We start from the raw sequence: 144,179 nt of genomic DNA, 5'->3' as shown, positions 1-144,179 counted from the left end.
AATAATTATTACATTTAATTTATTTATTAAAATAAAAATCCTAATAAAGAGAGCTTGCTTTAAAAAAATAATTATTATAACATTTTGTTTAAGAATGCTGCTATCACAGTTGAGGAATTTGAAACAAAATTTTGGAGTAAAAAATTTAACATAAAAATTTAATAATAAAATTTATATTAAAATAAAATTTATAAATATAATTATTCTTTAAATTTGTTACTAATAAGATAATAAATAAATAATTCAACAAATAAAAAATATAAAATAGTTTATAACGGTACTCTTCAAGTTTTTAGTGATTTGAAATCTTGAATAATTAAATAAAGAGCTACGAAATGCAAATAGAGAAGCTACTAGAATAAGAGATGAAGATTAAACTTGAGTGATTTAAGTCGAGTTAATACTCAGAGTGGTCCCTGAACTTTCACTCGACACTCAAAGTGGTCCTTAACCTTGCACTGGCCTCAATATTATCCCCGAATTTAACACAAGTGTTTCACGGTCGTCCCTGAAGCATTTTCCGGGGAATATTCCTTAACGGCGTGCTGACGTGTATGGAGAGGGCCACGTTGGATATGTAACGGTTATTTGATGTGGCAGTTATCTTTATTTAACTCAATTTAGTCCATGAAATCATTTATAACCCTAATCCCCAATTTATCACGAGAAACCAGACTGTTTCTTCTTCTCTGCTCTCTTTCGTCTTCCCCGGCACCGTTGAGCTTGAGTTTAGTGGAGTGGATCATGATGGGTGGAGGCAGCAACCATGTTAGTAGCTCCAGTAACCGACGTTCAGAGAGAAGCTGTGGGAAGAGAACCACCAGAAGTAGTCAGGAAAGAGTTCCAGATAGGTGTGGGTGTGGTAGCCGACCCGTCCTGAAGTGGTCAGGAACAGAGGCGAATCCAGGGAGACCATTTTATGATTGTCCTAACTACAATGTAAGTGATTTTTGTTAATGAATATACCTAGCGTCGTTGCTTATTAAATTTGTAACATTTCTTCTCCATGGGCATGAAATGTGGTTGCAGAGTATTGGTAAGAGGTGGTGTGGTCTCTTTATGTGGGCTGACAAATTGGCTGATGAAGAAGAAGAAAATGACAGAGGTAATTATGGCTTTGAAATGGAGGAGTGGAGAATGAAATTTGCTTGGAAACTTGGAAAGTTGGAGTGTGAAGTTAAGGCTCTAAAACTAGCATTTTGTTTGTTGTTGGTTGTTGTTACAGTAATTGTAATTGTTGTTTGTGTAGTATGGAAGCAGTGATTTTCAGTTGAATATTATATAAAACAAAAGTTGTAATTGTTGTACCTTATGATGAAGAAATGAATAGATTTGTGTAATTCTATTTTAAGTAGCTAAGGAAGTGTAATAGAATTTGAAACATTCAACAATAACATTCCCACATGGTTAATTATTTTCCAAAGTTGTCTGTGTCAAACTAGACACGATCAAAAGACAACATAGAGTATGTAACTACCATAATCCAAAACACATACACGATCAAAAGACAACATAGAGTATTTAACTACCATGGAAATCAGAAACCATAAAGTTCAATGTTTAAAAACAAAATATCTTAACAGAAAAATAGCAAAGTGTTCATTTGTTGAATTTTCTTGGTGGTTTGAACCCCGGAGTTGGAACAAAACGCATGGCGTTACGCAACCTTAAAGTTGTAGCTGCTGATGCACCAACCATTGGATCGATAGAAGCACTTGTCAGAGGTGGAGTATTTGAAATTGGAACAGTGGCTGGTGGAGGAGCATTTGAAATAGTTGGAGGAGGAGCACGGGTTGCTGCTGGAGGAATCGAAGCTGTTGTAGGTCGTGGAGGTTGTCTTCTTTTTTGAGGGAGCTTTGGTGGCCTTGCCTGGGGCTGATTTACCTGATGGGATGCTTCATTTTCATTTTCTGACACCATTGGTTGACTCATGCCAACCTCAATCTCAGTAGCATTGCCCTCATCTAGGACTTCAGGTGCAGCAGGGAGAGGTTGTTGCTAATTTCCTGTATTAGCTTCACTAGCAGCAGCAGCTGCAGCAGCTGCCACAGCTACAGCCTCGTCGTCAGCCTTCTTAGCACAATTTCTCTTGTCGTGACCTTTGCCACCACAATGACGGCATGAACCCTCTTTATATACCATCTTCATCTTAGTGATCTTCTGCTTCTTGTCTCCAACCGGGCCTTCATCAACTCCCTTTCTTCTTTTCTTCTTGGGTGCCCCTGGCATCTTCTTAAATTTGGGTACTTGTGGTCTATTGTGAAGAGACTTCTCCCATAGTTTTTGGCCAGGAATAGGATTGATGTGGAATGCATAGGTGTCATTGTATGCATCCATTGTCAACCATCTATGACAGAAGTCTTCGGGCTGCCTGCCTGCCCTAGCCATTGCAGCACAAGCATGGACACAGGGCATCCTTGTTTCAAATCAATTATATGCATCCAAGTTACTAAGTAATCAACTCCAATTCCAGTATGCAATCCACAATAAATTAAGAAAAACAATTACAATATCAGAATAATTATTGGAAGGGTAATGACAATTAAAGTAATACCACTTAGTTGCCAAAGTCCACAGGTGCATATTGCCTTTCCCAAGTCCACTACCATGTTTGTCGGCCACCCATGTACCTCGAATTTTTCATAGTCCGCATCTCCGGACCACATTGGCAGCCAATTCTTTGAAGCATTCCTAATCTTTTCCAAGCAGCTACGTTGAACAGGGGGTAGTAACCTAACATGGTTCTTGAATTTCATTTTGTTTCGGGCTATTGTCCTCATGATATACATTCTAACTTCCTTGAGTAGTGTGATAATTGGTTTAGCCCTTGCTTCCTTGATTCTTGCATTGAATACTTCGCAAGCATTGTTACATATGTTGTCACATTTTGGTTGGGTAGGGAAAAAGGCCCGACTATATGCATCTCTTCGCCATTTGGCAAGGTACTCCCAGGCTTCCTTCTTAGCTCTCTGAATTTTTATCATCCCCTCAACGAATCCCTCTTGAGTGGTAGATCTTGCACACTCCCACAGTAATCCTCTGAGTTCGCTGTCTTTCCACTGCTTATTGAAGTTTCTCCACAAGTGCCAAACACAAAATCTGTGGTGGACACCAGGGAAGACCTCCTGGACAGCTGTGATTAGTCCCTGCAAGAAACCACAAAAATTATTAACTTATAATATCGGGACCCAACTTGGTCCCTTAACTTACATAAGTGACATAAACTTAGTCCCTACATATACATAACTGAAATAAAATTAGTCCCTACACATACATATGTGACAGTAAACTAGTCCCGACTAGATAGTCAGTTCTACTCCTATCCCATTATATTAATACATGCATATTGAAACAGAATCATGAAAGCAAAACATGATAGCAACAATGTCTGAAATAAACCAGTGGTATTGGAATCAGAATCATGAAAGCAATAACTAGTAAATAACAAATTCGTCGTTACCTTTTGCATGTCCGAAATGAAACAGCATCCATTTTGGGTGTAGCTCCCTAGATCATCATCAGCAGCTCAAGGAACCACCTCCAATTATCTGTGTTCTCCACTGGTACAATGGCATATACAATTACGTAAATATGATTATTGGCGTCTTGTCCAATGGCTGCCAATATTTGTCCACCAAATCTGGTTTTCAGGAATGCTCCATCAAGCCCAATTAGAGGTCTGCATCCTGCCTTAAACCCCTTCATACATCTATCGAGACAAATGTACATCTTGTCAAAAGTGGGCTCTTCTGAGTGGTTTGGATGAGGAATTGTAGCGATGCGCACAGTAGAACCAGGGTTGCACTTCAGGAGAGTCTCACCATAATCTCTCACCATCCCATATTGTGCAGCAGCATCACCATACACAATGTGCCTTGCATCTCCGAGTGCTCTTGTCAGGGAAGATTTGTTCAACTCCAAGTCATATTTACTTTTAAAGTATGTTAAAGCTTCAGAGTGCTTCAGATTCGGAAATTTCCTAAGCTTCTTGACCAACTTGTTAGCTAACCACCCTCTGTTAGCTAATCTATTTTTTGTCTCCCTTGGGCAGGTATGATCATCATTGAAGGTTTTAACTTGCCAGCAAACACTCTCACTATCCATAGAGGCATAGATAACCCATGGACAGTCCTCAACCTTACATAAAGCCATGCATCGTACTTTATCATTTTTCTTGAATCTAACTCTCCTACCTTCCTGGATGCAATACTCCCTCACAACCTCCTTAAAATCCATCTTCGTGTTGAATTTCATCCCAACCTCTAATCGGATTTCCCCGAACCTTGTTTCTTCTCTGAAAATAGGAAATGCGTCGTCATCCTGAACTTCAGCAAATTCATCCTTTGAGTTGGGGGGTGTCCTCATTTCTTCGAAATACCAAGAATCTGCCCCATCTGACTTATCATGATATTCATCATGAGCATCATAACCCCCAATATCAGGACTATGGTCTCCCGGTTGTCCAGAAAAGAACTCATCATCTTCACCGGAATCATCCTCAGGTACTAATCCATCATCAGGTTCTAGTATCTCCTTCCACAAATTACTCTCCTTAACTTTTTTAGGGTGCTTCCTGTTTACCTTTTTCCTTTTACCTTGCAGTATTGTATTGGTGACCTCTTCATCACTCGAACTTTCCTCAGCTCCGGGCTTGTAAGCACTATCCTCCGTACTTTCATAAATGTCCGAACAGTTTGATTCTGATAACACAACCGTATCAGCTAGCTTTTCCTTACCCTTAGTTGTTTGCCTCGCCACATGACCTTTGGCTAGACCCCTGGTTATATATCTCCTATTCAATGTTGTTCTTTCTTCGCCTTTCTTTCCAGTTTTTTTCAAAGCAGCTTGTTTCTTCTCTGTCCCATTCTTTGAGGACACTTTCGGTTGGAAAATCTTACCCTGTTTTGGCTTAGGCACCAGTGTTGGAGTACTTTTGGGAATTGGTGTTGACTTTGTGGTTGCAGCTGGTTCTTGAGTATGACCCATGTTTTGGTTGGGTGGGGGCAAGGGGTAGCAGCCATAGAAATTGGAGTTGGAATTGTGGATTTGAGGGTTGGGGTTGATTTGGTGGTTGCAGCTGGTACTTCAGTATGGTCCATGGGTGGGGCAGGGGTAGTTTTCGTAGAGGTTGCCTCCTTGGTGGGTTTGGTAGTACTCGGACGGTTGATACATGGGGTTGGAACTATGTCTGGAGGAATGGTCTTGGAGCTTGGTTCTGTTCTCAGCAAAACTGGTTGGGTAGGGACTTCAACCACCACCTCCTCCTTGTCCTTTCTGAATGGTGGTTCTTCCAAGTACGTTGGAATAGATACCCCATGTTCATAGTACACATGCACCTCTCCATGGTTGCTTTCAGCAAGGAAGCACATCTCCAGCAGCTCAGCATCAGAATTAAGTTTCCTTAGGCCAGTCTCTAAGGGTCTCTTTGGAATCAGCCACCAACAGTGTTCTGCCTTATCATACCCAAGTTCTTTGTAGTAATTCCTGATGAAAAAGACATCTAGCCTATCAGGGTCAACCTTCGGAATCTCTGAAATATGGTCCCTGGTGTATGACACAACACCCTCTTCACTCCTCACAAAGGATTCCCCATGGTGACACACAATAGTTATGAGACCCATCTGAAAAAAAAAATAACAAATGATCATCAAGATTGCCATCAACCAGGAAAGCACAATAACACCAGTCCCTAACCCTCCATGAACACACATAAATAGCATACATAAACAACCTACATTCTTCTATTTTCAGCATTACAACCATAGCTACCATTATTACAGCAAAAAACAATAACAAAAAAAAAAAACGCAACATCAACATACGCAGAAAATCCTAACAAAAATTTTCAGAAAAATCATATAACAAAACGATGAGCGAATGAATATATAACGACTTAACAATGTACAAAAAGTCATGATCAACAAAAACAGAGGAGTAGATGATAGCTAATGTGTTTATCCTTTCTATTTTGCTTACCTCTAACAATCAAAGTGCTTCCCGTCAGACCACTACGTGTGCGATAGAGACGAGATAATCACAATATGCTTGATTTCGTTGAGAGAGAAGGCCAGCGAAAATCCCTCTCAAACTGGCGCCATTGAAGAAAATAAGGAGAAGAGGAAGAGACTGTGTTGGCTTGAGAGAGAAGTTGTCACTGCATGTTAAATCCCTTCTCCAAACACTAACCGACGACGTTTCAATGCAATTTGGGCGCCAAATTAAAAAACAACGTCGTTTTAGGAGTCCAGCCTGGCTTCCAGCGTGGCATCCGTAAGTCCAAGTCATCTTTCCGTCACCGGAAAATATTTCAGGGACGACCGTGAAACACTTGTGTTAAATTCGGGGATAATATTGAGGCCAGTGCAAGGTTAAGGACCACTTTGAGTGTCGAGTGCAAGTTCAGGGACCACTCTGAGTATTAACTCGATTTAAGTCAGAATAAATGTGTAAGTCAACTGAACTTTTTTTATTTTTTAAAGAAGTACTACTAATTTTTTTATAAAAAATTTAAAAAAGGGTCATGGCCCCATTATCTCAACTAAACTCTGCCCCTGGCTGCCAAATATTCATATATATATATATATATAATATCGATATGCAAATTATCGTTTTATTTAAGGTGATTATTTCTATAAAAATATTTTTATATAAAATTGATATTATAAATTATTAAATAATTCAATCAAATATATTTAATCAAATGTTAAATATAATAAATTATTTAACTATTTATAATATAATTTTTATAAAAAATGTCTTTACAAAAATAATCGTTTTTATTAATTGTTTAAACCTTGTTCGATTAATTCCCTCCTACACTCCTTTTCCAAAAACAAGTCTATCAGGTTCTCAGTTCTTTAAATGGAAAAGACACATGATATGGAGAAAATTTGAATACTCTAATACGGCACCCCAAAGGTTTTATCCCACTCATCAATGGCCCCATAGAAAGCAGGATCAACCTGACTCAAAAATCGAATTTTTTATTTTAATAAATAAATTAATTATAATAATTATTGAAATAAATAATTTAAAAAATATTTATTAAAATAAATACTTTTTTTTATTTTATTTACAGTCTCGTTTACACTGTAAACAAAAAAATTCGTATAAACGAGATAAGACAGGTGGATGCGACACGTGTATATCTCGTTTATATGGTAAACAAGATAAATAACTTGTTTACACGGTAGATAAGATAAATAACTCGTTTACACGGTAAACAAGATACATGTATTTTTTTTTTAAATTGAAACTAATAAAAAATATTAATAATATCAATAATCTAAATTTTTAACATGCAATTAGTACATAAAAAAGTTGGTAGAAGAGATTAAAATAAATATATTTGATCAATTAGTACTAAAAAAAATATATAAAAAATTTTAGATTAAATTATAATTCAATTTGATTAATTTAAATTTGAAAATAAAGATAACCGTTTGTCAAACATATTAATAATTGTCAAAGATATTAATAATTGACAAACCTTTCCCACTACCTCCATCAACTTCTAATAATTGACAAACGGTTATCTTTATTTTTCAAATTTAAATCAATCTAATTGAATTATAATTTAATCTAAAATTTTTTATATACTCTTTTTGAGTACTAATTAATCAAACATATTTATTTTAATCTCTTCTACCAACTTTTTTATGTACTAATTACATGCTAAAAATTTGGATGATATTATTAATATTTTTTATTATTTAATTCTTTTTTTTTTTTAAAATACATGTATCTCGTTTACGAGATATATTTATATGATGTAAACGAGATAAAAAAAATATTTATTTTGATAAATATTTTTTAAATTATTTGTTTTAATAATTATTATAATTAATTTATTTATTAAAATAAAACCTCAAAAATCCCTTCCAACATGCCCTGAAATGGTCACCACTCACCACTCACACTCACGGTTTAATTTTCAGTGTTATTTCTTTGGTTTAATTATTGTGTGAGTGTTTATAGATTTATTGAATTTTCAATTTGATTTCTATATTTTTTCTGATTGAGTTCTGTACCATATCATATTTTGTAACTAAATCTTTACTGTGATAAAAATGTTAGAATTAACGGAATATTTCGTTAAATAAAACAAATATGCCTAACACTTAACTAAATATTCTGTATAATTTAACAGAATATTTTGTTAATTTCAACGTTTTTGTCATTGTAGAAACTTAGTTACAAAATCTAATATGGTATAAGGACCTAATTGAAAAGAAAAAAAAAAGTATAAAAACCTAATTAAAAATTTGATAAAACTATAAAAACCAATAGAGTAATTAAATATATTTTTTTATATTTAATATTAAGAGCGAGTATATATATTTTGTATGATTTGTCGGGAGGTAAATTTCCAAAAAAAAAAATTATTGATAATTTACAAAAATATAAGAATAAATAGAATCTAGAGTGAATTGTAATTTTTTTTATTTAATTTTCAAAAAGCAAATTCACTAAGACAAATTACAATTTTTATAATTTAAAAAAATGAATTTATATTATCGGAGACAAATTGTAGTTTTTTCTTAAATACAATTATCTTTTTTATTCTTTAATTTTTTATTTTTAAGAATGGAACATATAAGAAATATATATTATATAGACATTTTGTGCCTTCAATATCGTAGCACAACCTGTGGTTATTAGTTATTACAATAAACAATGACATTAGTTGATAAAATTAGTGTGCATTCAAAAGTGTAAGATTATTTTATATTTTCAAATAATTAAATTTAATATTTTAAATATATTTTTTACTATTAATTCATTTAACATTTAGTCCATAACACTATATTTAGCAATAACGCACACTAAAAATGTATTTAAATAACCTTAATATTTAATATTAAAATTATATAACATAATTAAAGACAAGTAATTTTGTTTATTTTTAGAATATAGTAATAAAAACATGAAAAACGAGGCTCATTTTTTTTTATTATGGATTTGTCATTGGTGTTATCCAATGAAATAGATGCATAACCAATATTTTCACTACTATGGAACTTACTCAAAACGTAGGTAACATTTAGCTTTGTTTTTATTTATTTATTTATTTTTTTTTTTTTTTTTGAGAAAAAGACAAACGCAGCATGCCTTTTGTTTTTTCAAAGCTTTTTAAAAAAAATTTTAAATTCCCTTTAAAGCCAATCGTCGTAGGCTACGTTTTGATGTGGTTTATGTCAGCTTTTTTCATAAACGCAGGTTGCGTTTTATGGGCTGTCAGCCTTTTTTGTTGAGAAACTAAAAACGTATGTTGCATTTTGTTTAAAAAAAATATTTTAAACAAGAGTCCGGTCTATAAATACGAAGCAACACTCTCATTCAGCTTGCTTTACTCCATTTCTACTCATTGTATTCTTCTTTCTTACACATATATCGTAGTTCTGAGTTTTTTTGGCAGTCAGGTGTGTCAAAAAAATCTGATTAGGTGAGGTTGCAGTTATGGAAAATATTGCAAATTTGCGAGTATATTATAACGGTGAGGTTATATCAAACACACATGAGGGAGTAACTTTTGTTTGTGAATGTCCGTTGTCATTTGCTATTCCATGTACCATGAGTTTTGTAGAGTTGCAAAATGGACATTGTAATAACATTCAAAGCCACATTTCGAAAAGGGTGAGCAACATTTTATACCGGAATCCTGTACAAGTATTTGGTGGGCTGATACAATTTCAAATGATGCCCATCACTGATGATGCCAGTATGCAGCAGTGTTATGTATTTATCAACAAACCCGATTTCATGTGCCGATAATAAAGCCGTACGTTGAGTTCAAATAGCAGTCAGAGTTGGGCGCGGTCGGGGAGGAGGTCAATGTTGATGAGCTCGGGGATATAGATTGGGAAGAAGATAATAATGACAGTGAAGAGGAATTCGAAGCTAACTATGAAGTCGATGACGAAAACGATGACGGAGACTTGGCAGGCAATCCGGCGGTGCAAAATGAAGCAAATGCGATTGTAAGCCAGCACCCGTTTGGTGTTTCGTCTTTTATGCGGACTCTAGATCTCGAAGCCATGCATGCCCCGGAATTTTCTGAGTATGCGAATACGTGTATGTTATGATTATTAACTCAAGTTTTCTATAGTGCTTATTTTATTTGCCTTGTCTGACTGATGGTGGTGCGTATGTCGTAGGTGAAGGCAACGCTGCGGCGGAAGATGGCGAGTTTAGGGTCGGAATAGAATTTGGTTCGAGAAAGTCGGTGATATCTGCAATCAAAAACTACTCCATCTCTAGAGGAGTTGATTACACTGTGTATGAGTCTGAGCCGCAGATATTCTATGCGAAATGCAAGGGGGTATGGTGCAGGGTGCGACTGGCTTATCCGAGCTAACTTGATTCGAAAAAAAGCTTGTTGGGAGATCAGGAGATACAATGGCAAGCACACGTACACCGTGGACACAATTTCACAAGATCATGCCAAGTTGGACTCGGACACAATTGCAGATGCCATTAGGCCATTGGTCAAAGTAGACCCTTCGATAAAGGTGAAGTCTGTTATTGCAGAAGTCCAATGCAGGTTCAACTACACTGTGAGTTACCGGAAGGCTTGGTTGGCAAAGCAGAATGCTGTCGCAAAAGTTTTTGGTGATTGGAAAGTTTCTTACCAGACTCTGCCAGTATGGTTGAAAGCAATGACAGTGAAGATGCCAAGGTCTCGTGTTCAAATTAAAACACTCCCCGTTTACTGTGAGAGTGAGGAGATTCAGGGTGTAAAAGTTCTGCACCGCATTTTTTGGAGCTTCTATCCGTGTATTGTAGTATTCAGACACTACAAGCCACTGGTGCAGGTTGATGGCACGCACCTGTACAGAAAATATAAAGGTGCACTTCTGGTAGCGGTTGCACAAGATGGGAATCAAAACATTGTGCCTATTGCATTTGCGATTGTCGAGGGCAAGACAGCAGACGCATGGGAGATTTTCCTAACCAATTTGCGGAGATATGTTACCATTGATGGTGTGGGTATTATTTCTGACCGCCATACCTCCATCGACACTACAATAGCTCGCAGTAACGGTGCATGGTCACCACCAAGGGCGTGGCACATGTACTACATCAGGCACATCGGGTCCAACTTCTTAAGGAGGTTCAAGGCTCCATATTTGCATAAACTCGTGGTGAATACAGGTATTTTCAACTCGCTGTTATGGTTTTATTCATAGTAAATTTGTGGCATCTGCTTATGATTAAATGGTTTGTTCTACAAGTTATTCTAGGACGGAGCAGGAGTACAACATAAACTACCAAAGGCTTAAAGAGTGGAGTGAGGCATATACTCAATGGTGCGATGAGATCGGTGTTGAGAGATGGGTGTTGGCATTCGATGGTGGTCATCGTTGGGACATATGACAATAAACTTGGTAGAGTGCATAAATTCTGTCCTGAAGGGTGCACGCAACCTTTATGTGACTGCCCTTGTCCGGTCAACTTTCTATCGGCTGAATGAGTTGTTTACTCGGAAGAGTACCGAGGCTCATGAGCGTCTCCGCAACGGATTCACGTATTCAGAATTTGCAACAAAGATAGTTAAAGAAAGCTTCCGACGTGCAGGAAACATTGTGGTCAACGGGTTCGACAGGCGCAACGAGATGTTTGAGGTTCGCGAGATGCAAGATGGTACCATTTACATTGTTAACCTTGCACAACGACACTGCAACTGTGGCCATTTCCAGGTCGAGCGACTCCCATGTCGCCACGTGCTTGCATGTTGCGCTAACCAGCGTCTTGATTGGCAGGTGTACGTGCACGACGTGTACAAGATGTCTGAAATTTGCAAGGTGTACAGAGGCGAGTTTGTTCCTATAGGTGACCCATCTACATGGGATAGATATGAAGGAGCGAAGGTGATTGCCAACTGGACATTGAGGCGTGCGACGAAAGGAAGACCGAAGACAACCCGCTACTCGCAAGTGCACTATATGTGGACGCGAGGGACATAGCCACAACTGATGTCTTCAGCGCGCAGGTCCAAGCTTTGCTGGAGGTCATTAGTTATTAAGCTTTTCAATGTAACTTTGTTATGACGTACTTCACAATTATATGTTACTTTTTATGTAACCTCGTCATTTATTTTAACCTAGTTAACAATTTATAATAAATGAAGTATTTAACTTCGTTATGTAACCTTTAATAAATAAACATTTCGTTCCAAAAGTGCAACATGATAATCTCAAACAGAGTTATACGAGAACAAGGCTAAATATGTCATAATAATAATACTGAACAGAATCATCTAAATACTCGGTACGACACAGAATACAAATCTGAATACAACATAGAATACAAGATCAACTGCAACAGACTACTTCCTCGGTGCCTTCTTCGAATACAAGGATGGGGTGTATTTCTCTGGAGGCGCAGTCTGTGTCCGTAAGTTATATGGATGACCCTGAGACACACCGGCATCTAGCCCACTGCTCGCACCGAAATCTGTCATGCTCGCACCACCGGTGTCATACAAACCGGAACCACTCATCCTCGGACCACTCGCTCCACCAAGGTCATACCAGTGCTGCAAGTCGTATCCCAAATTTCCCTCTTCCTGCTGCGGATACTCATTCAAATCAAACAACTGAGAGTGTGGTGGTACGGAAGGACCGGACAGATCTACATGACCCGTCGACTGATCAAAGTCGAAGTTACTGGCATGACCTGAAGTGGCGCGACGACCCGCAGACTGCTAAGATGTAGCAGGCCCTTCTTGTGGTGCCGTCAGAAATAGATAATCTGAATCTCTCAGGACCTGAGAGAAGCTGATAGTGTCAGATCCACCCAACGGACTAAAGTGACCCTCGGCTGGAATTACTAGAGGTGGTATGTAGGGCTCAGGTGCCTGATTTGGCTGTGGTTCCGGTATATATGGTGTCTGAGTTGGTTGTGGTTCTGGTATATATGGTGCCTGCTGCTGATATGCAGGCCACTGCTGAGCATATGCCTAGGGGTGGCAATGGGTAGGGTAGGGTAGGGTTTAGAGCCAACCCTAACCCTACCCGCGGGTTACAAAAAAAGATGCAACATTATTATATAACTTGATGATAATTTAAAATAGAAGTGACTTTTATGTAAAAAAAGTTTATCAAGTTATCAATTAATGATCTTTTTTTCATGACTAAGGATCTTTTGCATTTAGTGAGAGGTCTTTGGTTCAACATCCACTTGAAACAAATTTTTATATAAGTATATAACATATACATATATAGGGTGCGTGTTGGTCGGTTAGAGTTGAGGCTCAACCCGCACCCTACCCGACCCGCACAAAACCCTACCTGACCGGGTGGGGTCGGATTGGGTACCCGCGGATAGGGTACATATTACCACTCCTACATATGCCGGATCCGGAAACTGCTGGGCATATGCTGGATCCTAAAACTGCTGGGCATATGCCGGCATCTGATACTGCTGCTCATATACCAGGACCTGATAGTGATGCTGATAAGGCGGAACCTGATTAACAATTAATTACAATTAATAGTAATTACTGATAAATAATTAAATTTATAATCTTAAACATTAATAATAATACAACTGGTAATTAATAAATATACCTGAAACTGCTGCTCAGGAGGCGGGACTTAATAAACATACCAACATCGCCGAGCTGATCGCGGGGTATAGGTGCCAGGAGCGGCATACGCTCCCACGCCCAAACAAAAAGCAGTGTCAGTGGGCCATCCATCTCTTTACATTTATATCGTGATGCATGACACAACGATCTGTACAGGTGTGCCAGACTAGTTGCCCCCAACTGTATGATGATATCCGGTGGAAATCCCGAAGTAGCGGTAGAAAATTCGAGTTCAATGAAGTGGTCGACTTATCCATAAACACAATTGTTCCGAGCACGCACAAAATGTGCGCCCGGACATACCGCTCAATCGACTCCTGAGTATCACACGGCTCGCTGTCTCTGCACCGTCGGACCCATACAATATTAACTTTTCCCAACACGTGATCTTGCGGACCGAGCTCCCGACCAAAACACGCAATGCAGTTCTCCACCAAAAACTGGTGACTGCAGTTTGATCTACCCGTAACGGCCTCCCCATTAATCGGGAGACCAAGAATATAGGCCACATCTTCCAGCGTCACCGTGACTTCACCGACCGGAAGATGAAATGTGTGAGTCTCCGGCCGCCAGCGTTCCACCAAGGCACTCAGTAGTGCAGAATGACCTCTCATTTCGCCTACTCGCGAAACGTGTTGAAACCCAGTAAACTCCAGTACCGCTGCAGCTACCTTGTTAAAGGTATCGGACGGATCGAATTTTCTAGGCAACAAATTCTTGTTAGCCTGCAAAAAAAATGATAATGATTAAATTCTAAATAATATCGGTTAATAATAATAATAATAATAATAATAATAATAATAATAATAATAATAATAATAATAATAATAATAATAATAATAATAATAATATCAAAACGGCAACTAAACAATATTTATTTACCATTTATTATCACAACATAATAATAAATATTATACAGTTCTATAATAATAATAATAATAATAATAATAATAATAATAATAAAACGGTAACTAAACGATATAATTACTATTATTATCTTAAAAAATAATAATAAATTATAAAAAAATAATAAATATTTATTATTCATTATTCCAAAATAATAATAAATATTATACAATATTCTATAATGACTAACAATAATAATAATAATTATAATAATAAAACGATAACTAAACAATATTATTACTATTATTATCTTAAAAAATAATTATAAAATATTATAAAAATATTTATTTTTTTTTATTATTAAAAATTAATTATAAATATTATACAGTATTTAATAATAATAATAATAATAATAATAATAATGATAATAATAACGGTAACTAAAAATAATTAAATATTATTTATTTTTCATTACAAAATCATAATGATAAACATTATTCTTATTAAACAGTATTATTTTTTTATTAACAAAAATATTAATAATTTTTTATTATTATTATCCTACACAGTCTTTTATTATTATACTTCCCATACTAACAAGTTTTTTCATCAAATTTAAATATCATAATACTGGCTTATAATAATAATAGTATTATTAATATTAATAACGAAAAATAATAATTATATTGTTTGTTAAAAGATAGAGAAAATGACAAATTAGTCCCTGACCTCTTAACCCGAGGACATTTTCGTCCCTGAGTATTGGAAAATACATTTAAATCTCTGACGTTCCTAAAAATGAGACCGATCAGTCCCTTCGTCCATGAGCCACCGTCAGACCGGACGGAAAATGCTGAGCTGGCTCCCCCTATGCTTACCTGGCTTAACGGCATTCCCACGTGGCACGTTAGTGGGATGGAGGTTTTGAAAACGGGACACATAAGTCCCTCTCACTCAAAACGACGTCGTTCTGAGTGCTGCCCTAATACTAAAATTCGTTTGGGTCGTTCCTTCATGGTGGTGGCTGGCGGTGAGGAGAAGACTTGTTCAGAGTTCAGTAATGGCTACGAAGGGGGCATCATCAACCTCAAGAAGAAGCGTTAGTGGAGTAAGAGAAGAAAATTCTGTTTCAAGCTCAATTCTAGGTGGTGTTCATGCTGACCATCCAAACGACGCCGTCGCCCCTAGGTGTTATTGTGGAGTTTATGCAATAATGTACATGTCGATGTCGAGGACCAGAAGCAACCCTAACAGAATCTTCTTGGGTTGTCCATTCTATAAGGTAAGTTTAAAAATTCTGGCTTTGGTTTGATCTGAGATGGATGCGGGCAGTAGATGATGTTGGTGATTTTGACAGGGAAAGGAACCTCATTACAAATTTTTTGTTTGGGTCGATGAGCATCTTGCCAGAATAGGAAGCAAATGTTGCATCTGTGACAGCAGACATTTGGTTGAGAAACATGTTAAAGTTGTAGAAGAGAAAGAGGAAAAGGAAGATGAATTGGATCATAGAATGGCTGTGTTGGAGGAGAAAATTATTGCTTTGGAGAAGAAGAAAAACCCATTAGCCTTGTGTTTTTCTGTAATTATATTTGCTGTTGTTGTTGCCTTTTATGTAGCTATTGCTTGAGAGATGAACTATAGCAATCATGATAGAGAATGGTATGTTGTAGGTTTATGTTGTGTATTGAAACATGCCATTTTGACAAGTCATGGGTCCTGTAATCTAAATGGAACTGGAGTTATAATAGCAGTATGTTAAACTTATGTTTTGAATATCTAAATAAAGTTGGAAACATTGTGGAATTAGAGGCATTAGTTGCATACATAATTTAGAAAGAGGATGTTATATTGCTAAACAAGTTTTTCATAGCCACTGTTTACTAAATCTTCCCAAAATGAAAAAGTCTCCTAAACTGAACAGTTTGATGAAGCTTAACATGTCAAAAGTAAGCCTCAAACACAAAATACAAGGCATAAGCCAAACTGTGCAGAAATAGGTATAAGCCAAACTGCAAAATCAACATAACTAAAAGCTACACAGATCTTCACTTCTTAGGCACAATTGTAGGTGGATTAGGGATGAATTTGAACAATCTAGTTGTGGCCGGGCTTGCTGCCGCTAATGTCTCCTGGGTAGCTGATGCACTTGTTCCTGGTAGGACTTGAGGTGGTTGTGGGCCAGTGGAGTTTGGCTGAGTTTGAGGGGGTTGTGGAGTGGGGCATAGTGGAGCTGGTGGCCTAAATATCTTCTGCTTGGGCCTCATCTTCGCTGGAGTTGCTTGAGTTTTTTGGGCCGCTGTAGATGGAACTTGGAGTGGAGGCTGAAACGGTGTCCTTCTACACATCCCCCAGATCCTCCTGAAGTAGGGTAAGAAACCATTTCCAAGACTCTTTGGTTTCAGACCTTGCAACTCCATAAGCAACAACATAAAATTGATTATTCGCATCTTGTGCCACTGCAGTTAGGAGTTGTCCACCGTAGTATGTTTTCAGGAAGCAACCATCAAGGTGGATTAGAGGCCTACATCCACTCTTGAACCCCTACTTGCATGCCTCTAACCCTATATACAGCTTATCAAACACAGGAGGGGATTGAGAAATTGGAGTTACACACACCTCTGCCCTGGAGCCAGGGTTGCTTCTCAGAATTTCAAACAAGTAATCCCTCACATTATTGTACTGCTCCCTCTCATTGTCCATTATCTTCTCCCTTGCCTCTTTAACTGCTCTATAGACCATTTTTGGATGTGCAGTGAGTGAGAACTCCTCTCTTAGAAAGTCAACAGCTTCATTTGTTCTCATGTGAGGCTGTGAACTCATTCTCTTCTCCACCTTCTTACTAATCCAATGTTGATCAACAGCGTTACTTCCTAGGTCCCTTGCACATGTGTGATCGTTTTTGTAAGTCTTCACCTGGTAGCATTGCAGTGATTTATTGTATGACAAATGAACTAACCACGGGCAGTCATCATCCATGCATCCCACCCTAACTCTCTCCCTATCATTTTTAATCCACCTAAGCTCTCTACCCTCAGCAATGAAAGAGTCTTTCACAACTTCTTTAAATCTCTCTATGGTTGCAAACATTGTCCCTAACTCAAACCTGCCCTCTCCAAAAGCATAATCATCATCAAATTCAGGAAATGTGTGCTTGCTGGACTCATCATCAGTGGAGTTAGGAGTATGTAAATCCTCAGAATGGTAATCATATATGGGGTCATCATCATCATCACCTTAGAATGCACTGACATAGAACCTCACAGTTGGATCTCTGTTGGGCTGTTGATCATTGGGCCCAGAATTGGCCTGCTGCTGTATATTGGGCTCACTCCTGGCCTGCTGCCTTCTATTCACCTCAGATGTCCCCATTCCACTACTTTGTCCCTTCTTTAACCAACTTCTCCTATTCCTATTCACACTTGTCTTCTTTGCAGCTGGCTTCTTGGCACATGGCTTCTTTGCAGATGACTTTCTTGGAGACACAATTTTTTTCTTTTCCTTACTAACTCTCTTCCTCTTGCGTGCTCTGTCCTCAGCACTATTATCACCATCATCACTGTCACTTTCATATCCGGGTGGTAGAGGTTTATATGGCTCATCCTCCGTACTCTCATACCCAAAGATGAACTCTAATTCTCTTCTAACACAGGACTCTTGCCTTTGTTTCCACCATCCTCCACAATCTCAGGCTCATCAACAGGGTGGTCAAAGTACAGGTAAAACTCATTCGTCTTTGTATTCTTCATTTTGTTCTCTCGCCTGACATTGATCCCTGCATCCCATGTCAAACTGTGCAGTCCCGACTTAACATCATCACTCATTGGATCATACCAATAAATTGTCCTGTACGACTGGTACCCCAAGCCTTTAAAAAGTGTGATCAAGTCCCCAAAATTCACAAAATCTAGGTCCATTTCGGGAAAATTCTCTACCTTTTCATTCTGATAAACAAGGGAATCATTACTGTTTCTAACAAAACTACCTCCATGGTGGAAAACTGGAACCACAAACACATCTACCATCTGGAGAAAAAAATAAAAACAGAAATCAACGATCAACTAACTCTACACTCATACATCAATCTCCTACAAAAAATACAAATAGAAATCAACCAAGAACTTTTCTTTGCCCTAACATTGAATGAAATTCACTGTTACAATACACATATAATTTTTACCATTGCTATCACCATGCACGTACAACAGTTCATACTTTCATTACTATTAAACTACACAATCGACTCAATAAGCAATGCAACTGATTCTTACCTTCAGTGACGAAGACGGCAAATCAGACTGGATTCACACCGAATGCACACCGGAACCTTCTCAGTCTGGATGCTGGTTTTTTTGGAGGGAGAAACAGAGTATTCCTGCGTTTGATCTTTGGTCTTCCTTAGGGTTTTATGTAATTTTGTAAAAGCTCTGTGGGTGTAATAGGGATTGTACAGAAGGAAAGGGACGAGACTGTATATAAGGGGCAGCACTCAGAACAACGTCGTTTTGAGTGAGAGGGACTTATGTGTCCCGTTTTCAAAACCTCCATCCCACTAATGTGCCACGTGGGAACGCCGTTGAGCCAGGTAAGCATAGGGGGAGCCAACTCAGCATTTTCCGTCCGGTCTGACGGTGGCTCATGGACGAAGGGACTGATCGGTCTCATTTTTAGGAACGTCAGGGATTTAAATGTATTTTCCAATGCTCAGGGACGAAAATGTCCTCGGGTTAAAAGGTCAGGGACTAATTTGTCCTTTTCTCTAAAAGATAAATAAACAAAATCCAAATAAATATATTTATTTATCATAAATTTTTTTAAAAAAATAACTTACCCATTGAGCTCACACAACAACACTCTTCACTCTTCACTCTTCAGTAATTTTCTCACATAACACTTACTCGCGTTTTGCTTAGTCCTATGCTGGTCAACACTGCCCCTCTCAGCATACAGGCCACGTTTCGCACCATGGTTTCGTTGCCATTCCAATCGCAGCCTGCGTTTTGCAGGTCCGCAGATTTTTATTTTTTATCACCACTACAAAACGTTACCTGCGTTTTGCAGATCTCTGAATAACCCAGATCCACCTTGATGAAAAATTCACTATGCATCCATATTCAAAGTTATCACCATCATTCTCTTCATAACCAAATTAATTTCCGGAAAAACAAATGAAGTTTTGATTTAAGATGAATTAGCCATCGTTCTATCAGACTGATGAATACTATGGCAAACTAAAAAAAAACCTACATGCTAGATCTGTCGGTGGGACACGTGGTTATGATCCATGAGCAAAAGGACATAGATACAGAGAATTTATATGGAGTTATGGACCACTTTCACTTTTCATGAGACTAAGATGAATAATGATGATGGCATAGGGAGCAAAAAAGAGAGTGGACAAATGAATATGCCTGCCACACTTATGTTACTATGAAGGGTTGCTTTCTCAGCCCACTCACTAGTCCAACAAGGGGAACACATGCAAAGTGCCTATTGAGGGTGTGATGGATTTGATTCTCAATCTCAATGCCAATGGCATGCACAAGTCAATTGGGTTGGTTATAAAGAAAATAAATAAAAACCAGTGAGAGAGAAAATCCTTGGGAAAACGTTGTTGACAGTTCATATGACATTGTAGATTCATCATGATTTGAAGCACAATGGCCAATGTTAGTGGATAGCTTCAGCACCCTAAATTATAAAAAAATTCAGTTATCAAATCAAATATTTATATAAAATATATAAATAAATTAAATGATATATATTTATATATAAATATGTTATAATTAATTTAATGATTAAATTTTAGTGTGTGATAACATTTTTAGTAAACATTATTATTTGAATGACTTTTTTAATACCTAGAGCAAGGAGAGGCTCTTTGAGGAGTAGAAAATTCAAAAGGGGAGAGGGCCTTTGATTGAAGCAGCACTTCAATTCAAAGTTGTTAACATTATAACTGAAGTCTTAGCTGAAATGGTAAATCACATATTTTTTGATATGTTGTACTCGAATTTGAAATTTGACGAATGATAAATATTAAATAAGAATTTTTTAGTATTGTGTGGGTGAGTATATAATATAAATATGTTATAGAATTATAATGCCTAAAATTAAATATTGTCAATCCATTCCAAAAAAAAAATTGTCAACATTGTACAGTGAACGAACATATATGCTTATCATCAAACATATGCATGCAGGGACAGTAAGCCAGTGGAGTGATGTTTGTGTTTGTATTAATTGTTGCTTCACTCAATTTTGCTGTTCCAGTCTCTTCCCTACACAATAATGCCTGCAGGAGCTAGTGCTTTATTTTTTGCCCCCTTCTTTTTTGTCCATTGCCTTTCTTTTATTATTATTGTTATTATTTTATAATTCTCTTCCCTACTATAGCTATCACTGTTTTTTCCCTACAGTGAAAACGTAATGGAAACGCCTGTGTTCCCCTTTCTCTCACTCTAAAAATCTCCTATAGGACAGGATACTCTTTATTCGTTCATATTCAAACTTTCTTCACCTTTTGCTTTTAAAAGAAAAAAAAATACTATACATAAATATTTGATATATAAACTTTATATATATGCGATATAAGATCTTTAATTAGATGATAAATTCAGTCAACAAAACAAAATTAGATGATAAATTCTCCATACTTGTATATTTTCTCTATCTCAATGAGTATTTTAAATAGAAATGATAAACTACAAAATTATACCTGAAAGTTTATATTATCAATAAAAATTATTTTGAAAAATATGAATGAAAAATAAGTAATCAAATGATTTTAAAATATGATAAAAATAATAAAAAAATTCATTTAAAAATGTAATAAAAATAATAAAAAATTTATATTTTTTCATAAGTGGTTAATGACTTTTTAATTTAACAAATAATTTATGTATTTGATTCAAAGTTTGGTAGAAACATTTAGATAATAATTATTTATAAGATATATAAAAAAGTGGAAACAAAATTTGATTTCTAATTTTCATTCATTTTTTAAAAGAATTTAGGTCATTCACAAATAAAAATAATTTGAATAAAAAATTATTTTTGATAATTAATCATTTTACTATAAAAGAATGAATATAAAATAATTCGAAGAAATATATATAAAAATACATCACTAATTTCATGCCAAATTTCTTAAACTCGTATAATATGTTAAATTTCAACCATTTATAAAGTGCCATAAATTTGAACTAGAATATAACAAAAAAAAAGAGTTTTGTTAGAAAACTAATTAAAAGTGCAGCCAACTTAAATCAATTAGTTAATAGCTACAAATATCAAAAATTACTGCCCTAGCACTCCTCGTATTAATATATTATTGTAGTTGGTCCCTAGACTTTTAAAACAATAGAGAAATGATTAAGATTTGATGTAGAAGAGAGATCAAACCATGAATTTATGTAGCATGCTTTTCTTTTTTCTTTTTTTAAAAAAAATCACTCATAGGCCTCAAAGAGAGGCTGCTTCTTGAAGCGAAGTATTTTTGTATTCTTTCTTCCTTCTTTCACTTTTGTTTCTCATCATACAACTCAGTCACTCCTGTCCACTTTTTTCTGAAGAAAGCTCCATCTAGCAGAGAAATAATCTTGCGGCGAAGCCATGAAGGAGAGAAACAAAGGAGTTGAAAGATACAACACCAACATGGATTGCTTCTCACATGAATTGACATGTAAGAAGCACCCTTCTTCTTCGTCAGTTGGTATCTGCGCGTTTTGTCTTAAGGACCGTTTGCTGAAGCTCGTCTGCTCCGATTGCGGCGAGCAGAGGCTCTCCTCCTGCTCTTGCTCCGACGATATCTCGACTTCCCGCCGCAATTCGTGTACTGTCGACGTGGGAAGCGTCGGCAGGGTCTCGTTCTTGATCGACAACGACAAGAACCAGACCCCGCCAATTCTTCACAACTCAACAAACTCTTCTTCCTCTTCCAACAACAACAACAACAAATTGTATGAAAGAGTGGTAGATGAGGTTACAGTTTTGCCAAGGAGCAGCAGCAAGAAAAGTAATATCAGTGGTGGGGGTAAATTTTGGAAGATTGGGAAGCTGTTTAGGAAGAATAATAAGAAGAGGAAAGAGTATTATTGTGGGAGAAGTGTTGGTGGTTTTGATGATAACAATAATCACAATGCCGGTGGTGGTGGCGGTGGCGTCGGCGCGTGCGTATCGAGATCAAGGTCGCTATGCAGTTTCCGCGGTGGTGCTCTGTTTGGATCTGAGGACGGTACAGATTCAGTTGTTCCATCAGGTGCGAGAAGCTCGATCTCAGCAGCGAGAAGTTCGGGTGTGAATGGTGGTTTGTTCTTGGAGTCTGGTAGAAGAAGTGGGTACAGTGAAGCTACTGAGCCAAGGAAGAGTGGGTTTGATGGTCTTTTTCTAGATTCTTCTTCTGAGATTATTGATGGTGTAATGAGAAAGGGTAATAATGGAATAATGGATAACGTTGTTGATGGTGGTGGTGGTGGTGGTGTGTTCTATGGGGTTAATAGGCGTGTGTTTTCGCTAAGAGAGAGCGATTTCAAGGGCATGGATGAATCTAGTTTTATTGATTTGAAGCTCGATTATTCATCAGAATCAAGAGCAGAGTTGTTCCCTCCTTCAAAGATGATGATGAGTGATAATTTTAATATTAATACACTCTCCGCTTTTGGAAGCACAAGACATGGTGGTGGTGGTGGCGGCGGCGAAGGAGATTTTATTGTTGGCGGTGGAGTATCTTTAACAAGTGGTGGCGGTTCATGTAGGATCGGTGGTGGAGGAGGAAGGAAGAGCATGAAAGGTTGGAGATGGATTTTCAGATATAGCAATTCAACAAACAGGGGAGGTGCAAAGAACAGGGATCAACAACAAGATTCAATGCTTGAGACAAAAGGAACAACATATTTGTCTAGCTCCTTTACTCTTCAGTAGGATAGTCTTAATTAATTAGTCTATGGTTTAGAAGTTTGAAATTTGTCTCCAGTTGCTCATACTAATGTTTGTTGAGTAAAAGTTCTTGATAGAGGGAATTTCATTCATATACTTCTTGGAAACTTCCTAGCCAAAAATAAATGTATGTATCTAAGTATCTTAATAGAAAGAAAGAAAAAAGATGTTAGGTATAATATTCACATTTAATTGGTCTCATATCATTTATTCATATAAATAATAATATTATATTATATTTATTCATATAAATAAGGATTTGCAACACTTACGTAAACTCCAAAAATGGCCTTCTTCTTCTTCATCTGATGTGATTGTCTTTTCGCCTAGTCTCTTCTTCTCTCAATGGTATCGCGCTGCTACAGACACCAGTCACCATTGCCCATAGCTCACGTTAACGTGCGCACCATAAACGCCCAGCAGCACCGTCGCGCAGTTTGCATCGTTCTCGCAGTCCTGCATCGCGCCAGTCGTGCAACTCCTTCCTCGCGCTGGCGGTTTCTCCCTCTCAACGTCGTCATTTGCGACATATAGGGGACACACAAGTGTATTGTTTTCATACGTCCATCACACCTCACAAGATTGTAAATGGAGACACTCCCTTCGCACACGTTGTATCCGTCGCGCAGCCCGAGACCGCCATGGCCGCCGCCTTCAATGAAGTTGCCTCCCCCTATATTAGGTCTGCGATCAACGTAGGATAGCACAACAATAATTGTGCAAGCAATTAGTTTAGTCCATGATACTCCCGTTTTTGTACATGCAAATGTAGCCCATTTCAAAAATGCCCTGTTTTGGGCAGCCAACTTGGCTTTCTTGACTTTCGCTTCCCTTACGTCTTCAAGGTATATACATCAACAGACGGATTTAGATGCTGGATATTTAATTCACTAGATATGTAGATGGTTATTTTAATTTTTAATTGGATGGTTATTTTGTTTGATTCAGTTTATGTATATACAATTGACAAATGCTAGATGGTTGTTTGATGGCCGGTGAGGAAGCTTCTAACGCCGAAAAGGTGGGATGATTGATGAGGATGGGGTAGCAGACATTGGGGATAAGGTGTTTGGATAAATTCTATTGGTAAATTAAGGTTAGGACGGTTAATTTTTTGAAATAACTGATTGGTTTCTTTTTTTTCCTTGTATTAGGCCAAATTTAAAATCCATTGTACACATTGTCAAGATTCTTCATTGTTTCCCTAGCAGAGTTCTTTTAAAATTCACGATTTTTATTATTTTAGTTCTTCAAATTTAAAATTCATTATATTGATATCTGAGATCTAACTCTAAGCACCATATTGATTCCTAAAATCTTTTCAGTATTGAGCCAATGAATAAAATGAAATACTGAGTTAGCTTTGACTTCTGACACTAGACACAGAACTAAATAACGTTATTTTGGAAAATAAGAAGAGATAAAATAGTTTGTACATTATATAAACTTTACTTTATTTTTTTGTTTTTGTCTTATTTAAGTAGCAAAACAAAGGGTTTTTTACTTAAATAAATTTTATGGAAAGCAAAATTACTGGATTCCCTTGAAATGAATTCTGCAACGTGATTACCCTTTTACTATTATTATGTAAATCATCCTAGGCTGTGCAGGGTTATATAACTTGTGAATCATCTCAGCCCAGGACGATTAATGCATGAATTGGTAAGGGAAAGAAAGCATAAATCGTGCTAGCCTCTCTTGGGTTAAAAGCATATAGTAAATCATCCCAGCCTGCTAGGTTTTACGTGTTTTTGGGCTAAACCTCGAAGGGCCGCCACGATTTACGCATAAAAGGGGACCCTCCCCAGCCTGGCACGATTCACGTGTTATTTGGTAACACAAACTGGGCTGACACGATTTATGACTGTAACACTAACCCTAAGGAGGCTGGAACGAGTTATTGAGGGAGTGGAGCCTCAAATGCGGCGGGTAAAGTGGATGAAGAGGATGTTTGGGAGCCGCCATTTTTTACCAAAGGGGAAGCTTTGGGAGAGAAGGTTTTGGCGGAGGCCAGCTCACGGCGGAGGTGGAGGTGGTAGTGGGCAGAGCCGTGTGGGTGTCACAGGCTGCAGTGGGAATAGCCGCTGTTGGCCGGTGGGTGAAGGGAAAGAAAGGCGTGTTGCACGGTGGCGAGGGGATAATCCGTCCGGCGGTGATAATGGCCGCCAACCTGGGAGATATGTACCGCCTGAACGGTATTGCGCATGTTGCCAGATTTATTGATGAAGAGGTTAGTTATCGGATTTTGTATTGTTGTTGAGTTGTTGCCATGACAATGTTAACTACCTTAATATGTTGGATCATATAGTATAGGTTGAATATGCATGTTAGAAGAATTTTTAATTAGGATGCTGTGCGATGCCATATTTAGTGATTTAGTTAGTTTTTGGCTATAGTATAGGATGTTAGAAATCGGGCTTTTTAATAGCTGAGGGAATTCGCTCACGATAGACTGATGGTTGTGATGGTAGACTTGCAAAAAATTTGTTCTTCTGATGTTAGTTTTGTAATATTATTGTGAACACGTATAACATATCCATTTTGATGGCATTTGCGAATTGGATATATGTCTTACACTAAGGGATTTTGTGTGTGTGCGCGCGTGTATAATGACCTGAAATATTGATGTCTTTATGTTGATGTATTTTCAGCCAACCCGATGCGTTAGGAGCATGCATAGGCAACAGAAGATGATACTGCATGATCGTATACTCCCGTATTTAGATCGTGCCAACCTACTGCATGTTGCTCGGTTGCATGATTACTAGTTCAAGCTTGATGAGCCGCTGATCAGTACTTTTGTGGAGCGATGGCGTCCTGAGAACATACGTTCCATATGCCATTTGGGGAGTGTATCATAACACTACAAGATGTGGCATACTAGTTTGGCCTTCCTATTAACACTACAAGATGTGGCATACCAATTTGGCATACCATAACACTACATGATGACATGAATAGTGGAGGGCTTGAAAGTATCCACAATTGCATGTGCATGCGGATAGAGAAACCCGACACACACTCATTGCAATTCTCCCCCCAGTCGGTGCAAGCTCCTCAACAACAAACTCAGAGTTTTCCCTGTCATATAAATCCACCCGCATATTCCTGGAGGCATGTAGATTCTTCTCGATCGCTATAGTGCCCGGCATATACACCTGATCCCCGGTGATCCACCGTGGTATGTGGTTATAAGACTCCTCCCAATCTCCATATATCTGAGCAATGGCCTTCTGCTTGCCCATCCAAACCTCCCTGTAGTTGGGCTTGAAACCAAACTTTGAGGACACCGCGTTCTGTAATACCTTAACGGAGACCGATGCATCAGCCATGACCAACGATAGAATCGAAGCACAGATGACATGGTAATCGAGCTACCTGTGATCCGTCGATATCTCAGTTGCTAGACATGTGTGTGGTCCGTTGTACTTTCTGACTTCCCAGTAGCCTTTTCTCTGCTTCATAGTCACACGTATCAACCAATTACAACCATTCCCGAACTGGACACACTTCCCATGATATTTCAATTGGTCGAACTCAAACACTTTATATTCTACACCACGACGAATATTATAACTCTTAATTGTCAGCACAGCTTCGTCTTTTGTTTCAAACCGTTTCTCGACCTCAAACTCGTCCGTGCCAATCATGCTGGGCCTGTCTCCGTGAATAGTAGGGTGCTGCTGATCTACAAATGCAACCTGGTTCATTGCATCAAGGTCCAATGTGAAAAAGTGTCGAGGGTACTGCTGTATCTGACTGCTTGCATGGGTTTCAGCTCCCTCGGCATGTGCGGTGTCTTCCTCGCCATCACTCTCATCACCAATAATTGGTGGCTCCGAATCCGACCCCTCATCGCCTATAGCCTCTGCAAATGGATCTCTCTCTCTCTTATCTCCATGAATGTCGGGGCACCATCCACTACAGGTGCAGTCCCCATGGTAGCTGCAAGCTATCGGAAGCTACGCCCATCACCCAAGTCATCTGCCGAAACGGGCAAATCAGCAGCAAATGATGGGGACGAAACAAAGGGAGTCACCGGTTGTCCTGTTGGAATGGCGGTGGAGCTCCCTTCTATGACGTCAGTGGGTAGATTCGGAGCGGATCCACCGCTGCTACCCTCTACATCAACCAATCTGGCAAACAACTTCAGAGCGCCTAGGTCGGAAAATCTTGCTTGGGGTTACTAAGTTAAGCATAAATCGTTTCAAACTAGTGAGTGTTGCTGAAACAAGCATGAATCGCGCCAGGCTGAGGAGGGTCCCTTTTTATGCAAAAATCGTGGCAGCCCTTCGAGGTTTAGCCCGAAAACACGTGAAACCTAGCTGGCTGGGACGATTTACTATATGCTTTTAACCCAAGAGAGGCTGGCACGATTTATGCTTTCTTTCCCTTACCAATTCATGCATTAATCGTCCTGCTGAGATGATTCACAAGTTATAAAACCCTACACAGCCTAGGACGATTTACATAATAATAGTAAGAGGGTAATCACGTTGCAGAATTCATTTAAGGGGAATCCAGTAATTTTGCTTTTCATAAAATTTATTTAAGTAAAAAATTCCAAAATAAAATAATACTATTTAACCTTGTATTCAGCGTGGCAAATCAGAATCAGTTCAACACTTTGTTTGCTGACTCAATGTTAAAAATTTTTCAAAAATTAATATGATACCCATAATTAAATCTCAAATACTAGTACAATAAATTTTAAATTTAAAAAATTAAAATAATAAAATATGAAAAATCACTTTAAAATTTAATCTATAGATATTAGATTGCATTTTATTTTTTAGATCATTAAAAGTAATTACTCTGCCAATGACTTAAAAATTGATGATGCTATAAATCGTGAAGGCAATAAGAAATAATTTCTTCTGCCAAATCTCAATCGTGTCAGCTAATATAAGGGAGTGACATAGTATAAGATTAACACTTCTTTTTCCCTCCCATAATCTAAGATTAAGACAACGAAGTATCATTATTGTGACAAATGTGATTATTATTTATCCATGTTTTTATTATTTATTTAACGATAATTATTAAAATAAATCCCAAAAAAGTATATTATTGATAAAATAATTTAAAAAAAAATTACAAACGATAAACAAATTCTTAAGAAATAATAAAATTTGATAAATAAATCATCAAATGAGCCTATTTCCATTATCAGACAATCCGTCCATAAATTCGTTGGTATAGTTGGCGCCTTTTTGTGTGAAATAAAAATAAGTAACAAAAAACGGTGCGTTTTGGGCGCTGCCATATCGGTATCAAGTATCAACCCCTGTTATCAGGGACACAACTCTTCTCACTCTCATCCTCAATCTCTCCTCCATACATTCCTATCCTCCTTCCACCACATCGCCGCCGCGGCTCTGCAACTCCTTGGCCTCACTCTGCTACGTCGCACCGCCGCCTCGCTGGGCTCCTCTGCTTCTTTGCCCGCCGCTGCTTTGTCGTGCTCCTCTGCTGCTCGTGCCGCCTCTAATCCCTAATCTGCAGGTAGGCTTTTACTTTTTTTTCTGAGTTAGGCAATTAGGGTTCCTAATCCCTATTCCCTTGTTAGGGTGGTGGGCTTATCAGGTAGGCTGCTAGTGCGTGATGGTGGTGCTTCGTAACACATTCTTTCTACTGTCCAAACACCGAACCGAATCTCCGTCTTATTTGTAAGTTCCTCTCCTTTCATTTGAATTCTTTTATTTATTTAATAATATTATCAATCTTCCTGCGTACCTTAACTCAGTTGATAAACTTGTGAAGATTGGGTGATGTATAGTTCTGGTAATGTACTTCTCCTCAATTGTTTTCTAAATGCTGTTGGAATATTTTTAATGCTCCATTGTGAACAACTTGGTTGACAGATTATAACTTATTGTTGGTATTTCATCCCCTGCTACCAACAGAGATTTTCGTTTTCTCTTCTCATCGGGGATAAGCTCTAATTTGTAATAAGTCTTCCCGTGCCTCTTCTTTTTTTTTTTTTTTTTCCTATTTATGTTTTAATTTTTATTGGTGATCAATGTTTTTGGTGTTGCTAAGTGTTAATTTTGCTATAAATGTGTTGTTGCTGTTACTGATTGTTGATCAAATTGCTGCTGCTGCTTCCTGCTATCAATGTGCTGTTGTTGCTATTGGTGAAAATTGGTTTAGGCATAAATAATATGCTTGAATAGGAAATATTCAACTAGATTTTGTAGATTTTGATGATCGATGATAAACTTTGACATTTGATTTTAGATTTGATACTTTGGTCGATTCTTTGGGATTTTATTATTTATGAATATGAAAGTGAGTTTGCTAGAGCAGTGAGGTGACATTCATTATCATAATTAAGCTGGTACATCTTTGTGAATTGTGATGTGTGTTTTTTGCATTTGAGTAATGCATGTTTTAATTGATCACGATTAGTTGTGATGTATCAAATATTGTGTTGGATTTAAATAGGTTATGTTGAAATCACTGAGGTGGTCGTCTGATTCACATTTGTAATTTTTGGTGATGTTCAACAAAGGTGTGTCTGAGTGTCCCCTTGAGGTAATCATAACACCAGAAAATGAAAGCATTAATACATACATTAAGTTCTCACTATTTTAATTTCATGCAAGATTGGTCCTTCCAGCAATGCTCACTATTTTAATTCTTTCTTCATCAGGGGCATCCAATCAAGAATCATAGAATCTGTACACCTTCAATATCATCCACAGAATCTGTACAGCTTAAAGGTCCACTATTAAGTTTCCCACCTAATACGAAGTCGATCTTTCTTTTTACCTTCTTCTAAACCCACTTTCAGTTCTTGACCAAACACAACCTTAAGACCCCATGGTTCCCCTGAAGCCTTACCACCATTTCTCTAGCCTCTCCATTTCCATAGCTCCCACTTTCTGTCTCCAGCCTCACTTTTCCTCTCCTCCAGTTTCCTTCAACTACCGATTTCATGCACCAAAATCACACTTCAAACTCAAGAATTCATTCTCTTTCCCCACTTCTAACTTTCTCAAGGTATCAAGAATTAGAGTATCAGTTTGTACTACTGAATATGAAGAAGGAGAAGAAAATAAACCTTCAACAGAGCTTATGGACTTGTCGCCAAATGGCCCAGTGTACCAGAAAACACTTCAATTGGTTGAGTGCTCCATGTTTGCTGCACTTACTGGTTTAGTTTACTTCTTGAGCAACTCTCTTGCTATTGAGGTTAGTTAATTAGTGACAATAAAAAAAATAGGTCTGTTTGTTTGGAAATTGATTGGTTCTAATAAAAAAATGGTTCATGGTTTTCGTGTGAGTTAGGAAATTGTAATAATAGATCTTCTCTATTGGTTGATAGTTAGTTAGTTCTAACAAAATTTGGTTCTTTGTTTTTGTATGAGTTTAGTTAAGAAATTGCAATCATGGATCTTTTCTTGTGGCTGATAATTGGTTATCTATTCTTTTACTTTTCGATATATTAATAGTATTTTAGGCTCAGTGTTCAAGTTTTTGTTTCTGATTACAGAATTACTTTAGTTGTTTCTTCTCGTTGCCTATAGTGATTTCCTCAATGAGATGGGGTATTGATGCTGGAAGGAAAACACTGGTAACAGTTGCTATTTTCTTGCAAGAATACAGTAGATAAATTCATGAAGAATATTTGCATAACCAGGTTTTAATTATTGGTAGTTACGCTTTTGTTTTTTTAGGTGGCAACAACTGTACTTTTGTTTGTCTTGTCTGGTCCAGTCAAAGCTCTAACTTATCTGGTAAGATTTCTTTTAACTTGGTAATTTTCTTAGCTAAGCAATAGGGCTTCCAGTTTTGTGTTTGATTGTTTTCCTAATATGCTTAAAATTAAACTATATATATTTTTTATTTTGTGGAAAGCTTAAGTGCAAAGATGTTTTACATAGACATCCAATTATGTCTTGCCACATTAACAAACATAACTACTTTCCATGGCCACTTTTTGAATGGTCATCCAAAAGAATTTGGTTGTATGACTATGTAAAAGTTTTTACACTTTCAGTGTCTCAAAATTATGCTCTATGAATCGATTTTGTTCATGAAAAAATAGTTGTTTTGTTCTAAGTGTTAGAATGGCATTTCATTGTACCCAAGTGTTTTATGTTTCACAATGAGATGCTTGCTACTTGCTAGTTAGTTATAAAATATGTAGCGTATTGGATATGCCTTCCTGTCAAATCGGTGTTGCTATTTCTGTGCTTTGCAATCCTAATAATGGTGAAGGTTGTTCAACAATGAGTTTTTTGCTGAAGTGAATACATGTCAATTTTTGCATATGAACTCGAAAATGAACTACATATGCTGTTTTACAAATGCAGTTGTGTTTGTTAAGAAATTTAATTGTGCTGGGAAACATGAATTTTAACATTTCTCGCTTTTCCTTTTTGTGAAAATAGAATAGTATACATACACTGGTTTGTTTTCCGATTAGATACTTTAGTCATACTGTCTGTAAAGTAACTTGAATTCGAAATATTTCTTTCATGCAGCTTAAGCATGGCATTGTTGGTTACACAATGGGTATTTTGTGGAGGTATGTCATATGCAATATTTTTATGCTTTTAAAACTCAATTTTCTAGCGAAGTCTTTGATGAAGTGCATTTTATTTAGAATCATGTGATCTGGTTGTACAATGCAGTGGGTGAGTAATCATGTTAACCCCCTCCTGCTCTTCCAATTTACCATGAATTCACTTTCTTCACCTCTTTTTTATGAATCGTCTTAAATTTAAAAATAGATATAACAAGTATCAATCTTTTGAAATTGGCATAACAAACAAATTATATTACTTTATGACGGGAAAGCAATTTATATTTGCTGTCATCTCTGTTTTCTTGTTATATTATTTGATGAGGAACATAAGAATCTTTCGTGTTTGGGTCAGTTACATGAGGGAGAAAGATCAAAACTTTTATTATCCAATAATGTGAGAGTTTGAAGTTATGGAGCCCCTAAAAAAGATGAAGAATGGTAGATCGGTGGTTCCAAAAAATTTATAAATTGAAGTTTGGAAAGTTTTAGTTGGCGAACTAAACTTTTTAATGAGATTATAAAGTTTAAGAAGATGCCAAATGAAGTATCTACAATAATAAAGGGGATATATTGGTAGAATATCCAGTGGGAAAGGTGGATCAAATATAAAATAAATCTATGGTTAGAGGCAGAAGAAGACCCAAAAAGACTCTTCACTAGACGATCAAGCGAATCTCTGTGTGAATGATCTCATGGTAGACATGAACACATGATACATTATAGGATGTAATAATATTGTTTGATCCATGTAGAGGATCCACTTAGTGGGATAAGACTTTGTGGTGTTTTGTTGTTGTTGTAACAGACTTGGTTGTTACTACCGTTTTCTTAAATATGGTTTCTCTCTTATGTTACTGTTACGCAGTATGCTGCAAGATGATAGAACTGAACTAGAACATAGAACTAAAACCAAGAAAAATCCAGTTTCCTGCTGCTATTGATTTAAGTAACGGTTTGAAACGTGTAGACCAAGATTTCACTCTTAGGGCTCAAGCTAATCAAAAGTGGGTGCCCACCCCCTTTCAAAATCTTACTGTCCCTTCTATTCTTCCCATATTCTCCTCTCTCTTCTCCATAGCCCCATTATGATTTGACCAGATTCGTTTCTTTCAATCTGCAGCCTATGTGCTAGGCAGATAGTTGTATGATGTCACATGTGTTCCATGCGGCTCATGTTGGCTTCTGATAAATCTCTTCCTAATATGCACCTCAGTTGTGGAGGTGTATCACAAGATTGTTAAATTCTGTTTTCTTTTGTTGTTTATATTAGCTAACTGGTTTTTGCAACTCCTTTACAGTTTTTTTTTTTGCATCTTGTCAGGTCTGGAGCAAGTTGGAACCTTTCAATTTTCTTGTGCACAATTGTAATGTTTGTTACCTATTGCCAAAAAATTCTATACGTTTGAAGTAATTGTTTTTTGCTGGATAATGAAATCTTAAAGTTGCAGGTACGATCACTAGGAGCTGTTGGCTTTGTCTTAATTTCATCTTTCTTAATAAGGGAAAATATACTAGCTTTGGTAATCAATTCCGCAATTCTCTCCTAATTTTTTAATTCTATATATCATCTTGTACCATGAAAACTACTGAAATATTGTTCTTATCTTTCTCTTGTTTTTGCTGCAAATGGGCCTTGTAGATCACCATTAACATTCATGCTTCTCTTACATTTCTGCTTACCGCCTCTGGTGTTAATTCCATTCCCTCGTTGAACATGATATATACCCTGTTTGGCATTTTGGTAAGGGAAAAAACTTACTCTCTACTCGGAAGGGTCTTCTCTGTTTATTATATTTCTTTTTCTTCAGACTATTCTGATGTGCTCTTTGAAACTTTTTCAAGGTTTTGATCAATAGTGGGTGCTTCATGTTCTTGCTTCACCTGCTGTATTCCGTTTTCCTCGCCAGAATGGGGATGAAATCTCAACTAAGGTTACCAAGATGGCTGGAGAGGAACCTCTGATGCTGCATGTAATCAAGAGTTAGCAAAATTAATGTTGGAATTGTATTCATTCTCCCTTTTGCTGCTTCAGAAAAGGGACAGTGCTAAGGCTGTATATCATTTACGGTGTATAATAATTTGACGCGCTACACAGATGAAAGGTGAATATTAACAGAAAAATTAAAAAGTAGTGTTTCTTAATTGTTGTGGTCTCATTCTCTTCTGCTCATGATTTAAGCAAATATCCAGATCAATATGTTAAAAATTTTCTTATTGTTGAATCTATGAAATATATGGTTTGGGTAGATACATAATTACATGCTCTGATTTTAAAATTTGTGACAAGAAAATAAGCTTTGAAAAATTTCTCACTGAACCTGTTAATGACAAGAATGATATCTGTTATTCATACTGTTTTTTATATTCAGTACAACACATGTTTATACATCGGATATGGTGTGATGTTTATTTGATGAATTCTAATATTCTATAATTAGTATGATTATGAGGAATAGAAAACTTTGATTAGGGGTGGCAATGGGTAGGGTAGGGTAGGGTTTGGAGCCAACTCTAACCCTATCCGTAGGTTGAGATTTTTATATGAACTCAACCCTACCTTACTCGCGGGTTGAGAATATCTCAACCATAACCCTACCCGCTCTTAACCCGCGGGTACCCGATCCTATCCGCGGGTTACAAAAAAAGATGCAACACTATTATATAACTTGATGATAATTTAAAATAGAAATGACTTTTATGTAAAAAAAAGTTTATTAAGTTATCAATTAATGATCTTCTTTTAATGACTAAAGATCTTTTGCATTTAGTGAGAGGTCTTTGGTTCAACATCCACTTAAAACATATATATATATATATATATATATATATAGGGTGCGGGTTGGTCGGGTAGGGTTGATGCTCAACCCACACCTTACCCGACCCGCACGAAAACCCTATCTGCACCCTATATATATATATATATATATATATATAGGGTGCGGGTTGGTCGGGTAGGGTTGATGCTCAACCCACACCTTACCCGATCCGCACGAAAACCCTATCTGCACCCTACCCTACCCACTGCGGATCGAGTTTGCAACCCTATCCGATCGGGTGGGGTCGGGTTGGGTACCCGCAGATAGGATACATATTGCCACCCCTAGATGATACTTAAAAATATAGTTAAAATTAAGGTTATATTTTTTAACTATTTGATATTGTTTTTAAATTTGATCAACCTTTTTTTTATCAAAATCTATTATTGTTGGGCTAACACTATGATTTGCATATTATAAAATAATTACATAAAATAGTTTTCTTCCTCAATCATAATTATAATTTTATATAAAAAATACTTATATATTTACTATTTTCAAATAACTAACTGCATCTAACATAAATAAAAATTATTTTTATAAATATATTTAAATATAAAATGATTTTTATTTTTATTTTTTTTTGAACTAGATAGATTATACAATTTTCAATCTTAAACATTACATCATAAACACACATGCCTCCTTGTACACATAAGTATATGAGTTTTTATATTTCACTATCTGAAATGTGTTAAACTCATGTTTCGAATCCAAATGCCGCTGTAAGAAGATCAACAAATCTATTATTTATGTCAAATCTCATCTGCCTGTTTTTTCTTCTAAAGAAGTATTTTTTTTTAATCCGTACGTACAAATAAATGAGCCCAATATATTCAGTGCTCAAACAAGGGGGATAATGTTGTAAACTTGTAATGTTTCGATGCACTTTCTATGATTTTCAGTGGCATAAAAATGGTGTGTTCGTCCCAACAATCTAGCGTGTGATTTTTCTCTACCTCTTCAAGAGATCTTTATTTCGCTCGAGAATTAAGATAAGACCCTGCTTCGTAGCTAAAGCGTCAAACAGAAGAGATATCTAAATGGAGAGTTTTTACTTTTTTATTATTATTTTTATTTTTTTATTCTTTTGGGTTTCAAGTTTCAACAGTGATGTTGAGAATTCAATGCAACTAGTTTTGCCAGCATACCATAGCCGAAACGTATTGCATGCAATTATTGCACATGCTCACATGCACACTTTTCAACCAAGTGGCTTTATATGATGAATTTTGTTTTTGTAAAATTATTATTGAATTGTTCTTTAAGTTTTTTAAATTAGGGTGCGTATATTTTTTTTTCTGTTTTTATTTTAAGTTAAAAAGAATAAAATCTTGTTTTCTGTTTTTACCTCTTTTTTTTTTCACAAAATCTAAAAAATAGAAAATATTAAAAATAAAAATTAAAAATAAAAATATAAATCAAATACACTCTTAGTTGTCAAAAATATATTTGATATAAATAAAAAATTTATCGAATAAAATTAAAATAAAATAAAATTTAAGAATATTTTTTAAAAGTTTTAGCAAATTTAGTGGCAAAATATATTTTGTCCTTTTTCTATTTTCTTTTGAGAAAAGCTCACAAAGGTAAGTAGAAATTATCTTTTAGCTCGTACTTTTAGTCATTAGTTCAATTTCTTTTGGCACTTTTATTTCAGTTGAAACGAAAACATAAATAACTTAATTTTATGTAATGTACATGTCCTCTCTTCCACATCTTTTTTTTCTTCTTACTTTCTTTTCTTTTTTATTCCGGTTTTTTTTTCTTTCTTTAAAAAAAAAAGCACAAAAGAAAAAACAAAAAAAAAATACATAACAAAATAGAAGTAAGAACAACAAAAAAAGACAGAAGAAAAATAAGAAAAAAATGTCAAATAAATTCTTGTTAAAAAATATTGTATTGCGATTAAAAAATTTTGGTGTTATTTTTTTATTTATTTATTTTTTAAATAATTCCTCCTCCTTCTCCTTTTTGTTTTCATAGTTCTTGTTTTACACTTATAATGCTTCTTGTTTCACCTTCGATAAAAAAGAAAAAAATAGAAAAAAAAATCAAATAAAAAAATTATATAACTTTTTATTTTTTTATTTATCCTTTTTGATAATAAATACAAAAAAAATTAAAAAAAATACGTAACCTTTATAATAAAAATACAGAAATTTTGTACCAAAAAAAAAGAAGAGGAGCTAAGAAAAAAAAATTGCAGCATCAAATTTAAAATTTTAAAAAATTTTGGTATTAAAATTAAGAAATTTTTGTGTCATGTTTTGATACTTGAAGAAAAAAAAGTGGGATTCACACGCACATATACGAATAATTTTAGTTGAATTTAGACCAAATTTAATTAAATCTAATTGATAAAAATATTTAAATATATAAAATGACTTTTTCTATTATAATTGATTAACTCCCAACCCCGCCCAATTTGGTAAGTATAATTCGAAATCATTAAATAAAAATAAGTATATAACCATCAACTAGCTCAACATATCCTAAAATCTTCCGACATTCTTATTACATTGCCATCAAGGAATAAGAACATTATAATGAGACATACATCAAAATGCAACACCAAAACAATAATCTTCAAATAAAAGATTATTCCTAATATTTGGGATAAGTACCAAAGTTATTCTTAATGTTTAAATCGTCCTATTTAAGTCCCTAACGTTTTAAAACTGATTCAATGTTGTCCTATCGTTAGGGATCTGTTAACAGAATTGACGGGACAAAATTGAGACGATTTTGAAACGTTAGGGACTTAAATAGGACGAAAATGTTGGGGACAAAAATGATACATAGAAATAAATTTTAATTTTATCCTTTAATAATATCATTTTTTACTATACATAGTATTCAATTATTTTTTAATCACATCTAAGTAAATTACACTTGATCATATTACTTTCATTTTAAATAAATTAATTTGTTTTATAATTTTACTCTTAAAGATTTTTAGTTATCATGAAATGTTTGTAGAATGACTAGTATATAAAATTGCAGAAAAAAATAATATATATACAATAAAATATAAATTATACCTTTTGTCTCTAATGTATCAAAATTCTTTAAAATTATAAAAAAAATAAATTTATTTAAAATAAAAGTAATGTGATTAAGTATAATTTATTTAGATGTAATTAAAAAATAATTAAATACTATGTACAGTAAAAAATTAATATTATTGAAAGGTAAAATTAAATTAATTTTTTTTTTGTGTATCGTTTTTGTCACTAACGTTTTCGTCCTATTTAAGTCTTTAACGTTTCAAAATCGTCTCAATTTTGTCCCGCCGTCAATTCTGTTAACAGATCCCTAACGGCAGGACAACATTGAGTCAATTTTGAAACGTTATGGACTTAAATAGAACAATTGAAACATTAGGGACAACTTTAAAACTTACCCCAAACGTTGGGGACAAAAACCATACTTTACTCTCAAATAAAATCCTAACATGGTGTTATTTGAAATCCTTCCGATTTGTTGAATCCGAAGATTTATAGCAGGCAGTGTTAAATAGAGCAGGTTTACCTATAGAGTTGAATTAAGAGGATTTTTTTTTGAAATAAATTAAAAAAATATTATTTTTAAAAAGAAATTATTTTAACTTTATATATTAAGATACGTTTTTTTTATATAATTTTAAGTAAGTTCGCCGCATCTATAAAATTAAAAGAGTTCATCACAACTCCGGGCAAACTTTATATAAACTATAAAGTTCGTTGCATTTTTTGTGAACTTCATTTCGAATATTTGTTGCTGTACTTTTGTGTACTCCTATGTACTTTTGGAGACGATAATAATGGTTTAAGAATTTGAATTTCGTTCTCAGTAAAAAAAAGTTCGCCAAACATGCAGCGAACTCATCCTAAACAAAAAAATGCATTCCGAAATTTAAAGTCCGTTCAATTTTATTTGAAAAATAATAATTTTTTTTTTAATTTATCATAAAAAAACCTGAATTCAGATATGTCATCAACTTTATCTGACCAATTTACACTTTATATATAATGTGCATATTCAAATATATATAATTTTGTATATATTTAATTTTGCAATTTTATATTATTAATATGTATAAAATGTAGAAGGATTAAATATTGTGTTTGACGGATAATAAATTTGTTTTTTTATAAGTAAATCGAGTAAAAAATTTAGAGTGCGAATACAATTTCAATTTAAAAAATTTTAAACCTGTCGATAAAATAGAGTAAAAGTTAAAAAAAAAAAAAATTATACTGCCAAATAAAATTAGAGCTCTATCCTAATATTTTTTTCCATTAACATCCTCTCTATGTGAGGTAACAAGTTTTGAAACTTTTTCCTTGTGAATCAATAGTTCAATAAAACTCATTCCATTAGATGGAGTAGTTGCCTATAAGGTCATTAAAAGATCAAGATCAAAGTGCTGATAATATTTAAATTTTTTTAACAGATTTTTGTTCTCTCTAGGAGTTATTCAAAATACTAATTGTGGAAATTAAAAAACTAAATATTTTTGCACCAAAAACATTTCAAAGGGATATGTGTCCATTAGAATCATTAACTAAGTAACTAAATAATCTAAGTGTTAACTGTGTTTGGCCTCTTGATATTTTTCAATCCCAATCTAGTTTAAAATATCAATATATACCAACAAATTGTTCCTAATAAATTGTTAGCCTGTTAAAACTTAATCTCTAAAATGTATTATATTAGGACTAACTTATTAACAATAATAAAACTCATCATTAAAAATTAATAAAAATATCTTTTAAAAATTAATTTGTCACTGTTTTTAACCCTTTTTTGGAGTTTAAATTGGTTATTCTCCCAACAAAATATCTTATATCTTATCCTTCCTACAATGATACGTAGCTAGAAAGCATAACATCCACATCCATACCAGAAGGAAACAATAGACATGCGTGGATTAGATAAACAGGATAACAAGCCAAAAAGGAAAGCAAATCAATGACCAAAGGGAACATATGTGTTAATATAAGGTAATAACACTTAGGAGCAAATCTAGATAAAAATTAGGTTTATTTAGTAAGTGTTTTTTAATTAAATTTTTATAATTTAAAAGTTTGTGATTTGAGTCTCTATATTAGATAAAAAAAATTTAATTAAATTCTTTCTAATTATTTTGTTAAAATATAATTTTTTTTAAATATTTATTTTTATGTTTGATGTAGGATGAATTATAGAATATTCTAAAAGTAAATATTTTAAAATTTGTATTTTTTTTGGGAAAATAACAACTAATAAAAATTTAATTATAAACTTTTTTTTTAAATTAAAGATCTAATGAAAAATTTTTAAAATTAAAAAATTAGTAATTTATAGAAATTCACATAGTACCTAAAGCTAAAAATTATTCAAATATCATTACTCGGTTCAAATTCATGAGATTTTGAACTGTTGATAGCAGTTCCATGGCATGAGATTTTGCTTCTTCTGACCATTTCAATAAGCCCTAAAACACGTGATTCTCTTTACTAAGTTAAACTCATCCAACGTGTAGATTGGTGTCACTGATTGACTAATAATAATATAGTATGAACAATTTTGTACACCACCACATTTGTAATATTTTTGACTTCAAATTACACTTATAGCCAATCACTCTTCCTTACTTGTTTCTCAGATTCTTTCATATTCGGAAACGTAATTAATTGGCCAGAGGAAAATGTTCTATGTACACTATCCCTGTTCCCTGTCCTTCCAAAATGGTTGTCAAATGGAACTAGTGCTTTTAAAAAAAAAAATTATGACTTGGGTCAATTATTTGTTCATGCTGTTGTTTATCACAAGGTCATCAAATCAAATCCATTTATTAAATTCAATTAACCACTGATGAAAGGAAAAGCCAAAATTACCCTATGAAAGTGCTTAAAGCACAACTATTGATCAATTAAAATGTTGCAATTAGAGTGACTCTGACATAGGTGGTCACGCAGTTGATTCATGTACTAAACCTGTCTTGGATAAGCATTACAGCAAAAAAAAAAAAAAGAGAGAGAAAAAACATTGCAAAGATAAATAGTAGTTCAGTACTTCATTTAATTTTATATTGCTTATTTTCCACTTGAATTTTGTGAGTTTTAAAAATTATCAAACCTCAATAGAAATTTAATTTCATCTAACCACTATATATGATGCATCCATAGGGTTCCACTAGTTGGTAAACAGATAAAGATTCCTATTAACACTCAGAACTCAAATCAACCTAAATTTCTTTTTGAAAATAAATAAAATAATTGTCCTCTCATTCTCCATTTCAATATTGATTTTATTGGCTTTTGGTATAACATAAAAAATGTCAAGCAAGTGGACTTCATTATTGTGTAGTAATGAGTGATGTAGCTTCTTTAGAATTTTGTTGTCTCCTCTTAAAAACAGTAACCACCCAACAGAAACAAAAATAATAACACAACTCAACTTTTACCACTTGCTGAACCAAAGAATTAACAAAGTAAAATCCCAAATCCCTTGTCCCATGCTGAGAGAAGAATTAAGCTAATATTTAAATCATTCTTAATAATTTTTTTATTAATTAAATAAATTTTAATTCTTAATTTATTATATTTTATATTAATAATTTAAATTTAAAGTTTAGAATTTAGAACAATTTACTTTTTTCTGAAACACATTAACAATTGCCAAGAGTGAAAGCAACATCTCAATTCTCAATATATCTCTTTCATGGGCAATATTGCCTGTATCAGAAATCCAAACATCATTGCAACTATTGCAGAATATTATTCACTTTTCTACTATTTGACCAACCTAGTATTTGCAAAATTACTACACTCACTTGCATCTTCAACAATGATTAAGCATGAAAAATGAAAAATTTAAGAGCACAAAAATGCAAGCAAGTCAAGGGAAGGGAAGCCAGAGTCATTCATATTCATATTCATATTCATATATACTACATAAAAGGGTGTTCCTAATTGCACCTTACAACAACAGAAAACCAGTACTAGTACTACATCATCATCATACATATAAAATAAAACTGCTACACACAAGTTGCAGCATAGCAGCTATTCTTTTTCTGCACAATCTTCAACAATAATATATATGTTGTTATTTGTTAACAGGAGAACTTAGATTCTCTCTTGTATAACAAAATACCCAAAAGGCAGGAATAGGAAACCCCCCAAACCAAATCAAAAGGACCCTAAAATCTAAAACTAGGATGGTTATTATTATTATTATTATTATGATCTTCATCATAATCATAATCATAATCTAAATAACATAATCAGACCACTCAGAAATATATGAAGTATGGTCCATAGTGAAGCTAGGAATCTTATCAAGCCTAATGGGATTATCTTTTCCTCCAATCAATCTAGCAGGGTTCCCAACTGCAGTTGTTCTTGGAGGAACATCCTTCAACACCACTGAACCAGCACCAATCTTAGCACCATCACCAATCTTAATATTCCTTAAGATACAAGTCCCTGCACCTATCAAAACCCCGTCACCGATCTTCGGATGCCGGTCGCCGGAAGCTTTTCCGGTCCCACCTAACGTGACGTTGTGCAAAATGGACACATTGTTCCCAATAACGGCGGTCTCGCCTACCACGAGGCCAGTCGCGTGATCCAGAAGGATTCCGCGGCCGATGTTCGCGCCAGGGTGAATATCGACCGCGAAAACCTCGGATACGCGGTTCTGAATCAAGAGGGCTAGAATTTTTCTTCCTTGGAGCCATAGCTTGTGAGCGATCCTATGAGCCTGGCAAGCCAAGAAGCCTTTGAAATTTAATAAGCAATGCACGTAGCTTATGCAAGCAGGGTCTCTTTGTTTAACCGCTCTTAGATCTTCCTTCGTGGAAGCCATGATTTCTTCGTCGGATTCCAAGATCCCCATGAAGAGATTAACGAGAGTGGTGCTGTTGAGATTCAAGCTGGATAATTTGTTGGAAAGATGATTGGATAACGCGCTTTCTAAAGACTTGTGGCACAATATTGAACTGAAATAGTAGTTGGATAAAATAGGTTCTTGTTCCACATCGGATTTCGCTTCTTCCTTCATCTTCCGCCATAGATCATCATCATCATCATCAGCATCTTCATCTTCATCATGAACATGAACATGAACACGATCGTCAACATCAACCTTAGGGTCAGACTCTTCAATAACCGTGCGTGTATGCAGGGGTTTGTTCTTGGGAATGGAAACACGATCGGAGAAAGTGGGTCGGCAGAATTTGAGGTAGTTATAGGAACGATCATCGGTTTGGGACCCGTTTGGCTTCCGAGAAAAAGGGGAGGAGGTTGAGGAATCTACGCAAGTAGCCATGGAAGAAGAAGAAGAAGAAGAAGAAGAAGAAGAAGAAGATGATGATGGATGATGATGATGTAGAAGATGAAAATGAAAGAAGATGGGTGTGAATTGCTTGCAGAGAGATTTTGGGTGTGGATTGAATTGGTGTTGGAGTGAAATTCCAAGTCTTATATAAGGGGCAAGTGATGGAGCGCCCCACGACCAGAACTTTCATGGAAAGAAAATTGGGGATGATTTTCAGGGAAAAAAATTATTATAATACATAAATTAATAATGCTTCAGTACAAGGAGTAGTCTAATGAAAAATAAAAATAAAAATAATACACAATCGTGTGAAACTGATTATTCTAAAAAAAACATATATAATAATTAATTCAATGATCATTTTTATATTTATTAAATAATTTTAAAAATTAAATTTTGATACATAGTTATACGGTATTTAATTATGTAGTAACATATATGCAAAAATAATTATTTTTTATATTAACGATATAAATTATTATCTAAAAAATTAATGTTATTAGATAATTATATAAAATATTTTATATAGTAATACATTAAAATTAAATTCTAATTTTAATAGTGTATTATTGATTAAAAATGTCTATGAACTCATATATATATATATATATATATATACAAAAAATTAGTTATTGAATTAATTATTAATATAAAATATATATTAAAAATAAATTAAACAATATGTGTATATAAATATATAATAACTAATTTAATAGCTGATTTTTAATATTTATATAATATTTTGAATATATAAATATTAAGTGATTAGTTTTGTCTAAGTATAAATAACTCTAACAACTACTAATTAATGGTTAAAAGTAAGTATATATAGTTTTTTTGGGTGTCTAGTAAGTATATATATTTATAAATATAGAGTGCAGTTTTGCTTTTAGTTTTTTATGATCTTTGGTTTTGTTGTGTAGTTTGTATTTGCGGATGAGCAATGAATGAATGAGATTCGTGTTCCGAAGGGAAAGGCCAAAAGATCCTGGTCTAAAGGAGGCCACATCAGAACAGAGCACTTCATCGTGGATTTCATTTTCATAGTAAATTATGCAAAATTACAAATATATAATGCCTCTGTCTGTGTGAAATCCTGTGCCAGCAAAAGAGGTTGCGTGTTCGAAATGCTGCTTCTCATCCTCGGCTAGGAAGACCTAAAAGGATATTTTATTAGCTTAATATTTAAATTTAGGTTTAATTACTGTTTCGGTAATTATTAATTAAGTTTTTATATTTTTTTAATTAAATTCTTATATCATTTTTTTATTTTAATTTAGTCTCTAATTATAGCAGATATTAAAAAAACGTTTATATGAATTGAATTTACTAAAATACCCATATTTCTAACCTTACATAATTGTATAGTTCAAAAAATTAGACCAGACCAATTATGGATCCAATCAGAAGTCGGTTGGTCTACTCTAAATGACGTCGTTTTGGTGTTTCATTTAAAAAAGAAAAAAAAAGAAAATTTTTTTTTGAATTGAGTAGAAACCACTCAAAGTAGTCTCTCTCTCCCCTTTCACTCACGTAGAATAGCAGAAGCATAAACCAGTCTCTTCCATCTCAGCTTTTCCTTGAAAACCCTAATCTGCATAGCGTTGCTGTTCATTTCATCGTTGTCGCCTGGTTTGTCTCACCATCACCGCCTGATTCGTCATGGTCATTAACCAATCCTCTTGGTTCGTCGTCCTCGAAGGTCCTCCCATCGTTCGCTCAACGCAAGCATTTTCAGGTCATGTTCCACAGCTCTTTTTCATCGTCCGTCCGTCATATTCATCGCCAGCTCCTCGTCATCCGTCGCCAGCTCCACGTCATCCGTCGCCAGCTCACCAGTATTCGTCGCTTTCTTCTAGTCATCTGTCTCTCTCTCTCAAATCTCTGCTTACTGTCTTTATCGAAGGTAATGCCTTGGATGCTCAGTCAGTGTTCAGTGTTTGTTCTTATTTGTTCTTGGACTCTTTGAATTGATACTGGAGTTCTTTCAATGGCAGAGGTCACGATAGAGAAGAATGAATTTGGATCACACAATGATGGGTTGAGATGCGTTAATAGCACCACATAATACCAAACGGAGTAGAGAAGAAGAAAAAGGGTTTTCTGCCTGAGTGAAAGAGGAGGAAAAGAGATAAGGGTTATTTTGTCAATATGAAAAATAAACTAGAGCCAATGAATAATAATCCAAACATTTTAACTATGGTAGAGTTAAACTCCGAAATGGTTCCTGAGATTGGTGTCGTGCACTAAAATCGTCCCTGAGATTCCAATTGTAAGAACCGGGGTTTTTTACGTAAAACCATTTTAATGAAATAATTTTTAGTGCTCGAAATAGATTCAAAATTTAAAAGTTTTAATTTGAAAATAAAAATGTGATATTTGATTTCAGTGAATTATTCTGAGTTGGAAAATGTTTCTCTTTCAAAAAGTTTTTGTAAAAATGCATACTGGCGCTTAAGCTGGCAGTACTGGCTTTAGTCTGTCCAGTACCGCATATTTTGGAATATAATATTTTGAAAATTTATTGTTTTGAAAGGACAAAAATAATTTAGAATTGAAAATCGGACACTAATCTTAAAAGTTTTGGCCCACTTTGGGCCAAACGGGCTAAAAACGCAAACGGGTTAGACCGGGTCCAAACCGGGCCCAAAGACCAACATATATAAACTTATTTAATGAGCTTTTCAGCTTATTTCTTTCCCCAAATGAGAGAGAGCCGCGGTTTTGAGAGGAGAGGAGAAGAGGGGAGTGGTTACTATTCACCTCCACCTTCCGGGAGCCATAACTTGAGCTACGGAGCTCCAATTGACGAGTCGTTTATGGCCACGCAAAACTCTCGTAGAGCTCTACGTTTCTATCTAAGCAAACCTGGTAAGAACTTGAAGCTCAAGTCCCAGTTTCATGCCCTAGATTTTTTCATTTTTGAGGTTATGGGTTTTGAGTAGATTTTGTGGTTTTGCTTGTTTAGGTGATCTCTAGTAGTGGGTAATTGTTGAATTTTACCCCTACTCTCGTTGGATAAGATAAGAAACCTCTTTATCTTTGTGGTTTGGTATAGTATAAGCTTTAGTTGTTGATGTGTGGTTATGTTGTATGTATGAAGCTTGTTTTTGGAGTTGGTGGTGGCTTTTGGTTTGGCTTTGATGGTTTGGAGCTTGGTGGAAACTTGATTGGAATCAAGTTTGGTGTCGGAGCATAGTGGAAATCGGCTAATAGGTATGGTTTCGGTTTTCTTTATGTAATATGTAATGTTTATGGACACTTAGGCTAGTGACCCATATGATATGATTGAATTAAATTGGTTATTAGAGTTGTTGTATGATGATGTATGATGATTTGATGATTTGGGTTGTTGATGAATTGAAATGTTGATGTTGATAGTAGGTGTTCATACTCTGGCCCAATAATAAAGGTCCAGGATCCAAGCGAAAAGGCCCAACCCAAAGGGTTGGCCCTCACCCAGTACCAGCCTTCATCCCCAGAAGTCGGTACTGAACACGACCTGCTCCAAAGAAGTCGGATACGAGGGTTAGCTGGCAGATAACACTCATTCGAATGAGTAACTGCCCCTAGAAACTCTCTAACCACTTCATAGAGCCATATCTTAACCTCCCTAAGATATGGGAACGGTTATCCACCTAAAAAGGTGGCACTACTTCAGCGGTGGTTATTGGTTCACCACTATAAATACACTGACACCATTCAGGTATCGCTAAGTTCCAATACTCTCTAACCTGCTCACACTCTTGCTAACTTAGGCATCGGAGTGTCTTTGCAGGTACCACCCCCCATTCTTTCACACGTACAAGTCGGACGGAGGAACACCGAGTAACAGATCCACTCGAAAGCCACCTCCTTCATACGTTTGGGCCAACCAACGCCATCCAGCCCATTAATCTCCGGTTACCCACCGTAACATTGGCGCCGTTGCCGGGGACCCGAGAGATCAACCAGTGATGGCGGATAGATCCCTTGAAGAGGGTCATGTGGAGACAGATTCTGAACAAGAGAATCTGAACACTGGAAACAATGAGGCAGACCAGACCCTTCACCAGGAAGCCAATGATCAACACAGGGAAGGCACCTCCAGAATCAAAAACCCGAAGGTAAATTCCTCGGAGGGGCGCGAATCAGAAAAAGAAGGACCATCCCACGCAATTGAGCTCATGGGATTAGTCCACAGTCGCCTCGAGCAGCTAGAACAGGAACGGGAACGACAAAAGGAAACCGAAAAGAACCTAAAAGAGGAGATGGAGCGACGAAAAGAGTTAGAAAGAAAACTCTTAAAATTAGAATCCTCCCTCAAAGGTCAGAACTCCCACGACGGCAGAGAAGATTCTCCCTTAGGGGAGAAAGATCCTTTTAGCGAGGACATAATGAGGGCAAAAGTTCCGAGAAACTTTAGAAGCCCTGATATGGACCTCTACGATGGAACCACTGATCCAAAGCATCATCTGAGCAACTTTAAAAGTCGGATGTATCTGGCTGACGCTTCTGACGCTACGCGATGCAAAGCTTTTCCGACAACCTTGTCAAAAGCAGCGATGAAGTGGTTCGACAGCCTCCCTCCGAGGTCAATTACCAGTTTTGAAGACCTCTCAAGAAAGTTCTTGATGAGGTTCTCCATCCAGAAAGACAAAGTAAAACATGCACCAAGTCTCCTGGGAATAAAACAGGAGGTCGGGGAGTTCTTACGGGCCTATATGGAAAGGTTCAACAAAGCATGTTTGGAGATTCAAGACCTGCCCACCGAAGCAGTCATCATGGGGCTAGTCAATGGTCTTAGAGAAGGTCCCTTCTCACAGTCCATATCAAAAAGACACCCCGTCTCTTTAAGTGATGTACAGGAAAGAGCTGAAAAGTACATCAATATGGAAGAAAATGCTAGGCTAAGAGACCCGAGTTGGCAACCTGGTCACCCTCCCTCAACGAAAGAGAGGGAGAGGGAAGCTAAGAAGAAGGAAGAACTCGGCCTCGATAGGCCAAGAAAATATCACTCTTATACTCCACTGAAAGTTCCTGTAGTGGATGTATACAGAGAAATTTGCAATACCGAAAGGCTGCCTCCTCCCAGGCCCATTAAAAATAAAAGAGGGGGGAGCCGCGGTGATTACTGTGAGTACCATAAGATATATGGGCACTCCACAAACGACTGTTACGACCTTAAAAATGTGATAGAAAAACTGGCCAGAGAAGGTCGGCTTGACAGATATCTCATAGAAAGGTCGGACAGTCATGGAAAAAGAAAGCGAGATGATATGGATAGAAGAGACCCACCACCACAAACTCCGGAGAGACATATCCATATGATCTCAGGAGGGTTTGCGGGAGGGGGACTCACAAAATCTTCTCGTAAAAGACATCTCAAGAGAGTTTACCAGGTCGGAGAGGGGTCCTCCGACCCTCCAACCATTTCATTCACAAAGGAAGATGGGCGAGGAATAATCCCTGGGCACGATGACCCAGTGGTAATTACCATGATCCTGGCAAATGTCCATCTACACAGAACACTAGTAGACCAAGGAAGCTCAGCGGACATCCTCTTTAAGCCCGCTTTCGACAAACTAGGGTTAGATGAGAAAGAGTTAAGAGCCTACCCCGACACCTTGTACGGATTAGGCGACACGCCAATAAAGCCACTAGGATTTTTGCCCCTCCACACCACCTTTGGAAAGGGGGAGAAATCAAAGACTCTGAGTATAGACTTCATAGTCATCGACGTGGGGTCGGCCTATAATGCTTTAATCGGCAGAGCTACCCTTAATCGACTCGGAGCGGTGGTATCGACACCCCACCTCTGCATGAAATTCCCGACCTTAGCGGGGATAGCAACGGTGAGGGGAGATCAGAAGCTGGCAAGGAAATGCTACAATGAAAGCCTAAACCTGAGAGGAAAAGGCAAAGAAGTTCACACAATAGAGCTCGGTGGAGCAAGGTTAAAGAAGAGCTGCGACCACGACCCGGAGGAAAAACCGAGGAGATTCAGGTCGGAGAAGAGGAAGGAAAAAACACTCACATAGGAACCAACCTGGGGGAAACCCTAAGACAAGAGTTGACTAAGCTCCTAAGAGATAATTCCGATCTCTTCGTCTGGAAGGCCTCCGACATGCCTGGGATAGATCCAGAACTCATGTCCCACAAGCTCTCGGCCTACACGGGATCTCGACCTGTATAACAACGAAGACGCAAGCTCGGCCCAGAGCGAGCTCTAATAGTAGAGGAGCAAGTACAAGCGCTCCTAGAAGCCGGTTTCATCAGAGAAGTCAAGTATCCAACATGGCTAGCCAATGTAGTGCTAGTCAAAAAACAAAATGGTAAATGGAGAATGTGCGTCGACTATACCGACTTAAATAAGGCATGTCCCAAGGACCCTTATCCACTACCAAGCATTGACGCCCTAGTAGACTCTAGCTCGGGGTATCAATACTTGTCGTTCATGGACGCCTACTCAGGGTATAACCAAATCCCGATGTATGAACCAGACCAAGAAAAAACATCATTCATCACGCCCAGAGCTAACTTTTGCTACGTGGTCATGCCATTTGGATTGAAAAATGCAGGGGCCACATATCAGAGGCTGATGAATAAGGTGTTTGCCCCTCACTTAGGGAGCTTAATGGAAGTGTACGTCGACGATATGCTGGTAAAGACCAAGAAAGAAGTCGACCTCTTGTCTGACCTTTCACAAGTCTTTGACACCATAAGGTTGCACGGGATGAGACTAAATCCTGCAAAGTGCGCCTTCGCGGTGGAGGCAGGAAAATTTCTAGGATTCATGCTAACACAAAGAGGGATCGAAGCCAATCCCGACAAGTGTAGAGCTATCCTAGAAATGAAAAGCCCGACTTGTTTGAGAGAGGTCCAACAGCTGAATGGCCGACTAGCAGCTCTCTCCAGATTTTTGGCAGAATCAGCACTAAGATCCCTTCCACTGTTCTCCCTATTGAGAAAGGGACACCAGTTTGAATGGACTCCCGAATGCGAGGAGGCGTTCCAGGAGTTCAAAAAGTTTTTGAGCCAACCTCCTATTTTGACCCGACCTGTAGCCGGAAAAGACCTCGTCCTATACCTATCCGTGGCAGACAAGGCTGTCTCAGCAGCCTTGATAAGAGAAGACAAGGACGGTCAACACCCAATCTATTTCATCAGTAAAGTTCTACAAGGCCCTGAGCTAAGGTATCACAAATTAGAGAAATTTGCCTACTCCTTAGTGGTAGCCTCTCGAAGGCTACGGCCTTACTTTCAAGCTCACACAATAAGAGTCCGCACGAACCAACCCATGAAGCAAATCCTCCAAAAGACGGATGTTGCAGGAAGAATGGTTCAATGGGCAATAGAGCTCTCCGAGTTCGACTTGAAGTACGAAACTCGGACGGCGATTAAAGCCCAGTGCCTCGCCGACTTCATTGCAGAATATGCAGGGGATCAAGAGGATAAACCAACTACATGGGAACTCTATGTAGATGGATCCTCCAATAAAACAGGAAGCGGCGCAGGCATAATATTGGTAGATGAAAGGGGAACCCAGATAGAGGTCTCCCTCAAGCTTGAATTCCCAGCTTCAAATAATCAGGCAGAATATGAAGCCTTGATTGCAGGATTGAAGCTGGCAGAAGAAGTCGGTGCTACGAAGGTAATGATATACAGTGACTCTCAAGTGGTGACCTCCCAAATAAGTGGAGAATACCAGGCAAAAGACCCAAATATGAAGAGATACTTGGAAAAAACTCTGGAACACCTTGGGCGTTTTGCAGAAACCGAGGTCACGCACATAACTCGGGACCTAAATAGCAGAGCAGACGCCCTATCCAAGTTAGCAAGTACCAAGCCAGGAGGAAATAACAGAAGCCTGATCCAAGAAACTCTCCAGGAACCTTCAGTGGTAAAAATGGAAGACAAACAAGAAGTTTTTGAAGTGGTCGGATTAAACCTCGGATGGATGAACCCCTTGGTCGAATACCTGAAATTCGACATCCTCCCCAAGGAGGAAAAGGAGGCCAAGAAAATCCGAAGGGAAGCACAACACTATACCTTGGTGAAAAATATTCTCTATAGAAGGGGGATATCAACACCATTGTTAAAGTGTGTACCGACCTCAAGAGCCACCGAGGTATTAGAGGAGGTACATAGTGGAATCTGCGGGAACCATCTCGGAACAAGGTCATTAGCCAGAAAGGTGATCCGAGCTGGATTTTACTGGCCAACCTTGCAGAAAGATGCCACAGACTTTGTGAAAAAGTGCCAACCGTATCAAATGCATGCAAATTTCCACGTGGCCCCCCAGAGGAGCTCATCAGTATCACCTCCCCATGGCCCTTTGCAAAATGGGGAATGGATTTGTTAGGTCCTTTTCCCCAGGCGCCAGGACAAGTCAAATACCTAATAGTGGGAATAGATTATTTCACAAAGTGGATAGAAGCAGAACCACTGGCCACCATCACTGCACAAAGAAGTCGGAGGTTCCTCTACAAAAATATAATCACAAGGTATGAGATACCTTATTCCATTACCACAGATAACGGAACCCAGTTCACCGACTCCACCTTAGAAGCCTAGTAGCCAGTATGAACATCAAACACCAGTTCACCTCAGTGGAACACCCACAAGCCAATGGGCAAGCCGAAGCAGCCAACAAAGTCATACTGGCAGGGCTGAAGAAAAGATTACAAGATGCGAAAGGAGCTTGGGCTGAAGAGCTCCAACAAGTACTATGGGCTTACAGAACAACCCCCCAATCCGCCACTGGAGAAACACCCTTCCGACTAGTTTATGGCGTAGAAGCCATGATCCCAATAGAGGTCAATGAGCAAAGCCCAAGAGTGATTTTCCACGACGAGATCGGGAATATACGGGGGCACAAAGAGGAGCTCGACTTGCTCCCCGAAATCCGAGAAGAAGCCCAAATAAGAGAAGCAGCGTTGAAGCAAAGGATGACCGCGAGATACAACAAAAAAGTCATTCGAAGGAGTTTCACCCCAGATGACTTGGTCCTAATCAGAAACGATCTTGGAGTCAACAAATCGGGGGAAGGAAAGCTCGCTGCTAATTGGAAAGGACCATACAAGATCAACGAGGTCTTAGGAAAAGGCTATTATAGGGTAACCGACTTCGACGGCAACGAGTTACCAAGATCATGGCATGCTTGTAATATGAAAAGGTACTACAACTAAAAGCGAACCCTACTCCCTGATGTACTCTTTTCCCAATTTCATGATTTTTTCCCAAAATCAAAGGGTTTTTTCTGAAAAGGGTTTTTAACGAGGCATCATAGTAGGGGCTAAGGAAAAATAAATTATCAAAAGCCCTTAGTAGCAATAAGGTACCTCCTCAATTAATAAAGATCTCTTTCATTTTAAATATCTCTTTTAAATTCCCTTTTTATTCTCTTTCTACGAAACGCGCCGATTTAAGCTCGACAAAACGTGAAAATCCCATGAACCGACCTAGATGGTCGTCAGGATAAAACGACGAGGTACAAATCGGCGTAAAGAGGCTATAGAAGTCGATCATGATAAACTCGGGAGCAGTCCGACTCATAAGTCGGAAAGCGAAGCCGAGTAAAATTAAAATGAATCGCAAAAGTAGCCTAAGTCACGAAAAACTCAATGAAACAAAATTGAGTACTAGGAATAATAAAAAGAGATAGGAAAAACTAAGAAAAAGTTATAAGGCTGCCTTGAAGATCAAAAAAGATTCAGAAAAGCAGGCAAGCCCCAAAGAAAAGATTTTTTCCAGAAAAGATCAAAGAGTCAAAAGAACCACGAATAGAAAAAGCATGCGCGCATAAGGTAACTCAAAACCCTTATCCAAAAAAGGGCATTTATTTAAACGCTAAATTAAACCCTTATTAAAAAGGGTATCGAAAATTTGTTTTGTTTACGGCCCTAAAAGGCCAAAAAATTGTTGCAAACATCAACAAATAAATATAAAAGAGTTTAAAAAGAGGGGCCCACAGGCCGGGCCCCAATAGCCAAAATCACTTCTTAGCAAGAGGAGTAGAAGGAGCACCACCAGCAGAGTCGGAAGGAACGCCAGGAGCAAGGGCTGGAGAGGAAGTCGGAGGAGCAGTAGAAGAACCCGGAGCGTCCTTAGAGCGAGGAGGGGACTCTATGATCCTCTGCCCCCGAGTCTTCAAATCGGACTCGGACTCCACCACGGGGACAGGAGGATCCACGATGTCACCATCAATAACAATCTTATCAGGGTCCAAGGGAGAAAGGTCCAAGTCAGGAGCAATGACTCCGACCTGTTCCTTAAAAACCCGCCAAGCTTCATCAGCACCATCCGCAATAGAGTCCTCTAACTCGGTATAGGCCTTCCGGGCATTCAGCAAGTCATTCTTTACAGACACAAGATCATCAAATAAACTGTTGTAGCTGGCTTGCGCTGCCTTCCTCAAATCCACCTCCATGTTGCATTGGGCTTGCAACTTCCTCCCACTCTCCCGGAGATTATCTCTCTCCTCCCTCAGCTTGGCGACTTCCTCCTTCAACTTCCCCTCATGCTCCTGATATATGAGAAGCCTTCCTTCCAGCTCTTCGACCCTCGAGGTCATCCCTAAAGAGCTGAGAGGGGCCTTCTCGAAAATATCCAAGAGTTTGCCACAAACCCCCGCTGCCTTCAGGCTCTCCTCAACCAGAGTGGTAAGGTGGCGCCGAACAGAAACATCATCCATGTTTATGCGAACGTTGGGATAGATGTTCTTTCGGACGAATGCAAGAGCATCCGCCTTCGCCTCACCAGAAGAGCCAGACTCTAAGGTCTTGCGCTTCTTATTATCTGGTTCAGAAGAAGGTCGAGCAGGGGGGTGGCTGAGAGAAAGTTGAAGAAGAAATTACAATGGGCTGAGAGGGAGTCCCAACATTCCGAGGAGGAAGAGGAGGAGAGATAACTGTCCTGGTGCCACCAGTCCTGGCGCGAGACCTTGCTTTAGCCTCCTGGACCCTTTGGTAAGATTCTTGAGCGTTTGCCTTTACCATCTCTGAAAAAAAAGCAACAAATGATAGATTAGACAAGTCGGATAAGACAAGTCGGAAATCCAGCAAACAAATAAAAGCTACCTAGCTGTGCCTGGACAAAGGTCGGAGACCCCTGGAGAAACTTTTTTGTGTCCAAGTATGGGGCCCTCCCCCACACTTCTCGGAGGAACCCCACAATGGCTGCTTCTACCTCATTTAGGTTATCCAAACCATATTTCTCGCAGGGGGAGGCCTCCAGCCAATATAAAGGAAATCGGGGAGAGGAATTATCATCCAGGAAAAAGGGGTGGTGACCCTCTACAGCTTGCACTTTGAAAAGGTAGTTCTTGAAGTCGTGAAAGGATTCGTCAAAAAGGGTGAAGATTCTCCGACCTTGTATGGCTCGGAACGACACCCACTGTTGTTTATTGTTTAGCCCACTGAAGGGTTTTGTCATATGAAAAAGATGGAAAAAATCTTTAAAGAAGTCGGAAACTCTAAAGCCTGGCTGATGAATTGATAAATTTTCAAAAAACCCCAAGAGTTGGGGTGAAGCTGGGTGGGAGCGACTCGACAGTGACGCAAAACAGATATCTCAAAATTTGAAAAAGGAAGAAAAACACCCAAACGGGTGATCATGCACTCATACATAAAGAAAAAATGAGGGGCCGCCTCATTGACTCTTCCAAAACAAACCCGGTCTTCAGGACCCGGGACTACCAATTCATATTTTGGTTCGTCATCCTCAGAAGTACAAATTCTGTGATGAGTGCGAAGGTTGGTAATGAACTCAGAATCGACTGAGGGCTCCTCCCCTAAGACCGTGACATCAACCCAGTGAGAGAGAGCATCTACAGAAGCCATTTCTCTTTATAAAAAAGGGGGGGTAACAAAACCTACAAGGGGAAAAGAAAAATCACCAACACGGTCTCTAAAGGGAGGAGGATGCGAAACTAAAGTCTGCAAATCAAATTTATCTACAAGAGCATATTAAAGAACTAACCTTTATCCGGAAATAAGGGTTGGAAGCAAAAGCCTTCAAAAACGCAAGAATGCAGCACGAACGAATGCAAGGGAAATTTGAAAGATCGCAGAAACGAAACAACAAAAGAGAGGGAAAGTATTTATAAGAACGTTAGGGGCATAATGGTAAAATTGGGGCAATCATTAATGAAGATGCACCGTTACCAAGGCCATTAAATCCCTACGCACACCCCTAACGGACACGACGCTTGATTAGACGTAACTGTCAGAACCAAAAGGTCACGAAAAATCACGTCGGTTCTTAAACCATCACGTCGGTCCTCTTGCAAATCGGCTACGACCCCGAGTTGAATACTCGAACCCAAATCCTAAAAAGAAATTGGGCTCGAGTAGGGGCACTATTCATACTCTGGCCCAATAATAAAGGTCCAGGATCCAAGCGAAAAGGCCCAACCCAAAGGGTTGGCCCTCACCCAGTACCAGCCTTCATCCCCAGAAGTCGGTACTGAACACGACCTGCTCCAAAGAAGTCGGATACGAGGGTTAGCTGGCAGATAACACTCATTCGAATGAGTAACTGCCCCTAGAAACTCTCTAACCACTTCATAGAGCCATATCTTAACCTCCCTAAGATATGGGAACGGTTATCCACCTAAAAAGGTGGTACTACTTCAGCGGTGGTTATTGGTTCACCACTATAAATACACTGACACCATTCAGGTATCGCTAAGTTCCAATACTCTCTAACCTGCTCACACTCTTGCTAACTTAGGCATCGGAGTGTCTTTGCAGGTACCACTCCCCATTCTTTCACACGTACAAGTCGGACGGAGGAACACCGAGTAACAGATCCACTCGAAAGCCACCTCCTTCATACGTTTGGGCCAACCAACGCCATCCAGCCCATTAATCTCCGGTTACCCACCGTAACAGTAGGTATTGAGGATTGAGATTGAAATTGATTATGATGATTGTTGGAAATTGTGGAATGGAATTTGATTAATGTGTTGATTTGAAAAATGAATGTATTGTTATGTATTTGATAATGGAAATTGATGAATGTGGTTGGTGGAGGAATGATTATAGTGTTATATATTTGATATTTGAGGTTGAGGATATTGAAGGGTGAATGAAAAATTTGTTATGAATGGTAGGTTGTGACACAAAGAGTGAGTTATGAGGTAAATTGGAGTTGGTATGGTTTTGGTCGGATTTTTTGTTGAAATATTTTGAAAGTTGAGATTTGGCAAAATTCTGCTTAATCTATTTTTCTAGTAGCAGCTCCGGACACTTTTTGGGAACGATCTAACCATCACAATTGAGTGGGATTAATTTTTCTCGAATCCTTGTGATGTGTAGAAAAATCATGGAAAAATTAATTAAAGTTTAAAAGTTGGATTAGAAGATATAAATTTTTGAAGTTTGTTACTTTAAAACTAATTTTCTGCTGCTACATAATCAAATCAGCAACTTTTCCAGCCTATATCTCCCAATCCTGATCATAATTTTGAGTGGGACCAAAAGGACATTGAGGCTTGGACTATTTTCTTGTTTGTGTCAAAATTTCAGACTATTATAAATTTTGTGGAAGGAGTTGTGCTCGTTTTAAAATTAGAGCTCTTAGCTATTTTGACAGCAAAACTAGTTTTTAAAACTAAACTTGTAATCAGTATAACTCTCTCCAGAAAAATGATTTTCTATGAGACTTTGACTAATTTAAAACTCTATGAGTCTAGTTTATTTTTGGAAAATTTCAGATACATCAAATAAAAATATGATTTTTGGGGGATTTTCTAAGAACAGGGTAGCTTGTTGTCTTGGTGCAGAGATTTCAAACTTAAAATAAGTTTTTGCAAGAGAAATGGTTTTCTTTTTTTTTTTTATTGTATTCAACTAAACTATTTTAATTGGGTTTGAATCTATAGGATACTTCCGTTTTGAGTCTAGAGACGGAGAATTAGGCTTGTAAGCTTCTGTGACACCATTTTAAGACCTTTGGGCTTAATTTCGGGTCTTAGACACAGGAAAAGTCCTAGGTAATTTACTTGGTATTATTTTGAAAAGTTAGAGAACGGAGGCTTAGGTTTCTGGTGTACTGAGGATGGGTATGGTAGATGAGAAAGGAGGATGGTATTGGAATTGGAGAAAACTGATGAACTATTAAGTTGGAATGAAAAATATGAATTGAGGATGGCTGAGATGAGTCGAGAACTCGAAGAGAAATGATGATCTTGATGAATATTGAGAATTGATAACTGAAAGTGATTTGAGATGAGGAATAGTAATGTCTGGTGATGATTTGATGATGAGGAAATGATTGGATTATATGAGAGTGTACGGAGCCTATATCTCCGGCGTAGCAGATTGTTCTGCTGCATGTCTAGTTGTTGTTGAGAGTGTACGGAGCCTATATCTCCGGCGTGGCAGATGTTTCTGTCACATGACTTGTTGAATGTTGAGAGTGTGCAGGGCCTATATCCCCGGCGTGACAGATTATTCTGCTGCATGATTTGTTGTGGTTGGTTCCTTCTCTGCTGCAGGAAGTGTGCGGGGCCTATATCCCTGGCGTAGTAGATTCCTTACTACATGAGTGTGCAGGGCACTATATCTATGGCGTAGCAAAAGAGCTGCTGCATGAGTGTGCAGGGCACTATATCCCTGGCATGGCAGAAAAGGCTACATCCGGGAGGATGTGTCGGGTTGGCATTTACGGACCGACAAGTGATATCATGAACCAATAGGATAGACATTCATCATATGCATCTTCTATATGCTTGTTTACTTTGATTACTTGAGTTTGCCTAACAGTATAACATGCATACTTACTTCTTGAATTACTTGTTGTAAATGAATACTATCTGTGTTTTACTTGCTTGCATTTATCTTGTGTTTGTCTGGTGCTAAGGAGGTTAGGTAGGTGGTGGCAATGGGATCGCACGGAGGTTAGGTTGGCGAAGACTGTGGGATACAGCGGTGTGATTAGTATTAGTTAGAATTCCCATAAGTTTAGATAACCCGGTTTATGGTTTAAGTTTCTTATGTATTTATTTTATTTCGTTAAGCTTGAATATCCGTATGTGATGTGAAGTTCTAGGATTGCCTTCGGCATCCCGGAGCCTTACATCTTACATTATTAGGCACTATTACCACACTGAGAACCTCCGGTTCTCATTCCATACTTTGTTGTTGTTTTTCAGATGCAGGTCGTAATCTACTTCGATGAGATTGCAGATATGGTGACAGAGTGGAGTATGGTTCGTTCCTTGTTTATTTCTGTTTTACTTTTGTCATAGTATTCTCTCACCTTTTGTATATTTATCTTTATAGCCTTAGAGGCTTATTTGAGAGATATGTTGTATAAGTTGTTTTAATTTTAAAGCTCTGTACCTTTCTATTTGTAACTAGTCGGCTTAAACTCCGTAAGCTGCGGCTAGTTCTCTATGATTATTATATTCTTATATTTATATATATTTTATTCTCTTATACTTATACCTTGTATCTTATGCGTTATCTTCGTGTGAACATTTCGCGCTTTTGTAAATCTGTCTTTGAGCTTAATCCTTCATCGGGCTCCTAGAATATATTATTTCTTTCTATACATAAATATGTATAAGCCTTAGGACTGTAGTAACCTCTGATTAACCTTTGCTTTACGGCTAGAGGTAAGTCTTAGGGTAATTGGGGTGTTACATTTAGTGGTATCAGAGTAGTTCGTCCTCGTGAGTCTGAGGGATGGACCGATTATGCTTCGTTGCATACTCTGGGTCATTTTTTCTTTCATGCTATTTAGGTTATCTACTTGATATCTCATAGAATGCTTGTTTGTGAGTGCCTTCTTGGATAATTGAAGCACTAGACTTTTGATATTGAGATTGATCACCTTGATATCGATTGTTTGGTGTGGAAAGGAAGCCTGAATAGGCAACTCGCAGACGAGGTCGATCACATTAACAGAGAGGTAGTGAGGAAGACTAACCTAACCTATGCGTTATGAGCTCAACATGTCCCGGAAAACCAGTTCGCGGAGTTGCGGCGTATCAGTTGATGGGTGAGCCTCAACACTGGTGGCAAGAGAAGTGCCGACTATTTATTTTGCATTTTTACTTAAGGTTTTCAATTTCTAAACGATATGGTTTAGAATTCTTATTGAAAAAGTTTTAAAGCTTAAAATAATTTTGAAAATTTGGTTTGAAACTATTGGTTTAAATGATTTGTTTTTGAAAGAAAGTCGAAATTCTTGGTTTGAATGATATCGTTTAAAAATAAAAGTGAGTTCTATGATTTTATCAACTTGTGATTTTGGCTTGTAATTTAACTTATCAGAAGGGATTCAATTTGAAAGGTTCTGATTTCAGGATTTTAATGAATTTAGAAGAATCATGCTTTAAAGTGATTGATTTACAAATAAATGATTTTTTACTCTTTTGAGAGAAAGTTTTAACAATGAACTCGTTCATATTGAACTTGTTTTAAAGGTTTTGAAAAGTATTACAAAAATCGATTTTTGGCTTAAAGGATAAATTCCGGATTCTTAATGACGATAATCAGAGTGACGCAGTGGAAGGCAAGAGGGGACATCGACACAATAGGGCGCTTCGAGGAGGATATATCGCGTGATTCGATTTTCGAGGGCGAAAATCTTTTTAAGGAGGGGAGGATGTAAGAACCAGAGTTTTTCACGTAAAACCGTTTTAATAAAATAATTTTTAGTGCCCATAATAGATTCAAAATTTAGAAGTTTTAATTTAAAAATAAAAATGTGAAATTTGATTTCAGTGAATTATTCTGAGTTGGAAAATGTTTCTCTTTCGAAAAGTTTTTGTAAAAATGCATACTGGCGCTTAAGCTGGCAGTACCGACTTTAGTCTGTCCAGTACCGCATATTTTGGAAAATAATATTTTGAAGATTGATTTATTGTTTTGAAAGAACAAAAATAATTTAGAATTGAAAACCGGGCACTAATCTTAAAGGTTTTGGCCCAAAGTGGGACAAACGGACTAAAAATGCTAACGGGTTGGACCGGACCCAAACCGGATCCAAGGCCCAACATATATAAGCTCATTTAATGAGCTTTTCAGCTCATTTCTTCCTCCAAATGAGAGAGAGCCGCGGTTTTGAGATGAGAGGAGAAGAGGGGAGCGGTTACTATTCACCTCCACCTTCCGGGAGCCATAATTTAAGCTACGGAGCTCCGATTGAGGAGCTGTTCGCGGCCACGCGAAGCTCTTGTCAAGCTCTACATTTTTATCTAAGCAAACCTGATAAGAACTCGAAGCTCAAGTCCCAGTTTTGTGCCCTAGATTTCTACATTTTCGAGGTTATGGGTTTTGAGTAGATTTGTGGTTTTGCTTGTTTAGGTGATCTCTAGTAGCGGGTAATTGTTGGATTTTACCCCTACTCTCGTTGGATAAGGTAAGGAACCTCTTTATTCTTATGGTTTGGTATAGTATAAGCTTTAGTTGTTGATCTATGGTTATGTTGTATGTATGAAGCTTGTTTTTGGAGTTGGTGGTGGCTTTTGGTTTAGCTTTGATAGTTTGGAGCTTGGTGGAAGCTTGATTGGAATCATGTTTGGTGTCGGAGCATAGTGAGAATCGGCTAAGGTATGGTTCCGGTTTCCTTTATGTAATATGTAATGTTTATGGATACTTTAGCTAATGACCATAGGATAGGATTGAATTAAATTGGTTGTTAGAGTTGTTGTATGATGTATGATAATTTGATGATTTGGGTTGTTGATGAATTGAAATATTGATGTTGATAGTATGGTATTGAGGATTGAGATTGAAATTGATTATGATGATTGTTGGAAATGGTGGAATGGAATTTGATTAATGTGTTGATTTGAAAACTGAATGTATTGTTATGTATTTGATAATGGAAATTGATGAATGTGGTTGGTGGAGGAATGATTATAGTGTTATATATTTGATATTTGAGGTTGAGGATATTGAAGGGTGAATAAAAAATTTAGTATGAATGGTAGGTTGTGACACAAAGAGCGAGTTATGAGATAAATTGGAGTTGCTATGGTTTTGGTCTGATTTTTGGTTGAAATATTTTGAAAGTTGAGATTTGGCAAAAATCTGCATAATCTATTTTTCTGGCAGCAGCTTCAGACGCTTTTTGGGAACGATCTAACCATCACAATTGAATGTGATTAATTTTTCTCGAATCTTTGTGATGTGTAGAAAAATCCTGGAAAATTTTATTAAAGTTTACCAGTTGGATTAGGAGATATAAATTTTTGAAGTTTGTTACTTTAAAACTGATTTTCTGCTGCTACATAATCAAACCAGCAACTTTCCCATCGTATATCTCCCAATCCTGACTATAATTTTGAGTGGGACCAAAAGGACATTATGACTTGGACTATTTTTTTATTTGTGTCAAAATTTCAGACAATTATAAATTTTGTGGAAGGAGTTGTGCTCGTTTTAAAAATAGAGCTCTTAGCTATTTTGACAGCAAAACTAGTGTTTGAAAGTAAACTTGTAATCAGTATAACTCTTTCTAGAAAAATAATTTTTCTATGAGATTTTGACTGATTTAAAACTCTCTGAGTCTAGTTTATTTTTGGAAAATTTCAGATACATCAAATGAAAATATGATTTTTGGTGAATTTTCTAAGAACAGGGTAGCTTGCTGTCTTGGTGCAGAGATTTCAAACTTAAAATCAGTTTTTGCAAGAGAAATGGTTTTTCTTTTTTTTTAATTGTATTCAACTAAACTATTTCAACTAGGTTTGAATCTATAGGATACTTTCATTTTGAGTCTAGAGACGGAAAATTAGGCTTGTAAGTTTCTATGACACCATTTTAAGACTTTTGGGCTTAATTCCGGGTCTTAGAACATGGGAAAGGACCTAGGTAATTTACTTGGTATTATTTTGAAAAGTTAGAGAACATAGGCTTAGGTTTCTGGTGTACTGAGGATGGGTATGGTAGATGAGAAAGGAGGATGGTATTGGAATTGGGAAAACCTGATGAACTATTGAGTTGGAATGGAAAATATGAATTGAGGATGGTTGAGATGAGTCGAGGACTTGAAGAGAAATGATGATCTTGATGAATATTGAGAATTGATAACTGAAAGTGATTTAAGATGAGGAATGGTAATGTATGGTGATGATTTGATGATGAGGAAATGATTAGATTATATGAGAGTGTGCAGAGCCTATATCTCCGGCATAGCAGATTGTTCTGCTGCATGTCTAGTTGTTGTTGAGAGTGTACAGAGCCTATATATCCGGCGTGGTAGATGTTTCTGTCACATGACTTGTTGAATGTTGAGAGTGTGCGGGGCCTATATCCCCGGCGTGACAGATTATTCTGCTGCATGATTTGTTGTGGTTGGTTCTTTCTCTGCTGCAGGAAGTGTGCGGGGCCTATATCCCTGGCGTAGTAGACTCCCTACTACATGAGTGTGCAAGGCACTATATCTCTGGCGTAGCAGAAGAGCTGCTGCATGAGTGTGCAGGGTACTATATCCCTGGACAGAAAAGGCTACATCCGGGAGGATGTGTCGGGTTAGCATTTACGGACCGACAAGTGATATCATGAGCCATTAGGATAGACATTCATCATATGCATCTTCTATATGCTTGTTTGCTTTGATTACTTGAGTTTGCCTAACTGTATAACATGCCTACTTGCTTCTTGAATTACTTGCTGTAAATGAATACTATCAGTGTTTTACTTGCTTGCATTTATCTTGTGTTTGTCTAGTGCTGAGGAGGTTAGGTAGGTGGTGGCGATGGGATCGCACGGAGCTTAAGTTGGCGAAGGCTGTGGGATACAGCGGTGTAATTAGTATTAGTTAGAATTCCCATAAGTTTAGATAACCCGGTTTATGGTTTAAGTTTCTTATGTATTTATTTTATTTCGTTAAGCTTGAATATCTGTATGTGATGTGAAGTTCTAGGATTGCCTTCGGCGTCCCGGAGCCTTACATCATTACATCATTGGGCACTGTTACCATACTGAGAACCTCCGGTTCTCATTTCATACTTTGTTATTTTTCAGATGCAGGTCGTAATCTACTCCAGTGAGATTGCGAATATGATGATATAGCGGAGTATGGTTTGTTCCTTATTTATTTCTGTTTTACTTTCGTCATAGTATTCTCTTACCTTTTGTATATTTATCTTTATAGCCTTAGAGGCTTATTTGAGAGATAGGTTGTATAAGCTGTTTTAATTCTAAAGCTCTGTACCTTTCTATTTGTAACTAGTCGGCTTAAACTCCGCAAGCTGCGGCTAGTTCTGTATGAATATTATATTCTTATATTTATATATATTTTATTATCTTATACTTATACCTTGTATCTTATGCGTTAGCTTCGTGTGAACGTTTCGCGCTTTTGTAAATCTGTCTTTGAGCTTAATCCTTCATCGGGCTCCTAGAATATATTATTTCTTTCTATATATAAATATGTATAAGTCTTAGGACTGTAGTAACCTCTGATTAACCTTTGCTTTACGGCTAGAGGTAAGGCTTAGAGTAATTGGGGTGTTACACCAATTGCACCAATTACGTCCCTGAGATTGAGAAAAGTGCACCATATTAGTCGCTGACTCATTTTCTATTAATGACATGATGACATGGCTTGATGACGTGGAATGTAAGTGACACGTGTTACTCCATGATTTGGCCACGTGTAATGATATGATGATGTGGTGACCAGTGACACGTGACATGTTGATGTGGATAGTTGTGCCATGTGTCACAATGTTATTTGGCCACGTGTTCGTTTGTGCCACGTGTCAGAACAGTATTCGTCCACGTGTCGTCCATTATGTCATCATTGTAGATGCACCAAATTAGTCCCTCACTTTGCATTAAGTGACTCATTTTAGTCCGTGAAATTGAATGTCGTGCACCAAACTAGTCCATTCTCACCAATTTTTTCTCTTTTTTTTTTAAATTTAAAATTTTCAATATCTTGGATGCACTAATTTCATTTCTATTTTTTTATATATCGTTTAAATATAAGTGCTTTCATAAAAAGTTTTAAGATTTTAGTTTTAATTATATAATTTTTTTTTAATAATTTAACATTGATAAATTTTGTAATATATAAGTATGTTATTAAAAAAATAATTACATGATTGATTAGACACATTTTTTCATAAAAAAACATGTGTTTTAACAAGAAATCAATAATTAAAATAAACATCTTTTTTGTTCTTATGAAATACACGTTATCGTTATGTGTAAATGAGCTAGATTGAAGGCACTTCAAGCACCTTCACTACCATCTCCGACCTCTGCAGTCTAGACGAAAGAGGTCGAAGATGGCAATGAGGGAAGCTTGAAATGCCTTCATGTCAACTCCAAAACGGCGGTTAGGGGTATCCACAAGAGAAAAAATATTTTATAAAAGCACTAAAAGAGGTCGAAAATAGTAGTGAAGGTGCTGGAAATGCCTTCACAGCTTCACGTCAACTCCAAGTTAGTGGTTTGAGTATTCGTAAGAGAAAAAATATTTTATAAAAGCACTTTTATTTAATTAATATATGAAAAAATAGAATTGAAATTAATGCATTCAAAGATATTGAGAATTTTGAATTTATAGAAAAAATGAAAAAAAAACTGGTGAAATGACTAGTTTGGTGCATGACATTCAATTTCAGGGACTAAAATGAGTCACTTAATGCAAAGTGAAGGACTAATTTAGAACATCTACAATGATGACATAATGGACGACACGTGGTCAAATACTGTTGCGACATGTGGCACAAACAGACACGTGGCCAAATAACATTGTGACACGTGGCACAACCATCCACATCAGTATGTCACGTGTCACTGGTCACCACATCATCGTATCATTACACGTGGCCAAATCATGGAGTGACATGTGTCACTTACATTCTACATCATCAAGCCATGTCATCACGTCGTTAATGAAAAATGAGTCGGGGACTAATATGGTGCATTTTTGTTAATCTCAGGGACGTAATTAGTGCAATTAGAATCTCATGGACGATTTTAGTGCACGACGCTAATCTCAAGGACCATTTTGGAGTTTAACTCAACTATGGTATATCCAATTTGAAAATGGAATATTTCATTAAAACAAACGTTTTTTTATTATAAAGACTAAATTAAAATAAAAAAAATAGTATAAGGATCTAATTGAAAAAAAAAGTATATAGACCTAATTATAAATTTAGTCAAATTATAAAGGCAAACAGAATAATTAAACCTTAAATCTATTCTATCTTTTATATATTACTGATTTTAAAATTAAAATATACCACATAAAATTTTTTCGATACAATTGAAATTAAATCATTTTCTCTAAAATTAAAGAGGTTTTTTCCTTTCTCTATCTTTTTCATTTTTTCATCCACTTTATCTCTCATATATATCATTAAATTTAAAATTCAAAAGTGAAATATGATATTTTTTAATTATAATTAAAATTAAAATATAACTATATTATATTACTAATTTAATAATCAAAATATGTCACATGATACTCTTTTGTTAAAATTGATATAAAATATTTTTCTCAGAAATTGATGAACTCCTCTCTATCCTCTTATCTACTTCTCTTTCCTTCTCTATTTCTATCTATCCTTCTCATTTTATATATAACTTATAATTTATGTTTTATATTACTAATTTGATAAACCAAAATGTATCACGAGATATTCTTTCATTATACTAAAATAAAATTTTTTCTTTCAAAATTAACAAACTCTACCTCTTCTTCTTTTTATCTTTCTCTCTCTTTTCTCTCTCATTCTCTATCTCTCTACCTTTTTATTCTAAAAAAAAATAAAATTAATAAAATAATATAATTCAAATAAATTCATAAAATTATAAAGAATATATTATATTAAATTTATAAATAAATATAATTTAAAAATAATCCTATAATATTATTCACATAAACATATATTATTATTATATGCATACTTTTTTAGTTTTTTTATTTAGTTTTAAATTTTTACCGCTTATCTTTTTAATTTATATTTTTACTTTTCTTTTTTCAAATATTTATCACATATAATTCGAAGAGAATATTGATGTTATAATTAATAATTAGAATCAAGATTCAATTGTTTAAAAAAATATTTTGAATTAATTTTATAACTATCAATATAATTTTTTATACTAATATCTAATTATATTTTTATATATATGGATAGAAAAATATTTTTTTAAATAACAAGTATGAAAATTAATTATTTTTATTTGTACAACAGATTTAACATCTAATCAAATGTAAAAGTATACACATTAAATTCTTTCAAATTTTAGATAATGAATGTTAAATTTAATTATTAAAAAAATTAAACTATTTCAAACGTAATTTATTGAAAATTGATTTTTTGTTTAAAATATTTTTTTATAAAATTTATAGTATGTAAAAATAGTGATTTTATTTTTTCGAGTAAAGTATCGTTTTTGTCCCCAACGTTTGGGGTAAGTCTCAAAGTTGTCCCTAATGTTTGAATCGTCTTATTTAAGTCCCTAACATTTCAAAATTGACTCAATGTTGTCCTGCCGTTAGGAATCTATTAACGGAATTGACGGCAGGATAAAATTGAGACGATTTTAAAACGTTAGAGACTTGAATATGACGAACACGTAGACAAAAACGATACATAGAAAAAAATTTTAATTTTATCCTTCAATAATATCATTTTTTACGGTACATAGTTATTCAATTATTTTTTAATCACATATAAATAAATTACACTTAATCACATTAATTTTATTCTAAAAAAATTTATTTTTTTATAATTTTACTCTTGAAAATTTTTACTCATCATAAAATGTTTGTAGAATGGCTAGTACATAAACTTGTGGAAAAAAATGATACATATACAATAAAGTAATGTAATTCTAGTCATTTTATAAACATTTTATGATGGGTAAAAATCTTTAAGAGTAAAATTAAAAAATAAATTTATTTAGAATCAAAGTAATGTGACTAAGTATAATATACTTAAATGTGATTAAAAAATAATTGATAACTATATACAGTAAAAGATTGATATTAGTGAATGATAAAATTAAATTTTATTTCTTTGTATCGTTTTTGTCCCCAACGTTTTCGTCCTATTTAAGTTCCTAACGTTTCAAAATCGTCTCAATTTTGTCCCGCCGCTAATTCTGTTAACAGATTCCTAACGGCAGGACAACATTGAGCCAATTTTGAAACGTTAAGGACTTAAATATAAGACGATTCAAACGTTAGGGACAACTTTGAGACTTACCCCAAACGTTGAAGACAAAAACAATACTTTACTCTATTTTTATTATTTAAAAAATTATTCATAATTTTTTAAGTATATAATTAACTTAGTTAATAACCTTTATTATTGTTTTTCTACCAAAAAAAATAGCAATTTATACTATTTATATATATATATTGATACTATTATACTTATTTTTCTATATAATGACTTAAATTGCTTATTTGGTATGCATAATAATATTAATGACATCTTAACAAACCCATATGAAAAGGAAAAGAGTATTCAATAGATTATAATATTTTATAGTTTATAAAAAAATTAAATAATAGAAATAATGTATCATAGGAAAAAAAATATATTACCAAATAAAAAAGCAATTGGTAAAAAATAAAATTCTCTTTTAGCATATATAATTTTTTATAATGAATAAGTTATGGAATATAAAAATAGGTAAAATAAAAAAAAGAAATAAAATTATATTTTTTTCTAATAATTTAAAGAAATATTCAAGACTATATAATTAATGGTGGACATATAACTATTAGATAATAAATTATAAAAAAATATTAATAAAAATATTAAAATAAAAATATAAACAATGAATAAAAATATAAAATTTAAAATCAAAATATTTAAGATCAAGAAAAGAAATGAAGAAGAATTTTAGGTAAATAATAATTCAAACATTAATGTAACTATAAATTGAATCAGATAACATATACTTAAATTAATTCAATTAAATCATTAATATAATAAATTAATTATAAGTTTTTGGCTCAATAAATAAATAAAAATATCTTATAAATATATTATATAAAAATTATAATACTTTTAAAAATTATTAATTAAAATACATAAGACTAAAAAATTAACAAAAATTAAAAAAATTAATTCATATATTCCAATTAAATCAAATAATTAATATAACTGATTAATTATAGTTAATGTAGTAAAAAATATTAAATAATTTAATATTTATTTCAATCAAATCAAATAAATAATTAATTATGACGCTCTTAAAAATATTAATCAAAATGTATATGACAAAAAAATTAATTCAAATTAAAATAATAATTAATTAAATAAAATAAATCACAAACACCTTCACAAATATGTCACGTCAGCTATGGTATTAAAGGATATTTTATTAGCTTAATATTTAAGTGAGTATTATGAATTAATTTTATTTTTAATAAATTTAATATTTTAATTATATTTTTAAAAATATTAATGTAAATCAAGTTAATAATTTTTTTAATTTTCTGTTGTATTATCTTTAAATACCATATGGTATGTTAACAATTAGGATAACAAATAAGACGTTACCGAATAATTAGTTAAAGAACTAACTAAATATACATTGTTGTTATTTGTCTGAAAAATAAATTGAGGCATTAAAGGTTTAAATTTTTTTATATAATATCTAATTATACATTATTTTATACAATTTATATGTATTTCCGTTGTTAGTATTAGAAATAAATTAAAAGAGTAATCTAAAAAAAGTGATAGTGTATTATTGATCAGTGTCTTAAGAAATAATACAATATACAAATATATATACATACGTACTAGAAGAATCAAACCAATAAAACATAATTTGTTATAATAAATATACAGATATATTAAATAAATATAATTGATACTAACTGATCTTAATTAATTTTAGTTATATTTTAATATTTTCTCTCAAACTCAAGTGAGAGCTAAGGATACTATCTTGAATTTGGATACTAGAGTCCGAAGACGAGTAAGATGATGAACCTTCATAAAGATATCAACCGTCTGATCCAGAGTCCCAATAACTATGAGATGAACATCATCAATAAGGAGACGTTGTTAGACAAAGTGACAATTAATTTCAATGTGTTTGGTGTGTTCATAAAAAATATCATTATGGACAATCTGAATAGCACTGCAGTTGTCACAAGAAACATCAGTTGGAGATGACTGAGGAGCACCCAAGTATTCGAGAAGCCAATGAATTGGGATAACCTCAGCAGTAGCGTCAGCGAGAACACGGTATTTGGATTCGGTGCTTGATCGAGCAATGAACGTTTGCTTTTTGGCTCACTAGAAAATGAGGGAGTTACCAAGAAACAAACAATAACAAGTAGTAGAACGACGATCAATAGAATCACCAACCCAATCAACATCTGAGTATATTTGAAGGGTTAAAGATGAATGAGCAGAAAAATGAGGTCATAAAACAGAGTGCCTTTGATATAGCGTAGAATACGAAGAACTGCTGCATAGTGAGTAGTACGAGGAGCTAACAAAAACTGGCTAAAAACATGACCTGGATAGGCGATGTTTGGTTGTGTGACAATCAAATAGACGAGACCTTCAATTAACTGTCGATAAAGAGTATGATTCTCCAAAACAGTGTCATCCATAGGAGTAAATCGAACATTAGGCTCAAGAGGAATAGACTCAATGCAACTATCTATAATTCTAGCTGGAGTAAGAAGATTAAAAGCATACTTAGCTTGAGAGAGATAGATACCGTCATTTGAGGATATGACTTCAAGGCCAAAAAAATAATTAAAAAAACTAAGATCTTTCATCTCAAAAATGTGGTGAAAAATACTTTAAAATAAAAAATACCATTAATATAATTTCTAGTAATAATCATGTCATCAACATATAAAAGTAAAATAATAACTTCATATTTATTTTTATGAATTAAGAGAGTATTCTTATCAAAACTGTAAATAAAACCAAAATTATATATAATAGTATTAAATCTTTTAAATTATTCATGAGAAATTTGCTTAAGGCCATAATGTGATAATATTATAGTTTTATATAATATATTTTAAAAATATATATACCAAATTTTTAACATTTATTATGTTACATAATATATATATATATTATTATATGTGGTAAACTTTCTAATAAATATTTGTTACATATTACATAACAAAAAATCTTGACCAGCTAGCAAGATTCAATACAAAAACAAAGATGACATTTGCCATGACATGATGTTTAAAATAATAAAAGAAAAGGTGAAATGAAAAAGTAAGTGATAGAGAAAAAAACAAGAAAGAAAAGAATAATAAATAAAATAACGGCCCTGAAGAAAATAAATAGCCGCCATGGCAAATTCAGTGATTCTTTGACTTAGTTATGTAATGCATTACGTCACACTCACAAAAATATTCCAGCTGCTCGTGACTCTCCCATTCAGTACAAGTCACTTGCCGACCACGGAACGTTGCCCTTTTCCGTTCTGATTGAAAACAAGGCGTGCCGAGCGAGAGCGCCAAATTTAAACCATTAATAGGAGTCTTCAAATTCGATTTGGCTCGATACGTGATCCAAATTTAAGGTATATTTATTATTTTGTCCAACTTAGATGTATCATTTTTGTTTTGTGCTATTTTTTGAATCGGGTTGGAATTATATTTTGAATTATTCGGTCTGGTCTAAAATTATTTTTTATAATAAAAATATATATTTTAAAATAAAATTAATAATATTATATTATATTTTTATATTTTAATTAATTTTTTTATATTATACAGTATTATTTTTATTTTAAAATAATTTATTTTTATATTGATATAACATTTGTTAAAAGAGGGAGAGCATTTTCGTATTAATTTTTTTATATTATACAAATAGAACAGAAATTTCAAAAAAAAAAATCTAGCGATAAACATTTTTATTAAAATCTGGTCAGTACTTAATAAAAAAAAAAAGAGTAATTTTACATTAATAATAACTAATGAATGATTACAAATTACAAAATTTACTAACTCCTAGCACACCTATTCTCAAAATTATTCATAGTCAAAATTGAGAATACCTAGCATCCAGTTAAAACAAATTGAAAGAGCACCCATGAAAAAAGAGAGAATCACATCCATTTTTCAAATAGGTTCTCAACGAACTAATTCAGAAGAGGTTTAGGCATCCCATTGACATAGAAGCAAATGACAAAACCTCATACTCTCAGCACCACCTGAATGCTTTCGAAAACCGCATAGTCCTAGAAGATGCCTTTTACGCTCTATAGAGAGAAGATTCTCATGAGACACTAAAAAAATTTATCATAGTCTGATTTAACTCTCTCTCCCTTTCTTAAAGTGCATCTTCACTTTTTAAGGTTTCTTTAAGTGATATTTAAACAATTTCACTACTAAAATAAGTTTGTCAAAAACTTTTTACTTATATCGAATTGTACTAGAACGAATTATAAGAGACTGAGAGACTATTTAGATCGTTTCAATGTAAAGTGTACCCAGATCGACACTCCCAATACCAGACAGTTGTCATGGCCTTTGTTAACGGGCTAAAAGACTACATTGCTTTTTTGAAGAGCCTCACTATGCGTTTTTTGTGTTCCATGTTCGAGTTCCAGAAAGGCACCAACAACTACCTACAACAGGAGGAAAGGCAAAAAGCAGCGAAAAGCAGACTGAAATCGCCGAGGAGCCAAAAGTAAGATCAATGCCATGGAGCCACTTTCTTCACATCGTTGAATGTATTGCTAGCTCAGATATAGAGCAAACTATGTCGTATGAAGCGCATCCCAAATTTTCGGTTCAAGACAAAAAGTTTTACTGCAAATATTACAAAGCTTACGAACATGACATAGAAGATTGCAAGGATGCTCAATAATATGGACTAAAGAATGAAAAATTCCAAGAATACATGGCAAAAAAGAAGTGATTCGTGAGAAAGAAGAAAAACACTAAGCACAAACAAGTTTTAATATAATTTTGAGAAGTATTTAGTATAAATACTTTTTAAAATTTTTTTACTAAATCAAGTTTTAGTGAGTTTAAATGAAAAATCGATAGTAAGTTAATTATGAAAATGAGAGTTGTGGTTCATTTAAATAAAAAATATTTTAGAAAAAATAGAATTACATAAAAATGATGTGGCAATTTTTTGTTAAAGTGACAATATTCATATTAAGTGTTCTCGTATGGATACCTTTAAGAGAACTCGGCTCCTGGTGAGTATGCCAAACTATGGCTTTCAACACTGAACTTGTGAGCTCTGGGAGTCCGAACTTGTAACACGCTTGTGGGGAGAGTGAGCAAAGATGGGGGAGTGTATCTGCAAAAGGCATTCCGATGCTTAGGTTAGTACTGTGAATCTTGTATATCCCTTTAAGATAGAATATCATACCTTTATAGGTGAGGTGGAGATGGTCGGTTACATTCTGTTGATCATCTGAAATGAAGAGCAATTGTTAGGTTTTAATAAGAGATAATGTCTTAGTCGAACATTTATGTTTCAAGATATAGTCCGTTTAGTTTGTTTGTAATGTATAACGCCGAGTTATAACGTATAAGGGCCAAGTTATAGTGCATAACGACGAGTTATATCATCGGATTTGTAACGGCCGTATCACTAAGGCTTGATTTAGTAAAATTTTTTGAAGAAGTGCTTCTTCTTTTTAAAAGTACAAGTACTTTGTTTTGCATTAAGTAAATAAAAAAAACTCATGTATTTGTGTTTGCAACTTTTAAAAGTTAGGAGTATTTTTAAAAATACCTAAGAGAAAACTTTTAAAAATTGATTTGCACTTATCAAAATTAAAAAATCTATTATAATCTTATACATTAATTAATATCTAAATTTAATTCTTACATTCACATCTATTATAGTATTTTTAAATTTTAAAAATTATTTTATCAAATATACTTATTGTTATTTGTATTTATTAAAAATTATTTTTAATTCAATTTATCAAACATAAACGATATAATTTTTAAAAAATTAACTTTTAAAAATTAATTTTTGTAAACTACTTTTAAAAAATAAAAATTTTATCAAAATAAACATATATATTGTTGAAGGTGTGTGAGGGAAGAGGCAAGTAAGTTCAGATTCAGAGCCAATAAAGAGAATTTTCATTATGACTTCTCTCAAGAAATGTTTTCAGTAACTCATACAGTAACAAACTACATATGTATATATACTACGCTAACCTGCACTAACCAAACTAGGGAGAACTAACTAAGGCTAACTCATTATAAATACAACAAACAGCAGTATATATGTAGTATATATGTTATATCAGGTAATACCCTCCCTCAAGCTGGGAGGGTTGGACACAAAAATGTCCAACAACCCAAGCTTGCTACACAATGTGTTGAACGGTCCTGGTGCCAGAGGCTTAGTCATGATGTCTGCCACTTGTTCATGTGTAGAAATTGGTAAAAGATGAATTAAGCCTTCTTGCAATTTATCCCTCACAATGTGACAATCAACCTCAATATGCTTTGTACGCTCGTGAAATACTGGGTTAGTAGCAATATAAATGGCAGATTTACTATCACAGTACAAATTTACAGGTTTACCAAGAGGTGCTCCTAAGTCTTTCAACACATAACTAAGCCATTGAGCTTCTCTAGTGGCCAGTGCAAGAGCCCGATACTCTGCCTCAGAGGAAGAAGCTGCGACAGTTACTTGCTTCTTTCTCTTCCAAGTGACAAGGGAGGAACTCACATAGAAGCAATAGGCTGAAACTGATCGTCGCGAGTCAGGGTATCCAGCCCAGTCAGAATCAGAAAATCCAGTGATAGATAGATCGGAATTGGCCGAGAAGAACAGCCATGCTGCCAAAGAGTTCTTTATGTACCTGAGGATCCTATGTGCCGCTTGCAAGTGATTAGTTGTGGGACAATCCAAGAATTGGCTGAGCTTGCCAATTGCAAAGCTTATATCCGGCCTTGTATTTGAGAGATACAACAATTTCCCAATGATTTTCCTATAATCGGAGGAATCAGGCAGACTATCTCCATCATCCTTGCTCAATTTCGCCCCATAGTCCATGGGAGTGAAGGCAGGCTTACAATGCTCAAAGCCAGTGTCCCGCAAGAGATCTAGAACATATTTTCGCTGATATAAAGTTATGCCTTTTGAAGACCTAGCAACCTCTAAGTCAAGGAAGAACTTGAGATCACCTATGTCCTTAATCCGAAATCTGTTATGCAAAGTCTGTTTCACCCTTTCAATTTCAAACAAATCGTCCCCTGCCAACACTAAATCGTCAACATAAACCAAAATGACTGTAAAGCCAGTACTTTGGGATTTAGTAAACATGCTGTAATCAGATTTACACTGATTATGTCCTAACTCTAGCAGAACAGATTTTAGTTTGAAGTTCCATTGTCTACTAGCTTGTTTAAGCCCATATAGAGACTTTTCAAGCTTGCAAACCTGACCCGGAGCTATCGCAAGACCTTCGGGGGGTTTCATGTACACTTCCTCATCAAGCTCACCATGCAGAAAGGCAGTATTAACATCAATTTGCTTCAAATGCCATTCCTTGACAGCAGCCAGTGCCAAAATAACCCGCAGTGTTTCTAGCTTGATAACGGGACTAAACGTGTCTTTATAGTCAATTCCGGGGACTTGAGTGAACCCCTTTGCCATGAGACGAGCCTTGTGTCGCTCAACACTACCATCAGGGTGATATTTGACCTTAAAGATCCACTTACAACCAATCGCCTTCTTACCATTCAGAAGGAAAGTCAATGTCCAGGTTTTGTTCTCATTCAGAGCATCCAATTCAGCTCGGATGGCCTCTCTCCAACAAGGTTCAAGTATGGCATCTTCATAGCATTTAGGCTCAATGTTCAAGATAGCTAATGAGTATGCACTATGCATGGGTGAAAGAGATTTGTATGATAAAAACTTTGAGATGTGATATCGTTGATTGGAAGAAGTTTCTCTGTTGTGATTATTAGTAATATTCATGCATTTATAATCCTTTAAGTATGCTGGTGGTTTACTAATGCGTGATGATCTTCTCGGTGTGGGGTGAGAAGATGGTGATACATTGTGATGTTGAATGTTTGAGTGAGTGGATTGTGCATATAATGCTGGACTCGAGGATTCAATATCTGTGGGCTGTGTGGCAGTGTGTATGTGTGGTGTAGGTTGACTAGTGTGGAGTGGATTAGAAGCAGGGGTGTGCAGATCGGTTATGTGGTGGTCAAACAAATCATAATCATGCATCACGTGGGGTATATTATGTTGCTGAAAAGCTGGTTCTTGGGGAGAATCAATAGACAACTGAGATGAAGCAATATATGAAAAATGATTTTCATAGAATTTGACATCTCGAGACACAAAAATTTCTTTTGAAATCAGATCAAGAAGCACATAACCTTTGGTACCCTCCCTGAAACCGAGGTGAACACATTTTCTTGAATGAGTGTCCAATTTTGTTCTGCTATTCTTGATCGTGCTTGCATATGCTAAACAACCAAATACTTTAAGGTGAGAGATATGGGGGAGTGATTTATGCAGTACTTCAAACAGAGATTTTTCATGTAAACGAGGTGTGAGAATTCAGTTTATCAAATAGACTGCGTGGATCACTCCAAAACTCCAATAACACTTAGGTATTTGGGCGTGGAACATAATGGCCCTTGCCACAGCCAAAATGTGTTGATGCTTTCGTTCAACAACACCATTTTGCTGTGGCGTCTCAATACATGACCTTTGGTGCAAAATTCCAAATGAAGCATAAAAGGTTGGCATTAAAAATTCAGGACCATTGTCAGTTCGAAAAATTCACTACCATGTGTCATATTGCCAAAATTTGAATGTCTGAGGTAGTTTCAAGGCTGAGGAACTGTCTCTTTTGTTGAGTAAGCTTGGAGAGCACCACATTCAGACTCGGCAACTTGTCCAAGAGCATGATCTGAGACCGCACATTAGAATATTGCTCATTCAATCCTCTCAAAAACTTCACAATTCTGTCTTCCTCCCTTTGACTTCTAATTACTCCTAGATCACATTGACACGTGATGCCACATTCACATGATGGTATTTGCCGAAAATTGTCAATTTCTTCCCAAATTGTTTTGAGTTTCGTGTAGTAGGATGTCACATCCAATTCGCCTTGTCTTAATGTGTATAGTTCTTCATATAGTTCACCAACACGGTACCTATCCCCTTGATAATTGCGTTGCTTCAGATCAAGCCACAAATCACTAGCAAGATTGTTCCATGTTACACTTTGACGAATATCTGGACTAAGTGAAAGATTTATCCAGCCAATTACATAAGTATTACACCTTTCCCATATTTCAAACAATGGATCTGTGCTCTCTGGTTTTGTGATGCTTCCATCAACGAATTTTATTTTGTTCTTTGATTTGAGTGCTCTCCACATTTCTCTACTCCATGTACTATAGTTCTGACCAGTAAGAACAACAGTAGTTATGGGGATACCTGAGTTTTCTGATGGGTGAAGAAAATAGGCATTTGTTGGATCTTGAACTGGATTACTGGTTTTCGCGATGTGCGCTTGAATCGCTGATATCTGACTCAGAAATGATGCTATCTGATGCATATCCATGGTTCTTGGACCACCTGTCGAGCCTCCCAAACTTGAATCTGCCATTTCCGGCACAACTTCAATGAATTTCAGTGATGAGAATTCAGACCTTCTTCTCTTGATCTCGTTGATCGGAGTTGTTACCTCACTCTATGATGAACATACGAGGAGACAAACACACTCTCATCAAACACTGTCGTGAGAGTCCAAGAGAAGAGAAGAAAAGAAATTTAGAAGAGGAAGAGATAAATCTGAGAAATCGAATTGAGAGGAGAGAAATTAGGTCCGAGAAATTAGAAATTGGAAAAAAAATTATTGATGTGAGAATACGAACGATTATGGTGAATCGAGAAATTAGGTCAAAGACGATGTCGAAGTGAGAAGTGAAAGAACTATTGAATGGAGAAATTGAAACAGGAGATTAAAAGGGAATGGATTCATTATCAATTTTCTAGTCACAAAGACCATAAATCAAGTTGTTCCCTCTTCAACCATGGCTTCCACGCTCACCGTACCATGTTGAAGGTGTGTGAGGGAAGAGACAAGTAAATTCAGATTCAGAGCCAATGAAGAGAATTTTCATTATGACTTCTCTCAAAAAATGTTTTCAGTAACTCATACAATAACAAACTACATATATATATATATATACTACGCTAACCTGCACTAACCAAACTAGGGAGAACTAACTAAGGCTAACTCATTATAAATACAACAAACAACAGTATATATGTAATATATATGTTATATCAGGTAATATATATGGTGATAGTATCTATTAGTGTCTCTATTGGTGCCCATCTTATTAGCGCCACACTTCTCTACTAACATGTATGGCATTTTTTTTCTCTCCCCAAACCAAACTTGCATTTGCCCTTTCCTTTTTTGTTTTTTTTTTCAAATAAATATTTCTTCCATTTTTGCTTACTATAACTTTAATTAAAACCAAAATATTTATAAATTAATCAATAAAATTGCAATTTGATGTAAGTGCGGAACTGCGGACAAAACGCTAATCAATAATGTATTATTATTTTTTTCTTATTCCTTCCTAAAAATAACAAAGAAAACATAGTTAATTAGTTGTTTTTTATCAGTTTTTCTTATTCCCAAAATATTTGCCCTTTTCTTTTTTATTATTTTTTAATTAAATCTCTATACTATTTTTAATAAAAAAAGATATTAAACCAAAAATCTCTCACTTAGTACAAAATATTTTTACTATTAAACTAGGATTATCAATTAATAATTTCATACTTTTTGTTTATATAAAAAATAATTTTATTTTAGTGATATATAAATACAACGTTATATTACAATATTATATTTGTGTTTATATTATTAATTTAAACTAAAACTTTTATGTAGAATTGAATATTTGATGGTTATGTTGTTTATGAGATAATTGTGTTGTTCGTTGAATGATTGTGTTTTGTATTGAATTTTAAATTTGCATACTTATTAGGTATTATAATAATATTGCATATTTTTGAAACAGACCTGCTATACATACAAGTATTTTTGGCTTACAAGTATTACAAGTTGGGCCAAGCAAAAAAAAAACTACTCTCACCCACTCGAGCGTGATAACACGCGTATCACTCAACTGTTTCCAAAGCGCACTCTCACTTACCATTATGAAAAACTCTTCTTTTTCTTCCTCGATCAAAACCACAACCGTCGAGATTCAAACCACATTCGAAATCTCTCAACAAACTATGAAAATTGCCGCCAACACTAGAGAAAATCAACAAGAAAACTTCACAATCTCCATAAAAAAACACCAAAAAAATGAAGAAACATTATTCAAGGTACTGTTTCACTAATCTTGGAGGTTTTTCACTTTTCTCTTCCTGATTTCGAATGCGAAACACTATATCACCATATTTTGCAGTTATTAAGTAGATTCATTATGTGTTCTTGGTTTAAAGTAGATATTACTATACTCGTCAAACTGTTCAAGTCGGTGATGATTGTTGCTTGTTGTTTAAAATATTTTACGTACTCTTTCGTGAATGGTTTAACGTATTTTTTTATCTGTTTTTGTGAATGTTTGTATGTTTGGAAGTGAGTTTGTATAAATATAAATTTTTGACTGTATTTTAAGTAAACTCATATATGAGTGTATGTATATGGCTGAAATTTGGGTGTATATCAATCGAATTCGATTGTCACTGGTGCTTCTAGTGTTATTTTATACATGTTTGGTTGACTTAAATATCATTTTAAACTCATAAAGATGTATGTGACAGCTATTTGAGTATATATCACGCGTATTCGAGTGTAAGTGGTGCTTAGCTTGTAGTATCATTGATGCATGTTTGGTTGACTTGAATATCATTTTGAACTCATATATTGTCATGTAATCCAAAAAATAATAAAGGTGTATGTGGCTGGTATTATTTGGGTGTATTTGACTAGTATTTGGGTGTGTGTGACTGGTATTTGGGTGTATATCAATCGAATTCAAATGTAACTGGTAAGGTTATTATCTATTAACAATAATTTTTAAATATAGCTTATTTAAATGATCTTCGTTTGCTTTGTTTACAGTAAACCAAAGATTTAAGATGCTCCATAAGACTTTTGCATGAAAAGTTCGAAAACATGAGTGAAGTGAAGAAGGCCATCATCTGGGAATTAGGATTTGAGGGTTTGATGCATATCCCTCCGATGAATGTGCCACATAAACTCTTGAAGGAGTTGGCACATTCCTTTAATTTGTCAAAAAGCAAATTGGACACCCGACACGGTGCATTGAGAATTAAACCCAAAAAATAGGAGCTACCCTTAGCTTGAATGCATCAGGTAACTGATTATAGAAAACCTCTATACTTGTATTCTTTGTAATGTATTCTTCTGATCTCATGTGATCAAAAAATAAATTGAGTTGTATATGACTGGTATTTAGGTGTATTTCAAAAAATTTGGAGTATAATTGGTGATCTTTTGTGCTGTTTCTATAGGGAATCTATTTCTCAAGAAAATTAAGGGCTATCTGAGGAGAATAAAAAATTTTTTAGAAGGTTCCAAGAAAAAATATTGAAGAACCCGACTGACGAAATGATGAATATTGGCATTGACAATGATCAAGATTGCCTGATGTTCAAGAGGATTTTCATCCTCTATATTCAAATGGCGTTCTTGTTGTCGACTACCATTAACAAAATATCTCCTGCCCACATGGCTCCAATTTTTTAACTAGACAACATAACAGCGTGAAACTGGGGTGGCCATGTCCTCAATTTCATCATCAAGGGCATAAGCAATTACCACTTGAAAAAGAAAAAATCCATTGATGGCTGCCTCTATGTTTTTATGATTGTCTATTTTCATGAAACAAAACACAAAGACAAGAAAGTAGATGCAATCCCTAGACCACCCGGGTGATGCATTGGGATAGGGAGGCACTAGTTCAGAGGATCAGAGTTGAAATTGACGGTCATATGGTAACTGACCAGAATACTTTCTTAAATTTGGATGTATTTAATTTATGTAGATGGTATAAACTAACGTTTTACTTCTTTCAGGATATCGTCAAGAGGGTGGAACTCAAAAAGAAATTGAAGAAAATGAAAAGAAGAAAAGAAAGAAAAAAAAAAGAAAAAGACAAAAAAAAAGAAGCAAAGTTCATCGAAGAGTGATTCATAAGAGAGTGACTTTGCTATTGTCCGAGCCTGAACAAGACTCAGAGGGACTAACAGAAACAAGAAAATAACCCACCAGAATAACTACAAAGTAAGTAATATTTTTGGGTTTATTTTATCATTTTTAGGGTATATTTTGCTAATGATTGTTTGCTGTCCAGAATGGTATCCGAAAAGAGGAAGAAGATTGCGGAGGATTCTTCTTCGAAAAGTGAAAGCAAATCCAATAATGAGTAAAATTCTGAAATTGTCATTGCATTGCTTTCTTTTCCTGTTTATATCAAAATTTTATGTATTAACAGAGTGTTTCTCATTTATTATCAAAAGTGAAGAATCGGAACCAATTATAAAATAAAAATCAAAGAAAAAAGTTCAGCCTCCACCAAAAAAGTATGCATTGCTTTTGGGATTATTTTATCGTCAATTTTATATTTGTCTGATTAACAGTTCATTGATTTCCAGGACGCAATCCAGAAAAAGAAAGCACGTTGTTGAGGATTCGTCTTCCGAAAACAATAATAAATCCTTTGATTTGTAAGATATGTTGTAAAGCTAACTTACTCTTTATCATAAAAAATTTTATTTGTTAACTTATTCTCTTGCATATACTGTCAGAACTGATATCAATACTGAAAAAATAGAATAAATTTTTAGAGAATCCAAAAAAAAAAAACAAATAAGAAGGCTGCATAGGGGTATGTCTTACAAACACACATGGATCAAAGCAACGTAAACAAACCTAATAATAACATGTAATTTCTATTTCTATTGTCATTTGCTTAATTTTTGTGTTACCATCTTCTACTTCTTCTGATTCTGTATATATTTTTTTTAGAAGAAAAAATCTTTTAGTATTTTATTCAAAAGTACAACCTTGTAAACGCATAACACGAGAGTCTTTTTTATTAACAAAAGCAAGCACATTTTCTTTATATCTTTACATGTCTCACTAGGGTTGGCAACATTCAATTAGCACAATTAAACAGCCATTTGTTTTTATCAAAATATAAAAGCAAGTCACATGTCCCATATATGTTATCTTCAGTCACATTGTCAACTTTTGTTCAGCAAAATGCTTAAGGCAAATAAACCATTGATTTAGAAAAATTAAGATGAAGAAAAAGGCCACTAAGGCACTAACCCATTTTTTATTGTCTAAACAATTAGAGTTCTTTAAGAGATTACAGTATTGTACAATGATAATAGTGTCTCACCTGTACACATCCAGAGTATTAGAAGAAACACACCCTATCTCTCCAAGTTCTATAATTTAGCAATAACAAATTTATTGTACTTAGAAATCATAAATTTCAGCTTAAATATTGGATCATTAAACAGTGCAAACGACCATACAAATACTTACATGATTTAAGAATGAACGAGTAGAAAACATTTATAATAGCAGTTTATGTGCCAAAATATTAATTTAGCCAACAAAATAATTATATTAGTTTTTTTTTCTTTTTTGCTTTCTCCTGCTATTACTAGTAGTGCAAAGGTATATTCTGTGATATATTCCCAATTGAGGAATATTGCAGCAAAAGTTAAAATAATCTTATAAGTGGATGACAATACTTTTGAATAACCCGTAAATTAAAGAAGGAAATTTGGACATCACTTTTCTCTTTTTTTCTTTCCTCTCTTTCTTAAAACAAAACTGAAACCTATCATTGAGCTTAAAGCATCTCATCATCATTCTCATGTTATATACTAATATTATTGAAGTCTTCTCAGATGATAGGAGTGCGTACCTCTTTGTCGCATACCAAATGATAGAAAACAACAACCACAAAATGTTGGACACAATAATTTAAGCTTCATTATTGAACACAATTGAGAATTTGAGACATATCAATTACCTTGATACTACGATATTATTAATATTAATTAGTGAGAAAAATAAAAATAAAATATAAAATTCATGCGGATCTCAAGGAGAGTAACTTGATAGCAACATAGCTAGGGGTAGTAAAATAAAGGATAATCAATCATGTATATAAAATAATCTTTCTAATATTACGTGTTTGTCCTAAATAGTTTTAATTTAGAATAATTTACTTTAACAAAATAATTCACCAACAAAATTATACAGATGTCTTAATTCTATTTTAGTTATAAGTATGTCATATTTTAATTTATGTAAATCAAATAAGTTAAGCTCAATTTGCCAGTTTATGAATCTTTTAAAATTAATTTATGCTAAAAAAGTCGAAACATATAGAGATGACAACATTTTTAAACTGAGTACCCATCCTGTTTTTACTTGATCGGGACTGATAATTATTTAACCTGGTATGAGGCGAGTTTCGGCGGGGACATGATCTTAGGCGAAGGCGGTGGGATTAAGTTTAGGTAATACATATATAATTTTAATATATAATATATATAATTATATATAAAATAATTAGTTAATTAAATGATTAATAATATTGTAGTATTTTAAATTTTTTATTTTATGCATGTGATGATAGTTATATATAAATTTTAAAATTTATTTTTATTTGTTAAATTTTAATAAGGTTAAGACTCGGAACGAATATCCATTGGATTAGTTTGTTTATCAGTTTAAATGAATGAATTTGCCTATAAAATTCAGTCTATTTAAATTTCAAGATAAACAAGTTAAGCCCAATTAACCTGCAAAAAATGACGAGTAAAACGGGCTATTATGCAAACAAAATTCACAACCTGTTTATTTTTATTTTTACATTTAAAAAAAGTGCTAATATTTTTCTCAACCTAATCCAAAAATTTGACCGGACAATAAAAATATTGTTTATTTAAGGTTTTTTGTCTAAAAATAATTTTTTTTTTATCAAAATAATTTTTAAAAATTAATATAAGAAAGTAAATGGGTCAATCCATCTTTTTTTTGGTAGTTATGTGTCAATCCATTTAACCCATCGATTGACCATAAATGATTCAAGCTAAAAAAATTATAATTTGTGAATAGAATAGGTTTAAACAGACCAGTCTATTTAACCTGTAAATTTAAATAAGTCAAACTGAAACGATTGGGTTGGCCCATTTGATAGCTCTAATAGAAACATATTAGAATTTACTTTTTTAGTTTTTTACTACCCAAGAATAAAAACAACAGAGTTAAATAGAATAAAAAACCGCTCCTACTTCATTACCACCCAAAAACCGTGTAAATCAAATTTTTTAAACTAAACACCGCATGGCATTCTATAACACTATTTTATTATTAATATAGAAAATAAATTATCTACATTATCAGAAAATAATATTAAAAAAATATAAATAAAAAATTATATGTAAAATGTCTAAAATATTCTAAATATGATCTTATAATATCACCAATTATTTTCTGCTTTTTTACGTGTTTTGCTGATTTTCTTCTTCTTAGTTGTTTTTTTATTTATTTTTTAGATTATATTACGTGTATACTAAAATTAACTACTAAAATTAATTATTAGTATAAAATATATATTAGAATACAAATACACATTAAAAATAAATTAAACTACACATATATTTATATACAAATACATTAACGACTAATTTTAGGAGTTAATTTTAGATTTTCAGTGTACGAATAATATTTTTATTGTTTTCTTCTGCTCTCTTATTTTCTGTTTTGAATTTTCGCACAATAAAAATCAGATACCAAATTAGTCATTATGTATTTATATATAAATTTAAAATTTTTTTATGTATATTTTATATTTTAATACATATCATATAACAAAAATTTACATGCAATTGTATTAATGTAAATTGATAATTAAAAATAATTAAATAATAATTTAACAGATTGGAATCAACTTGATAACTGATTTTTAACTAAATCTGTTAATAATTTTTAATTATTAATTTATATAAAAAAATATATTTTTTTACCTAATCTTATATATAGTTGATTTAATAACTAATTTTTAATATACATCTAAAATAATTGTTTGAGATTAATCACAAAGAATCAATCCCCTGTGCCCCCTTTCCATATTAAAATTAAATTATGTCGAATTTTTGTCAACTAAAAGTATGAATTGGATCAATTATATTCAATTAATTAAGTTATGCTATTAAAATTTTAAATCATGATAGACTAGTCGGTTCAAACTGAAAACTAGGAAATGAGTCCGCTGGCGAAAAAGTCCATATTAAGTCCATATTGATTATTATTATAAAATATTAAAAACGTTATTTGTATCATACAAAAAAATTATTAATTAAAGATAATATCAAAAGAATATTTCAATAAGAGAAATATATTTTGATTTAAATTAAACTGAACTGCAAAAGAAAACAAAATCATATTAGTTCAAACCGTTTGATAAGATTCAAATCCGAAATGATTCTATAAAAATTTTGAAGCTACGTTACAACTTGAATCCTATATAAATTATCAGCTACTTATTACTCACTATTCATTGTGCCATCCTAAAACACTCAGAGAGTTCAAATAATCACCATATTTAGTTTTCTTCTTAGGCAGCTACTCCCATGAAGATGTCAAAAACATCTTCTCATGATGATTCTTGTTTAAAAAGTGTAACTTATTTATTTTGCAACACTTTAAATAAAGGTAACACTTTTACTTCAAATAAAATCAAGCCCTACAATCTATCATCCAATGGTCAAAATGATATATCTTCACATGATGACAATCATTAAATCTTCATTGGAGTAGCCACCTTCTTCTTAAACTTCAATCAATATTTTCTTTTCTTTCCAATCACACATCCATGGCCTCAATCCATAAACTTGCGTGGTTACTCTCGCTCCTTGTGTTGTCGATCACAGCGACTTGTGAACCATGCAAGTCGTTGAATTTTCCGAATAACGTTAACTACGCAACATGCAAGGACCTGGGCGTTCTTGATTCATCACTGCACTGGAACTACCACCAATCATCAAGCAGAGTCGACGTGGCATTCAAGAAGGCCAACGCAACGGATTCAAGCTGGGTTGCTTGGGCCATCAACCCAACCTCACAGGGTATGGTTGGATCCCAGGCATTCCTTGCTTTCAGAAATTCTTCTGACGCTACTCTCAAAGCCTACACCTCTTCTGTCACGAGTTATGATACTCTTTTGGAAGAAGGATCTCTTAGCTTTCCTGTTTATAGCGTCTCAGCATCTTATTCCAATGGCGATATGATCCTTTTTGCGAGTTTCAAACTCCCCGAGAATACAACTCTGCTGAATCATGTCTGGCAAGAAGGCCCTGTTTCTAACGATGGAACTCTTGGGATGCATTCTTTGTCAGGACCTAACATTCAATCCTTTGGGACTATAGATTTTGTGTCCGGGAAGGTCTCAGAAACCGCCGGAAATTCGAAAATCAAACTCCGAAAGGTCAGAAATATGCATAAACTCTCTGTGTTGTAAAAAAATTTCTTCTGTCCTTTTAATCAAATATATATTAAGATATCTTCACATAAAGATTTCTTTTTAAAAATAACCGCCTCTTATCATATCTATATATATTTTTCTCACAACAAATTCTGCTTTCAACAGGTGCATGGGATATTGAATGGCATAAGCTGGGGAATACTGATGCCAATGGGGGCAATATTAGCTCGTTACTTGAAGGCGTTCGATGGTCGTTTGGGTGCCACGTGGTTTCACGTGCATCGAGCATGCCAATCCATGGCCTATATCATTGGCATAATTGGCTTTGCAACTGGCTCATACATGGCACGACATAACCGTCATCACTCTTCTCACGGATGCATTGGAATCACTCTCGTATGCCTAGCATCCCTACAAGTTTGTGTTGCTATGTTCTTGAGGCCTAAGAAGGATCACAGGCACAGAATCTTCTGGAACATCTTCCACTATGTAGTCGGTTACGGAACAATTGGACTTGGCATATGGAACGTCTTCAAAGGTATTGACATAATGGAAGCAAGAGAATGGAAGAGTGTGTATTTGGGTGTGATCATATGTTTGGCTCTAATTGCTTTGGTCTTGGAGGTGATCACTTGGATATTGCCATGCATAAACAAGCCTAACACCCACTCTAAGGACCAAGTTGATGTGGTTGACCAACGGATCCCATAGTCAACAAATATTTCAGTTCTTTCTTTTTTTCAGCTTTTCTTATTTTTTATATTAAATTTATCTTACTCTTAGTTGTAGGTATCAACGACTATGTGTGTGTTTATTTGAGTTTGAAGGAAAGTAATTTTGTAGGATTAATTTTAAGTAGAAATGAGTCTATGTCAATATTATTTATGTTTGGCAATTTTATACTAAAGTTGATTTTAATAAAATAAATATTATTTAGATAATATTAGCTAAAATCACTCTTAGATAGATAATTATTTAATTACTATAAAAATATAATATTAAATTATAATATTATTTTTTAAATATATTTAATTCTTTTTTATATTTTTTTAATATTTTTTATATAATATTTTTATTGTACTCTATTTTAGTATGTTATAATTTTTTACTATTATAATATTAATAATTAATATTTATGTATAAAATTAAAAATAATATAAAAAAATAAAAACTTTTTTAGTATTTTTTATAATAAAAATTAATATTTATTTATTAAATTAAAAATAACATATTTTAGTACTCTTTTTAAGTATTCTCGATAATTTTATTTTTATTATTGTTTTAGATTCTAATTTTTTACTAGTTATATTTTTATTATTATTTATAATTAATTTTTTATTTAATTTTTATTTTTAATAAGAACAATAATACATATTATAAAAAAATTAGAATAATAAACAGTATACAAGAATTACAATGATAAATTTTTATAATATTAAACTAAAAATATTTTATAATTATTTTAATATTCTCAGTATTCTTTTATTTAGTATTATTTTGAACAATAAAATTTTATTATTTATGACTCTATTATTATGTATGATTAGTTTTTTATTTATTTTGTCCTTTTTAATAAAATTAATAATTCATATTATAACAAAATTAAAATAAAAAATTTAATAAAAATAAAAAATTAAATATAAAAAAAATATTAAAAATAATAAAAAGATTATGAAAAAAATTATTAAAACTAATAATCACCAGTAACAAACTTAAGCTTTTAGGATGCAAAAAAAGGTTATCAAACATCAAATAACAGCGTTTAAAAAAATTAAACGCATTTTTATGCTCTCTAACGTGTTTGTCAAATACACCCTATATTCTTTTCCATTTTAGGGGGTTGTTTTTAGGTTGTTACAACAATCTTAAGTTAATTATATTATTTATTTGTTTTTAAATATATACTTTTTCTTTTTTTTTTTTTTGTTTCTTAGACTGCACTTTTATACTCTCCACTCTACCAATTGGGTTAGCCTTGTTATTCACATGAGAATAAAGGGTAAAAAAGAAGGAAAAAAAATCAGGAGAAATGTGGTTAGAAGTATAAATGGAATTGAAGATATCACTTTTATTAATTGGGTTAGTGAACCTTGTGTTGATTATAAGTTGCATGTGTCTTGACTACTTGATTTGGAGTATTTGTAGTTGGATTAGCTGAATTGGAGCTTTAGAATCTTTGGAAGCTTGTGTGAAAAAGAAGGTTTTTGAGATATTTTTGGTTTTGGGAGAAATCGACCAAGGTATAATTTTGGTTTCTCGTAATTAATATATAATGTGCGTAAAAATTTAGGCTAATTGTCTGTAAGATAAGTTGAATGTTATGAAATTGTGCATTGTTGTTGAGAATTGAATTGTACGTTGGTTGAGTGAAAAATGAATTAATATCATGGAATTTTGATACGATGCTATGGAATGATTATAATTGTTGATTTTAATAATGATTGGTGAGAGCTATTGTTTGATTTTGTAGATTTTGGAATGAAAAGTATTGAATAAATTGAATGTTCTAAGTATTGGATGATTGAAAATTGGTTGAGAAGTACTTAATAATATAGAGGAATGAAAAGTATTAAATAAATTGAATGTTCTAAGTATTGGCCGATTGAAAATTGGTTGAGAAGTGCTTAATAATATAAAGGAATATTTTTGGTATGGTTTGACTGGTTTTAAACTAAGAATTTTGGAAAATTAAAAGTTTTCTAGACTTTAGTAAAAACTTATTTTTAACCTATTTTGGTGAGCCATAATTTAGTTTTTGGACTCTCAAATCTTATAAAACTTGTTTTGAATGAAAATTTGGGTCTGTGAAGTTTATAACATTCAAAGAACGGAATGAAAATGATTTTTAACGAAAAAGTTATGGGTGTCGGAAGTTTGGTGTGAAAAATTGGTTTTCTGCATTTTAACAGCTTTTTAAAGGAAATGACATTCATGCGTACGCGGGAATTGTAATGGGTACGCAGGACCATGGCGCTGTCCATATTCAATCGGGGCAAATAATTATCCGACCTGGTGTGGGGCGAATTTTGGCGGGACATAGTCTTGAGCGGGACCGGCGGGGTTAAGTTTAAGTTTAGATAATACCTGCCATTATCCGTCTCGGTATATATATAATATATCAAAGGTTTTTTTATTTAAATAAAATAATAGAAGATCAAATTTACGTGAATCCCCTAAATAAAATTTTAAAACTTGAATCCCCTAAATTATATAATATATAAATCGTCATAGGATGATGTGAGTTAGATAATGCATAAAACATGTTATCCTAGGATGATTTATGCATGAAATTTATTGAACAAATACACATAAATCATCCAGGGCAATGTGTTTTTTAAGCTGTATGTAAATAGTCCTACTTTAACATGAATTAGGTTTTTTCACCTAAAGCCTACAACCCTAGCACGATTTACGTGTAAATACACAATCTCTGCACTCAAGTACAATTTACGTGCAAATCCAAAACTAATAGATATATTTAGACATAATTTAATTTGTACTTAAATATTTCTAGGTTGAATATTAACTTTTTTCAATAAATTTAGGAGGGAAAAATTTTAATTAGTTAAAAAAATAAATATAAAATAATTTTATTACAACAAAGATTTATATTCTAAAATAAATAAAAAAAAAACCTAACTCATGAATATAATATATTTTAGGTATAGATATTTTTTTTGGCCTCCCACGATACCCAATAAATTAAGGACTAATTCCTCGTGAATTTGAATTCCATCTACTTAATATACTAAAACTGGGTTTTTCCCTACTAATGAAAGTGAGGTGTCACTTTCTAGTGAACCCATTTTCCCTCCAAAATGAATTCATTTAATGAATAATACATAATTATACTAATTTTGAAAAATATCTTTATTATAATTATATAAAATCAATATTTAATACATTATTAAACTACTTATCAATTATTAATCAAAAATATTTTTAATTATTTTAATGAATAATGCATAAGTATACTAATTTAAAAAAATATCTTTATTATAATTATATAAAATTAATATTTAATGCATTATTAAACTAATTATCAATCAAAAGTATTTTTAAACATTTTAATTATATTCATTTTAATTATATTGATATCCTTCTAATTCTTATTCATTAATCAATGATTTTATTAGTGGCAAGTTATTAACCCATTTATATTGACAATAATAATAATTTTATTAGGATAAATATCAAATTCTATTCCTAATATAAAAATATAAAATTTAATTCCTTCCATTTTTATTTTACCACTATAAAAGACCATGTATGCTAGAAGAAAATATCATTCGTTTACCAATTACTCTTTCATTTGATAGCTTTTACAACAATTCTTTTTCTTCCTATGAGGCGTTGTTGCAAGAAGGCAACTATCGTGGACATAAACTACCACACTCTTTAACTTTCGTGCTCATCATTCAGAACTATATAAGATATGTTATCTATGAAGTATTTATAGACCATGGTGTTATCATGTATGCATAAATAAAAAATGTTTCGTATTTAAATTTAAGTTATTTACCTGTTTGTGGTATATTATAGTGTGAAATTACTTTCAATATGTGTTGTGTAATGATATTATGTTCTAATTTAAGCTTTTACTTTAGAACTGTATTATGATTTTATCTCATCATTTTTTCTTAGATATCAAGTTGACGTATTTTTATTTATTATTATTATTGAAACGGATGTGATATGAAATGTATAAAAAAAAACTCACATTCAATTTATTTTATTGTAGTCTTCTATCTATTCTATTTATTTTTATTTTCTTTTTATTCATTTTATTTTCTTTTTAAATGTTATATAATTTATTATAATTTATACCAATCTATCTATCTATCTACTTAATCTACTAAAACTGGGTTTTCCCCCAACTTATGATGGTGAGGTGTCATTTTCTCGTGAATCCATTTTTCCTCCAAAATGATTGTACTATTTCTCTCTTTTAAATTTATTTTTAAAAATTATCTTTAATTGATATAATTATATTATAATTAGTATTTAATAAATGATACATAATTATACTAATTTAAGATAATCTCTTTATTATAATTATACTAATCTCTTTTAAATTTATTTCAGAAAATTATCTTAATTATAACTATATAACAATATTATACTTAGCATTTAATGAATAATTCATAATTATACTAATTTAAAAAATATCTCTATTATAATTATATAAAATCAATAACTAATGCATTAGTAACCTAATTATCAATCAGAAATATTTTTAACTATTTTAATTATATTGATATATTCTATTTTTTATTCATTATCCTAAAATTTTATTAGTAACAAGTTATTATCTTAATAGTGACCTATATAATAATAATAATAATAATAATAAGATAAAAAATTATATTTTAGAGAAATACAAATTGGTTATTAATAATTGGTTATTAATAATGATAATTATATGATTAATATTTAGTAATCATTAAATATATTTAATATAAATAACCAAGTTTAATAATTAGTTAACAAATGAAAGAAAATATTATTGCACGATTGTAGAAGCAACAATAAATATATATATAAATAACTAATTTAATAGTAATGATATATATATATAACCAATTAATTTAATATTAATAACGATAATTATCGTTATTATTCAATAATAATAATCATCTTTTCTTTTATTAAAACACTCATCTAATTGAATTAATATAAATATTTAATGAAAATAAAGGATGGATTTTTTGGTTTGAAGGATAATACAATCGAATATTCTTGAAGATTTTAAAACTGTGAGTATATATTCTTCCTATATTAATATACGCATGTATGTTATCTCATTTTTTCCATAACATTTACCCGTTAAATTTGTTAGTTGTTTAACCGATTCATCTTATTTATTGTAATTGAGATTGATATATAATCATAAAGATTTTTTTTTCCTCCATTAATTTTAGTAAAGAAATCCATGACGTAAAATAAAATAAAATAAAGTCAGTATCTACTTTTTCTTCTCAATATTTTTTATATTTACGGTAAATATTAAATATAAAAAAGAAAAAAATAAATTAATTATTATCACTTTTATTTATTTACATTCATAATTAAATTTAATATAATTATAGTAAGTCTCTATAATTATAACAATTTATATCTGTTACATATACAGCAATTATATTATATATAATTATATATCTCCTCTTTTATATATACTTAGCAAGTATTTCTATTTATATAATAATCTACTTAATATATTAAAATTGGATTTTTTCTCGACTAATGAGAGTGAGGTGTGAATTCCTCATAAATTCATTTTCCCTCCAAAATGAATGCATTTAATGAATAATGCATAATTATACTAATTTAGAAAAATATCTTCATTATAATTATATAAAATCCATATTTAATATATTATTAAACTACTTATTAATTATCAATCGAAAATATTTTTAATCATTTTAATAATAATAATAATAATAATAATATATGTAACACCCTAACTTTTAGCACGTCATGATCGTACCAAAAGTAAGGCGTTACGGACCTGATTTCCTTTATTATAAATTTACTATTGAGCCTTTAGGTCGATATCGCGTTTCAGTTTATAAGAAAATACCAGAAAAATTATTTGTAGTAATTAAAATCACACAATTATTCATAATAATAAATGCTATACAAGTGAATTTAATATAAAACTCAAATACAATACCTATCCCTCTGGATAAAATAAAACTTAAAGCAACAGGGGCGAGGGAACTCTATAAAAATAACAGGAATCACAAGTAAAACTAATAGTCGTCTGCATCTTCTAACTGAATCTTCGAACCTGTGTCACTGAAAGAGTGGAAGATTTTGGGGTGAGAACAAACCACACGTTCTCAGTAGGGAATGGGAATGCCGTAAAAGTAATGAATTTAATGCAAATAATTAACTTTACTCAATAAAACTATTTTGTTAACCCTTTGGAAATACTTTTATTTCTACTTTAGATAAATAATTACTTTTCTTTAAATTTCTAAACTCAAAACAAGTTTTAAATATAAAACTAGTCACATTTTCTGCCTCTCAGCCACATAGTTAATCCTCAGTCAAATGTCAACTCGTAATCACTTTAATACACTCACAAACAAATAGTGCAAGCAAGAGATTCAATTCAATGTACAAGCAAGTCACAACAAGACAAACAATAAAATCACAAAGTAATAAAACAGGCAAGCGCAATCAAATGCAAATGCGCAATCAATATGATGCATGTCTATCCCTAACGCAGGCCATGAGCTCATGTGTCGGTTGCCTACCCGCTCCCGACATTACCCAGGCACAAGTCCCAGGTATGGCTTTCCAGATGCATACAGTGTGCTTATAAGTCGTACGGCCAGGCCGCATACAGTGTGACTTTAAGTCGTACGGCCAGGCCGCATACAGTGTGACTTTCCAAATCAATAAGCGTACATCTGAAAAACAGTTCTCAGTGTGTGGGCGTCCCCACTTTACATTTGGCACTAAGGCCCAAACAATGTCACATCTGCTCTCCTGTGGCAGAGATTCCTTTTCTTAATAAACCGAGCTCAAATCTTTACTTAAAACAAAATCTCTCCTTAAAAGATTGGGTTTAAAACATTATATTTTTCTTAATAAATCAAATTTTAAAATAGAATAAATCTTTTCTTAACTAAATATATTTTAAATAATTTAATTTTCTAAAACCAAATCTTTTAAAATATCTTTTCAAATAAAACCTCAGATTTTATAAAATTTCGGCAACACTTCCCCTAAAACTCGGGGTTAGCCACCCTTTTTCGGGTCCCAACTGAACCATTTTCAACCTCTTTTCAATCAAGAAATCAAATACATATTCATCAAATTCAATCACAAACACAACTCAAACTCATCATTCAGTCATTGCAAACAATCATAAATTATTTACAAATACCCACTAGACTTCCATGGCATTCATAGTTTAAAAACAGTTAATTTCAAAACAAAATCCCCTACCTTCGTATGAAATCAAAATTATCGAAAGCTCCGAAAAAACTTTCTGAACGAGCTGCTGAAGGAGAAAGCGTCAGAAATCGTCTGTGCTTCCTAGAACTCCAGTTAACCGAACTCAAGGGGTAGGGGAGCTACGTCACCGTCGACTTCCACCGAAAAAAAGTAACGCCAACACGTAGAGGAGAAGGATACGAACACTTTTATCGGATTAGATTTTTAATTGGAGTTACGGATTTAAAGAAATCGAACTCAAGAAAAAGGTTGGCCATGGTTTCACGTTCTCTCTCTCACGGCCATTCTCTTTCTTTTTCTTCTTCAAAGAATGAATGGTACCCTTCGTATATGATGATGATTAAGAGATATAAAGGGGAATGTGTCATATATATGTATATATATATGCATATATGAATTGACACGTTGCTTTCTTTAATTTCTTTACTAGCTATATGTATATAGATATATATATGGATATATATGGGCCTTCGGCCAACTCTTTTTTTTTTTTTTCTTCTTTTAAACTATAATAATAATAATAATAATAATAATAATAATAAAATTTAATTTTAAAAAAATTCGGATATTATATCCTATCCACCTTACAAAAATTTTCGCCCTCAAAAATTGATATAAGATGGAAAAGATTCATATCAACTCCATTTTCAAAAAATATCGAAGAAAGGAAATAGAGAGGTATGACATGTTCAGTTTGCAAATGTGAAAGAAACCATATTTGATGAAAGAAGTTTGAAACAAAAAGTCTTACGGCAAACAACCAAGAAAGAGACTCACATTAGCACGAATAAGGATTATGCGTTGAAACGGAGCTAACCCCTAAACTTAACTTCTAACGTTCCCAAAACCCACGATTAACGTTACCTATTACTTCTATCTCGTCTACGATAATCCATTAGTGTTTCCATGTACATGAATCATTAGTATTAAGTTGGCCAAACCTAATACCATGAGAGATGCAACGGTCGACTAACAGCATTAATCAATAGACAATCATGCATTTGAAACTCAACCTCTTGTCAGTGGGACAAGTCCTACTGCATGACAGACACTCAGAGTATGCAGTAAAGCATAGTCAGTCCATTCCCAAGGCTCTAACGGAAACGAACTGCTCTGATACCATAATGTAACACCCTAACTTTTAGCACGTCATGATCGTACCAAAAGTAAGGCGTTACGGACCTGATTTCCTTTATTATAAATTTACTATTGAGCCTTTAGGTCGATATCGCGTTTCAGTTTATAAGAAAATACCAGAAAAATTATTTGTAGTAATTAAAATCACACAATTATTCATAATAATAAATGCTATACAAGTGAATTTAATATAAAACTCAAATACAATACCTATCCCTCTGGATAAAATAAAACTTAAAGCAACAGGGGCGAGGGAACTCTATAAAAATAACAGGAATCACAAGTAAAACTAATAGTCGTCTGCATCTTCTAACTGAATCTTCGAACCTGTGTCACTGAAAGGGTGGAAGATTTTGGGGTGAGAACAAACCACACGTTCTCAGTAGGGAATGGGAATGCCGTAAAAGTAATGAATTTAATGCAAATAATTAACTTTACTCAATAAAACTATTTTGTTAACCCTTTGGAAATACTTTTATTTCTACTTTAGATAAATAATTACTTTTCTTTAAATTTCTAAACTCAAAACAAGTTTTAAATATAAAACTAGTCACATTTTCTGCCTCTCAGCCACATAGTTAATCCTCAGTCAAATGTCAACTCGTAATCACTTTAATACACTCACAAACAAATAGTGCAAGCAAGAGATTCAATTCAATGTACAAGCAAGTCACAACAAGACAAACAATACAATCACAAAGTAATAAAACAGGCAAGCGCAATCAAATGCAAATGCGCAATCAATATGATGCATGTCTATCCCTAACGCAGGCCATGAGCTCATGTGTCGATTGCCTACCCGCTCCCGACATTACCCAGGCACAAGTCCCAGGTATGGCTTTCCAGATGCATACAGTGTGCTTATAAGTCGTACGGCCAGGCCGCATACAGTGTGACTTTAAGTCGTACGGCCAGGCCGCATACAGTGTGACTTTCCAAATCAATAAGCGTACATCTGGAAAACAGTTCTCAGTGTGTGGGCGTCCCCACTTTACATTTGGCACTAAGGCCCAAACAATGTCACATCTGCTCTCCTGTGGCAGACACTTCATTAATTAATATATTCTTTAAATCCTTGTTCTCTGCTCTCCTGTTGCAGAGATTCCTTTTCTTAATAAACCGAGCTCAAATCTTTACTTAAAACAAAATCTCTCCTTAAAAGATTGGGTTTAAAACATTATATTTTTCTTAATAAATCAAATTTTAAAATAGAATAAATCTTTTCTTAACTAAATATATTTTAAATAATTTAATTTTCCAAAACCAAATCTTTTAAAATAGCTTTTCAAATAAAACCTCAGATTTTATAAAATTTCGGCAACACTTCCCCTAAAACTCGGGGTTAGCCACCCTTTTTCGGGTCCCAACTGAACCATTTTCAACCTCTTTTCAATCAAGAAATCAAATACATATTCATCAAATTCAATCACAAACACAACTCAAACTCATCATTCAGTCATTGCAAATAATCATAAATTATTTACAAATACCCACTAAACTTCCATGGCATTCATAGTTTAAAAACAGTTAATTTCAAAACTAAATCCCCTACCTTCGTATGAAATCAAAATTATCGAAAGCTCCGGAAAAACTTTCTGACCGAGCTGCTGAAGGAGAAAGCGTCAGAAATCGTCTGTGCTTCCTAGAACTCCAGTTAACCGAACTCAAGGGGTAGGGGAGCTACGTCACCGTCGACTTCCACCGGACAAAAGTAACGCCAACACGTAGAGGAGAAGGATACGAACACTTTTATCGGATTAGATTTTTAATTGGAGTTACGAATTTAAAGAAATCGAACTCAAGAAGAAGGTTGGCCATGGTTTCACGTTCTCTCTCTCACGGCCATTCTCTTTCTTTTTCTTCTTCAAAGAATGAATGGTACCCTTCGTATATGATGATGATTAAGAGATATAAAGGGGAATGTGTCATATATATGTATATATATGCATATATGAATTGACACGTTGCTTTCTTTAATTTCTTTACTAGCTATATGTATATAGATATATATATGGATATATATGGGCCTTCGGCCAACTCTTTTTTTTTTTTTCTTCTTTTAAACTATAATAATAATAATAATAATAAAATTTAATTTTAAAAAAATTCGGATATTATAATATACTTCTACTTAATATATTAAAATTGTATTTTTCCCTAACTAATTGAAGTGAGGTGTCAATTTTTCATAAATTTGTTTTTTTCCTAAAATAAAAGCACTATTCTCTCTTCTAAATTTATTTTAGAAAAATATCTTTATTATATTTATATTACAATTAACATTTAATGAATAATGCATGATTATGCTAATTTAGAAAAATATATTTATTATAACTATTATATAAAATTAATATTTAATACATTATCAACTAATGAAAGCGATGTGTCAATTTTTCATGAATTTATTTTCTCTTCAAAATGAAAGTACTATTCTCTCTTCTAAATTTATTTTAGAAAAATTAAAATTCCATGTTGAATATAAGTGGCAAGTTTAAAAAAAATAAATAAGTTAATGGAATCAAATCATATTTCTATAACATAAATGTATATTTTTATTATATAAAAATTGAATTTCTGTACTTAATGATTTGCGTGGCATACTTCTTAGCGTGTTTCTTAATTTATTTTTTATAACTCATTAAATACAATTTATTATAGTAAATTAATTATATCAACTAATTGATTTGATTAGGTATTTAAATATCACACGATTTATTATAATTTATATCAATCAAATAATTGTAATTTATTATATCAATTATTTTAATTCATTAATTTATAAGGTACATAATAACATAGATGATTTGTTACTTATACTGATTAAATATAATAAATACATATTAATTTATTTAAAAAAAATCAGTGTCTCCTATGTTTTCTTATTTATTTTTTTTAATTTATTAAATCTAATCAATTATAATAAATTAATGATATCAACTAATTAATTTAATCAATTATTTTTTAATTTATTTTTTAAATTCAATAAATCAAATAAAATTAATTATTTGTATTGACTAATTGATTTGATTAATTTTAAAAATATTTTTATTTAATTTATTTTATTTATTTAAATATAACTAATTAGTTATTTAATTTTATTAGGATAAATATCAAATTCTATTTCTAATATAAAAATACAGAATTTTATTCCTTCTATTTTTATTTTACCACTATAAAAGACCATATATGCTAGAAGAAAATATCAATCATTTACCAATTACTTTTTCATTTGGTAGCTTTTACAACAATTCTTTTTCTTCCTATGAGGCGTCGTCACAAGAAGGAAACTATCATGGATACAAATCAACACACACTCTTCAACTCCCGTACTCATCATTCAGAGCAATATATGATATGTTATCCATTAAACATTTATAGACCATGGTGTTATCATGTATGCATAAATAAAAAAAATCCGTAATTAAGCTTAAGTCATTTACCTATTTGTGTGATATATTGTAGTGTGAAATTACTTTCAATTTGTGTTGTGTAATGATATTATGGTTTAATTTAAGCTTTTATTTTAAAATTGTGTTATAATTTTATCTCATCATTTTCTTTTAGATATTAAGTTGATGTATTTTTATTTATTATTATTGAAGTGGATGTGATATAAAATTTGTAAAAAGAAAAAAAATTCACATTCAATTTATTTTATTGTGTCTTCTATTCTTCTATTTCTTTTTATTTTTTTATTCATTTTATTTTCTTTTTAAATATCATATATAATTTATTATAATTTATACCAATTAATTAATTATAATTCATTATATCAGTTAGTTTAATTCATTAATTTATAATATACATGATAAAATAGATCATTTGTTACTTATACGTTTATTTTTCTAAAATCTAAATCTGAATAATTATATTTTCAGTTTTTGTTATGAACAAAATATTATTAATAATAAATAATAATTAACCACTAATACTTTTAATCAAAGTGTTTGGATGATTTTTATATTTATTAATATTAATTATTGATTATTTTTTTTATAAATAAATTATATTATAATTTTATGTTAGTTCATAATTGATTAATGATTAATGTTCATGAAGCTATGTTACTCTAAATTTTATATTTTATAAATATTTTATTTAAATATAATTTTTTAACATAAAAATGTATTATTTTTAATAATATCATAATTTTATATTTTTTAATTATTCTAAATGAATATTTTATCAAATACTAATTAAAGCCATTCTTCCATTTGCTTTTACTAATCTATTATCTAACTATTATATAAAATTAAAATCGTATTAATGAATTTAATATTAAAGTTAATTTGGCTTTTTATTATTTAGAGTATTTTTCAAAGGTAGTGAAATTCCATTGATACTGAAATAAAATTACAAAAGAGTCCATAGGGTAGAATAAGTAAAATAATGTGACATTGCAACATCCAAATGAAACAACTTAGGATCTAAAATGTTTATCTTTCTCTTTCTCGCCGTCTATTATATTATCTATTCTATTATATAAAAATCGAATTTTTACCTTTAATGATAGAATCAACGTAGCATGCTTCTGCTTTATTTTGTTTAACTCATTAAAGACAATTCATTATGATAAATTAATTATATCAACTAATTGATTTGAATAGATATTTAAGTATCACACAATTTAAAATTATGTATATTAATTATTTGATTTAATTTTTATGATATATAAATTTAAGAAATAAATTAAAATAAAATAATTTATTACTTATTTAAATTGAATACAACAAATATAAATTAATTTAGTTAAAAATTTACTATTTTCTAATCTTCTATACATAAAAATGACAAAACAAAATTATAAAAATAATCTTTTTATCACTTTTGCTATTTTAATTTTATTTCTTTGCTTTTTTTATGTATAATTTTATTTTATATTAACTTTGTTTATTTAATAATAAAATATACTCATATTAATTCTATCATATAATAATATATTTTTCTCTTATATTAATCGAAGAATTTCAATAGTTATCAACTACATCTAATAGAATGACTAAAAAGTGAGAACTACGAGAAGTTAAACCCAGGTTCAAAATGGTGAAACAAAGAAAAGAAAACAGTGGATATATGATTAGAGAAAAATGTATAATAATGACAAAATATACTGAATTTTTTCTCCAACTAATAAAAGTGAGGTGTTAATTCCTCATGAATTTATTTTTTCTCTAAAATGAAATCATTATTTTCTTTTCTAAATTTATTTTAGAAAAATATATTTATTATAATTATATTACAATTAACATTTAATAAATAATGCATGATTATACTAATTTAGAGAAATATTTTTATTATAATTATATAAAATCAATATTTAATACATTATCAACTAATAAAAGTGAGGTGTCAATTCTTTATGAATTTATTTTCCCTCCAAAATGAAAGCACTATTCTCTCTTCTAAATTTATTTTAGAAAAATATCTTTATTATAATTATATTACGATATTACAATTAGCATTTAATGAATAATGCATAATTATAATAATTTAGAAAAATAAAATAAAGTCCAGTAATTTATCTTCCAACTGCACATGTCTGTAGAATAACTTTTAAGAATGAGTCATGTATAGTAAATACGGTCGATGATTGTAAAACTGTATACTAACATTGATATAATATTATTTTAGAGTAAAGTATCGTTTTTGTCCCCAACGTTTGGGGTAAGTCCCAAAGTTGTCCCTAACGTTTCAATCGTCCTATTTAAGTCCCCAACGTTTCAAAATTGACTCAATGTTGTTCTGCCGTTAGGGATCCATTAACAGAATTGACGGTGGGATAAAATTGAGACGATTTTGAAACGTTAGGGACTTAAATAAGACGACAACGTTAGGGACAAAAATGATACATAAAAATAAATTTTAATTTAATTTTATCTTTCAATAATATTAATTTTTTACTGTACATAGTATTCAATTCTTTTTTAATTAAATCTAAATAAATTACACTTAATTGTATTACTTTCATTTTAAATAAATTTATTTTTTTATAATTTTAAAGAATTTTGATACATTATAGATAAAAGTATAATTTATATTTTATTGTATATATATTTTTTTTTCTGCAAATTTATATACTAGTCATTCTACAAATATTTCATGATAACTAATAATCTTTAAGAGTAAAATTATAAAAAAATTAATTTATTTAAAATGAAAGTAATATGAGATTAAGTGTAATTTACTTAGATGTGATTAAAAAAATAATTGAATATTATATATAGTAAAAAATTAATATTATTGAAGAATAAAATTAAAACTTATTTCTATATATCATTTTTATCCCCAACGTTTTCGTCCTATTTAAGTCCCTAACGTTTCAAAATCGTCTCAATTTTGTCCCACCGTCAATTCTGTTAACAGATCTCTAACTGCAGGATAACATTGAGTCAGTTTTGAAACGTTAGGGACTTAAATAGGACGATTGAAACGTTAGGGACAACTTTGGGACTTACCCCAAACGTTGGGGACAAAAATGATACTTTACTCTATTATTTTAGATATATGTTTTGCAGGCATCAAAGAAAAGTGTTGAGTTGTTTTTTAGTAGATTTAAATTATTTATTGTTTATTAGAGAATTTTGTGCATTAGAATTCTCTAATAATTTATTATTTATTTTGAGCTAATTTTGATATGTTCTTACTTGACAGTAAAATAATATATAAAAATTTATTGGTGAATCTAAGTATTATTAAGTTATTTATGGTCACATTGAGTATATATGTTTGATTGATGGCGAAAGCTAGTGCACTCTAGACAAAGTAAGGAGTGCAGCACTCTTTAAAAGTTAACCTGCTATCAAAAGTAATTAGGTAAATTAAATTTATTTATTATTGTTATTTTTTTTTGTCATGGGCTGAACAAACAAACCGGCACTAACAAAAAAACTAATTCGCTCGTTTAACACAGGACTATCTTTACACCATAAAAGTATTCAGAAAAATTTGATCGACTTCCTCCGTTATTCTGTTATTGTTGATGTGATGTCTTCAAGCATTTTTACTGTTTTGTTTGCTAGCAGGTGCTTCCACTATTGTTCTGTCTAGCCACAGATTTTGACGCTCTTGAACCCACCCGATTCCACATCTACCATAAATGGACCTTCAAAGCTCGAAAAATTGCTGCCATAGAAAAGGAAGACGCTGTCTGTCACCGCTGCTGGTTGGCTAACTCCAAACGTAAAACTGATTCTGTAGAAGAATCCGGTCTCCATGAAGGCGCCATGATTCTCACATGACAACGCAATCAAAGCACAAAATACATGACAGTTACAACAAGTTCATTATCTTTTATTTCAAATTATCCTCAACGTGTACGTAATAGAATGAAAAATTAAAATACAATTATATTTAAACAATTATTTGTATTATTTTTATTAATTTATTCAAAAAATAATTAAATTTTGAAGCTAATTGGTATAAAATATTACATATATAAAACTAAGAAAAATTTCTATTTGTATAAGAATGAGCCTAATAAATAATTATTTTATTTAATATATAATTAAGAGTATTTCTTTCTTTGCCAACGAGTTATAGTTTAAATGACATAGTCTCTATATTCACCTAAGAGTTAGTAAAAAAAAAAGAATACTTTTTTTTATTAACTTTTTTAAACATTAATTATTTATTTTACATACAATATAGAAATAAATGAATATAATATTTATTGAGTAGACGCAGTTATGTAAAAAAAATTTATTGTCATACTATTTGAACCAAAGAAAAAAAAAGTATTATTTTAAGAAAAACTAATAATATATTTTTAATAATATTCTTAATACAAAATAATAAATTTTAAATATTTTTTTAAATAATATATATTAACTAAAATAATATAATTATTCCAAATAATATATTATAAATATAGTAAAATGACATATTTCAATAAAAAAATTGTTAATAAAAACTTATATGAATTTTTGTTTCGCACAAAATAAAATTATTATATGTTTGTTTGCTTTTTACGTTGTATATATATTTTTTTAATTAAATTAGTATAATACAAAATCTTTTATCATTCTATTCATATTTAATGTTTTAATTTTGTTTCTCACAAAATAAAATTATATATATATATAACACAAAATTTTTTATCATTGTGTTTATATTTAATATTATAATTTTATTTCACATAAAATAAAATTTATTTAAATTTTAATATTATATACATAATATATATATATATATATATATATATATATATATATATATATATATATATATAACACAAAATTTTTTAGCATTGTGTATATATTTAATATTATAATTTTATTTCACACAAAATAAAATTTATTTAAATTTTAATATTATATACATAATATATATTTAATATTATTTTTTTTAAGATTCTAATATATCTGTTTTTTTAGATTTAGTTCATGAATTTTCAACTTATTTTTTATGTATTATTTATTTTAATTCTAAAGTCCAATAATTTTTTTACAGACATGTTTTTAATATTTATATACTATTTTTTTATTTTGAACTTCAGCTCAATACCTGAGACTTACAAAAAAAATCTAAAACTTATCAAAAAATGATTAACCTGATTAACAGGTTACCTTTTTAAATCCAGACCATTCAAATAAAATATAATAAATGAAGAGTTCAGATTTACGAATTCACAAGGTGTGCAGCACTCCATACTTAACCAGGAGCGTTTAAGGATGAGCCTTGATTTATTGAAGAAAGTAGATTACTAAAATCAATTAATAACTATTTTAGAGTTAATATATTTAACACTAGATTAAGAAAAAACAAATAATATATAACATGTTATATTTTTATTAATAAAATTATTATAATTTAAATTAATTTTAATAAAATAATTTAAAATTATAATTTCAATCTTATCACCGTGCCATGTTATATTTTTATTAATCAAATTATTATAATTTAAATTATTTTTAATAAAATAATTTAAAATTATAATTTCAATCTTATCACGTGCATGACACGGGTTAATACACTTGTTTAAGATTCTGCAGTTGGACTGGCAATGAGTTGCTACACATACGAGACAGAATTCAAACTTCTAATAATTATTTAAGTAGACGACTAGGCTAATCACTTGACCAATTTAAATTGGTTTAGATATATTTAAATTTTTAAATTAGAACTATCTATACATCTATAGCAATATATAATGCCAAAACAGAGTTTTTGGTGTCCAACTTTATGTTCCAATATTGCCCTTAATGATAGAAGTTCTACGTACATGCATGCGTCGGTTACTTTAAATAAAAAACTTTTACCGTTAACAACAACACATATTCTTCTATCTCATTTTCATTATGTGTTTTCACTAATAACAGTAGAAATGCTTAACCTCCTCTTCAATTTTTTATTTCAACAATTTATCCTTTTCAATTTTTCTTAATTCTCTTCTCCATTCTAAATGTGCTTCTCTATATATCTATAGCAATATATAATGCCAAAACAGAGTTTTTGGTATCCAACTTTATGTTCCAATATTGCCCTTAATGATAGAAGTTCTCCGTACATGCATGCGTCGGTTACTTTAAATAAAAAACTTCCACCGTTAACAACAACACATATTCTTCTATCTCATTTTCATTATGTGTTTTTACTAATAACAGTAGAAATGCTTAACCTCTTCTTCAATTTTTCATTTCAATAATTTATCCTTTTCAATTTTTCTTAATTCTCTTCTCCATTCTAAATGTGCTTCTCTGTATATAACAATTATTTGGATGAATTTTTATGGTTTTATGAACTAAATAACGACGATGCCAAATGTTGATTTTCGATGCCAGGTATAAAAGGAATAAAAGGAGGAAAAGAATAATTAGCAGTGATAAATAATTTTGTATAGATCTTATCATTTTGTTTTGGGTATATTCTATATGTGAATACTTTATATTAAGAATTTGATCTCATTCTTTTGTTATTAATTTTTATCTCATTATTGGATTCGTAGTTCTTTTACTCTCACCACTAGATGCACTTTTCTATATTTTTACTATTGACATCATTCTCCTTCTTTCAACATCGTGATTGTATAGCCTCCATTCACTACAATTACAAATTATTACCTTTTAGTTAAATCTCAATTTTTAAATTTTTTTTGTATTGAATGATATTATTTTTTTATTTTTTTAAATTATTGATTATGTAAAGTATTGTGATTAAAATTTGAGTACATAAATATTTATTTTTAAATTAAATTAAATAAATTATATAACAAAAAATTTAATGATTTTGTATTCCACAATATTATTTGGTATATAACCCTGATTATTTGATGAGTTTAATTTTGATAGCGTTGTGTAATTAGATCAAACTATTTTACGCTAATAGAATATCAAAATTAAATTCTTATTTGATTAACGTAGAAAAGACGCAAAAAAAAATTTGCACCTACCAATGATTTGTTAAAATATTAATATGTTTATTTCCTAAACAATTAATGATGTAGAGTACTGATACTCAAGTACATGCAAATTCGTTCATAATTAAATTAAAATAAATAACTTATATTGCAAAAAAAATTATTAATTTAATATTATTCATTTGACATATGGTACTAATTATTTGATTGGCATATAAAAGATGCAAAAAAAATCTGTACCTATATGGTAAAGTAAAAAAATTCTCATGAATATTTTGCTAATTCTTTTTTGAATTTTTAATCAATTTTATGTTGGTTAATATTATTTTTTTTACTGAATATTAGATAACATATAACATTGAAGATGTGGTAGGATAAAAATATTTATTAATTAATTTTTTTAAATAACCTAATAGCACAATAAACATCTAAAAAAATGTCACAAAAAAAAAACATCTAAAAAAATACTTTGAATATAAAATTAAAAAATACTTTGAATATAAATTTTTATCTTTACTTCAAATTAAACACTGTTAAAAAAATAAATAAATAAATTTTATAATATTTATAAATAATTACTTTATAAATATTTATCTTGATTTTATTACACATAATAACAACACGATAAATTTTTTAATATCACTTAAAAAAGATGAAGACAAATATAAATATCTATGAAATTTAAATAAAAATGATCTTTTGAAAATAATTAATATGTATTTTGGTTTATATATAATCTTTTTGAATCAGGATAATATTATTATCATTATTTGTTGAACTATGTTTTTTCTGATGTTATATATATATATATATATATATATATATATATATATATATATATACTTTTTTATTGTGTGTTTTTATAATTTAACATTTTAAATATTTTTTTATAATAATTTTAATTTTAACAAAATATAATATAAATAAAGCCACGTTAATATTAAAATAATAAAAAAATATTTATTTAATAAATTTTAAAAATAAATAATATATTAATAAAAAATTAAAAATAATTTCTTAAAAAACAATAGAAAAGCGGCTGAACAGGCACGATATGCCTGTTGAGCTGCTAGTATTAATAAGAACTAAAAATCTATACACAATCACTTATTATAATATTTAAAATAATAAAAATATGATTTCATACACTAAGTATAATATTTAAAATAACAAAAAAATAATTTATAATGATTTTTTTTTATTTTTAACATGACTAAATATTATTTTTTATATATATTCTCAAACAATTATTTTATTTATTTTTTATTATCTCATATTTAATTGTCAAATTTATTTATTATAGTCTTTATGGTATAAATAATTTTTTAACCAAAATAATTACAATATATTAACATATAGAGAATATTTTTTATTTTAAATAATTTTTAAAAAATTACTAATAATTTAAGTTATATTTAATTAGAAAATTAATTTTTAATTTTATTATTAATTAATTAACTAATATAATGAAGTAATTATCATTATTTTTTTAGTTTAGATATTTTTTATATTAAATCAAATTTAATAATATAATTATTATTATGTCTTAAGTTTAACAAAATATTTTTTAACATAAAACACAAAAAAATTATTTATATTTTACTTTGGCTAAACAATAATATATATAACAAGTGGTATATATATAAATAAATAAGTATTCGTTTTTAGTTTTTTTTTAAAAAAAATTGTGGGGGCAAATGCCCCCTCTTCTTTTAGTGTAGGTCCATCCCTGTCCACAACCCTAGCACGATTTACGTGTAAATATACAGTCTCAGCACTCAAGTATAATTTATGTGCAAAATCCAAAACTAATAGATATATTTAGATATAATTTAATTTGTACTTAAATATTTCGAGGTTGAATATTAGTTTTTTTTCAATAAATTTAGGAGGGAAAAAGTTTAATTAGTTAAAAAAATAAATATAAAATGATTTTGTTACAACAATGATTTATCTTCTAAAATAAATAAAAAAAACTTCATTTAAAAGACTAAATTATTGTGTATGAATAGCTCTATTTTTATTTCAAAGACAATATCTAAAATAAATTAAATAATTTAAATATTTTAAAATAAAAAAATATTAAAATGATAAAATAAAAATTAACATTATTAAATTTGTAATTTTATAAAAGATATTTTTTTATTAATTTAATTTTTAAAAATTAATTTTTTATTTTATTATTTTATCAATTTATTCAATTTAAAAGATTTTAATCAAGTATTAGATAGTTATATCTAAAATTTGTTTATATTATGTTCAGATAGTTATATTTTTTTTGTTATGTGTCTAGATAATTTATAAATATAAAAATATTTTTATTTCTTGAATTAGGTTTTAAAATTGAGATTTAGTTTTAATAGGATATTAAAATGAATTTAATCTATATCTACAAGTATTCACATAATAAATATTTTACAAAATTAATTTTAGTACGTCAAGTACTCAACTCAATTATTATCTTTTTTTTGGTTAAATTCTACATTTGCTATGTATTTTGATTTTTTCACTTCATTTTTATGCTGGTGTTACTTGTATCCTCTAAAATATCCAATTATTGATTGCTATTTGGTCAAATCAGTGCTATTCTCTCGACTAAAATATGTTATCAAATTCTCTGTCATTTAGATAAAGAATCTATTATTCGATTTTAGAATTATTCTAATATTTAATCTTAGATTAAAATCTTTTAAATTGAATAAATTGATAAAATAATAAAATAAAAAATTAATTTTTAAAAATAAAATAATAAAATATATATTTTATAAAAATTACAAATTTAATGATGTTAATTTTTATTTGATCATTTTAATAATTTTTTTTATTTTAAAACATTTAAATTCTTTAATTTTTTTAGATATTGTCTTTGAAATGAAAATAGAATTATTCATACACAATAATTAATCTTTTCAATGAAGTTTTTTTAATTATTTTAGAAGATAAATCTTTGTTGTAACAAAATCATTTTTTATATTCATTTTTTTAACTAATTAAAATTTTCACTTCCTAAATTTATTGAAAAATTAATATTCAACCTAAAAATATTTAAGTACAAATTAAAATTATGTCTAAATATATCTATTAGTTTTGGATTTGCCCGTAAATCGTGTTTGGTGCTGAAGTTGTGTATTTACACGTAAATTGTGCTAGGATTGTGGATTTTAGATGAAAAAACCTAACTCATGCTAAGGTAGGACGATTTACATACAACTTGAAAAACACATAGCCCTGGAACGATTTATGTGCATTTGTCCAATAAATTTCATGCATAAATCGTCCTAAGTAACATGTTTTATGCATTATCTAACTCACATCACCGATTTATATATTATATAGTTTAGAGGATTCATGTTTTAAAATTTCATTTAGGGGATTCACGTAAATTTGATCTTCTATTATTTTATTTAAATAAAAAAGCCTATATCAAAATATATATAATTTTAATATATAACATATATAATATATATAATATAGATGTAAAATAATTAGTTAAATGATTAATAATATTGTATTATTTTAAATTTTTTATGTTAATTTATGTTATATACATGATGATAGTTATATAAATTTTGAAATTTATTTTTATTTGTTAGATTTTAATAATAATAATAAAAGCCGGTAAAGATGGAGCGAATGCCCACAGGAACTAAGACCGTCAAAATGAGTTAAATCTATCAGGTTAGTTTATTTATCGGTTTAAACAGGTGGATTTGCCTCTAAAATTCAATCCGTTTAAATTTCAGGATAAACGGGCCCGGTTAACCTGCAAAAAATGATGAGTTAAACGGGCTAGTATGCAAGCTAAATTGATGGCCCGTTTATTTTTTTTACATTTTTCAAAAAAAAAAGTTAGTACTTTTTTTGCTAATATTTCTTCCAACCCAACCCGAAAACTCGACCCATCAACAAAAATATTGTTTAAGATTTTTGACCAAAATATAATTTTTTTGTCAAAATATTTTTTAAAAATTAATATAAAAGAGTAAATGGGTCCGCCCATTTAATCTATCGAATTGGTTATAAATAGTTCAAACTGAAAAATTATGAGCCATAAATAAAATAGGCTTAAATGGGCCTGTTTAACCTGCAAGATTAGATAAGTCAGGCCTAAACGGGATGAACTGGTCCATTTGATAACTCTAGTAGGAGCATATTAGAGTTTAATTTTTTACTACCCACAAATAGAAGCGATGAAAAATTCGCTCCTACCTACCCCTTACCACCCAAAAAACGTGTAAATCAAATCTTTTTATACTAAACACCACATAGCATGCTATAACACTATATTATTATCAATATAGAAAATAAATTATCTACATTATCAAAAAATAATATTAAAAAAATATAAATAAAAATTTATATGTTAAATGTCCAAAATATTCTGAATATTATATTGTAATATCACAATCATCTTCTGTTCTTTTATGTGTCTTACTAATTTTCTTCTTCTTCGTTGCTTTCTTATTTATTTTTTAGGCTATATTACGTGTATATTAAAATTAGTTACTAAAATTAACTATCAGTATAAAAAATGTTAGAATATAAATACACATTAAAAATAAATTAAACTACTCATATATTTATATAATTATATATAAATATATTGATGACAAATTTGAGTGATTGATTTTGGTGAACGAATAGTATTTTTGTTATTTTATTCTATTTTCTTATTCTCTGATTTGAATTGTTGCACAATGAAAATCAAACACCAAATTAACCATTATGTATTTATATATAAATTTAAAATTATTTTTTATGTATATTTTATATTTTAATATATATCTTAGGGTAAAAACTTACATACAATTGTATTAGTATAAATTGATAATTAAAAATAATTAAATAATAATTTAATTAAAAATATCAAATTATTCGATAACTTTTAACTATTAATTTTATATAAAAATAAATATATATAATTGATTTCATGATTAATTTTAATATATATCTAAAATAATTGTTCGTGATCAATCACAAAGAATAAATCCCCTATGCCCCTATTTCATATAAAAATTAAATTTTATCGAATCTTTGTCAACTAAAAGCATGAGTTGGATCAATTATATTCAATTAATTAAGCCATACTGTTAAAATTTTAAATCATGCCAGACTAGTTGGTTCAAACTGAAGAAACGAGTCCGCTGGCCAGTAAGTCCATGACTCTATGTTGATTAGTGATTATTATTGTCATAAAAAATAAAAAATGCATTTGTATCATAAAAAAAATTATTAATTAAGGATAGTATCTAAAGAATATTTCAATAAGAGAAATATATTTTGATTTAAATTAAACTGAACTGCAAAAGAAAACAAAATCATATTAGTTCAAACCGTTTGATAAGATTCAAATCCGAAATGATTCTATAAAAATTTTGAAGCTACGTTACAACTTGAATCCTGTATAAATTATCAGCTACTTACTACTCACTATTCATTGTGCCATCCTAAAACACTCAGAGAGTTCAAATAATCACCATATTTAGTTTTCTTCTTAAACTTCAATCAATATTTTCTTTTCTTTCCAATCACACATCCATGGCCTCAATCCATAAACTTGCGTGGTTACTCTCGCTCCTTGTGTTGTCGATCACAGCGACTTGTGAACCATGCAAGTCGTTGAATTTTCCGAATAACGTTAACTACGCAACATGCAAGGACCTGGGCGTTCTTGATTCATCACTGCACTGGAACTACCACCAATCATCAAGCAGAGTCGACGTGGCATTCAAGAAGGCCAACGCAACGGATTCAAGCTGGGTTGCTTGGGCCATCAACCCAACCTCACAGGGTATGGTTGGATCCCAGGCATTCCTTGCTTTCAGAAATTCTTCTGACGCTACTCTCAAAGCCTACACCTCTTCTGTCACGAGTTATGATACTCTTTTGGAAGAAGGATCTCTTAGCTTTCCTGTTTATAGCGTCTCAGCATCTTATTCCAATGGCGATATGATCCTTTTTGCGAGTTTCAAACTCCCCGAGAATACAACTCTGCTGAATCATGTCTGGCAAGAAGGCCCTGTTTCTAACGATGGAACTCTTGGGATGCATTCTTTGTCAGGACCTAACATTCAATCCTTTGGGACTATAGATTTTGTGTCCGGGAAGGTCTCAGAAACCGCCGGAAATTCGAAAATCAAACTCCGAAAGGTCAGAAATATGCATAAACTCTCTGTGTTGTAAAAAAATTTCTTCTGTCCTTTTAATCAAATATATATTAAGATATCTTCACATAAAGATTTCTTTTTAAAAATAACCGCCTCTTATCATATCTATATATATTTTTCTCACAACAAATTCTGCTTTCAACAGGTGCATGGGATATTGAATGGCATAAGCTGGGGAATACTGATGCCAATGGGGGCAATATTAGCTCGTTACTTGAAGGCGTTCGATGGTCGTTTGGGTGCCACGTGGTTTCACGTGCATCGAGCATGCCAATCCATGGCCTATATCATTGGCATAATTGGCTTTGCAACTGGCTCATACATGGCACGACATAACCGTCATCACTCTTCTCACGGATGCATTGGAATCACTCTCGTATGCCTAGCATCCCTACAAGTTTGTGTTGCTATGTTCTTGAGGCCTAAGAAGGATCACAGGCACAGAATCTTCTGGAACATCTTCCACTATGTAGTCGGTTACGGAACAATTGGACTTGGCATATGGAACGTCTTCAAAGGTATTGACATAATGGAAGCAAGAGAATGGAAGAGTGTGTATTTGGGTGTGATCATATGTTTGGCTCTAATTGCTTTGGTCTTGGAGGTGATCACTTGGATATTGCCATGCATAAACAAGCCTAACACCCACTCTAAGGACCAAGCTGATGTGGTTGACCAACAGATCCCATAGTCAACAAATATTTCAGTTCTTTTTCTCTAGTTTTTTTATTCTTTATATTAAATTTATCTTAGTATTAGTTGTAGGTATCAGCAACTATATTCTTTTCCGTTTTGAACGGTTGTTTTTTAGGTTGTTACAACAATTTAATGGCATTGTAACACATTTTTAAGTTAATTATATCGTTTATTGTTTTTATGTATATATTTTTTCTTCCTTTTTGTTTCTTAGACTGTACTTTTATACTCTTCAGTCTCCACTCTATCAATTGGGTTAGTCTTGTTACTCTTACACGAAAATAAAAGGGGTAAAAAAGAAGGGGAAAAACGAAGGAGAAATGTTATTAGAATTATAAGTTAAATTTAAGATATCAAAATCCAATGAAATCCTTGTGAGTCAAAAGAAAAAGATCAGTTGGTTCTTGATTTAGATTATATTACATTAATAATATATGGTAATTTTAATTGGGTTAAATTGAATTTAAATGCCTTTAACTGAATGTATAAGTAATCAAAATTTACTACATTTAGTCTCATGCATGAGTCATTTGAATCTTAGTCTGGTCATCTTCTCTGTATTATGATATTATCATCCTCTAACAGCAATTTCTAACTTAAATATGCCAAATATTTTTGTTAAAACAAACTTTAAAAAAGAAAATCAATAAATAAAAGGAACTTTAATAAAGTACCCAAGTCCAGTTTGGGAGTCCCAGTGTCCCACGTGTTCAATAGATTTCCCATAATAATCATACTGAATCCTTTTGTAGTATACTTGTACATGAAGCTATACATGAAGGAAGAACAAACAAGAAAATTGTTAATATGCTGCAATGAAATAAATGAAAGTGGTAGCTAGTTAGACAAGAACTGAAATTAATCAACAATATCTGTCCGGTCCCTTATGAAAGAAATCTACATTCTAATACAATCAATATTGAAATAGAAAAAACACAGACTTGGAGACATTACCCCTTAACACTGTACACCTATATGGAAGGCAACTTAGAACAAGGTTAAAAACGAAGAATCACCTTTCCAACATCACTATTTACATTCAATCCTATCATACTAACATTAGACTCAAATTACAACAAAGCAAGAGATGGTTGCAGTGCTCTACAATCAGTCATCAGTTCTAGCCAAACAAAAATATTTTATACAGCCATTTCGGCGGGTTTGTCAACTTTACAGTCCTCCATGGAAGTCCCAAACGCCTCCCTATCCTTGTTATCGTTTTCGCCGTCTTTATCAACATTGTCATTACTGTCCTTATTAGAATCATCACCATTATCTTCATTACCAATGTTATTCATCTCAATCTCATTGTTATCAGCTCGAGTATCTTTTTCTGACACAAGATTACTATTTTTACTATCATTATTATCATTATCACCATCATCATTGTTATCCCCATCTTCAGCAACACCCTCAACCATCTTTTCAGCAAAATCTGGTTCATTAATAGGCTCGTCACTCGCTGGAACTTCATCACATGAATTTGCAACACCAATAGAGTCCCCATCTTTAGCTGGGGACGTGGAATGCTTCGTGTTAAGGCCGTTAATGGCGAATATAGTTGAGGTTATATCAAGCTTCGGCTTAATACCAATCCACCTGTCCCCAGACCAATCTCTAGATATTCTTAGATCTTTCTTACGTACTTTCATTAGCAAGCCTTCACCTGATATCAGAAGAATAACTCTATTATAAAGTGAAGACAAAAAATAAAATAGGCTTATCTAATCTATAGGTCCTTGAAGTTTGGTCTAGTTTTCAGTTAGGTCCATATAATTTAAATTTTTTTATCAGATCCTACATGCATTGAGAACAGGAAAATACATATATTATAATGTCCCTAGAGCAAATTATTGTTAAAAATTTTGACTGAATTGAATTGAATAAATAGTTATAGTTTAGCTCACAAAATTACATAAGAATCCATTGAATTATATAAAAGAGAGTTTCATCCAAGGACTTGATCAAACAATTTTATTCAATATAAGGACCTAAGTAAAAACTTCTAAATTAAAATGGCATAACTGAAAATTGAGTCATACTATAAACACTTTACATTAATCAAACCAAAATTTAAACAAAAAAACAGAACAGTAATATAGCATACCAGGAAAGTATGCTTGCACATTATCATCAACATAGTTATCAGTTCCAGTTACAACCCCCTCCCACCAGCCGTCACTCCACCATGCATCAATTGCAGTTCCAACTCCAATAACCAATTCTTGATCTTTGGAAGTTGGAGGAGCTGGTCTGATTGTCGATCGGCCAGGATGTCTCATCCCAAGTTTATCAGGCATGGCCAACTTGAAAGCAGGGATCCATTCCTAAAACATGGAAAAGAACAAGGTAAGAGTGTTGAATTCCAATTAAGATGTGCAAACGTAATGCATTGAAGGAAACTATACAACTTTTGTTTTGCAATATATCATTTCCCACTCAGTTCCAAGACTATTTTTTTTCCACATAAATTTTTAAAAGGTTCTAACCATATCATACTCTACTTGAACGTGGGATTACAGTTACTTCTATATATGAGTATGCAGATCCTTATCTTTAGAAGATTTATAACAGGGAGTGGTTTATTTCAGTTCAATTTGGATCCATCATTAGTCTAGCATAATCCCCATAAGATATAACCTATAACTATAAAAGAACATTTCTTTCCAGTTACAAGTTGCTATAAAAGAAATAGAGCCTTAAATCTTTTTGACCATGATAACAAACCTTAAATAGGAGCTGGCTCTATATATGCCAACTATTGTAGGATTTAACCAACAATGGAAACAGAATTTGGAGTACCACAAAAGCAGTATTATACCTTAAGATTCCCACTTCCATCTTCATCCTGAATATCATCATATTGGACTTTCATCTGCTTCCGAGATACCTGCACAACCGTACACCTGAACCAGCAGCCTCTGATACCGCTATCCTGACAGAGGACCTCTATCTTGTCATCAATCCTGTATGTGACATTATACCAAGGTTGAGACTCAACTTCCTTCAGAGAAAACAATCTCCTATCTGCCCTAGAATTATTTACACCCTGTGAGTTTTTGTATACCATCATTTGCTGACTCCTAACTAACTTCCTAACTCCCCGCCGACCAATCAAAGACTGAGGGGTTCCCCTATCCCTTCTCTTGGCTCTGAGCTTTACAGTTTCACCTGCACTCAACTCTTCATCTCCTCCTGCTAGGCCATTTCCCTTAGGATTCAGCATAGAATCAAATTGCAAGCAAGAAAGAATTGGTTGATCATAGTACCCACGCAGTTTACTCAAGTCAAAGGGCTTGACTTTGTTGCTTCTAAATTGCCTAAAGCACATATGTATTCTATCTGATGAAGTTGGGGAAAAGCAAGGCATGCATTTTTCATAATGTTCACGACTTAAGACCGTGGTGGGACCATCAACACACTCTGCACTAATGACTTGAGAATAAGGTGTGATGAAAACTTCCCGGGGATGTGGATTTCGTACAGGAATCACACCCTTGACTTCCTGATTATGGTGAAACCACCTCACTTTGACCTTTTTCTGCCCCCTCCTATCTTCATACATATCCTCTAAATAAGCAACATAATGATTCTCTCCCTTGCCCATGACAAAAACAAATGATTGAACCTGGAAGTCAGAAAGGAGGCAATGAGATATGTACAACTGGAAGATATTTTCCTCTAAGCTAAACTCAAAGCACCAGATCCTTCTCTGTATAAGCTATAAAATAAAATATCAAAGGATGAACAATACTTGAAACCTCAGTTCAAGTCCCTTTTCCAATACTTCCATGTTTGTGTAGGAAGTGGATGGATGAGGGATACTTACAATTATTTTGATGCCATTCCTGCAAAAAGCATGATAATGTTTAAGCTGCTTGCCACACGTCCATGCCACTCCAGACCAAACAATGTCAGACTTGGATATTTTAGCGTTTCGGGTTAGAAATCCCTAAGCAAGAGATGTAGGTATACATCAAAAATATTAATTACAACCACAATTAAATAATATATATAAAGGAAGACAAAGAAAAAGTAAACAAGAGGGATATACCTTGCTATTTGCTATCGGTGCAGGAAGACCAGTAATTTCATTGACACTACCATTTGTGGTATCATAAGCTTGTCCTGAAGAATGACTAGGTGATCCTATGATATAAAAAATATATGTAAATAAATAAATAAGTAAATACATATAAAAGAAGAGAATATTTATAATCTTAAATGAGCTTTCACTATCATTTATACTATTTGTGAGCATCAGCTGTTTTTGTTGAAGGGGTAAAGGACTTCTATTTAAAAAATGACACTGGTAGAAAGGGATATTATCCTATACAACAGGAATAAGTAAGAAGAAAACAACATTAGAGAAAAATGTCAGTGCTAAAGAGCTTTCAAAGTCCAGACTGCACATGATAGAGACTCCTTATAATTCCAGATTAAATGACATTATCAAAGATATTGAAGAAGATAAAACTATGAGAAAGATACATTTACATACATACATGAATGAGTTTTATGCACTCATGCTACAAACAAGCTCAAAGATTTGTGTCAGAAGATATGCATAAAGTTGCTTAGACAAGAAAAATATAAATATCACTATACATTAAGTTCATGTAACTTGATTGCAACAAAAAGTTGTAACATCCTTATATTATTTTTCATTTTGCAGCTGCACACATAAATTCAACCGACAACAGCTAAAAGGCATCAAAACAATAGTAATAAGATAAAGCCATAGAAAATAATTATCAATTTACCAGTTCTATCTCCCTGAAGATGCTGCTTCGAAAGCGTTGACGTCAGCCAATCAACCACCTCTCTTCTAGATCTCCATTTGAAACCGGCAGGAACAGAACCTTCCTTCCCACAAATTTCCAAAAACTCATCGGCGACAACATAGAACATGTGCCTAACACTCCTCTCAGTGCCCACAACAGCGAGTATGGATTCCCCGTCAGAATCCTTCAGGTAATAGTGGACCACACGGTTGCCACGCTCCTGGGAAACAAACTGCTCTTTCCATTCCACGAAACACCTGTCGGTTACAGCCATCTCGAAAGGAGCTCCAAGAGGAGTGAGCTAATGCAAAAACCAGATTTGCACTTGAATTCAAAGCAATGGCAAGGGGTCCAAACCCTCTTGTTTAACTTGTCCAAAAGGACAATCTTTCAGATCCAAACTCATAAAGCAATAACCTTCTAGCATATTATCATCCAAGCAAACCCAAGACCAAAACAGCTTCAATCTCCTCACCCTACTTAGCAAAAAATATCAAAGATAATTACTACAGAAAACACATAACCCTTTCAGAAACTCTAATTATAAAGATTTTCCCTTTCTAATGATATCCAACAAAAGCAAACAAAAAAAGCAACACCAACAAAAAACCAGAAAAAAAAATCCTCTCATCAATCAAGAAGGACTATGCAGTTAGAGAAAAAACCAAACACCTTGTGGACAAAATTGAGCCTTTTCTCTCAATACCAGAAAGCCTCATGAAGAGGCATGATCCTCAGCTGAAACTGAAAGTTCTTTGAAACTTGACCTGAGCCACAAAGCAATATCAATTTAATGCGTCTTCACAAACAAATCAGAGAGAACAACCGTCAGAAAAACCGATCCAGGATCTGAAAATTCCAGTAAGCAAAAAAGCTATTGGGTTTTTGGCTGCTCCAGAGGATGTTGCATAAAAGGCAAAAGGGTGTCCCGAATTGCAGAAAAGATTGAAACTTCTTTTCTACAGAAGACAGTTATCAAAGACGTTGATGAGTGATCATGGGTCACTAAAAAGAGGATCTTGAACTAACAGCAGCTCAGAGAGAGCACGGAAGAACAAGAGATGGGGGTCAGTGATACTGATGATGAAGAAGAAAGAGGGTACGTTGAAATTGCCATAGACATAGAAAGTGAGAGAGTTGCAGAGCTGAGAGATTGTGCATCCAAAAATGAAGCGGCAGGTTTTGGATGCCAGAAGAAGGAAAAAAGTGGGGAAGTGGTTGTTGGTTTTTGCCTTTTTGGAAGAATTAAGGTGAAAATAATCGGTTAGATGCAAGACTTTGGTAGAGCAGTTAGATACAAGATGCTTAGTTAGATGGAAGACCAGCAATTTTTTTTTTTAATTTTTTTCCCCATAGCATATATCGTCCATAACTCCATACGATATAAATTGTAAAGTAATCTTAAGATGAGAATATTCATTTATATTATAATGTGAAAAATTTACCATCTATAAAAACCAGCATATATCCGACTTTCCTTGGTACAATTTTTAACCGTGTTTTGAAAGTTTTTTATTCTAGAAAAAAAAATCTATTCTGTTAATAAAAGAATTTAATTTTATTTGTAATTTAATTTTATAGTTTGAAAGCCTTTAATATATTAGTATAATTCTTTGATTTAGAATAATCTTTTAATGAGTTGAATTTTTTTTTATAATTCTATGTTTGTTTAAGTTATTTCATTAAATATTCACTTATAAATAAGAATATTTTTTATCATTTTAAATAGTAGGGTAAAGTACTAAATTGGTCCTCTATGTTTGGGCGTAATTCTGTTTTGATTCTTAAGGTTTAAAATGTCTTATTTGAATCAAAAAATGTTTTATTTAGCATCAATTTAGTCCAACAGTGGGTCAAAGTTAAATAATTAACGAAATGTCCTACATAACAACAGTACAAGAACAAAATCGATAATCTGGAGAACATGTACAAGCTCCAAAGGCACAAAATCAACCGTTGATGCATCAATACATTTATTTATTATTTTTCTTATAATATAAATAAAATATTTTCTATAGAACTAAAGAGAATGATAAATAAATGTATTGATGCATCAACGGTTGATTTTGTGCCTCTGGAGCTTGTACTTGTTCTCCAAATTATCGATTTTGTTCTTATACTATTGTTATGTAGGACATTCCGTTAATTATTTAAGTTTGACCTCATTGTGGGACTAAATTTATGCTAAATGAAACTTTTTTGGATTCAAATATGACACTTTAAACCTTAAGGACTAAAACAGAATTACGCCCAAACATAGGGGACCAATTTAGTACTTTACCCTAAATAGTAAGTGTAATTAACGTAAGAATTAATTTGAAAATAACTAATTTGAAATGTTAAATAATTAGTTTATTTATCTACTTAATCAAATATTAGGAGTTCATATCCCAACGTATGCATGTAATAATAATTTTTTCTGATTTATAAATAGAATAAACATAATAATTAAAATGTTTAAATGAATCAAAATTATTATTTTTATTTCTTCTAAAATATTTAAAATTTTTCACTTAGTAAATTTTAATTTCTATCATTACAAACGTACTCTAAAACTTTGACATCTTTTTAAAGATTTTAAAGTGATTGCTTTTCTTTTCATTTTAAGTGATCTTGTGTATTCAAAACTTGATGGCACAAGTAAGAATAACAAAATTCTAAAAAAAAATATTAAAAATAAAAACTAGTCATTCTAAAAATAACAAAATTCTAGAAGAATATTGAAAATAAAAATAACAAAGTCCTTAGATGCATTTTCGTTTGCGTTTTTATTTTCTACCTTTTTATTCAATATCTTTTGTTTTTTGAATTTTGTGAAAAAAAAAAAGAGAGAGAACAGTAAAAATGGCAATTTTATTTTCTATTTTCACTTCCTATTTTCTCTCTTTTCTTCATCAAATTCTTAAGATAAAAAATACTAAAAATAAAAATATAAATCAAAAGCACCCTTAGCTTTTTATAACATGATCTTTTAGTTAGCTTTAAATATGATACCAAAAACTAGTTAACGAAAGACTTATATCAACTGCATTTACACTTTTTTTTTTTATCTCTAAGGAAAAAAAAACTTTATATATTCTGAATTTAAAATGAAAATAAAATGATAAACTTCTGCTATCATAATTATTGGCAAAAAGTCTAGCTAATTTTTTTTCTTGTTATAGTTATGTTAGTAAATATCTTAACAAAAATAAATATACTGAAATTGAGATAATACAAGAATTTATATCTATATGTACACTATCTCATTTTTTGAATGGTCATAAAATTGAACAGATGTTGACTATTTTGTATACAAGTTTGTATAACAAATACAATTACCAAACTAGCATAAACACTATATTTATAAATCCCAAATGAATGAGATAGGAAACACTGCCATATGAAGAATAAGATGACGAAAATAAGGTTCAAGATGAACAAAAAGTGTTGAGTTTGGAAATTGATGAACAGGGTTTGATCTTCTTCAAGTAAAACAAGAGTTTTGTATTTGTTTAGTAATAATAAAAAGTATCTAGATTAACTTCCTGGTTTCAAATTCTAATCCCTTCATTACAAAGAAATGACAACGCAAGTCCAACATGGTGATTAGTTGTTAACAGTGTCCCCAAGCCAAATTGTTGAGGACAACTGATATGCAGATAGTTGATCACCAAAATTCTAAGACAGGTTATATACTTATATAACTTTTCTGGCGATTCTCTAACATCAACTAGAAATCCAAGCAGACGAGAGAACCATGGCATATACTCATACAAACCCAATTCAGTGAAAAGCTCTTAATTTGCTTGCACAAAAGTCAGCATCCAAATTCTGCAAATCAGGCATAACTCAGAGCAGTGCCAACAATGCTTACTAATTCAGCAGTTCAGCTATACACATCTCCATGCCAACATACTATATCGAAATTGTCATATCTATCAAGTGAAAAAGATCAAAATGGAACTGCTATTTTCCACGTAGCTTCAAGTTAAAGAAATCAAGCATTGGCATCTTCATTTGCTTAAGCCACTGCCATAAAGCAATAAATGAAATAATTTTGCCATTAAGTTGCACAAACACCAGTGTTACAACTTATAAGCATTCATATACTTATAAACTACTGTACTCAAGTGCCGACGTTAGGTGCACGGGATGACACTGGTGCACCAAGAGAGTATCTCCACTGATCACAAGCTGAGCATTTGTCCAACTTCACACTGTTTTCCAGCGTACAGAATTTACAAGACCAAGTACTGTATTTGGTGGCAAAATCTTTCGGCTGTTGTGTGCCACACAACTCACATAATGGAGCTAATGTCTGCAGTGGTTCAACATTATTCACATGCATTAGAGAAAGGCCACAACACAATCATTGTAAGAGTAAATTCGCCAAAAATGTTTATTGTACTTTGTGACAAACTGAAAAAAGGTTTGCAAAGAATAAAGCACTATATTTTGATACTTACTTTATTTAACAGAGTGCACATTGAGCACTCCCACATTGCAAGTTCTTCAGAATGAGATGTATTATTATCACCAGAAAGTGGAGTGGAGGAGCTTGTAATATTTGCAGAAGTAGATCCTATCCGAGAATTTGACTCAGAATGTGAAATGCTTTCTAATCCACCAACACCCCTTCCTTGAGTCACAGTGCATTGTTCAATGATAGATCCAATCTGTGGTGCATCCGTAGTCAAATCAACATATTTAGGGGTACTAGACGAGCAATCCAGTAAACTTGAATCCATGACACGACTCCTTTTCTGAGATTTCAGATCCAAAGGTAGAGAAGAATTGTCTCGAAGTCTTGAGCTACCCACATTTTTACCCTTGCGCTCAATATTCGCAGCAGGTTCAAAGTTAAAATCTTCATGATCTGAAGCTTCACAGGTTTGAGAACCACACCAAATGTCATCCTGTAATCTCCTTTCTGCAGCCATTGCAGCCGCTTGCACTGGAGTAAGTGCCTTCATTATAACACTATCACCCCCAAGACGGTTAGGTCCAGAGGGAAAGAGTGATCCCAATCGCGATCTCTTTTCTGCAGCTGCAAGTGCTGTTTTACGGAGTGATGAAAGGGGTGGCTGCCGGGAATGACCACCTAAGCGCCTTCCTGGAAGGTCAAACCCCTCTCCCGAGCCAGTTACTCCGTTGGACATCAGCTCTTCACATTCCTGTATATGATCATTAACATGGATTACATTATAGATGCAAGGCAAGGACAAGAAGAATAATAGCAACTTAATAAGAAAGACATAGTTTACTACATAGAATTCACAGCAACAGGGAATGAATGTTTCAACTTTGCAGGAACTTTTATAATAAATACTACTATTTATAAGACTTGTTTGCTACTACTAAAGCTGTAAAGCAATACATCAAAAGTGAAAAGTATGGAGAGGATTCTATAAGTATATTGCTGCCTGCAGAGTCTAGCACATCTAGTGGTTGGAGGAAAGTTGCAAGAGAGATAACATTTTGTCCCTCATCTTTTTCATTTTCTTTATATTACTATTATTTTTCATTATTAAGTTGGGAGATAAGGTAAAAATGCTCAATGATCAATGGAGCCTTAATATTATAACAATCTAGCTTTCACATATTACAGACATACTTATAGCTAAATAAGAACATTATTAGATTAAACAACAACAACAATAATAACTCTTGAAATTGAATGATATAAATAATTCACAACATCAAGCTAATTTGATTAAGCAAAAACATTGCACTTCAAAAATCTAACGGTGAATGTTATTTGCATGTACTATAAAAGAATGACAGGAACAAATTGAAGGAGTTCAAGCTTAATATCCTTTAGTATAACAAAGAAACTTAAGGCTTAAACAAAAATATCAGATAAAAGTTACTCTTGAAATGAAATGTAATACATAAATTCCCAACACCAATGTGATTGTATAAAACAACGAAAGTGTTCTTTTTAAGAATCTAGTATAACAATCCACATGCATGAACAATTAAAAGAGGAACGGAACAAATAGAACCTTTCTAAGTTCATCCCAAAGCTTGTAGAAGTTGGCATTATGAGGACCATGGGCATTATGGCAAAGCTCATGAAGCATCGTATCCAAAACTTGATCAAATGGGTAGAAGTCCAAATCCCTGTTCGGTCTGCGCAATCGCAACTTCACATGTATACCAGCTCCAACATTCAACCCCAAAAGTCGCGGATTGTTTGGACTACAATCATTTTGGCAAGTTCTTCAATAATCTCACAAAAAGAAAAGAGCAAAACAGACTCACTCATCAAGTTAAAAATAAAAAATTCAGTTTCATTCCCTTGCCCAAAGCCCCAAACTGAAATGTCATGCTGCATTTAAGCGAATGCAGCATTGAAGAAACTAGATAAGGGGCAGAAACAATGTTTCTACTCAAAATATTCTGTTAAAGTTCTAGTTGTTAGAAACCGGAACCCCAATAAATTTTAGTAAAATCAACAAATCACAAAAGAACCATAAAGAAAAAGTAAGCAAAATATCTGATTAAAAATGCGGTTTTTTCCTCCCCTCTTACCGCCATTGCTTGGATCATTCTTTTTCCATTGCTGCATTACCCCTTCAAATTAAAAACAATAGTTGAATTACCAGAATTCAGAGAGAACCTTGACCCTCCATTTGTGCTTGCGCATAATGGGCTGGACCTGTTTCGCGATCTTCTCCAACATCTTGGTGGCTTCTTCTTGCAACGGCTTCCTCTTCAGAGCGTTGATTTCCCAAACCTTGTGGAGATCGCCAACGTTGTTCATGGCTCCCAAAACCCTAAAAAATTCCCCCTCAGAATTGTGGAATGCGTTGCTGCGAACTGGGTGAACAGAACAACCGTTAGGATTGGTTTTCAAAAAATTCTAATTAGGTTTTGATTTTGGTTAAAGCTTTCGGTGACCATGCCTGGGAGAGGGTCAAGGATTCCTCCAACAAAATATTTACAAATGGAAAAGTAGGGGGCAGCAATTTTGTTAAATTTTGGCCAGCATGAAAAGTGAGTCATTGGATGAAATCTCACACCAATCTCACACCATTAAAACCATCATTGATGGCTATTTGATGGCTACAAATCACAAAAATTGCTATCCCTAGCATTCCTCTTTACAAATTGAGCCCGATATAAGTAATGATAATTATTCATATGAGAATCCTTAGATAATTTGAGTTGATATTAAATTATTTAAAATAATATATATTAACATTTAAATTAATATTTAGTTAAATTCCAAAACAATTATGTATCTTGACATCTAAATAACTGCTAAAAATAAAATAAAATACAAGAGAAAAACACCAAAAATTAAGCAGAATACATCGCCGGCGGTGGTGGATGGATACGTCCACATTCTATAGTCAGAACCAAACCATCAATCGAATTAATCGGATTACTGGGTGAACGGACCACTGATTTAACATGTGAGTCATTAGTTGAATGAGCTAATTCGATCACAATTAAATAAAGGTGGAAACTCAAGTATAGTTAACTTTATGTGAAATTGATAGTTAAGAGGTTCTGAAAACTGAACCGGTCATCAAACCGCTTGAACTATTGGTTCATCGGTTTAGAGGTTCAACCGGTTCAACCGTGGTTCAACCGAAATAACCGAATTATAATAAAATAACATATCAAATTTTAAATAAATATACAAAAATATAAATATATTCTGATATAAATCTTAAATATATACAAATTAAAAGTATAATTCCAATTAAAATCTCATAATCACATTTAAATACAATACATGAGTCAAATATAAAAAAACATATCAAAGATCAAAATTTATATACATATAAAATTTAAGATAATCACGAAAAACAAAAAAAATTATTGAATTAACCAAACCAATAATAAATATTCAATCATCTACTTATCTAGTTAATTCAATTCATCTATTTTTTCGTTAAAAACAAAGATGAAAAAAATTATTTTTTCTATAACAAAAGATTGGTCATAATCAAGGTCCATATTCATGTGTGAACTTGTGTAACGCTATAATTTCACTTATCAAAGCATGTCAAACATCTCTCCTCATTTCACCTCTCAAATCAATGAATTCCAGTATCCAGCTATTTGACCTAAGTATGATATAAAGTAGAAGTATCAATTATTATTAGACAATGATATTAAAAATTTAAAATGTAGCATCTGATGCTCGATAAACAAGCATACTTATTGTAGTATCCAGCTATTTGACCTAAGTATGATATAAAGTAGAAGTATCAATTATTATTAGACAATGATATTAAAAATTTAAAATGTAGCATCTGATGCTCGATAAACAAGCATACTTATTGTGAGACGGAAGAAATGGAAACAGCAAAGTCAAAAAGTGCAGACCCTAAAGGCCCAACCATTGCATTCTCTACCTTTAATCCTTGTTGTGTAAGATCCATTCTCATGGCTCTCTTCTCTCCCAATAAGTCAACTACTTGAACGTGTATTTGAAGTTATCAATAGAAAAAGATAATGATCCCTTTCTCCTTGCAGAAGAACTATTCTAAACCCCTCCTTCTACTCATAATGAACAAATAGAAATTCTAGCAAACTTTTAACAAAATTTTCAGCATAATTTCAATAAAGATTAACAAGATTTTCAGCTAATCACAATTTTAGCAAAATTTCAGCACAATTTTAACAAAGATTAAACATCTTTTTTTCAAAAATTAACCAAAAAGAAAAAAATACAATAACAATACAATATCACAACAATCCAATAGCCTTAAGTGTTTCTTAGTTGATATTCTCATCCATACCTAAAAATCACCAGCAATCCAATAACAATACAATCTAATTACAATATCACAGTAACCCACAGCAACTCACTCCAATCCAGTCAAAATTATTCAACAATTATTCAATTCAGTAACAAGTCCACAGATTAACTAACAACAATTATTCAGCAATTATTCAACCCAGTAACAACAGCAAGGTTCATAGACTAACTAACAAGTAACAACAATTATTCAACAATTATAGTTTAAAAAAGTTGATACCTAGAACTAAATGCTAGAACAGAGCAGAGCAGATCAGCAGCAAGAAAGGAACAGGGCACGACTGAAGGGCTGACGCGATGGAACAGAACTGGCGCCGGCGAGACAGTGGCTGCGCGACGGAAGCAGGAGGCGAGGCCGGCGACGGTGGTTTCAAAGCTCAAGCGTGGCTACACGATGGAGGAGAACGACGTTGCAACAGTGGCTTCAAAGCTCCAAGTTGCAACGGCGGCGGTTGCTTGCCGGTGGCGGGACGGAAGTGAAGGAGGAGCTCAATGACAATGAGAGGAAGGGTGATGGCCTGATGGGAGTGCTGCGCGTGTTTGCCGTTTTGGAGAGTCAGGGTTGGAAGTGGGCTGTTTTGGAGAGACTAAGGTTGGGAGTGGGACGTTGGGTAATGGTTAGGGAGTTCCTCAATCCAAATGGCAGCGTGTTAGAGAAATTTAGAAAACCGGCCAGGTCACGGTTCGGTTCGACCGACCGGTTCCCGGCCGGTTCGACGGTCCAATGGCAATTTTTCAAATCCCCGGTTTTGGCATCTGTCCGAACCGCTTTCACCATCGGTTTCGGGTTTGACCAGTTCGACCGGCCAGTTCGAACCGGTTTCCAAAACCTTAGACGTTAAATGATAATTTAGTCAAACTGTCAAATCATTTAACGATTCTCAACTATCAATTTTATGTGAAATTAGTTGCACCTGAGTTTTCACCTCAAAATATAAAAAATTATATATTTTCACTGGTTACTAATTAATTACGAACGAAACTAGTTACACCTAATTTTCACAATAAAAATTCTAGAATCCTCAGCAGATTCAATTTAATTCAAAGGTCCATTTTTCATCTCAGCAGAAAAGAAAAGATTATCACATAATAGTACCTAACACACTAAATTCATATCATACAAATTTGTATTTTTATTCTTCTTTTTTTCTTATTCTCCTCCCATTTTTTAACTAAAACCATAATCCTCCATTGATCAACTCCCTAAACAAATGAAATGGTCTCTCAATACCTCTAATTAATGGGCCATGGTCCTAACAAATGATTTTATTGCTCTCCTTTGAACATGTTTATACATGATTTTACCACCTTTACTACAGTAATTTAGAATATTCTCATTCATAATCTTATCTTTTCTTGTACAACCAAACTCCTACATTGCAACAATTTTATCTTCGCAAAACTATCTTATGCTCTTATTGGAACTTTACCACCCGACATCTAGTATAATGAAGTATGGCTCGTCACAGCACTTTAGCACCCAAAAGTTATTAATTTTTTCTACACCAATCTTCCCTATGTAGATCACAATTGCCATGAGCTGAATCTCTATTAGGCATCAGAATATAGTATTAGCAATTAAATATTATAGGTCCAATTACAGGAAGACCACTGAACCCGAGATTAAGGGCAAGGCGAAGAGAACTTCTTCCTTAAACTTATAGGATGGAACTAGACTCCTAACCAAACCTGTCCAAATTGATTGTCTAAATTTCACTGTTTTGGTTGGCTGTCATGCCTGCTCTCTACTGCTTCCTTATTTAAGCCCTTAGTATCTAATCAATTGAATTTATTATTTGATCAGGAGGGTAATCTTTTTGGTTGGTCAGGTAATTAAAAGAAGGTCCTCTCACCATATCACACATTAACAACAACAATAAAGTCTGATCCAACTAAGGTGAGTTGGATACATAGACCACTCAAACACAATCTGCTCAATAAAAGGACTTATCATTTTACTATAAAATTTTCAGAAGGTCTTTCATAATAGTATTTCCTTTTTCTTTTTTCTTTTTATATGTATAATAGTCTTCCTCCATTATTAATTGGACAATCTTCTATCCAATTGACTTTCTCACTGGAGCCTTTTATTGGTGTTCTCACTAGAGCCTAAAATCAAGTTCTTTACCGATCCCATCAGGCCACACACATAAGATTTCAAGTGGTTTATTTTAGGTTTAATAACTTTATTAGTTCTTGTAATTTCACTAAACTTTTAAATAGATCTTTATAAGTTTGTAAGTATGTCTACATACTAAATAAAAAAATTGAATTAGGTCCTTTCTATGATTAAAATAGTAGGGTTTCGTGATGGAACTCAAACATCAATTATGTGTGTTACCCTCAATTGCATTACTAAAGCATTTGTTGCATCTAATTATTCGACAACTAGGTCCACAAAAAGTCAGAAACTTATATTTAAGCATTATTTTCAGTTCACGAAGAAGAAAAGATCTTTGCTCATATCCGGAAAAAAGGCTACTTGAAGAACCACCAAAGCTAACTAGAAACCATCCAAATTAATCACATGAAGAAAGTAGAAGATAGATAATTCATTTAAAAAACTAGAACAGAAATATAACATAAGATGCAAACATTATATAGCTTGTATTTTTATTCGTCTTTTTTTTTTTCTTATTCTCCTCTCATCTTTCCATTTTCATGTAACATTATTCTGCCATAACCTATAACCTTTCTCACCCACAGAGAAAACCTTCTTTTGTGACCAAAAAGCTATGAAACACGAACACTTCTCTGATTTGCTGTGTCCGTGTGTTAGATACATTTCAAACATCGTACTCATTGACACTCGTTTGACACGCGTGTCTTCTGTGTCCAAAACGTTTCTCAATAAAAAATAAAAAATTCTTTTCCGGACACATTTAGACATACCTAAATGTCATCACATGTCAGCATGTCCAGCCTTATTCTTAACATATATTTTTGAAATGAATTTAAAAATAATATATATTATTAATTATTAAAACAATATATTTTAAATATTTTATATAATTAAAAAATATTAAAAAAATAATTTATATTTTAATATCAATATAATACCAAAATATAATTATAATTTATCTAACAAATACTTTATATTTTACATCAATCCCGCTACGTTACCAACAGCATTTCTGCCAACTTCTGCCAACTCTTATTTATATCTGTGTTTAATGGAAGTGTCTATTTTACATATATGTGATGTTCTCAAATTTTAAATTTGTGTCACTGGATCCCATGTCATATCATATCCCTATTCATGATCACAGCAGGAGTCCCACGACAAAGTTTTATAAAGAACTCACAGCAAAAAAAAACGTTTTTTTCAATTCCCTTGTTTTGCAGTCATGGTTCCTTCATTCTTATATCTAAAATATATACCTCTCTCAAAAAGCTTTCTGATTCTTCTTATACAAATTTACCAACATCAATTAAATAATTATCAACTAATTTAAAAAGAATAAATAAATACAAAAGGAAAAAAATGCTCACCAGATTAACCCGAGCACGAGCAGCGGGCAGATTCAGGAGGAGCAGAGGCAGACGGGCAACCCGATCACAGAGACGGCGAAGCAGAGGACGGCGACCGGAATAAGGAAGCACGAGATGAGGCAGAAGACGAAACAGAGGCGAGGCCGTGAGGGCAGGCGGCTGCAGTGATGGAAGGGAGACTCAGAATGAGAGATTGGGTTGAGAGTGTGACTGCTCACGGAGGGATGTAGTTACTCTGTTCCAAGGTTCAGAAAACCGGACCGGTCATCGAACCGTTCTAGTTACTGGTTCATTAGTTCATTGATTCAACCGGTTCAACCATAGTTCAACCGGAAAAACAAACACCTAATTCTATAAAAATTCAATGAATAAAGCAACTGGTTCTAAACACTCTTCTACTGCATTTTTTTACTTCAAAAGAGGATCATAAACAACTGGTTCTATGAATAAACAAACTACAATGATATGCAATGCCAAAAATAGGCCAATGATAAAATAATAAAGGGTTTCTCTCTTTAATTCTATGTTCAAGCTTGTAGCATACCAGAATCAATAGAATAATACCGTTAAAATAGTCTTCCTTCTTAATTCTTATATACCTCAGAATTTCCTACAAAATGAAAATTGAACACAACACACAGCTTTAAAACAAAAACAAAACAACACTCAGAAATCAATCACCTCTTCTAAACACAGCCTTAAAACAAAACAGAACAACATTCAGAGTATGAGCATTAATCACAAAAAATTGATTTCTGAAACAACAAAAACAGCAGAACAACATTCAGAGTTTGAGCATTGATCACAAAATATTGATTTATGAAACAAAACAAAAACAGAAGAACAACATTCAGAGTTTGAGCATTGATAACAAAAAATTGATTTCTGAAACAAAACAAACACTGCAAAACCAACAGAACAGCATTTAGAGTTTGAGCATTGATCACAAAAAATTAATTTCTGAAACAAAAACAATCAACAAAACAATGAAAACAGAATTTTTTTTCCTTCAGAAGAAGAAAACAATGAAAACATGAAGCATATAATAAATCAATGATCACCAATATCCAGCAAGAATCTCAAAGACAACAATAAATACACAACAACAGTTTAGCAAATAAACAAGAACAAGACCTAAATAGAAAATCCAACAAATTAAATCACAGAAACCTAACAATTTAGCAAATTAAAACAACAACAGCCCAACAATTTAACAAATTATCAACTTAACAAGTTCAAGAACAGAAAATCACAACAACAAAAAATAAAATAAAAATAACAGAAGAACAACAACAACACAAGAATAATTAGCAAATTTTAACAAGTTCACACTAACAGTTAAAATTTACCAGAAGAACACTAATGCAAGTGGAAAATCATCATGCTAATATGTTTTCTACAAAGATGCTATTTGTGCAGCTAAAATTTCCTAATTACTAAGATCCAATTATTCTAATTTCACATGCAATCAACTTACTAAATTTCTAAAAGCTAGAAATGATAAAACCAACGCTAAATATGGTTAAAGCATTTCATCAAACATATTGAGTGCGGTAAACTTGAAACGAAATAAGAGAATTCAAAGCTTAGTATCAATGTGATAGAGAAGAGAACATAACTATTGTATACTTTAATTCAGTCTATAAAAAAAATCCAAACCACTGCCAAATCAAATAGTTACTTATTGTAATAGAAATAAGAAGTTGCAGAGTTTGAAGCAGAGTATTGGTGTTGTGTGAGTGTATTGTCTGGTGGTGGGTTTAGGGAACTCACGGCGGCGACAAAAGAGAGCAGTTCGACGGCTGGGTGGAGCGCGCGGGTTGGTCGCAGAGTTTGAAGCAGGGCAACGTGGCTTCCAGACGAACGCGAACCCGAACGGTGAACGGCGAGTGAACGCGAACGGTGAACGCCGAGCAAACTTGAACGGCGAAGAACGCGAACGAAGACGACGGCTGAACGAAGACGCGAACGTTAACGGCAACCAACGGCGGCGGAAGCGCGGCTGAGCAGACAAAGACGACGGACGCCGAGCTCGAGGAAGCAGCTGCGATCGGTGACAGCGAACGGGGGTTGAAGACTTGGAACACGAGGGAAGCTAGATAGACGGACGGACGGACGGCGGCAGTGAATGAAAGAAAGGGAGGGAGAAAGGGAGAAAGAAACGAAGGAGCTTCAGAACCAAGAGTGAAAGTAAGCAAATTTGGCAAAAACGGCGCCGTTTCTTTTAAACCGGTAGAAACCGGCCAGTTCGACGATTCTTCTCCTGTTTTTAGAGAACCGGTTTTAGAAACAAACCGAACCATAATTATTTCCGGTTCACAATTAGACCGATCGAACCGGTCAATTCGGTCCGCTTTTCTGAACATTGCTATTCACACTTCACACTTCACACAATATAAGAATGAAGAGGGGGGAACGGGGTTGGCGGGATTTTGAAATTTTATATTTACAAGATAATAATTAAGTGAAAACTTAAATACACTTAACTTCTTGTGAAATTGATAGTTAAGAATTATTAGATGATAATTTAATTAAAATTTTCAAATTATTTATAATCAATAAATTAATTATACATCTGTACCTGTATTTTTATCTAATAATTAATAAAGTATATATTTAAAATTGTGGGATATTTTCGTATCAAAAAATTTTTATTACATTAAAATTTTTAAATTTTACATAGTTTTTGTTTGGGTGTTAACAAATTGTTGAATAATATTACATATCTAATTTTTTGTTAATCAAATCTGATCAAATTGATCTAATATAACAAAAATAAGTTATGGTGACTAATATTATTTTAACTCTTATTGTTTAATTTGGTTAGACTTGATTAATAAAAAAATTTGGATGTGTAACAACTTTAAATTGTTATAAAAACATATCTTTTTTTAATTTTTTAATATATTTTACAAAATTTTAATAGTAAAAATAAAAATATTTAAAAATTAAAAAATATCTTAAAGATATAATTTACATTTTTAAAGATTTTTTTACTTAAAAAATATTTTTAACATAATAAATAAATAAAAAATATTATTATATAATTATATGTAAATATAATTACTAAATAAAAAATATTTTTATACGAGATATCTAAACATAAAATTAATTTAATTTTTTAAAAGATTTTTTAAAAATAAATTACTTAAAAAAAAAATTCAAAAAAACTCACCCAAACAAATTCTTAAAACAAGGTATATAAGTCTCTATCTTAGTCAAATTCATTATTTTCAATTGGACAAATAAATTTTTCAAAATGTGATGAAAAGACTTATATGTCTTACTTTTGTAAAATTCAAAAATCTCAATGTAATAAGATGTTTCAGGAAGAAAAAATGTTCGATGTAAAATTTCTTAGTATCTATTTTAGTGTACACTCTAATTAATAAGTAAGTAGACCAAAAAATATTTAGAATTGACTAAATAAAAAGAAGTCACAACTCACAAGTCTTGAATTCGACCAAGAGACAAAATAGCAAAAAAAAGTTCAGAAAATATAGATAAAAATGGTGAACTCGAAACTCAAAAGTATGAAGGCGAGCTAGCGAGTGGACAAATTTTGATGGCAGGAAGTATAGACCTAAGAAAAGAAAACGATTAAGCCCTCAATGTTTGGGCAGTTTGGCTATTGGCTAACCGAATAGCGTGGGCTTGTGGGTAGGTCTAGGAGAGGGAATTTTGGGATTCGGGTCAAAGTTAATATTGTCTGGGCCGACTTGTTCGGTACCAGATATGACCAAAAAAAACAAATGACTAATGAAAAAGAGTTTAATAATCAAAGGGTAAATACTCTATCCAATTCCTGGTAATTTTTCCATAAGACATAACTAAGACATAACGCACTTTAGTCATCCTTAAACTTCAAGTAGATTCTCACTTATAAAAAAAATTAGACAGATCAACCCCTGTAATCGGATGGCAAATGGTTGCTCGCTAATGTGTCAGGTAACAGTACTAAGAACCCGTTTGAGAAGTAGCATAAATTTTTTTTTACTTTTGAATTATGAAAAGTCACAACACGCGTGTTTGACACAAATTTTAAAAAAACTTTTAACTTCTCGAAAAGTTAATTCACAGATTTTTTAAAAGGTAGAAATATATGACTTCTCTGCTTCTCGATAAGTCATTATACCACTTCTTTACAAAAAATTTAACTTCAAAAACAAAAAAGATTTATATTTCACGCAAGGTCTGCTAGAAGCATTGGCCTTCCACCATCATTCTCACAGTCTCACGCAATGTTCCATCTGGTGGAAGTACGGACCCTCTATCACCATTTTTACATAATGATCCTCCACCACCATCTTTAGACGGCTAATTTTTTTTATATTGATTAAATATATGTGTAATACATTGTTAATGGAAGATTTGGTGTTTTTTTTTATATGGTGTTTTATTCAAATCGGACGGTCCGATTTATTTGAAGAAAAAAATAAACTACAAATCGGAGGGTCCGATTTATTTGAAGAAAAAAATAAATTACAAATCGGAGAGTCCGATTTGTATTTTTTACTTTTTTTTAAATAAAAATCGGACGGTCCGATTTCAATATTAAAATTTTTTTATTTTCGAAATCACAAATCGGACGGTCCGATTTGTGATTGTTGGTTTAAAAAATGAAATAAATCGGAGGCACCGAGTTGTTTAAGCCATACCAGCGTAAAACTCATCTCTTCTCACATCATTGTGAGATACAATCCTCTCTCTCACACATGAAAAAAAAAAAGCGTCTTTGGACAATGTTCCATCTGAACAACTTCTAGGTTTTTTTTTATCATTTTATCACTCTATTTTTATTATTAAATTTATATTTAACTGTGTTTTAATTTTATTTTTTTCACATGTGATTTTATTTTTATATAGCTTGCTATTATTTTCATAGTTAGTTACAGCAAGTTCTTGACCTCAATAAAGGAGAAGGGAGTTCTAACAGAAGTGAAAAAAATAAAAAATAGCAACAAAATATACATTGACACACATTTTATATTTATTTTTGTTAGAAACAAGAGAATGAGAGAATAATGTGAAAAATGTATTATTGAGTTATATTCTGAGGTACAATATACAAGGGGTATTTATAGGTGCTAAATGAATCATAGTAATAAAGACATAGAATCCTACAATTAATGTACAGATATGCTATATAAATATAGACGATGCTAATTGATCTAAATTGATTTATATTGATTCTCTAACATCCCCCCACAAACTCAAGTGGGAGCTAAGGATACCAACTTGAGTTTGGATAACAAAGTCCGAAAGCGAGTCGGGTGATGAGCTTTCGTGAAGATATCAGCAGTCTGATCCAGTGTCCCAACAGCAATGAGACGAACAGCATCAATAAGGATACGTTGCCGAACAAAGTGACAATCAATCTCAATGTGTTTGGTGCGTTCATGAAACACATCATTATGGGCAATCTGAATAGCACTGCGGTTATCACAAAAAACATCAGTAGGGGACGACTGAGGAGCACCCAGATCTTCGAGAAGCCAACGAACCGAGATAACCTCAGCAGTGGTGTCAGCGAGGGCACAGTACTCAGCTTCTGTGCTTGAGCGAGCAGTGAACGTTTGCTTCTTAGCACGCCAAGAGATGAGAGCGTCGCCAAGAAACAAACAGTAACCAGTAGTAGAATGACGATCAGTGGGATCACCAGCCCAATCAGCATCAGAGTATGCCTGAAGGGTCAAAGAGAAATGGGCAGAAAAATAAAGGCCATGAAATAGAGTGTCTTTGACATACCGAAGAATGCGAAGAACTGCCGCATAGTGAGTAGTACGAGGAGCTGACAAGAACTGGCTGAGGACATGAACTGGATAGGCAATGTCTGGTCGGGTGACAGTCAAGTAGACGAGACCTCCAACTAACTGGCGATAAAGTGTCGGATTATCCAAAACAGTGCCATCCATAGGGGTAAATCGAACATTAGGCTCAAGAGGAGTAGACTCAGTACGACTATTTGTAATCCCAGCGCGAGCAAGAAGATCTGAAGCATACTTGGCCTGAGAGAGATAAATGCCATCATCTGTGGAGATGACCTCGAGACCAAGAAAATAGCTGAGAGAACCAAGATCCTTCATCTCAAAGGTACGGTGAAGTGAGGCCTTGAGATCAGAGATACCATCAACATCATCTCCAGTAATGATCATGTCATCAACATACAAAAGTAGAAGAACAACTCCACGTTTGCTTTTACGAATGAAAAGCGCATTCTCATGAGGACTAGAAATAAAACCAAGACTGCATATGGTAGTGCTGAACTTGTCAAACCATTCACGAGGAGCTTGCTTGAGTCCATAAAGTGCCTTGCGAAGGAGACAAACCTTACTGGAAGGACAAGGATATCCTGGAGGTGGTTTCATATAGACTTTCTTTTTCAAATCCCCATTAAGAAATGCATTCTTCACATCCATCTGACTGAGAGACCATCTCTTAACCGCAGCAATGGCAAGGAGAGCTCTAACAGACGTAAGGCGAGCAACAGGAGCAAAAGTCTCTTCATAATCAATACCATACTCTTGCATACAACCTTGAGCAACCAAGCGTGCCTTATAACGGTCAATAGAGCCATCAGAGCGAGTCTTGATCTTGTATACCCATCTACTGCCCACAACTTCCTGATCAGAAGGAGGATCAACCAAATCCCAAGTGTGTGCTTTTTTAAGTGCCTGTATTTCTTCCTGCATTGCTTGTTGCCAATTTGGATTTGTGGAGGCTTCTCTGAATGACTTAGGTTCATGTTGATGAAGAATAGTAGAAAATCAATGATAATCAAAAAGATGAGGAGGTGGATTCCTTACCCTAGAAGAACGAGTGGGAGGAGGAGGCATGATGCTAGGGGCGGGATCGCCGTCCGGACTGGAATCATCGGGAGATGGAGAAGGCGGAGGATCAGGAGCCTCGAGGGGTGGACTTGGGGTAGACCCTGTAGTATCATCACTAGGAAAGAGATCAACATTTGGGTTAGTAAAAAACGGTGACGGAGTAGAAGGAATGGACTCAAAAGAGGAAAAACTAGAGAACATGTGATGCTCCCAGAAGACAACATGACGAGATATACGAATACGGCGAGAGATAGGATCCCAACAATGATAACCCTTATGTTCAGAGGCATAACCAAGAAAACAACACATGCGAGCCCGAGGTTCAAGCTTATTATGTTCATGAGGCTGAAGAAGGACAAAACAGACACAACCAAAAACATGAAGAGAACTGTAATCGGGAGAAGTACGATAAAGACGCTCAAAGGGAGTAGTGTTACCAAGAACAGAAGAAGGGAGTCTATTGATAGCATGAACAGCAGTGAGGACAGCTTCACCCCAAGCACGCTCAGGACAGGAAGAGGAAATAAGCATCGCACGGACAGAGTCAAGAATATGACGGTGTTTACGCTCAGCTCTGCCATTTTGTTGAGAGGTACCAGGACAAGAAAACTCGGACAAAGTACCCTATTCAGCGAGAAAATTTAAAAGTTTGGAGTCACGATATTCCATAGCATTATCACGTCTGAAAATTTTAATGACCTTTGAAAACTGAGTTCGAACCATAGTGGCAAAGTTAATATAAATCTAAGGCAACTCACAACGATTAGTCATCAAATAGACCCAAGTAAAACGGGAATAATCATCAATAAAGACGACAAAATATCGAGCCCCTCCCATTGAAGCGGTGGGAGCGGGGCCCCAAACATCAGAATGAATAAGATCAAAAGGAGAACATGCAACAGAGGAATTATTATTAAAGGATAAGGCAGGTTGTTTTACAATGCGACAAGAAATGCAATCTAAAGACTCATTTTGAACTTGACCTAAAACACCCGTAGACATAAGAGGACGTAATTTGCCTAAAGAGCTATGGGCAAGACGACGGTGCCACAAGTGAAGAGTAGATGGAGAGGAAGCAGCACAGAGATTTGTAGAGGGAACATGAAGGTTCTCGAGCTCAAATAAGCGTCCGACCTTACATCCAGTCCCGATGATCTTTCCCGTCCGACGATCCTGCACACGACAACCAGAATTTGAAAAAATGACATCAAAACCAAGTTCAACAAGCTGACCGACAGAGATAAGATTGAAATTCAATTTTGGAATAAAATAAGCATCAGAAAGATGAATATTGGACTGTGAAATAACCCCGTGATGTGTTGCATGCAAGAGGGAACCATTAGCAGTGTTAACAGAAGGTGCATTTGTAGTGGGAGACAACGATGAAAAAAGATGACGCAAAGGAGACATATGATTGAAACAACCAGAATCAAAATACCATTTAGAATTACCTGGAGGGATGGAAAGAGTAGCGGGGGTATTACCAGGAAAGGAGAGAAGCTGCCTAAGAAGGGTTTCAATATCTGATGGAGAGACAGAAGGTGTGTTGAGAGATGTAGAAGAGGTGGACTCAGTAGCAGCAGCAGCAGTAGAGGCAGGCACATGCGGAGAGTTGTTGGGACGAGGTTGATACTTGTTCTGATCTGAGCGTGGTGGTCGAGTAGGACAGGTAGCAATCAAGTGACCCGAAAGCTTACAATAATGGCAGAACAGTTTCGGGCAGTTGGAGCCAATGTGGCCTTTTTGTTTGCACTTACGACATTCAATAGAAGGACAGTCGGAGAAGGAATTCCCAGGCCGATTACAGTTGTGACAGATTTTGCCCTTTTTGTCGGTGGCAGCAAAGACAGTTTCACTTTTAGAACGAAGCAATCCCAAGCGCGTTTCTTCAGACTTGAGACAAGGAAGAGCATCTTCAAGACTAGGCAAGGGATTCTGATGAAGAAGAGAAGCCCTGACCGGCTCATAATCATCAGTGAGTGCCATCAAAAATTGGATGAGACGTGTCCGGTTCCGATAATCCTCATATGCCTTAGCATTAGTGGGATCTTTAAGAACAGGCTCACAAGAGGTCAACTGATCCCAAATAATCTCCATCTGAGCAAGAAAGTCAAAAACTGCTTGGCCACGTTCTTGCTTAAGGCTATGAAGTTCCTTAAGCAGTTGGTACTGATGAGAGAGATCAGAGATAGTGTAACATTTCGCCAAATGATCCTATACCTCTTTAGCAGTGTCAAAATGCCCAAACTGTAAATGAATGCCAGGAGTAGAAGTGTTGCGGAACCAAGTGATAATCTGATGATTTTTACTATCCCAATCTTCCAATTTCTCTGCATAGTCCTTCTCCTTCTCAGCATCCTCCTTGGATTTGGAGGCACCATCTTTGGATACAGTTGGCTTAACAGGACAAGCAATATCACCAGTCACATATCGCCATAATTTTTGCCCTTTAAAAAAATCCTCGCATAGCTTCAACCCAATGGGCATAGTTGGAGCCATTAAGGATAACAGGGATAGGCTGAAAGACATCCGGTTTTTCCATAGTAAAGAAGAAATAGCAAAAGGAAGAAGAAAACTACAAATTCGGGGCAGAAAATGAGAAAACAGGGCGCGGAATCGGAAAGATCTCACCAAAAAACCTTAGGGAGGGTCCCGCTTGTCCGCCACGTCAGCAGTGACGTCAGCGCCACGTCAGAGGGGGTGAAGACATGTGGCGGCACCGGAGTGGAGCAGAAGAGACACGCTGGCAGGAGCAGGACGCGGGTCAAAGCCGGGTCGGGCCGGATCTCGTGCGGGTCGGGCTGGGGCGCGCGGGTCAAACAAGAAGCTTCTGGCGACACGTGGCAGCGGATGGAACGTCCGATCAGCTTTGAGATCTAACAGCTGCTGAAGCTTCTGGAGGAGGAACAATGGAGGTGGACAGCGAACTTCCAGCGGCGATTGGCGGCGCGTCCGGGGGCTTCTGGCGGCGATCTTGGCGGCGTTGGAAAGCTGACAAAGCGAGGATCACAATGATGCCGGAGGTGACGAACCAAAGCGTCGGAAACAAATCGAAAAATGTGAGCAAAGAGGCACGGGTGGAATCTGGAAGGAAGATCAACCTGGTCGTGGCAGCGTCTTTCGGCGGCGCGTGGAGGCGCGTCTGGTGGCGGATAGCGGCGGTTTTGGTTGCGTTGGAATCACGGTGACAAGACGAACAAGAAGGTTATGGGGGTGACGAACGAAAGCGTCAAAAAGAGAACGAAAAAAGAGGCCAAAGAACACTGCCGGAAAGGAAAAAACAATGGGGCTATGAACTAATATTTATAAAAAAATACCTAAGCTCTTGATACCATGTTAGAAACAAGAGACTGAGAGAATAATGTGAAAAATGTATTATTGAGTTATATTCTGAGGTACAATACAAGGGGTATTTATAGGTGCTAAATGAATCATAGTAATAAAGACATAGAATCCTACAATTAATGTACAGATATGCTATATAAATATAGACGATGCTAATTGATCTAAATTGATTTATATTGATTCTCTAACAATTTTTTATTTTCACCTACCATATCATACACAATATTAGTGACTAGGTTACGTAAAATTAACATTTAATATTAAAAAGTATTTGTTATCATCGTTATTTTAATATTCATTCAGTTGTGTAAAAAAATTATATTTTTTGAGTTATTTATACAAACGCTACAACTTTAAAATAAGTACTTTTATAACTAAAAATCCAAATACAAAATAACTTATTTATAAGCTGCTATTAATAAAAGTCTTTATGCTTTAAGCTCTTTTTCCAAAAGAGTTTATTTAAGTTATTTACCAAAACAGAACCTAAGTGTCAACTCTAAATAATTGCAGGGACTAAAAACTCCTTTCTGTCACTTCTTTTTTCTCTTCTTCAGACTCATCATCATCAATGACAGCACCAACAAAACAAGACGAGAAAGAAACTTTACGCCTCAAATTCTTGGCGGAGTCCAACTTCACTTCCTTCAGAGACCTCAACGTCGTCTTGGATACTGAGCCCTTTGCCCCACATCATCATCATCATCATCATCATCATCATCATCATGTTGATTAATACAACCAACACAAGTATCGCTATCATCATCCCCAATTGTCAAGATCGAATTTTTAACTCTCAAATTAAAATTTTCATCATCCCAAAACAAATCCTTAAGCTCTTTGAGCATTATGTTATACCGATTCAAAAGCTTCTTTGTTGCTGCAATAACTCATTCCGGTAGCTCCCTTGTCGAAGGGTATTCGAAATCGTCCTTTGCAGCATCTGAATCTACCAGGTCTTCTTCGTTTTAGGTTGAACCCCAAGATCCAAACTCAAACCGCCATGAGAAAAGTTTCTTTAAAACTAATCGGAACTATCTCTATCTTTGAAACTTAATGCAAGTGGAAAGGAAGTACCTAAGACATAATCTAGTATAACCTTTTTGCAAGAAAAATGTTAAGGTTGTAGAAGTGGGTAGCGATTATGATAGTTCTGAAGAAGAGGAAAAATAGGAGGGGGAGGAGGAGAAGAAGAAAAAAGAAAAAGAAGAGGAGGCAGAGAGAGAGTTTTTAGTTCCTACAATTATTTGAAGTTGACACTTGACGGTGTTATTAAACACATCAGCGAGCAACCGTTTGTCATCCGATAGCAAGTCTGTCCATTTTTCATAATTTCATAATGGATAGGAACTGATTGAAGTTTAAGAATAATTAAAGTGGGTTATGTATCACAAAAAAAATAGTCAAAAATCAAATAGAATATTCACCCATAATCAAAATTATTTGTGAAAGACTGAAATCTTTTGTTGTTAAAGTTTAAAAAAATTAACCACAAAAAAAATAAAACTATTATTCACAAATAAAATATCTCATACAAAATTATCTACCAAATAATTAATTAATTTTTGTTTATACCATAAGACTTATTTGTCGGATGTATATGATAAAAATTAGTCTTATAACTTTTAAAAAAAATAATTTTAATTCCTAATGAAATAAAATGACAAATTAATTGATCTCGGAAAAAATAGGATCACTAAAAAAAGGACAAATTAGCTTGTAATTGTAAGTTCATTCAATTATATTTGTCCAAATATGATGCAGCTTATAACAAATAAAAAAATAAAAATCTTTTACACTCTTAAAGTTAAACCTTATTTTGGGAGGAGATAAAATATTTCATTTTGAAATAAAATATGCCTAATTGTTTGTCATTAAAAAATCACAACGACAATTAGGTAATAGACGAAAAAAATTATCTTCATCTATATATAGCCTTGAAACGATTACCTGTTAGAAACAAAACTTAAGCCATGTACCACGTACCTGTGTGTATATTACAATTATTCGACGAACCATGTACCTGTGTGTATATTACAATTATTCGACGAATTTAATTAAAAAATCAACTATTTATCTTCAACTATTTATCTGTTAATATTATTTTTTTTTAATTTTATTTCTAAATTAACATTAATATTTAAATGAACATTTAAAACCACGTATTAAAAAAAATTCAAAATTTTACTAACAAAATATCCAAAAGTGAAATAGAATATCTTAAATAAGTAACAACGATTTTTTCAAAACTCATGAGAGAAATGGATAATGTGTTTGAAATTGAAGTCAAATATTAATCAATGTAAGTGAAAAAGAAAATGAGAAAAATTATTTTAACAAAAAAAGAAAAAATCCACTAATATTAAGGGTTTTTTTATTTAAATAAAATAAAAAATAATTAATATTACCATATTCTCTTCAACGAAATTTTAAAATGTGAATTCTCTAAATCTATTAATATATAAATCGTTCTAAAATTTTGTGTATCAGATAATATATTAAACACCACATTTTAGGACAATTTATGCATAGAACTCTTTCAAAAAAATGCACATAAATCGTCTCAGGGCACTGAACTTTTCAAATTGAATATAACTCGTCACAGGATAGCATGGTTTACATGTTTTTGACCTAAATCACTAGGGGATAGCACAATTTACGTGAAAAAAAGTAACTCACAATACTCTAGCACGATTAACATGCAAAAACCTAACCCACAACATCCTAGTACGATTCACGTACATAAAGCTAAGGCACAATAGCCTAGCACGAGTTATGCATCTAGTGAATCGCTCAATGGCTTCCCACGAGTAATGTTTCATAAAGAGAGCTCCCATTGACGGCGAAGAAGCTCTTGGAGAGGAGGAGAGTTAGGGAAGAAGACAGTCTACAGCGGAGGAGGAAGAAGAATCCTCTGGGTCAACGGCAGAGCACGGCCAAGTAAGTAGCAATGCACGACACAAAGGGTTGCGGAGGGCGGCGACGGCAACTGCTAATCATGGTGGTTGAAGCTTCGGTGGCGGCAAAGGGGGGAAGTTCACCGTGGGGCTAAGCAGGGCAGGGGATAAGCAGTTTTGGTGAAAGATGGCGAGAAATGAAGGAGACATGTACCGATTGAACGGTATTGCGCACGTTGCGGGATTTATCAACGAAGAGGTTGTTGGGAATAAGGAGTATGACCACAATCCAATCAATCATGTGTCAAATAATTTGTTATTATTATTATATTAAAATGTTAATATAATAAGGTCATTGATTAAATTTAGAGATTTATCATTGTGATAGTGATCATAATATTGAGAGATAAATCTTTTATAATTTAATCTAAATTGTTCTTGGTCGTAGGATTATTAAAAAGGATATTAATAATCCGAAAAGATCAATATATATATAATCCTCTTCATTGGATGAAGATTAATAGATCTCATTTATTAAATTATATATATAGATGGTGCATATAGAGATATGACTATTGAACTGACTCACTCTGAGAATTCCTAATGGTATAATTACCGCATATTTGTCAATAGGATATTCTCAAGATGAATATAGTAATAGAGTTTCCTTTGACCTGCGACTGTCATAGTAATTTAACAATGTATTTATTATACTTTGATTTCGAACACCTAATACCCTAGGGTGCTAGTTGAATGGATATTGGGTATAATTTAAATACTTGTAAAATTAATGATTAGTCAACAAGGAATCTGTCACTCTCGGTAAAGAGTTTGAGCCCTATGATTATAATGACTGAGATGAATAAAACCTTGGCCAAGGGGATTGAATGAATGGAGAAATGAGTTTCTTATGTCATTCACAGTTCATTATAATAATAGTAACAAGTTAGAGTTTGACAATTAAACCATACTCTAATGGTTAACCAAGAGTTGAAAAGATGGAAGGAATTATACTTTGTTCTTCTGAGATTCTTAGTAAAAATATATTACTTCATACTATCGGGTCGTTGAGGAGTGTTGCTAGACACCAACCTTGATTAGTAAATTTAGTATGACTAATTTACTATCCGCTTAGTATTGAACCTATGGGGTCACACACTAACGAGTGTTCTGTTCACCTTATCTTTCTTTTAGCATACATATATATAGTATGAGATTTGTTATTGATTTTAAATTTGATTCTCAATTCAAATTTAAATCATACCTTGAAATTCCAAATCTGAATCCTTCAAATTTTATGAATCATATCATAACAATTTAAAACATAATCAATTTGGATCTCATCCAAATTTATAATTCAAATTCAAAAATAGAATAACTAATTATTCTCAAATCTCATTTAATATTCTCAATTATCATATTATTATTATATTCTTGGTGCTAGCAAAGAATACAACAATATTCCATTTGAATTAATATAATTATTTATTTGATCCCATCAAAATAATAATTAAATAATTAAACAGCAAAGGTTAGAACACTCGTTAGTGTGTGACCCCATAGATTCAATACTAAGTGGTAGTAAATTAGTCATACTAAATTTACTAATCAAGGTTGGCGTCTAGCAACACTCCTCAACGATCTAATAGTATGAAGTAATATATTTTTACTAAGAACCTCAGAAGAACAAAGTATAATTCCTTCCATCTTTCCAACTCTTGGTTAACCATTAGAGTATGGTTTAATTGTCAAACTCTAACTTGTTACTATTATTATAATGAACTGTGAATGACATAAGAAATTCATTTCTCCATTCATTCAATCCCCTTGGCCAAGGTTTTATTCATCTCGGTCATTATAATCATAGAGCTCAAACTCTTTACCGAGAGTTGACGAATTCCTTGTTGACTAATCATTAATTCTAAAGTATTTAAATTATACCCAATATCCATTCAACTAGCACCCTAGGGTATTAGGTGTCCGGAATCAAAGTATAATAAATACATTGTTAAATTACTATGACAGCCGTAGGTCAAAGGAAACTCTATTACTATATTCATCTTGAGAATATCCTATTGACAAATATGTGGTAATTATAACCATTAGGAATTCTCAGAGTGAGTCAGTTCAATAGTCATATCTCTATATGCACCATCTATATATATAATTTAATAAATGAGATCTATTAATCTTCATCAAATGAAGACCATTATATATATATATATATATTGATCTTTTCGGATTATTAATGTCCTTTTTAATAAT

The 144,179-nt window shown here is 33.1% G+C and overlaps 9 protein-coding genes and 1 long non-coding RNA gene across 19 annotated transcripts; 5 read left to right on the top strand and 5 right to left on the bottom strand.

Annotated features, from left to right (window-relative positions):
• The first annotated feature begins 9,573 nt into the window (after positions 1-9,573).
• On the top strand, positions 9,574-11,376 carry LOC112720928 (uncharacterized). Its single transcript, XM_025772023.1, has 5 exons — positions 9,574-9,636; positions 9,804-10,074; positions 10,158-10,221; positions 10,298-11,176; positions 11,244-11,376. Exons 1-5 carry the CDS (start codon positions 9,574-9,576, stop codon positions 11,374-11,376), a joined length of 1,410 nt encoding a protein of 469 aa, XP_025627808.1.
• LOC114924645 (uncharacterized) lies at positions 11,373-11,966 on the top strand. Its single transcript, XM_029289883.1, has one exon. The coding sequence runs from the start codon at positions 11,373-11,375 to the stop codon at positions 11,964-11,966; it is 594 nt and encodes a 197-aa protein (XP_029145716.1).
• A 16,600-nt stretch (positions 11,967-28,566) lies between these two features.
• On the top strand, positions 28,567-34,052 carry LOC112720146 (uncharacterized). Of its 2 annotated transcripts, none has more exons than XM_029290097.2 (11): positions 28,567-28,879; positions 28,961-29,043; positions 29,822-29,911; positions 30,030-30,571; positions 30,873-30,953; positions 31,057-31,116; positions 31,867-31,910; positions 33,232-33,274; positions 33,359-33,430; positions 33,550-33,651; positions 33,753-34,052. In XM_029290097.2, exons 4-11 carry the CDS (start codon positions 30,200-30,202, stop codon positions 33,870-33,872), a joined length of 894 nt encoding a protein of 297 aa, XP_029145930.1. In that variant the 5' UTR covers positions 28,567-28,879; positions 28,961-29,043; positions 29,822-29,911; positions 30,030-30,199; the 3' UTR covers positions 33,873-34,052. The 2 variants fall into 2 exon arrangements, with proteins under 2 accessions (XP_029145930.1, XP_025626770.1); XM_025770985.3 differs by having other exon boundaries at positions 28,570-28,879; positions 28,944-29,043.
• A 7,541-nt stretch (positions 34,053-41,593) lies between these two features.
• Positions 41,594-43,241, bottom strand: LOC112720145 (serine acetyltransferase 1, chloroplastic). Of its 2 annotated transcripts, none has more exons than XM_025770984.1 (2): positions 43,099-43,241; positions 41,594-43,031 (listed from the first exon to the last, which is right to left on the bottom strand). In XM_025770984.1, the coding sequence occupies exons 1-2, from the start codon at positions 43,224-43,226 to the stop codon at positions 41,969-41,971; spliced, it is 1,191 nt and encodes a 396-aa protein (XP_025626769.1). In that variant the 5' UTR covers positions 43,227-43,241; the 3' UTR covers positions 41,594-41,968. The 2 variants fall into 2 exon arrangements, with proteins under 2 accessions (XP_025626769.1, XP_072062523.1); XM_072206422.1 differs by having other exon boundaries at positions 41,594-43,080; positions 43,133-43,241.
• Positions 43,242-75,759: 32,518 nt separating this feature from the next.
• Positions 75,760-76,581, bottom strand: LOC140176010 (uncharacterized). The gene has a single exon (XM_072205852.1). The coding sequence runs from the start codon at positions 76,579-76,581 to the stop codon at positions 75,760-75,762; it is 822 nt and encodes a 273-aa protein (XP_072061953.1).
• Positions 76,582-84,874: 8,293 nt separating this feature from the next.
• On the top strand, positions 84,875-86,194 carry LOC112720924 (cytochrome b561 and DOMON domain-containing protein At5g47530-like). The gene is made up of 2 exons (XM_025772018.1): positions 84,875-85,486; positions 85,649-86,194. The coding sequence occupies exons 1-2, from the start codon at positions 84,875-84,877 to the stop codon at positions 86,192-86,194; spliced, it is 1,158 nt and encodes a 385-aa protein (XP_025627803.1).
• An 8,508-nt stretch (positions 86,195-94,702) lies between these two features.
• On the bottom strand, positions 94,703-96,500 carry LOC140176308 (uncharacterized). The gene is made up of 2 exons (XR_011867236.1): positions 96,141-96,500; positions 94,703-94,923 (listed from the first exon to the last, which is right to left on the bottom strand). It is a non-coding gene; the product is annotated as an uncharacterized lncRNA (long non-coding RNA).
• Positions 96,501-110,480: 13,980 nt separating this feature from the next.
• On the top strand, positions 110,481-112,005 carry LOC112720923 (cytochrome b561 and DOMON domain-containing protein At5g47530-like). The gene is made up of 2 exons (XM_025772017.3): positions 110,481-111,092; positions 111,255-112,005. The coding sequence occupies exons 1-2, from the start codon at positions 110,481-110,483 to the stop codon at positions 111,798-111,800; spliced, it is 1,158 nt and encodes a 385-aa protein (XP_025627802.1). The 3' UTR covers positions 111,801-112,005.
• A 599-nt stretch (positions 112,006-112,604) lies between these two features.
• LOC112720144 (uncharacterized) lies at positions 112,605-117,986 on the bottom strand. Of its 2 annotated transcripts, XM_025770981.3 has the most exons (7): positions 117,262-117,986; positions 116,569-117,065; positions 115,860-115,954; positions 115,635-115,757; positions 114,627-115,433; positions 113,913-114,132; positions 112,605-113,471 (listed from the first exon to the last, which is right to left on the bottom strand). In XM_025770981.3, the coding sequence occupies exons 2-7, from the start codon at positions 116,861-116,863 to the stop codon at positions 112,945-112,947; spliced, it is 2,067 nt and encodes a 688-aa protein (XP_025626766.1). In that variant the 5' UTR covers positions 116,864-117,065; positions 117,262-117,986; the 3' UTR covers positions 112,605-112,944. The 2 variants fall into 2 exon arrangements, with proteins under 2 accessions (XP_025626766.1, XP_072062519.1); XM_072206418.1 differs by having other exon boundaries at positions 116,569-117,986.
• A 2,367-nt stretch (positions 117,987-120,353) lies between these two features.
• On the bottom strand, positions 120,354-131,038 carry LOC112720142 (uncharacterized). Of its 7 annotated transcripts, none has more exons than XM_025770977.3 (7): positions 130,616-131,038; positions 129,407-129,452; positions 128,843-129,077; positions 123,177-123,393; positions 122,577-122,772; positions 121,038-121,745; positions 120,354-120,889 (listed from the first exon to the last, which is right to left on the bottom strand). In XM_025770977.3, the coding sequence occupies exons 4-7, from the start codon at positions 123,335-123,337 to the stop codon at positions 120,698-120,700; spliced, it is 1,257 nt and encodes a 418-aa protein (XP_025626762.1). In that variant the 5' UTR covers positions 123,338-123,393; positions 128,843-129,077; positions 129,407-129,452; positions 130,616-131,038; the 3' UTR covers positions 120,354-120,697. The 7 variants fall into 7 exon arrangements, with proteins under 7 accessions (XP_025626762.1, XP_072062522.1, XP_072062521.1 ...); XM_072206421.1 differs by having other exon boundaries at positions 128,843-129,001; XM_072206420.1 differs by having other exon boundaries at positions 129,387-129,452; positions 130,616-131,030.
• Positions 131,039-144,179: the final 13,141 nt, after the last annotated feature.

This window comes from Arachis hypogaea, chromosome 11 (genome assembly GCF_003086295.3).
Source record: "Arachis hypogaea cultivar Tifrunner chromosome 11, arahy.Tifrunner.gnm2.J5K5, whole genome shotgun sequence".
In the NCBI taxonomy this organism is placed as follows: Eukaryota; Viridiplantae; Streptophyta; class Magnoliopsida; order Fabales; family Fabaceae; genus Arachis; species Arachis hypogaea.
Note: the sequence above shows the minus strand (reverse complement) of the source record. Positions and strands in the feature narration are given on the sequence as shown.

Bases quoted from the DNA above. Each gene is read 5' to 3' on its own strand.
- LOC112720928 (XM_025772023.1), top strand. From the start codon at position 9,574: ATGAGTTTTGTAGAGTTGCAAAATGGACATTGTAATAACATTCAAAGC. The intron at 9,637-9,803 runs GTGAGCAACATT...TTCAAATAGCAG, and splicing joins AAAGCCACATTTCGAAAAGG to TCAGAGTTGGGCGCGGTCGG. The intron at 10,075-10,157 runs GTATGTTATGAT...CGTATGTCGTAG, and splicing joins TTCTGAGTATGCGAATACGT to GTGAAGGCAACGCTGCGGCG.
- LOC114924645 (XM_029289883.1), top strand. From the start codon at position 11,373: ATGACAATAAACTTGGTAGAGTGCATAAATTCTGTCCTGAAGGGTGCA.
- LOC112720146 (XM_029290097.2), top strand. From the start codon at position 30,200: ATGGTTCCCCTGAAGCCTTACCACCATTTCTCTAGCCTCTCCATTTCC. The intron at 30,572-30,872 runs GTTAGTTAATTA...TTCTGATTACAG, and splicing joins GCAACTCTCTTGCTATTGAG to AATTACTTTAGTTGTTTCTT. The intron at 33,431-33,549 runs GTAATCAATTCC...TGGGCCTTGTAG, and splicing joins GGGAAAATATACTAGCTTTG to ATCACCATTAACATTCATGC.
- LOC112720145 (XM_072206422.1), bottom strand. From the start codon at position 43,226: ATGAAAGTTCTGGTCGTGGGGCGCTCCATCACTTGCCCCTTATATAAG. The intron at 43,081-43,132 runs CTCTGCAAGCAA...TTCTACATCATC, and splicing joins TCAATCCACACCCAAAATCT to ATCATCCATCATCATCTTCT.
- LOC140176010 (XM_072205852.1), bottom strand. From the start codon at position 76,581: ATGGCAGATTCAAGTTTGGGAGGCTCGACAGGTGGTCCAAGAACCATG.
- LOC112720924 (XM_025772018.1), top strand. From the start codon at position 84,875: ATGGCCTCAATCCATAAACTTGCGTGGTTACTCTCGCTCCTTGTGTTG. The intron at 85,487-85,648 runs GTCAGAAATATG...TGCTTTCAACAG, and splicing joins CGAAAATCAAACTCCGAAAG to GTGCATGGGATATTGAATGG.
- LOC112720923 (XM_025772017.3), top strand. From the start codon at position 110,481: ATGGCCTCAATCCATAAACTTGCGTGGTTACTCTCGCTCCTTGTGTTG. The intron at 111,093-111,254 runs GTCAGAAATATG...TGCTTTCAACAG, and splicing joins CGAAAATCAAACTCCGAAAG to GTGCATGGGATATTGAATGG.
- LOC112720144 (XM_072206418.1), bottom strand. From the start codon at position 116,863: ATGGCTGTAACCGACAGGTGTTTCGTGGAATGGAAAGAGCAGTTTGTT. The intron at 115,955-116,568 runs GTAAATTGATAA...TTTATATCATAG, and splicing joins TCTTCAGGGAGATAGAACTG to GATCACCTAGTCATTCTTCA. The intron at 114,133-114,626 runs GTATAATACTGC...TCCATGTTTTAG, and splicing joins ATGGAAGTGGGAATCTTAAG to GAATGGATCCCTGCTTTCAA.
- LOC112720142 (XM_025770977.3), bottom strand. From the start codon at position 123,337: ATGAACAACGTTGGCGATCTCCACAAGGTTTGGGAAATCAACGCTCTG. The intron at 122,773-123,176 runs GTAATTCAACTA...AAATGATTGTAG, and splicing joins AAGGTTCTCTCTGAATTCTG to TCCAAACAATCCGCGACTTT. The intron at 120,890-121,037 runs GTAAGTATCAAA...GAACCACTGCAG, and splicing joins TGTGCACTCTGTTAAATAAA to ACATTAGCTCCATTATGTGA.